This window comes from Rhinoraja longicauda, chromosome 11, assembly GCF_053455715.1.
Source record: "Rhinoraja longicauda isolate Sanriku21f chromosome 11, sRhiLon1.1, whole genome shotgun sequence".
NCBI lineage: Eukaryota > Metazoa > Chordata > Chondrichthyes > Rajiformes > Arhynchobatidae > Rhinoraja > Rhinoraja longicauda.
This window is the reverse complement of record NC_135963.1, coordinates 51,811,167-51,955,345: the sequence shown is the minus strand read 5'-3', so window position 1 is coordinate 51,955,345 and position 144,179 is coordinate 51,811,167. Positions and strand designations below refer to the sequence as shown.

The 144,179-nt window shown below is 43.5% G+C and overlaps 2 protein-coding genes across 3 annotated transcripts; one reads left to right on the top strand and one right to left on the bottom strand.

Annotated features, from left to right (window-relative positions):
* Positions 1–47,908: 47,908 nt before the first annotated feature.
* On the bottom strand, positions 47,909–110,583 carry stxbp3 (syntaxin binding protein 3). The gene is made up of 19 exons (XM_078408039.1): positions 110,405–110,583; positions 103,335–103,384; positions 98,555–98,636; positions 95,320–95,396; positions 94,007–94,082; positions 89,120–89,220; positions 85,252–85,418; positions 78,566–78,656; positions 77,420–77,544; positions 74,828–74,929; positions 69,821–69,878; positions 65,273–65,338; positions 63,016–63,096; positions 62,701–62,839; positions 59,790–59,893; positions 59,233–59,331; positions 55,748–55,833; positions 51,858–52,006; positions 47,909–48,933 (listed from the first exon to the last, which is right to left on the bottom strand). Exons 1-19 carry the CDS (start codon positions 110,445–110,447, stop codon positions 48,872–48,874), a joined length of 1,758 nt encoding a protein of 585 aa, XP_078264165.1. The 5' UTR covers positions 110,448–110,583; the 3' UTR covers positions 47,909–48,871.
* An 8,282-nt stretch (positions 110,584–118,865) lies between these two features.
* Positions 118,866–143,164, top strand: LOC144598145 (fibronectin type III domain-containing protein 7-like). 2 transcript variants are annotated; one of them, XM_078408037.1, is made up of 14 exons: positions 118,866–119,025; positions 119,604–119,622; positions 119,913–120,170; positions 123,189–123,443; positions 124,019–124,279; positions 127,018–127,293; positions 130,059–130,313; positions 133,635–133,892; positions 134,243–134,497; positions 138,009–138,263; positions 142,216–142,473; positions 142,636–142,665; positions 142,811–142,846; positions 142,933–143,164. In XM_078408037.1, exons 1-13 carry the CDS (start codon positions 118,978–118,980, stop codon positions 142,834–142,836), a joined length of 2,454 nt encoding a protein of 817 aa, XP_078264163.1. In that variant the 5' UTR covers positions 118,866–118,977; the 3' UTR covers positions 142,837–142,846; positions 142,933–143,164. The 2 variants fall into 2 exon arrangements, with proteins under 2 accessions (XP_078264163.1, XP_078264164.1); XM_078408038.1 differs by lacking the exon at positions 130,059–130,313.
* Positions 143,165–144,179: the final 1,015 nt, after the last annotated feature.

Sequence of the window (144,179 nt, the reverse complement as noted above, 5' to 3'; positions counted from 1 at the left end):
ACAGCAGATCTCAACCCAATACGTTACCTATCCGTAATCTCCAGCTATGGTTCCTGACACCAACATTTTAGAATATAGATCAGCACAGCAATGGGAGCTTCAGCCCACAATGTTTGTGGTGAACATGACGCTAAGTTAAACTGATCTCATCTGCCTCAACATAAGCCATCTCCCTCTATTCTCTGCACTTCCATGTGCCTATCTAAAAGCTTCTTAAACACCATTATTATATCTGACTCCAGCACCATCTGACTCCAGCAATGCATCTCAGGACCCCACCATCGTGTAAAAAAACTTGCCCCGCACGTCTCCACATTACAGCTAGGGTTTGGCATTTCCACCCTGGGAAAAAAAGTCCTGACTGTCTACCCTGTCTGCCTCTCTTAATTTAATGTACTTTTTGCGTGTAATTTTTTTCAACCTATAGAGGGAATTTTACACAAAATATATTGTTAACTGTGTCTAACAATAGATCGCCCTACCAATTAAGAATGATGAAATATTACAGCATATGCAACTTTAGGATTATAAAACAATTCAGAGCCATCATGTTTCACTGATATACCCAAGTAAAATAAACGCCAAAAATAGAAAATACTGGGAATATTCAGCCATTTCAATAATTTGTTTAATTTTAAAAAGTCAAGAATTCCCTGTGATTTTTTTGGCAGCAACCATAAGCAAAATGATATGAACACTACAGGTCACAGACTGAATTATACATATACATGCTGCAGTCTGCACCCACAACAAAAGTTGTTTAATTTATATTTTCCTTTCACTGCCTAACATCTTTGCCTTTGCCACTTTCCCACTCCTTCAGGATACTCCTCTCGGAAACTCTGAATGCAAGAATGAATCATGAATTATTCGAGAACTCAGTGCAAATTCTTTGACAATGGCGCAGTATAGCTTTTGGTGTCCATTTGATAACTTGTTTGAAAGAAAAGTCATGCATATTGTTGATAAAACTAATCCACCTACCTTGCCACCAAACCGCAATTGATCAATAGTATTTTCTGCTTCTGCATACTTTATTAATAGCTTGTCAAATTCTTCCTAAAATTAAATTATGGAAATAACATTTGAAAGACAGCAGTTTTCTAGAAACTTGAAGGCCAAGAAAATTCTGTTTGACAATTTTGACAAAAGCATAGGTGGCAAATTCTGATAAACCTGAGCTTTTAAATTTAAAAATTCTATCAAACAGAAGTCCTACATAATTTAAATTATATTCTCTGCAAAGAGTTAGTGGGTCAATATTATTCAATTTGCTGGATAGGAACAAGGCAAAGGAACAAATTACTGCTGTTGGAAATTCGCCAACAGTCTTCTTTTTGTTATTTTTAGTATGTGTTAAAAAGTATGATTTATTTGGGGGGTGGGACTCGGGGGAAACTTTTTTTCCAATGTCTTACCTCGTTGGAGATGCAATTTTTTTCCGTATTGTACCTCCACCCCCACTGTAGCCTAACATCGTGGATTTTCCTGGAGACCGACAGGCTCTTCAAGCCACGTGAGTGTGCGGGACTTTAACATCGCGGAGCTTGTGATCCCTTTGCCGGGGATCGTAGCTCCAACCGCGGGGCTTGTGGACTTTAACATTGTGAAGCCCGCGGTCTCGGGTAAGAAGAGGCTGATTCGGGAGCTCCATGCCGCGGAGAATTTCAACTGCCCCGACGCAGGAGTTTCGATCGCCCCAATGGGGGGCTTCGATCGTCGGCTGAGGGGGCTTTGATCACCCCGATTGCAGATGGTTTGACTGTCCCGACTGCGGGAGAACAAAGAGGAAGAAGTTTGAACTTTATTGCCTTCCATCACAGTGAGGAATGTGGAATCCACTGTGATGGATGTTTATGTTAACTTTTATGTGGTTGTGTGCCTTGTTGCTTTTCACTTAGTACGGCTGTATGGTAACTCAAATTTCACTGTACCTTAATTGGTACATGTGACAATAAACTGATCTTGAAACCTTGAAAAATATTTGCAGCCTATTACAATAAGGTTAAAATTCACTTACATTAAGTACCAATATGTAAATTGTAATTCATTAAAAAAAATACCGTACAAATAAGACCTTCTGGAAAGTAAAATTGTATTTTTAATGCCAACTATCACTCTCCTCCACCCCTTCACTGAGCAATCTCTAGCTTTCCTGATGTGTGGAAACCAAGACAGGGCATACCATACGAGATCATTTGAACATATTCATTTGTGCACAATATTGTTAAATTATGTACATTTGAAGCTTTTTCTTCTGTATTCACATCACCTCACATTCACTTGTTAAACCAGCTGGTTATGAAAATCACAAACTGGTAACCACATAAGCAGAGACTCCGACCTATATTTTGGTAGAGTTCACCACATTTTTCTACAGCAAGATCAAACCAGGAAAAGTGGTGAAATAGCAATAAACATTGATAGTATATTATCAATTTTCTAGATGTAGGGGAGACACTTTAATTTAGTTTAGAGATACAGTGTGGAAACAGGCTTTTCGGTTCACCGGACGGACCAGCAATCACCCTGTACACTAGCACCATCCCACACAATAGGGACAATTTACCATTTTTACCAATTAACCTACAAGCCTGCATGACTTTGCAGTGTGGGAGGAAACTGAAGCACCCAGGAAGAACCCATGCGGTCACAGGGAGAACGTGCAAACTTGGCAAAGACAGCACCCAGATCGAACCCGGATCCCTGGCACTGTAACAACTCTACCGCTGCGCTACTATGCCACCACATTTATCTTGTGGCACAATCAAACAGTGTGTGTATCCTCGCTTACTACCGGAAATGCCTGCCCAATCAGGAAGCACTAAGAGCATCATCTGGAACTACCACTGTTTAAGTAAAATTAGACTAAATTGCCAAATTAGACGTATTGTGAATGTAGGAAGAATAAGAAAGGTCTGCCCTGGTTCAGAACTAAAATAGGGACCACCTGATTTAAGACACTATTCTTGGTCCCCATGCACAGTGGCTATTTGGTTGGGTTATGAATAGCTGGTGGTATCTCAAAGATGTTCGTGAACCAATTAGATATGGTCTTGCCATCAACCTCATTAATTGCATAGTACAGTGCACACATCTGTTTACAGATCATAAACCTTATATTACCTGCAATTGTTGGAAATGTTCAGGGATCTGATTCACTTCTACGTGTTGTTTTTTGCTATTAATCTCTGTGGTAGCAATTACTGAAAATTGTGCGTTATCTAATTTGTTTTGCATTCCATCTACAGCTGAATTATGAATGGCATGGGGGTTTTCTGATGAGCTGGATGAAGGTTTTTCTTTATTTAATCTTAATCTTGGACAATTATAATTAGTGTAAGCATTCCCTTTAGGAATTTTGACCTTGGGGCCAATTTTGGAAAAGTCAAGTTGAGGATAATGTTGTTTTCCTTTGCCATACTTGATTTCATTGCAAGAAATTGTTCTTCCCATTTTTAATGTAGGATTTTGAGCAATTTCTGATGCTGTTTTACTACCAAGCAGTGCTTGTGCATTCTTTTCTTGTATTATTTTTGGTGGAGTCTCTGAACCACAACTTGTCTTTGTTTTGCAGGTGCTACTTTTTCCCCCATTCACATCAGCAAATTTGTGGTAGTGAAAATCATCTTTGACCTGCACCAATTGTTGTTTCATTCCAAGCTTTCCATCCATCTTTGAAAGATCGCTTTCTGATTTAGAAAATGTGTTATTCTTTATGAATAAATCATTCCTGGAATTTGCATTGGAATTTGGTGAAAAGTGGTTTATCATTACAGTTTCTTCAATACTTTCTGTGAAAGACATTTCAGGTAGAGTCTCAGAATCAATATACTTAGATGAACTAAGTGCCTGGTCTTCTTCAAAGAAGTAATGTAGACCTGATTCGACAACATTCGATCTTCCACCACAAAGCCGAAAGCTATTTTCTAATTTAGTTCCATGTCCAGGTATCGACATATCAACTGGCTGCTCTGATGTAAAAGCACCAAATTCACTTTTATTTTCATGATAACTAGAAGCATCCAGTTTTGCATTCAATTCAATGGAGAACATATTTTTCACAATTGATCTTTGATCTCCAAGTGGAATATTTTGGCTTCTTTCACCGGTAGATCTTTGACCCGATAGGCTCCCAACAAGATTGGATAATGGTGGCAGTTGGCCAGCTAAATCAATCCTCTTGTCTGTATTATATCCACTACCATTCTCTAAGTTACCATCATAAGGCAGCTCTTCCTGGTCCTCATCACTGATACTGGCAGCTGTGTCCTGACAGTTGTTGCCTTCTAAATTGCTTTTTGTTTCATCGAGTATGTCAGAATAAACAGAACAGTGAATTTCTTGATTATGTTCATAGTTAATATTTTCAGTTTTTATTCTTTCATCTTCATCACTTCCAACATGCTCATTTTCAATCTTGTAAACAGCATCTATCATAGAAACAGAAAAGCACTAAAGTGGGAATACTTTTATTTTCAGTAAAGTCTTGAATTGTAGTTTTAATCACCATCAGTCTCCACCCAAAACACACCAGACAAATTCTTTGTTATTGTTTATATTTTAATCAGTTGATTAAACTTAATCATGCTTTGTACATTCTTATCGTATTCATTGATAGAAATACTAACAATGGGCCCAACGCTGACCCAAGATGCACAACCAGTCAACAAGCCTCCCGATCAAAAATAACCTTCCACCATCACCCTCTCAGCCAGGGCTCCTTGCAATTTTATCCTCAAGCTTCCCAGTATTCTTAAATATTCCTGATCAGAGTGTTAGTTGCCTGGACATGCTGCGAGGATGGATGGTGGAAGCATATAATAGCAACTTTTAAGTTCCATTCAGACAGGCACATAAACAGGCAGGGAATGGAGGGAGAAAGTTTATGTGCAGGCAAATGGGATTAGTTTAAATTGGCATCATGGTGGTCAGAACCAACATGGTATCAAGGGCCTGTTTCTGAGATGTCCCTCTACGTTCTATTAAATTAAGTGAAATGTAAAACTAGAGAGGCATTTAGGTGGTCAGAAATGGAAGGATTGATGGGAATGTAGAGGTCAGGAGCAGCAAGTCTCAAAGGAAGCACAAGCAAGGAGAAGTTAAAGAAAATGGTAACACCCTGAGGCTGAAGTATGTTTATTCCAATACAAGGAGTAATGTAGCGAAAACAGATTTATTTGGAGCTTGGAACTATAATGTTGTGGTCATTGTGGAAATGTGGTTGCGAGTGGGACAATGGTGGCAGCTCAATGTGCTGATGTTTTGATGTTTCAGATGTAATCAAGATAGGCAGAAGAGCTGGAGTGTGTTGCATTATTAATCAGGGAGTCTGTTATGGTGGCATTTCGAGAGGACATACTGGGTTTGTCCGCTGAAGTGATATAGAGAGCACTTCGAAATGAGAAAGGTGCAAGCTCTAATAGGATTTACCATAGGCCCCCAATTTTCAAGCAGGAGATAGAGGGACATATATGTAGTCAGATTACCAAAAGATGCCAAAGCAACGAGGTTGTCTTAAGTTCAACAATATTGGCTGGGACTTGCTTCGTGCCAAAGACTTAGGCAGGGCAAAATTTGAGAGGTGTATCCAAGAGAGTTTCTTGAAACAGTATGTGGTCCGACCCGATAAGGGTACATAGTGAACTTTATGCTGGAAAATGAGCGTAACCAGGTGTTTCAATGGAAGATCATTTTGGGGATAGTGATCATAATTCGGTAAGTTTTAATATTGTTTTGAATAGGAAGAAGGCTAAACCTTGCGGGAAAGTACCAAATTGGAGCAGGGCAAACTAGACCTATTAGCCAGGAACTCGGGAGGCTACACTGGGAGCAGTTGTTTTTGGGCATGTCCGCATCTGACAAATGGGAGTCATTTAAAGGCCAGTTGATGGGAATTCAGAACCAGCATGTTCCAGAAAGGTGGAATGGATAGATAAGGTTTACCAGAATGATGCCTCGATTAGGATGTATTAGCTACAGGGAGAGTTAGACAGACTTGGAATGTTTTGTCTGGAACACTGGAGGCTGTAGGGAGACCCAATAGAAATATATTAAAAAAGAGGCATTTATAGGGTAGACAGTGAGAACCTTTTGCCCAGATTGGAAAAAAAAGTACTAGAGGGCACAGCTTTAAGGTAAGAAGAGCAAAGTTTAAATGAGATGTGCAAAGCAAGGCTGCGACACACTGCTGGGGATAGTAGTCAGGGCTGATACAATAGCAACATTTAAGAGACTTTTGGATATGCAGAGTTGGCCTTGTCGTCATGTTCAGCACAAGCACTGTGGTCCAAAGGGGCAATTCTTGTATTGTACTGTACTGTTCTATGTTCTAAATGGTATTCCTTGGTTTTGTCTGTACCTACACTTCCTTCTCATCACCCCAGATCACCATCCTTCAGCCATCTTAACCTCAAGCTCTGGGATTCCACCCTTTATACTGCCCTGCCCATCTTCTATAATTACCTTGCTTAAAACCATTAATTCAAGTTTCACAGTTCAGTCCATAGACACTGCCCATGGATCTTATGGAGTACGTATAATTAAGAGGAGAAATTTAATAGCAACAGCTTTAAATTTACAGTAAGCAATTGGTCAACTATTTCTCTTTACATTCTTCATAATTGGTCTTACAGCCATCAAAATCGCTGATAAAGGAATTTGTACATGTTATCAGATTCTAGTTACAAATTGAAGAACAATAATAAAATGACACATCTGTATGGTTGCACCCCCTGATCTTGAAGTTTATTATTTTACATTCAGACGCCTAAAAGAAAAAGGTAGATTAAGAATAAGGGTGGCAAGGGAAAGAATAGATCCCATTAAAGATCAGTATGGTGGTCTCTGCATAGAGCCATAGGGGATGGGTGTGATTTTTAATATATATTTCTTATCATTTTTTACTGAGAAGATCATGGAAGCTAAAGAATTAAGTCAGGAGTTACAATGTCTTAAATCAGATACGAATGACCAAAGAATTATTGATAAATCCTCAGGGCTTGAACAAGTTCAGAGAGTCAAAGTTATACAGCATGGAAACAGGCCCGTCGGCCCAACTTGTCTATGCTGACCAAGATACCCCATCTACATTAGTCCCACCTGCCCACGTTTAGCCCATATCCCTCTAAACCTCTCCTATCCATGTATCTGTCAAAATGGCTTTTAAATGTTGTTGTATTATCTGCCTCAACTATCTCCTCTGGCAGCTCATTCCATATACCCATCACCCTGCGTGATAAAGTTGCCCCCCAGGTTCCTATTACATTTTTCCCCTCTCACCTTAAACCTATCTCTTCTGGTTCTCGAGTCCCCTACTCTGGATAAAAGGATGTGCATTTGCCCTATTTATTCCCCTCGACCTTATACACATCTAGACTATAATTCATTCACGTAGTAACCATTGCAGAATTTATGAGATACCAATGGATGTACTCCTGCAATATTTTGTTACCTGTGAGAATATAATGGGAATCCATTCATAGAAGTGCAAAATAGTGGTCACTTTTTAAAAAACAAACCTGCTGTAACATTAAAACCAACATCTTCTGCTGTTGACTGAGAAAGGCAGATGATATAGGAATCGCATACATCATTAAAATTTAAGTTGAAATCATCATCCACATCAAGGAGTATTTCATGTTCAAACGATTTCTCCCATAATAAAGGATTCTTTGTGCCTTGTTCGTTCAATTCATCTTCTGTGATGCCAAGTGAATTTTGCAAATTAATGCAATGGTTCTCCGCATAGCTTATAAACTGATAATCGTCCATTTTCTCTAAAAAGTCTTCACTGGCTTTTGTATCTGATTCATCTGTGCTATCAAGGTTCATGTCTTCTTTAAAACATTCAATTTTTCTGTTAACGAAAATTTATGCCATTTTTGGTATATGCGATCTTTAAGAAAGGTTTATTTTTTCATTCAGTGAAATATGAGATAAGAACTGGAGTAATCTATGCAGGACAGAAAAAAAAGAGCATCATGTTACTATACTTAAAATTTTAATTCACTTTTAAAATATTACCAAGTATTCAGCCAGTAACCAAATGCAAAATAATTTAATTTTAAAGTACCATATTAATATACTATGTCATTGTGCCAAATTGCATTGTATGAAATAATTTAATACTACAATAAATAGCTGTCTAGTGTGGTTATCACATTTACCAAAGAAATTTAGTGTTAATTCTGCATAAAACCTCTTATTAGCACAAAATTAAAATTTATCATTGTATTTAAATGAAACAATTTAACATAAAGTTACACAAAAAAGAGGGGAAAACAGTATACATAGTAGCAATTAAGGTAGTTTCAGTAAGCATTAAACTGATGGGCCAGTTTTCATTGTCAATAACTCAGCAGGATAGGCAGCATCTCTGGAGAGAAGGAATGGGTGACATTTTGGGTCGAGACCCTTCTTCAATCTGAAGAAGTTACTCCAGCATTTTGTGTCTTCCTTCGATTTAAACCAGCATCTTGGGTTCTTTCCTACAAAATTCATTGTCAATAGCCAGGGGAATATGGAGCTTAAAGGCTTTAAATATGAAAATGGATGGGGATGGAGGGGGAGTGGGAGTAGCAGGGGGAGGGGAGGGGTAGGGGGGAGGAGTGGGTGCTGCACCAATGCAGGAGAGGTTTGGGCCCAACGGATCCACTTGGTCTAGTTACTTCCTAAAGCCACAACTTCCCCTGCAAAGCAGTTCAGGGGTTGCAACCATACAGGAACACCATCTGCAATTTGCTTCAAATTGTATTTTTTTTTAAATTAGGAAGTGCCAGGATTTTCAACTGGCAACCCAAGAGCATTGCAGGACGATTAAAAAAAATAGCAGAAGCAGATATGGGTTCATACTATCATGGATAGAATATTGGCTGACTGGCGGAAGACAGAGTGGGAATAAAGGGAACCTTTTCTGGTTGGCTGGCAGGGACTAATGGTGTTCTGCATGGTTTGGTATTGGGTCTGTTGCTTGTCACATATTATGTTAATGATCTGCATGGTGGAATTGAGAGCGCTAGAATATAAATGCAAGGATGGAATGTTGAGGCTATGTAAGGCACTGGTCTGAACACATTTGGAATATTGTGAGCAGTTTTGGGCCTCATATCCGAGGAAGGATGTGTGAGCATTGGAGAGTAACCAAAGGAGGTTTATGATATGAATGACACTGGGGATGACTGGGCTAATATGAAAAGTGTTTGAAGGCTCTGGGTCTGTATTCGCTGGGTATGCAAATCAGCTCCACTTTGGATCCACCTATTGCTTGCTGGTCCTCTGAATGAATGAAGGAATGAATGAATGAATGATACTTTATTGTCGCACGTGATATGCCACAGTGAGATTCTTCGTTTTGCATACCCAAGGTATGCAAAGAGTCACCACATATAGGCCACCGACAAAGTTACAAAGTATTTCATTTAGTCCCCAATAGTCACCCGTTGTGCTTGGCGGCCCCCCACGCCGGTTCCCTCTTTGTTCTCGGCAGTGCATCCGGCGCCCATGGGGCCTGTCCAACCTCCAGTATCTTCCGTCGGCCCGTCCTCAACTGCCAGCCCATTCTTCAACTACCGGCCCCTTTCTCGACCGCCAGCCCCTTCCTCGACCGCCAGCCCCTTCCTTGTCCGCCAGCCAGCCTTCGACCACCGGCCCCTTCCTTCTCCTTGACCTCGACCGCTGGCCCCCATCCTCAATCGCCGGTCCCTTCCTTATTCTCGACCACTGGCTCCAGTTCTTGACGTCGACCGCCAGTCTCCTTCCTCATCCTCGACCGCCACCCCCCATCCTCGACCATTGGTTCCGTGCGCATTCTCAACCGCTGGCCCGTCAACCTCGACCACCGGCCCCCAACCTCGACCGCAGATGCCTGACCTCGACCACCAGCACCCGGCCTCACCCTCATCCGCTAGCCGTCCCTCTCCAGACAGTCCACCTCTTCTCCCTCTATATTAGCCATCAACCTGCTTTCAGCCACATGAAATGTCACAACCCAAAACACCAATATCTCTTCACAGATGCTGCCTGAATCACCGAGTTCCCCCAGCAGATTGTTCTTTGCTCCAGATTCCATGCCTGCAGTCTCTTATGTCTCTGGTAATGAAGATAAATCACAAAGATCAACAACACTGTTTATCTCTCATTCTGATCCATTCGTCTACCTTCACGAACTACTACCCTACTTGCTGAACTTTCCCATGCAATTCAGATGTTGCATCTATACTTTTACATGTTTTTTACCCGTCATCCAGGAATACAAAGAGCTTCTCCAGGTGAAGCAGCAAGTCCTTACACTTCTAAGAATCCGGCATACTGCACTCAGTGATCAAAATGTGGGCACATCCATCATCAGAGAAACCATGGCAGATTGAGTGGCAACTTTGCAAAGCACATGTCTTCAATCTGTAATGCAACTCAGGGCTCCCTGGAGACATAGAGACTGCAAATGTTGGAATTGGAAGCAAATAAAGAATGCTGAAGCAACTCAGCAGGTTAGACGGCATCTGTGGAGGGAACTGGACAGATGACATTTCAGGTCAGGACGTTTCTTCAGACCGATTAGAAGGACGAAAGCTGATAAAGCAAAGCGAGGGGAAGGAGTGGGCAAAAACTGGAAGGGTTAGGCAAATTCAGGCAGGGAAGGGCGATTGGCAAATGTCTGAAGGTAATAACCGAGGCTAGAGGTAAATGGAGCTAAAAGGGTGCATATGTGCAATCTGACAAGAAAGGAAGAGGAGGTGAGATGCATATGTACAGTTACATAGACAGATGTACTTGCAGCTCTTCCAATCTCATTTATTCCATTTGGTGCTTTCAATGTGGCTCCTTCTACATTGGCAAGACCAAGAACAGACCATTTCCCTGAACACTTGCAATTGTCTGCCACGGCTTGCTAAAGCTTCTGGATACCAGCCATTTTACCTCCCCTTACCATAACAACCTTTCTGTTATTGGCTTCCTCCAATGCCAGAGTAGGCCCACACAAACTGGAAGGGCAGCATCTTATTCCGCCACAACACAAAAGTATGAACACTGAACACATATATGAGGTAAACACACCTTCTCATCCACCCCGCTTTCACCCTTTGCCTGCACACACACCTTCCTCCCACTGCCCTATCACCCCGTTCCTCTCTCTCTACTCTGAGGCCATAATTTTTCTTTTATCTTCCTCTTCCTCTATTCACTTACACTCTGTATCCCTCCCTCAGGTCTTATATTTCACTCCTCTTCCCCCATTACCCAGTTCCACATCAGCACTGTTTTGTCTCCATTTCACTTCTAGCCTTTGTTACCCAGGTCTACCCATCTCCCAATCATCGCTCCTCACCCAAATCCAATTATCATTTGCCAGTAACCAGCCACCTCAGCACCTTCCCCTCTTGAGCTTTCTCCCTTTTCCCCCATCAGTCTCCTGATCCAACTGTCACCTGTCCATTTCCCTCCACAGGTGTTGCCTGGCCTGTCGAGCTCCTCCAGCACTGGTTTATGCTTGGAGCTGCCTGTTATCAACCATTTTAATTCTCTCTCCCATTCCAACACCCATCAGTTTGTTACAAAAGATGGCCAACACAAGCCTGAGGAACAGCACGACATGTTCCATGTCTGGACTTTACAGACTTCCAGAGTTGTTAGGGAATTTATATTTTCTGTACTAGAACCGGCCATTTCTACTGCAATCATTCTTTCAGAATAGGGTTCAGTTTCCCTATTGGAAAAGCTTGATATGCTGGGCATGTCTTACCCATCAATAGAATGTCACCTGCAACTTTTCCTCAACCGAGAGATATTCCCTCTGCCCAATACATCTTTTCCTGCAACATAGAACATGGTTTTTATCTTTCCCACTTTTGACAAATGGTTTGACTTGAAACATTAATACAGTTCCTTTTCAAAAATGCTGCCTGACCTGCAGAATATTTCTAGCATTTTTTGTTTTCATTTCAACATTTTTCATCTGTCCCAAATAAACTGTGATTCATGGTTTTTAGATACACTAGCCAGGGAACCATTGTATCTATCTTTACAAGCAGTGTTTCAATAAGATCACCTCCCATTCTTCCACTCATCATGATTGACTCGACAATATCTGTGGAATGCAACAATAAACTAAGAGTTACCATTAGTACCACAATCAGATTACAGATGCAAACAAGATAATTTACTTACTGAATCTAATGCTTCAATTGTCTTTGAATCGCAAAAGCAAATAATGGAAATTGTTATTTGATATCACTTTAAAAAATGTAAGACTGGGTAATTCAAGCTGTAACTAATTACCTAGTATGACTTAATACTGCATTATTTATTGATTCCTCAAATATTGTAGATAGCTGAAATAGAATTTTAAATGTGGAAGATGATATACTCCTATGCAATTTTCATTCCGTTGTTTGATCCTATAGATTTAACGCAGTTAATGATAGAAAATAGGGGTAAAAATTAAAATGGAAGCAATTAACAACTTACTTTTTTAACATAGCTTCGGTATGATACACAGGAAAGTTTGTTTTCTTGTAATTCTTGGAACAACCTTGTAAAAATATACTTTCAGAACAAAGAATAATATTGAATTGTTGGTCATATTGATACATTTAAAAAACTTAACTTCAACATGACAATGGAGAAAATTAAATGTTAAAGAGAAATTAAAATTAATTTTACATTGAAGAGAATTTTAAGAACAGAATTTTTTAAATGTTGATTTCTGCTTTGTATGGCATGTTTTGAGTCAAATTAAGCGTTGTCACAAGCCATTCACAATTTTTCATTCTGCCACATTTAAATTAACATGCTCAGAAGCATATCTTATCAATCTTTCTTATCATGCTTTAATAACTAACCACAATGGAACTGTAATCTTCTATGCCATGGCTTTTCAAACACTCATTTAAATAATTGTTGCATATTTTCTGTACCCATCTCCACAAATCCCTCAAGCACCATGCTCTTCAAAACATCAATTTACCTTAAGCCGATGACATCTGGTTGTAGACAACTCTGCCAAGGAAAATGTTTCTTACTAGGTACCCTATTTATCCTCTGCATACCTTTGTATCCTTCATCTCGCACTTTGCTTCATTGCTCTGCAAGAACTTGATGGATTTGCAATCAGTAATTCATTCAGCTCACAACATTGGATGTGCAACCAAGACAACATATAACACATGAAATAGGAGCAAAATAAAAAGGCCCGACAACAAGATGACAGTAGGTCTATCACCTCAACATTTGTCTGCCTTATGCCCATAAACATGGATTCCACTGGTAACCAAAAAAGATCCATTAATTTCAGTTTTCAACTAAATGCTCAAACCTTCACAACTCTCCAGAATAGAGAATTCCAAAGATTCCCCACCCTTTGAGAAAAGAAATTTCTTAAGTCCTATGTGCCCTACTTCTTCTTTTAGAACAATGATACACCAAGCTCTCAGCAATTAAAATATCCATATATTTACCTTGTCAAGCTTCAAGTTAATTTGTTTAAGCAAGAATACTTCCCATTCTACAAAGAATAGAGGAATTACCTACTCAATCTGTCTTTATAAGAAACCTGCTATCCCAAGAACCATAGTGTCATAGAGTAATACAGTGTGGAAACAGGCCCTTCGGCCCAACTCGCCCACAGTCCCAGCTACACTAGTCCCACTTGCCTGCGCTGGGTCCATATCCTTCCAAACCGGTCCTATCCATCTATCTGTCTAACTGTTTCTTAAACGATGGGATAGTACCATCTCTGGCAGCTTGTTCCATACACCCACCACCCTTTGTGTGAAAAAGTTACCCCTCGGATTCCTATTAAATCTTTTCCCCTTCACCTTGAACCTATGTCCTCCGGTCTTCGATTCCCCTACTCTGGGCAAAAGACTCTGTGCATCTACCCGATCAATTCCTCTCATGATTTTGTACACCTCTGTAAGATCTCCCCTCATCCTCCTGCGCTCCATGGAATAGAGACCCAGCCTACTCAATCTCTCCTATAGTTCACACCCTCTAGGCCTAGCAACATCCTCGTAAATCTTTTCTGAACCCTTTCAATGTAGGTAATTTTGTCATACTCTATAGTGAATATATTTTTTCAGCAAGGACAAAATTGTACACAAAGTAGTTGTTAATGTATTACCTACCCATCAACATCCTCCGCCCAGAAATTAAATCACCGACGTGTTCGTGAACATACTTAGAAATGTAAAATATTCCCTTGTTTCATGGTTGACAATTCAACACCCTTGATTCTGGATCCCCACCCCGTTCTGTATCAGACCCACCATCCTTGTATCCTTTAAATTCTGGTCAAGTATTAAGTTCGGATATTCACTAGATTTGGAGTTGGCAGCTGGTAATTCCACCACGTTATGGTGCATAAAACTGAACCGAACTATTTGGAGAAACATGACGGGCATGAAATGCCACGCTGGGGGAGATAGATCCGCGATGATTTCAATAACTGGCAGCGCAAGAAACGATTTGCGATGAGGGTGCAATGGAATTACGCGCAGGGAAACAAACGCTTGCATCAATGTTACTCAAGAGATGCAAGCGTTTGCTACACTCCCGGTTACAGGTATCTTGTGAGTAAGTGGCCGAGCCTCTCCCACCCAGTCACTTCACTGGTCTGTGTGTGGCCTGAGAACCAGGAAAGGAGAGGCGCTTCAATTACTGGACGACGCCTTTCTTCCATTCCCAAAACCTAAACTAGAGATTGACTAGCGGGAGAATGCAAACTCGCAGACTGGATGAACCCGATACCGTGACTTTTCAAAAGTCTGCTTCTTACCCTCTCAGTGCCCCCTTGTAAAAATAACATGCGTTAAACTCACTCACCCATGGGCCATGTTGCCGGCGGGTGCCGAGGAGCTCGCGCCCGGGCTGCCCAACGGCGAGAATTTGTCAGTTACTCGCTGCACCCCCCTCACGCGCGCTGACTCCCCCCCTCATGCGCTGCCCTCCCCGTGCGCGCGCTGCCCTCCCCGTGCGCGCGCTGCCCTCCCCGTGCGCGCGCTGCCCTCCCCTCGCGCGCGCTGCCCTCCCCTCGCGCGCGCTGCCCTCCCCTCCCGCGCGCTGCCCTCCCCTCCCGCGCGCTGCCCTCCCGCGCTGCCATCCCTCCCGCGCGCTGCCCTACCCTCTCGCGCTGCCCTACCCTCTCGCGCTGCCCTCCCCTCCCGCGCTGCCCTCCCCTCCCGCGCTGCCCTACCCTCTCGCGCGCTGCCATCCCTCCCGCGCGCTGCCTTCCCCCCCGCGCGCTGCCTTCCCCCCGCGCGCTGCCCTACCCCCCGCGCGCTGCCCTACCCTCTCGCGCTACCCTACCCTCTCGCGCTGCCCATCCATCCCTCGCGCGCTGCCCTACCCTCACGCGCTGCCATCCCTCCGCTCGCGCTGCCTCCCCCCCGCGCGCTGCCATCCCCCCTCGCGCAACCAACTGAGGACAGGTACACAAAATGCTGGAGTAACTGTAACTCAGCGGGACAGGCAACATCTCAGGAGGGAATGGATGGGTCTACACCCTTCGTCAGTCTGACGGACAGGGGAGATGGGAGACTAGTGTAGACATGGAAGGGCAATCTGTGAAAACCACATATCAAAGCAGACGTCGATGAAGGAAATTGGAAAATTGTTCATTGATGGCTGAGGGGAAGGTGACAACTAGGCACACAAAGAGTAAAATTAAGCTGGAGGACGGTGAGACTAGTTGGAGAACTAGAGAGTTGGGGAGGGACAGAGATAGTGGGAAAAACCAAGGGTTTGAAGTTGGCGAAGTCATTATTCATACCGCTGGGTTGTAAGCTGCCCAAGAGAGATATGAGGTGCTGTTCCTCCAATTTGCGTTTGGCCTCACTGACAGCGGAGAAGGCCCAGGACAGAAAGGTCAGTGTGGGAATGGGAGGGGGAGTGAAAGTGTTTGGCGACCTACAAATCACTTCAACAGCAGTTGCTTTAATTAGGCAACTGGGCAACCCCATTGACTGTTATTTGAACCAGGCTCCCTGATGAGCCCAGAGGTTACTACAGTTGTTCTGGCAACAAGGAAGCGAAAGAGAGTGGGTACGATTTCTGTTTGAGGTTTGGATGCTCCAGGTCAAATTTAACCGCAATCGGTTAAATAAATCCGTGTTTATCATAGAAAAGTGCAAGACCCGTTCAATTTGTGTCGGGGATGGTTTTTCATTTCATGTGCAACTCCACAGGGTGGTGCCACCAGACTGGCTGCCTCGTACTGTCTGTCCATTGTACTGTTTTTATTATTTTAAGTATGTGTTAAAAGTATGTTTTAGTGTTTCCTGGTTGTTTAGGTAGGGGGTGGGGGAGGGGGAATTGGGGGAATCTTTTTTTTCAATTTCTCACCTCGACCTGGATGCGATTTTTCTACGTATCGTATCCCCGTCCCCACTGCGGCCTAACATCGAGGAGTTGGCAGTAGGCCTGGCGTTTCAAGCCGCAGGTACAGCGCGGACTTTAACAATGCGGAGCTGCGATCCTTTGATCACCTGTGCAGAGCTGCAACCGCGGGGCCTGTGGACTTTAACATCGTGAAGCCCGCGGTCTCTGGTAAGAAGAGGCCGACCCGGGAGCTCCATGCCACGGAGAGAGATTCAATCCGTCCCGACGCCGGAGTTTTCATCATCCAGACGCGAAGGCCTTGGACAGTCGGTAGCGGCGACTGCGGATGGTTCAACAGCCCCGACTGCGGGTGAACAGAGAGGAAGATGATTGAACTTTATTACCTTCCATCACAGTGAGGAATGTGGAATCCGCTGTGGTGGATGTTTATGTTAAATTTTATTTTATGTGGGTGTGTGTCTTGTTGCTTTTTACCTCTTATGGCTGTATGGTAACTCAAATTTCACTGTACCTTAATTGGCACATGTGACAATAAATTGATCTTGAATTCAATCCATGGCACCGTCACACGCTTCAAAATGTGTGTGAATGGATTAACATTCTCGTGCCATTTTCTTTAACCCCTTTGGAAAGTTTTCAGAAGTTTCAAGAAGGGAAAAATCTGCAATGCAGGTCGGATGAGGAGGTTTGGGAGAGGGTGCAGAAGAAGTTCGTCAAGATGCTGCCTGTTATGGGAATAGCGCACTCTGCGGCGCAGTACCGGGGATATATTACCCATGAGGCAGGAGCCAAGGAGATCCTGAATTAAAATGGCTGAACCCAAGACTCGAGTGTAAAGCCTCTGTTCATTAGTTGTGTAGCTGCAATGGAGCAGGTTACAGAAAGGAAACACACTAACAAAACATGGTGTCAGATCGGGACCTGTTTCAGGATTAGTCAAGAGGATGACAGCGGAAGACGTTTGTGAGTAATTACTACCGAGAGACGATTGTGCTGCCTACATTGTTTCCATCAATAGAGGGGCGGATTTATCAGGAACATGGATCAGCTAAAGCCCCCTAGGCAACTGAATTGTGAGGCAAGGGAGTGGAGGCAATGGAGGGAGGAGTTTGAGCTCTATGTTGATTTGAGCATGGAAGGGAAGGATGACAAGACAATGAGGAAACTGCTCATGTACCTAGTTGGACCGCTAGGGAGAGAGCTCTACCAAACGCTCGAGACATGGACGCTGGTGGGCAATGTACAAGATGTTATGCTAGCGCAGGCTCTCGATGCTTTCGAACAGCATTGTCAACCCGTGAGGAACGAGACCATCGACAGGTATAGATTCTTTATGAGGAGCCAAGAGAGAGGGGAGACTTTTGATTTGTTTTTAATAGAACTGAAGCTCTTGGCAGCTCATTGCGGTTTCAGAGAGTTGAAGGATTCACTGATACGTGACAATAATATGCGGCATAAGGGATGACATGCTGCGGGAAAGACTTTTCCGAGAAACCTCACTTGACTTAGAAAAATGTGTGAAGGCATGCCAGGCTTCGGTGCTGGCCAAGGCCAGAGTTGATGTCCTATTAGGGGACCAGCGACAAGATGTCTGTGCAGTGAGACATGAGGGGAAACGATACCAGCCAACCATACAGTGCAAATACTGTGGATACAAACATGAGAGAAAGAGGGAGAAATGTCCAGCATATGGCAGGGAGTGTTTCAAATGCCATCAGAAAGATCATTTCGCCTCACAATGCACGGAAAAGCAGGGGCAGCAGAAGAAAGAAAAGAAAGGGAAGACACCTGTGCATGCAATGGTGGAAGTGGAGAGTTCCAGTGATGAGTAGGATGACAGTCAAGAGGATGATGAAATTCACACAATGGAACTGCAACCAGAAGCAGTTAAAGCAAAAAGGGTGCACAGGGTGGAGGAGACTCAATTCCCAAAGAAAATATTTGCGACCATGATGCTGAAAGTGAAGGAAGTAAAATTTCAGGTGGACAGTGGAGCCCCATGTAACATCATTTCCAAGAGGTATGCAAAGGATGTGGATGAAACCAAGCAAGTATTGTCCATGTACAACTATACAACAGTGGTGCCTCTTTTGGGGAAAAGCAAGGTGAGACTGGTGAACCCAAAGAATGGAAGGAAATACAAAGTAGAGTTTGTAGTCCTGGAGGAAGACTGCATTCCAGCAGATGGGGCTCATCTCAGTGTGTAAAGAGAACATAATGACCCTGAATGGCAGTGAAATCCCTCTGAGCAAGGAAAGATTGATAGTGGAGTATGCTGATGTGTTTGAAGGGACAGGTAAATTTGAGGGCAAGTACCATCTGCTGGTAGCTGACAGCATAACGCTGGTGATCCATCCACCACGATGAGATCTATCAACTCGCATTTTTTTGTTATTTTTTTTAATGTTTTCCCCGCTTGATTTCTCTGATTTTATTATTTATTTCTGTTTCTGCCCATTCCCTCCCATCCTTCCACCCCCCTCTTTTGTGCAGTTTTCCTTGTATTGCTCAAACACACACTCTGCACAAATGTAACTTATTTTTAATATATACATATATATATATAGATAGTTTTATATAATCAGTCATGCACACACTTTTCAGCACATGGTTCTCCTTATCATGATCACTGTTCTCTCACATACATTTCATTAGGGCCTACCCATACATATTTGCAATCAGTGACATCAAACTTATTTCCAGAAATCCTAATATTGTGAATAAAATAACTATGAACACATGTCAAGATAATGTTTTCATTCTTTTCATTCTATATTAGTGTAATAAAATGTAATGCATACATACCTACGCTGATACAGAAGTGCTAGCTTTAGACATGAATAATGTACATTGCTACCATAGTTTAGTTTTGAATTTAACATGTAATTGAGGGGGGTTGGTGCAATTTCGTGCTAACCCTCACTTTTGTGAAAAATGAGTTACATGCATTAACACGATCCTTACCCACTACCCTACAACCTGTAAAAAATTTCATATTTAAATTCAACCGATAAGTTGTTCAAATAACATAGGCACCTTCTTGTTTTTTTTGTGATTTATGGATTTTTCAAATGTGAATATCTCATAACGACACATTTGTGGGTGAGCAGTATATTGCACCAACCCCCTTCAATTTTACATCATTCAAAAATGAACTTCATAAACAAGGATAACACTTTTATTTCTGTCATTCATGGTAAAAGTTACATCATTTTGTGTGTGAGATATACAGGGTTCCACTGTTTCGCATATCAGCTAACCAATGAAAAGATCAGATCCTGATTTATATCAGCTCTTCACCTTCCCCCCCTTGTCTGAAGAAGGGTCCCAACCTGAAACATCACCCATCCTTTTTCTCCAGAGATGCTGCCTGACCCAGTGATTTACTCCACCACTGAGTCTATTTGAATTGGATTCATGCTTCTGTACTACGTCAGGCAGCATTGGTCATTTTAGTGGCTGTCAAGGGTTTTTAACTAATCAATTCACCAATTCAAATTTTGTTTGGCTCTAAGTATAAAGTTAAATGTCTTTTCAATTATATTGTGGATACAGTGGAGTTCTATTGTTTGCAAATGCCTCTCTGCTTCCATAAATGTAAAAAATAAAACAAAAAGAGATACAGCTCATGGAGGTGAAATTAAAATTAACAGAGAAAGCAAAGAAGAACAGTTTATTGAATATGATCAATTGGCCTGATACAGACAGTGGATCTCTAGTGCAAATATTCAGTCAGTAACATCCAAAGTTTAAAGATCACGAAGCAGGAACTCTTCAAGAAATAGAACAAAAATAATTGTTTGTAAACATTTTATATCCGAAGAAATTGCAGAGTTGTGAACACTGCCCAGTCTAGCACACAGAATCTGCTTACCAAAATGGCGCTGAAATTTACCCATGAAATTTACTACGGTTTTTAGAGTCGAGTGGTCTATCTTGCTGCTCTAGTATCTTTGGTGAGAGCGCCGCTACCGAGGGATGGAACAAAGAGGACCAGGCGTCGGGACTACTGTGAGGGAGGGGGAAGAACAATGCACAATGGGGACCCGTTACTGAGAAGAAGGTCATGGAAGCTAGGGAAATGAGGTCTGGGAATTGTGATGTCTTGGATCACACACAAATTACCAAAGAGGTGGTGTTGATGGTTTAAAGCAGAGTAACGTGGTACATCTCCATGGCCTGACCAAGTGCATCCTCGGAACTTATGGGGAGCTACAGAAGTAATTGTGGAAGCCATTGCAGAGATATTTGCATAATCTTCAACTGAAGCTGAAGTTTTGGAAGTCTGGAGGATTGCTAATGTTCATATATGAACTCCATAGGAACAGCAACTTGATTGGTTGCCTTTTTACAGTCTTCCATCTTTGTTTTCTTGCTATAGACAATAGGTGCAGGAGGAGGCCATTCGCCCCTTCGCGCCAGCACCACCATTCAATGTGATCATGGCTGATCGTTCTCAATCAGTACCCCGTTCCATCCTGAATGCCCTCCCCCATTTCCAATTTATAAATTGTGATTCCCTCTTCTTTGCATTTTTCACTTTGCTATGAATCCATCTTGGGCATACATCTTGGGCTCCTGCCTCCCACAGAACTTTCCACCTTCAGTGCTACTGTTGTGGGATTACAGTGGCTACCCATACAGCTCCCCGTAATTAGCTTGAGGCCTAATCATTGATTTCCCAATCATCTGTTACCAGCCTCGATTTCCCCTGTTTTTACTTCACTTCCAGGTTTTCCTCCACTCTCGCGACTACAATCAGTCTGAAGAAGGGTCCCGGCCTGAAACATCACCTATCCATTTTCACTAGAGATGCTGTCTAACTGTTGAGTTATCCAGCATTTTGTGTCTATCGTTGTTTTATTCTCAACATGTATTTATAGATTACTTAATTCACTATCAAGTGAAAATGCTTACAGGCTTTTGCTTCCACCCCTTAATTTTAAACTTTAGTCTTCAAATGTAGAAATGTGAGTGTCTGGAATTGCTCTTCCTTGGAAAAATTTCTAAAGTAATCAAACATGCAATCAGCAAACACCAAACGTATATACACCGATCTGCCAAAACATTATGACCACTGACAGGTGAAGTGAATAACATTGATTATCTTGTTACAATGGCACCTATCAAGGGGTGGGATAGATTAGGCAGCAAGTGAACAGTCAGTTCTTGAAGTTGATGTGGTGGATGCAGGAAAAATGGGCAGGAGTAAAGACCTGAGCGACTTTGACAAGGGCCAAATTGTTATGGCCAGACGACTGCGTCAGAGCATCTCTGAAACGGCAAGGCTTGTGGGGTGCTCCCTGTCAGCAGTCGTGAGTACCTACTGACAGTGGTCCGAGGAGGGACAAACCACAAACCGGCAACAGGGTGTTGGGCGCCCAAGGCTCATCGATGCGAGAGGAAACGAAGGCTATTCTGTCTGGTCCGAACCTACAGAAGGTCTACTGTGGCACAAGTCACAGAAAATATTAATGGTGGTCAAGGGAGGAATGTGTCACAACACACAGTGCATCGTACCCTGCCGTGTATGGGGCTACACACAGAGGACCAACAACATAGTAGGCAGGTGGTCATAATGTTTTGGCTCATCAGATCATAATGCTTTGGTTGATTGGTGTATTACCTTAGTTTAGGTGACATTTTCAATTTAGTAAGGCTTGGTTCAATTTCGTAAGCAAAAATTAATTAACAATGGGAAGCTGTTGTGGTTGTTTGTGTATGCAATTCCCCCTTCCAGAATTCACAAATCACTACCCCACAATTTGGGAAAAGGAATAAAATTCTTTCTTGTAGAATTTATGTGGTAAGAACAATAAGTAAATGAATACTTTTTATGCGATCTGCGTTTCTTAAAGCATGCGCAGATGATGCGACTTTGTGTAATGGAAATGATACAGACCATTTTCTAGTAAACTCAATCGATTCAATAATTCAATCAATCAAAGGGTTAAACTCCATTAGCTGAATTAAATGTAGTGCTATTAAATTACTGTTTTAAAATTTTAATGAATTGATAAAATTTTAATGGATATTGAGAAAGGTCTAAGTCGGCTGCGTCATACTTGGAAGAGGCTTAATTTCCACTGAAGTTGCGGTTTTCTATGTGTGATTATTTAATTTTGGTAAACGTGACATTTTAAATTGAACGTCCCATCCAATTTTTCTGACAAAGATGCAGATTTTTGGGAATATCTGACTAGCTATAGGTATGTTGAAAAAGGCAGATGGACAATACCAGTTTGTCAAACCCTCTGAAACGCTGATTGAGCCATGTTTGCTTTCAGTAAATAAGTATTTTTCAGGTTTTTAATTACTCTTGGTTTAAAGAAAGCTTGCGCTCTTCTTTTTCTGTATTTGAATCGGTCGAAAATGAGTGAAAACAAAACATTTATCGTGGAGATCAAACTTTGTTTTTAACACATACAGCACAGTACAGCAGAGAGACGGGTCCTTCAGCCAACAAAACTGTGCTGAACATGACGCCTCGCTGAACTGAGACCAAAGAGATAAAACTCTGAGCACTTGTAATACGTCAATTTCTCGAGTGCATTAAAAGTCCATCAATTAATCATTCTCGTTAAATTAGACAGATTATCAGTATGTTTGACAGTAGTTTTCCACTATTGGGCATGTCATTCTGGATATAATTTACAGTAATTGTTCTTCGTCCAGCCCAATGTACCATCAGCACCTGAAGTACACCAGAGGTACTGGTGCCGAAATGAAAATGGTTGAGAGATTCAAGTTTCTTGGTGTAAATATTACCAACTATCTGTCGCGGACCAACCATTATTGAAGCCACAGCCTAGTAACCAAGGAGACTGAGGAAATTTGGCCTGTCTCCAATTACTCTTACAAACGTCTACAGATGTACCATAGAAAACATACTGCTGGATTGCATCACAGCTTAGTTTTGGAACCACTCTGCCCAAGACCGCAAGAAATTGCAGAGAGTCGTGGATGCAGCCTAATTCATCACACAGACCAGACTCCCCACCATTGACCTGACCGGTGGCCACTAACGTCCATGGTGATTAAGTGCTTTGAGAAGTTGGTTATACCGCACCTCAACTCAACAAGACCTAGACCTGCTACAATTTGCTTACCTCCACAACAGGTCAACAGAGGATGTGATCTCACGGGCACTCCACTCAGCACTGAATAACTTGGACACTAAAAACACATATGTCAGGCTGTTGTTCATAGATTACAGCTCGGTTTCAGTACAATCATCCCCTCCAAACTAGTTACCAAACTCACAGAACTGTGTCTCTATGCATCCCCCTGCAACTGGCGCAGCGGTAGAGTTGCTTTCTTACAGCGCCAGAGACCCAGGTTCGATCCCGACTAAACACCAAAACACCAAAACAAGAACCCTGATGCGGCTGTGCTGGTGGCTGGAGACTTCAATAGGGGAAATCTCAAAAAGGTCATGCCCAACTTCTACCAACACATCACGTGTGTCACCAGGGGGGAAAGAACTTTGGACCACTGCTACACACCGTTCAGGAAAGGCTACAAGGCCGTTTCTCTCCCTCCTTTTGGGAAATCTGACCACGCTGCCATTTTCCTGCTGCCGGAGTACAAACAACGGATAGTACGGGAAGCAACAGTGACGAGGGACGTAAAGCGATGGGCTGACCATTCAGAGGCCATGCTGCAGGATGCACTGAGCGAAGTCGACTGGAACATGTTCCAAGCAAGTTCCAGAGACGTAAATGAGTTTGCGGAAGCGGTTACGGACTTCATTGCCACAATAGCCGATACCATCATCCCCACGGTAAGGGTCAGTATCTTCCCTAACCAAAAACCCTGGGTGGACAGGTCTATTCGCGTGGCCTTGAATGCTCGCACCGCTGCTTACATCTCCGGTCTGGCATCCGGCTACATGGACGACTACAAGGGAGAGTCCTACCGACTGCGAAGGGCAGTGAAGGATGCAAAAAGGAGGTACCGGGACAAGATGGAGTCACAGATGGAGCAGCAGGACACCAGGCGCCTTTGGCAGGAGCTACGGACTATAACTAGCTACAGGTCCAGTACCCCCTCAACCGGAAGTGCCGGCTCCTCCTTAGCTGATGACCTGAACTCTTTTTATGCACGGTTTGAGACGGGTAACACCACCAGCTCGCCGTCTAAAAACAGCACCGAAGGGGCGCTGGCTAGCGAGGCTGGATCCACCGCCGGGGATGTGCACACATTCTCGGTGTCCGAGCATGAGGTGAGGTGGGCTCTGACGCGTGTGAACACGAGGAAAGCTGGAGGCCCAGATGGTATATCTGGGCGAGTACTAAAGTCTTGTGCTGCTCAGCTTGCTCCAGTGCTCACCATAATATTCAACCTCTCCTTGGCAAAGTCTGTGGTCCCTGCATGCTTCAAAAGATTCATCATTGTACCGGTGCCAAAGAATGCCTCTCCAGCGTGTTTAAATGACTATCGACCGGTGGCCCTCACCTCGGTTGTCATGAAATGCTTTGAGAGGCTAGCCAAGAAGCACATCTGCACCCTCCTTCCTCGCAACATGGACCCACGACAGTTCGCATACCGTCCGAACAGGTCCACGGATGATGCGGTATCCCAGGTTCTACACACCGCTCTCTCTCATCTGGACAGCCAGGGGGGCTATGTGAGGATGCTGTTCATTGACTTTAGTTCAGCATTCAACACAATAGTCCCCAGCAGACTGGTTGAGAAGCTGCTGGAACTGGGGCTTAGCACCCCTCTGTGTGCCTGGGTCCTGGACTTTCTCACTGCCAGGCCCCAAGTGGTCAGGATGGGGAACACACATCTAGCTCCCTCACCCTGAACATAGGATCCCCCCAGTGCTGCGTCCTTAGCCCCCTACTGTACTCCCTGTACACACATGACTGTGGGGCCAGGTTCAGCTCAAACTCCATCATCAAGTTTGCTGATGACACTGTGGTGGTGGGCCGGATCTCCAACAACGATGAGAAGGCCTACCGGGAGGAGGTGGCTGATCTGGCACTCTGGTGTCAGGACAATAGCCTCCTCTTGAATGTCACTAAAACAAAGGAGCTGATTGTGGACTTCAGAAGGGCTAAACATCCAAGGACGTACACGCCACTGGAGATAAATGGGTTTATTGTGGATAGGGTGAGTAGTTTTAAATACTTGGGAGTCCGCATCGCAGAGGATCTGACGTGGGCAACGCACATTGCCGCACTGGTGGGTAAGGCTAAGGAGCGCCTTTACCACCTTTGACAACTGAGGAAATTCAGAGTGTCTCTGAGGATCCTTCATTGCTTCTACTCTGGGGCTGTAGAGAGCATCCTGTCCGGCAACATTACAGTCTGGTTTGGGAACAGCTCTGCCCAGGACAGGATGGCCCTGCAGAGAGTAGTGCGTTCGGCAGAACGCACCATGGGAACTACACTCGTCCCCCTGCAGGACCTATACATCAGGAGGTGCAGATCCAGAGCAAGCAAGATCATGAGGGACCCCTGCCACCCCAGTAACGGACTGTTCCAGATGCTACGATCAGGCAAACGCCTCCGCTGTCACGCTGTAAAAACGGAGAGGATGAGACGGAGCTTCTTCCCACAGGCCATCAGGACTGTCAACTTTTATAACCCCAGAGACTAAATTTTTGTCGACACTAATAGTAACTTATTAACTTTATTTATATGCTGTAACTGTAATTCCTTTTGTGCACAACCCGCAGGCATTGCCACTTTCATTTCACTGCACATCGTGTATGTGTATGTGACAAATAAATTTGACTTGACTTGACTATGGGTGCTTGGCTGTACAGAGATTATACATTCTCTCCGTGACTATGTGGGTTTTCTCCACAGGCATGTGGTTTCCGCGGGTTTCCGCGTTTTAAAAATCTATTTTCTGCGCTTTTTGCATGATTTCCACGTTTTTCACTTTGCCAAATAAACGGAGAAAAAAGAAAGAAAAAGAAATAAACAATGTATAAACTTGTAATGAACCGCTAGAGGTCGCTAGGGGTTCCACGAAACCCCCCCCCCCCCCCCGTGCCCTAGAAGTCTCCCCGAAAATGTGGCACCTAGGCTGGGCAAGGCAGCCAATCTCGACCTCATCAGGACTTCCACGGCCGATCGGTGAGTTGAATTTACAACCTGCGGCGGAGGCTCTGGAACTCCAGCCCAGCTGGAGCCAGCAACTCTATCCCCATAGCTGAGTTCCTTGGCCTGCTGGATAAACCTGCAAAGCTCTGGAACCAAGAGTGCCAGAAAATCAGTGGTGGAACTGTAATGAGTAAATATTAAATTTAAGTGCAAGATTATATAACTAAATTAATTAAGCAGGGTTAAAATATAAAACACAGCAAAAAAACACCTTTTTGGGCTGACTATCAATTAACGTGCGAATTTATTTCAAAATGTTATTAGTGTACAGTGACATATTCACATTATTTTGTAATGTCTGTTTTTACTTTGAAATTCACTAAAAGAGGCTTGAAACTGGTAATTTTGTGTGTACATTTTCCAAAAAAATCCAATTTTTTGACCCCCGTTTTACGCCTCGCACAAACGCTCGGTTTGTTTCCTCTTTTTTTTTTTACCTCACTCACATGCCTGTCTCCAAGAACTTTGGTTTCCTCCCACGCTCCAGAAGACGTATAGAAGACGTATATATCAAAGTTAATTGATTTGATATAAATGTTTTAAAAATTTGTCCCTAGAGTAGGATAGTGTGCTAATGTGCGGGGCTCACTGGTCGGTGCGGACTCGTTGGGCCAAAGGGCCTGTTTCCGAGCTGTATCTAAACAAAACTAAACTGGATCCTAGACTTCCTCATTAACAGACCGCAATCTGTACAAATTGGCAGTAACACTTCTTCCACCACTAAACATCAGCACAGGAGCACCTCAAGGCTGCATGCTCAGCACCCTGCTCTACTCACTTTATATTCATGACTGTATAGTCAGATGCAGTTGCAACTCCATCTTTAAATTCACCAACGACACCACCGTTCTTGGACAAATTACAGATGACGATGAGTCAGAGTGTAGAAGGGAGATCGATCGATTGACTAAATGGTGCCAGAACAACAACCTTGCTCTAAACGTCAGTAAAACCAAGGAATTGCTTGTTGACTTTGGAAGAGGAAGGTCAAGGATCCACAAACCTGCCTTCATCGATGGAACGGTGATGAGGAGAGTCAAAAACTTCAAATTCCAGGGCATACATATCTCTGTACATCTGTCCTGTACCCAGCACATTGATGCAATCATAAAGAAAGCCCATCAACACATCCTTAGAAGATTGAGGAGATTCAGTATTCTTATTTTATTTGCATATCTCTTGTTTGTTTGTTTGTTCCTGAACTACAGCCAAAATGGTACACGATAGCGCGACAATTTTAGGCCCACCTTATTTTTAATGGAAGAAGTTTCATTAAAATCGGTGTTATATTTTTAAAGTTATTCACATTTTAAAGTTTAAATCTATCTCCTAGGGAGAGGGGGGTGAGGGAGGGGGAGGGAGGGAGGAGGAGGACAAGGGGGGTTGAGGGGGATGGAGTGGGGGGGAGGGGAAGGGGGGGAAAAATCTCATCTCCTTTCTAAAGTTACGTCCTTTTATTCTGAACCTATGGCCTCTGGTCCTAGACTCTCCTACAAGTGGAATCAACTTCGCCACATTCACTCTATCCAGGCCTTTCACTATTTGGTAAGTTTCAGTGTGGTCCCCCCTCATCCTTCTAAACTCCAGCGAGCACAGGCCCAACGCCTTCAAATGCTCATCATATGTTAACCCAATCATTCCTGAAATCATTCTCCTAAACCTCCTCTGGTCCCTCTCCAATGCCAGCACATCCTTCCTCAGATATGGGGCCCATAACTGTTCACAATACTCCAAATACACTCTGAGCAGTGCCTTATAAAGCCTCAGCATTACCTCTCTGTTTTTGTATTGTAGCCCTCTCGAAATTAATACCAGCTTTGCATTTGCCTTCTTTACTACCAATTCAACTTACAAATTAACTTTTTGAGAATCCTGCATCAACACTTCCAAGTCCCTTTTACCCATGATATGGAACATACCTTTCTGTGTTGAAACCTTCTATGGAGGCTTTCTCTTATGGGTTATTTCCAAATGCACCTAATTACCAGACCAAATGAAAACTGACACTCTTGTTTGATATCGGAGCATCAGATGTACCTCGTGGTCAGCTAGATGTCAACTAAAATGGCCTGCTGATTACAGACTACATCTCCAATTCTAAACTCTACTGGTCTGTCTCAAATCTCTACTGTATCATCCTGCAAATTCATGCAGTTGTTCGATCTTCGTGTCGGCCATGCCATGCCAATTTATTTGGATGTATTCAATGGGGTGGTCCTCTGCCCCATCTACCAGGATTTGCCTCACCCTTTTCCATTTGACTTTGTATACCCGGACCGATTTGGCCTGACACCATTGTGCTGCTGGATTGGACTCTACAAGTGTCCATGGGTACTGGAAAAGGTGTTTCGCAATTTCTCCAACCTGTAATATCGGGGCTTGCTGTACTGGACCCTCCATCGGCATATTCCTGCATCCTCATTCAGATCTCGGGGTGACATATATTCCATAGCAAAGTCAAGATAGACATAAAATGCAGCATCTCTGGAGAGAAGGAATGGGTGACCTTTCAAGACAAGACCCTTCCACAGACTGAGAATCAGGGGAAAGGGAAACGGGAGATATAGACTGCGATGTAGAGAGATATAGAACAAAGAAATGAAAGATGTGCAAAAAAGTAACGATGCTCAAGGAAATGGTCCATTGTTAGCGTGGGCTAGGTGAAAACAAGTTATGCAGACAATGAAACTCAACAGGATGCCAGTGAAACTATCACAATGGCTAGGGTGGGGGAGGGATTGAGAGAGAGGGGATGCAAGGGTTACTTAAAGTTAGAGAAATCGATATTCATTCCGCTGTGTTGTAAACTGCGTTTGTAATACGAGGTGCTGTTACTCCAATTTGCATTTGGCCTCACTCTGACAAAGTGACCTGCCTTTCTGCAATTGCAACAGTTCATCTGCCTATGATCCCATCCTCTTGTTGTAGGAGATACGTAAATGGGTAGGGGACCTTTGTCCTGTCTTTGCTCGCTTCTATCTGCCCCTTCTTCCAGTTCTGGTCAGATGTTGGAGCTACCCTAACTGAATCAGCTTCCCAGACTTTGCACATGATCCTATTTCCTCCGCTTCCAATACCTAGACTTTAGCTAGCCCTCCAAGCACACAGGCGTTGTTTTGTATATCTCCTGCGAGTCAAGATTCTTGGGTTCCTCTGCCTCATTCCCAGTGGCATGCGATACTAATCTCCTTGGCCAGTTTACCAAGCCCATGCATTCAGCCGGGTTGGTCAAACTGTCTAAACAGTCGGGTAAATGTGTCCATGGTCACCTGGCAAATGCTGCTCGATGCTCCCTTTCCTTTTTTCAGACACCAGTTGGGTGTACAGGGACCCAAGGCTGGAAGGCATTCGACTTCTGAACAACTGGAAAGAGTGGAAAGTTGGAAAGAATGCAGAGAAGAGTCACAAGGTCGAGGGCCTGAGCTGCAGGGAGAGGTTTGGCAGGTTAAGACTTGGAGTGCAGGAGGCTAAGGAGTGATCGTATGGTGGTGCATGATAGGAAGAATGTACAGAGTCTTTTACCAAGGATGGGGGAATCAAGAATCATAGATTTAAGGGAAGGAACCTGAGGGGCAACTTTTTCAGGTGCCTGAGGGTGATGGTGGGAGCAGAAGAGGTAATTAAGGTAGGCACTATAACAGCATTTAAAACCAACATAAGTACATGTAGAAATAAGGAACTGCAGATGCTGGTTTACATATAACTGGAAGTCAGTAGGTTTGTAGTAGACATCAGTTGATAGTTTGTCCCCTGTGATGGAGACGGACTATTAACTGACATCTACTATAAAGTAGACATCCATAACGGTTTCAAAGGTCTTTTATTGTCACGTGTACCAATTAAGGTACAGTCACATTTGTATTACCATACAGCCATACTAAAAAAAGCAACAATACACACAACTCCATAAAAATAAACATAAACATCCACCACAGTGAATTCCACATTCCTCACTGTGATGGAAGGCAATAAAGTCTAATCTTCCCTCATTTTTCTCCCGCGGTTGGGGCAGTCAAACCATCAGTCGGGGCGATCGAAGCTCCCACAGCTGGCGGTTGAAGCCTCCGTGTTGGGGCAATCGAAGCTCCTGCGTCGGGGCGGTCGAAGCTCCTGCGGTTTGGAGCTCCCGAAGTCGGTCTCTAACCAGAGACCGTGAGCTCCACGATGTTAAAGTCCGCAGGCTCCCGTGGTTGGAGCTCAAAGGTCGATCCCTGGCAAAGGGATCACCAGCTCATGATGTTAAAGTCCCGCAGGCTCCTGAAGTCGGTCTCTAGCAAAGGCCCCCAGCTCCTCGATGTTAGGCCGCAGTGCAGACGGAGATACGATACGGAAATCTCCGTCGAGGTAAGAGATTTAAAAAAAGTTTCCCCAACCTCCCCCCCCACCCCCCACATAAAACAAGCTAAAGAACACTAAAAACATATATTTAGCACATACCAAAGAAACAACAGAGAAGGAAGGGACAGACAGACTGTTAGCGAGGCAACCATTGCTGGCGCCACCCGGTGGAAAGTCTGAGCGATCAAGGTTACTAATCAAGTCAAGAGTGTTTTATTGTCATATGTCCTGAAACGGAATAATGAAATTCTTACTTGCAGCAGTAAAACAGATATAAACATAGTACTCTTTAAAACCCATAATAAACAACAAAAACGTTTTTTTTTAATATAATATATATACACACAAGTAGAATGAGTGGTTCTTCTATTGCAGGAAGGATGTGGAGGATTTGGAGAAGGTGCAGAAGAGGTTTATCCAAATGCTGCCTGGATTAAAGGGTATTAACTATAAGGAGAGTTTGGACAAACTTGGATTATTGTCTCTGGAGTATCGGAGGCTATGGGTTGACCTCATAGAAGTATACAAAATTATGAGATGGGGTAGACAGTCAGCAAGTCTTTTCCGGGTTGAAAATGTCAAAGAATGGAGGGCATGACTTTTAGATGAAAGGGATAAAGATTAAAGGAGATGTGCAGGGCAAGATTTTTACACAAAGTGTGGTGGATGCTGGAATGCGATGCCATGGGTGGTGGTTAAAGCAGATACGTCAGTGGTGTTTAAGTGGCTTTGATATGGACACTTGATGTGCGGGGAAAGAAGGGGTATAGCTAATGTGCAGGCAGATCAAATTAGTTTAGAGTCATCATGTGCGACACAAACTGTTCCTGTGCTGTACTTTTCTGTGCTCTATGTAACCAAATCCTTTCATAGACGTCCTTTCCCAACCCTCCCACTACTATCACCAGCAGATAGGTGGAGCAAGTTACAAAGGCTTAGAGGTGAAATGGTGACAAAATGTGTCAGGTAAGGAAAGAAGAGGGGTAAAATGTAAAGCAGGAGGAAGGGATATGAATGGAAGGGGACATGGACGAGAGGAGGGAGGAGTGATAAAAGAAAAATGTGGCACTCGGGATGGGAGATGAGCGTGTCGAAGAAGGGAAAGGAGCAGGTGACTGAGATGGTGGGAGAAATGTGCATGCACCTGGGTGGGAAATTGGAGAATTCAATGTGCAAGTGGGGACCACTGATCAGAGAATAAGGGTTAATAAAAAAGTAAATAAAAGCGTTATATAAGTTAAATAAGAGTTCATAAGTTATAGGAGTAAAATTAGGTCATTTGGTCATTTCGAGTCTATTCCACCATTCAATCATAGCTGATCTCTGCCTCCTAATCCCATTTTCCTGCCTTCTTCCCAATTAATAAGAAAATTATAAATATAGTTTAATGTATTGCTCTGTGATGTTTAAATATTTATTAGACCAATTGGGCCCAAACCTCTCCTGCATTGGTGCAGCACCCTCCCCCCCCTCTCCCCCATCCCTCCCTTCTCCCCTGCCCCTCCCCTCTCCCTCCCCCTTCCACTCCCCCCCTTCCCCTACCCCCTCCACTCCATCCCCCTACCCCCTCCACTCCATCCCCCTCAACCCCCCCCTTATCCTCCACCTCCCTCCACCCCTCTCCCTCCCCCCCTAGGAGATAGATTTAAACTTTGAAATGTGAATAACTTTAAAAATATAAGACCGATTTCTATGAAACTTCTTCCATTAGCACCAAAGGGACGACGGTGAATAAGGTGGGCCTAAAATTGTCGCACTATTGTGTACCGTTTTGGCTGGTGTTCAGGAACAAACAAACAAACGTGAGTTTTAGTATATAGATGTTAATCAGGATGTTGATCTGTGAATTTTGCAATTTGATATATGGGATTCAAATCACAGTCTAACTGATTCTTCCTTCCCACATGTGCTTTGAATGGCATTTTATGTTATCATAGTAAACCAAGAGCAACATTAACTAGCATTATCAGTACTGAGAAATTGAAGTTACTTCTTATGAATAACTAATTAATTGGAAGAACAACGCATCCTTTAACAGTTTTAAAGTGAGAAGAACTGTAGAGGAAGAGTGGTGGTTGTGCATAAATCTTTGTAGGTGGCAGGACAGGTGAGCAAAACAAAACTTAGGAGTTTGTTCCAGAATAAAATTCTACGTCCATTTCTAAGAACCAAGCTTTAGGAAGGCTTTGGGGGGAATTTTATAGGAATTTACAAGCATAGTTCCAGGGATGAGGCATTAGATTTTAGTGTATGCAGTCTGTACATAAGTCTGACATTTGTAATCTGGAGACCACCTGTACATTTTGGATAGCATGATAGGTACAGAGGGTGCAGCAACAGTCTACCCTTCAGCTCCTCCTGATTGCTCAACCATTTAATCCATAAAATTGAAGACTGTTTTGAATAGAGATAGGCTTGGATGTTGGGGGAAGGTAGTTAATTGGAGCAAAGTAGATTACAATGTCATTAGGCGGGAGGGTTGGGAGCAATTGTTATTGGGTAAGTCTGCAGCTGAAATGTGGAAGTAATTTAAAGGTCAGCTGATCAAAGTGCAGGATCAGCACATTCCAGAAGGACAGCAAGGTAAGTGAACCATGGATGACTAAGGAGGTTGTGAACTTGGTCAGGATGAAAAATTAAGTTGTTGTCAAGTCTAAAAAGTCAGCATCAGATGGGGCTTATGAAGAATGTAAAGCGATTAGGAAAGAACTCAAACTGGCGATAAAGGGAGCCAAAAGGGGCAATGAGATGAAGTTTGGGTTGTGAATGTTGGTATACGTGGATTTTTAGTAAGCCTTTTGATGAAGTCCCACATGGTATGCTGATCCAGAAGATTAAAATTATTCAATGTGACTTGGTCGTATGGATTCAGAAATGGCTTATTCACAGAAGACAGAGGGTTGTGGTGGAAGGAAGATATTCTGGCTGGAGGTCTGTGACAGGAGGTTGAGGGAGCGTATACAGTTAACAGCAAGACCCTTTACAACAAATGATGCACAGAAGGATCTTTGAGTCCAAATGCATAACTCATTGAAGGCGACAGCACAAGTAGAAAGGGTGGTAAAGGAGGTGTATGGTATGCCTGCCTTCATTGCTAATGGCATTGAGGATAAGAGTCAGGGAGTCATGATGCAGCTCTACAAGCCTATGGTTACACCGCATTTGGAATATTGTGTGCAGTTCTGGTCCCATTACAGGACGGGTGTGGAGGCTGGAGAGGGTGCAAAGACGTTTACCAAGATGCTGTCTGGATTAGACAATTTCAGCTACAAGGAGAGGTTGGATAAAATTGGATTGTTTTCTCTGGAATGTAAGAGGTTGAGGGGAGACTTGATAGAAGTATATAGGGCGGCACGGTAGCGCAGCGGTAGAGTTGCTGCTTTACAGCGAATGCAGCGCCGGAGACTCAGGTTCGATCCTGACTACGGGTGCTGTACTGTAAGGAGTTTGTACGTTCTCCCCGTGACCTGCGTGGGTTTTCTCCGAGATCTTCGGTTTCCTCCCACACTCCAAAGACGTACAGGTATGTAGGTTAATTGACTGGGTAAATGTAAAAAAAAAAAAATGTCCCTAGTGTGTGTAGGATAGTGTTAATAGTGTTAGTGTGCGGGGATCGCTGGGCGGCGCGGACTTGGTGGGCCGAAAAGGCCTGTTTCCGCGCTGTATATATGAAATGAAATAAAATTATGAGAGGTATGGACAGGGTAGACAGCACCTTTTTCCCAGGCTGGAAATGTCCAACATTAGATGGCACAGCTGTAAAATGAGAAGGGGAAAGTTTAATGGAGATGTGCGGGGCAAGTATTTTTTACACAGTGATGGGGGCCTGGATCGTATTGCAAAGGCTGGTGGTGGAGGCAGATACAATAGTGGTATTTAAGAGTCTTTTCGATAGGCATATGGATGTGCAAGCAATAGAGCGATATGGATCATGTACAGGGAGATAAGATTAGTTTAACTTGGCATCATATTTGGCACAAACATTGTGGGCCGAAGGATCTGTTCCTATGCTGTACTGTTCTTTTCTATGGACCACAGCTGATATTTAACCTTGGTGGCATTTTCTTGCGTTATCCTACATCCTGAAGAATGAGAATTGATTGGGCTAATTCTTTTTGAGTCAGCACAGATTCATTGGGCTAAGTCTTCTATCTAGTGTGCCATACTATTCGATGATTAGAATCGTGATTATTATACATTGATGCTAAAAACATGACAAATATTATGATATGCATTACGAAGGGCTAGACTTAATATCCATTTATACTTTCAAAGTTTGAAAAAATCGCATCGTAATTACAAAGACTGAACAGTGGATGGTGCAAAAATGTTGTCCTCTTCATTCAAGACTGTCAGATATATGTCCGAAAGTAGACTATGTTGATTTATGTACAAATGTACATATTATGTTGTAGTCATGCAAACTTAAAAAGGGAAAAAAATGTATTGTTACTTCAAAATGATGCAAGGAAATGCCAGACTCATTCAAAGATTTCAAAAATCTTTTAACCAAATTAAATCTATTATTTTATAAATGAATGGTATCAAAATTCTAACTTATTAAGTTACTGAATCATCTCATCCAGCCTTAAGGAATTTTTGTAACCAAATCAGCTTGACTTCTAACAGTTTATAATGAATGAAAATAATACGACCTGTAATTATATTCAAATACTTTTTCAGTCAAATCAACACAATAATATTTGGTATTTTAATATCTCTTAACAGTTATCAGATTTCTGTAATCTTTTAGATACCCATCATGAATTGAATGCAGCTATTCATGAGACTAATAATTCAGTTGCCAACAGAATTTATTGTGACCCATCCCATTTGCGCAATGGATTCAAAAATAACTAGGCCAGGAGATGATTCCAATTATCACTTCTGAACTCTGATATTATATTTCCAAGTCAACAACAGCTTTTGGACATTTAATCATACTACATAAGCATTCTAAAATAGAGACCCATTTTACACATTGCCATTGCACATTGTGGGTTGCATTCCACTATTTTAAAAGAAAAGCCAAAGTACATTGTAAATGGTTTCACTGCAACTTGTTTACTATAAAAATGAATGAAATTTGCTAATTTCCTTGTGATGTCAAGAAATAATGGATGATCAAATGGTCCAGACAACTGAACACCGACAACACAATATTATCCGGTTGTTCCAGTACAGTTTCATAGTGCCATCCACCTGCATAATACGCATTTACAAACTATAACAAGTGGAAGGAGGAAAATTTAATCAGGGTTCTTATCCCAATTCTTATCTTTTGATCGATTGCCGTCATTACAGGAGAATATGTTTTAAATGCAGGTTTGTGCCTATAAACTGGGGTGGCGCGGTGGCACCAGAAACCCAGGTTTGATCCTAAAGTCAGGTGTTGTCTGTGTGGAGTTACCATGTTTTCCCAGTGCTCATGAGGGTTTCTTCAGGGTGCCCAGAGCCCAAAGACATGCAGAATGCCATCCTTGCAAAAATACTTACATCATCTTTAGCCCAAGTTCCAGAATTCTGGGGAGTGACTAATGTTGGGATGCAAGAACAAGCCAGGAAACTACAGGTTGGCGAGCTGATGTTAGTGGTGGGAAAGTTGTTGAAGGATATTCTTAGGGATTGGATCTGCCAGCATTTGAAGACACAAGAAACTGCAGATGCTGGAATCTTGAGCAAAACATGAAGTGCGAGAGGAACTATGCAAGTCAGGCAGTATCTGCAGAGGGTTGACACAAAATGCTGCAGTAACAGCAGGTGAAGCAGCATCTCTGGAGAAAAGGAATAGGTGATGTTTCGGGTCAGAATCTTTCTTCAGACTGAAATATAGAGAAGGCCAGAACAAAGCAGGGCCGGCAATAGATGACCTCAGGAGGGATGGAGTTAATATTGACCCATTGTTGGCTGGGGAAAGATGTGCTTATGACAGCGATACATGGATCCAAACAGTAGAACTAGTAGGATGACTAGGGTGGGGGAGGGAGAAGAAAGGAATGCCGGAGTTATTTGAAATGAGAGAAATCAACGTTCATACCGCTGGAGTGTAAGCTGACCAAGCGAAATATGAGGTTCTGTTCCTCCAATTTGTGTGTGGCCTCACTCTGACATTAGAGGAAGCCCAGGACAAAAGGTCAGTATGGGAAGGGGAATTAAAATTCTTGGCAATTGGGAGATCGCGTAGGCCAAGGCTGACTGAGCGTAAGTGTTCAGTGAAAAGATCGCCGTCTAAGCTTGGTCTCACTGATATAAAGGAGCCCACACCAGAAGCACCAGATACAGTAGATGAAGTTGGAGGAGGTGCAAGTAAACCTCTGCCTCATCTGAAAGGACCCTGGATGAAGTTGAGGGAGTAGGTATAAGGACAGGTGTTGCCTCTCCTCTAGTTGCAGGGGAAAGTACATGGGGAGGGGGTAGTTTGGGATGAGTGAACCAGAGTTGCAGAAAGGGGTGGATTTGGGAAGATATGACTGGTGATGGGATCCCGTTGGAGGTGACAAAAATGTTGGAGGATGATGTGTGGTATGTGATGGCTGATGAGGTGAAAGGTAACGACTGGGGAGAGGGGGAGCAAGAGCAGAATTACAGGATACAGAGGAGACAAGTGTGAGGACCTCAACTATGATAGAAGGATGCAGTAGGTAGCCCCAATGCAGCCATCAATGTTGCGGAGATAGAGTTGGGAGATAGAGCCAATAGATGATTTCAGTGGGGCAGGAGCAGCCAGAAACAATCAGTCTGTTGTCAAAGTCTGGATCCGTAATACGAAGGACTCGAATCGTTAACCATCAGCAGTGGTTTATTTTACTTGCGCAGAGAAGACACCTCAAAGTGTACAAAGGTTAATTAGTTCAATGGTGATGTACAAAGGTTAAGTAGATTAAATTGTTAATCATCAGGTCTGCACGTAATACACAAAGGAGCCGACTTTTGATGAAGTACGGATTAAATAAATCAATGTGTTAATCACATTGCTGAGTTTGCTCCTGCTTGCAAAGTGGGCAAGTATCCCATAAGGTTAACAGACTTCGACACTGTCAGGGCAGTTCTGCTTTTGGATTTTGGGGAGAAGGTAAAAGCAGGCCATGTGGGGCTAGGTAACGAAGAGGTTGGAGGCTGCGCAACACTTTCTGACAAATAAAAGGTGGTTTTATGTTATTACTGTTGTCAGACCAACCAGAAACTGAGCCTCTGATAACTTGTCTTTAAGCTTTCCTTCTCAATAGACAATAGACAATAGACAATAGGTGCAGGAGTAGGCCATTCAGCCCTTCGAGCCAGCACCGCCATTCAATGCGATCATGGCTGATCACTCTCAATCAATACCCAGTTCCTGCCTTCTCCCCATACCCCCTCACTCCGCTATCCTTAAGAGCTCTATCCAGCTCTCTCTTGAAAGCATCCAACGAACTGGCCTCCACTGCCTTCTGAGGCAGAGAATTCCACACCTTCACCACTCTCTGACTGAAAAAGTTCTTCCTCATCTCCGTTCTAAATGGCCTACCCCTTATTCTTAAACTGTGGCCCCTTGTTCTGGACTCCCCCAACATTGGGAACATGTTTCCTGCCTCTAATGTGTCCAATCCCCTAATTATCTTATATGTTTCAATAAGATCCCCCCTCATCCTTCTAAATTCCAGTGTATACAAGCCCAATCGCTCCAGCCTTTCAACATACGACAGTCCCGCCATTCCGGGAATTAACCTAGTGAACCTACGCTGCACGCCCTCCATAGCAAGAATATCCTTCCTCAAATTTGGAGACCAAAACTGCACACAGTACTCCAGGTGCGGTCTCACCAGGGCCCGGTACAACTGTAGAAGGACCTCTTTGCTCCTATACTCAACTCCTCTTGTTACGAAGGCCAACATTCCATTGGCTTTCTTCACTGCCTGCTGTACCTGCATGCTTCCTTTCATTGACTGATGCACTAGGACACCCAGATCTCGTTGAACTCCCCCTCCTCCTAACTTGACACCATTCAGATAATAATCTGCCTTTCTATTCTTACTTCCAAAGTGAATAACCTCACACTTATCTACATTAAACTGCATCTGCCATGTATCCGCCCACTCACACAACCTGTCCAAGTCACCCTGCAGCCTTATTGCATCTTCCTCACAATTCACACTACCCCCCAGCTTAGTATCATCTGCAAATTTGCTAATGGTACTTTTAATCCCTTCGTCTAAGTCATTAATGTATATCGTAAATAGCTGGGGTCCCAGCACCGAACCTTGCGGTACCCCACTGGTCACTGCCTGCCATTCCGAAAGGGACCCATTTATCCCCACTCTTTGCTTTCTGTCTGTCAACCAATTTTCTATCCATGTCAGTACCCTACCCCCAATACCATGTGCCCTAATTTTGCCCACTAATCTCCTATGTGGGACCTTGTCGAAGGCTTTCTGAAAGTCGAGGTACACCACATCCACTGACTCTCCCCTGTCAATTTTCCTAATTACATCCTCAAAAAATTCCAGTAGATTTGTCAAGCATGATTTCCCCTTCGTAAATCCATGCTGACTCGGAATGATCCCGTTACTGCTATCCAAATGCTCAGCAATTTCGTCTTTTATAATTGACTCCAGCATCTTCCCCACCACTGATGTCAGACTAACTGGTCTATAGTTACCCGTTTTCTCTCTCCCTCCTTTCTTAAAAAGTGGGATAACATTTGCTATCCTCCAATCCACAGGAACTGATCCTGAATCTATAGAACATTGAAAAATGATCTCCAATGCTTCCACTATTTCTAGAGCCAGCTCCTTAAGTACCCTGGGATGCAGACCATCAGGCCCTGGGGATTTATCAGCCTTCAGTCCCATCAGTCTACCCAAAACCATTTCCTGTCTAATGTGGATTTCCTTCAGTTCCTCCATCACCCTAGGTTCTCCGGCCCCTAGAACATTTGGGAGATTGTGTGTATCTTCCTCAGTGAAGACAGATCCAAAGTAACGGTTTAACTCGTCTGCCATTTCTTTGTTCCCCATAATAAATTCCCCTGCTTCTGTCTTCAAGGGACCCACATTTGCCTTGACTATTTTTTTCCTCTTCACGTACCTAAAAAAACTTTTGCTATCCTCCTTTATATTATTGGCTAGTTTACCCTCGTACCTCATCTTTTCTCCCCGTATTGCCTTTTTAGTTAACTTATGCTCCTGCTATGAAAATGATTCATCCACCCTGAATTATCTTCAAACATTGCTGGAATACAAAGTTCAATCATAATCGTAATTTATTAGCCAAGTATGTTTTGCAACATACAAAGAATTTTGGTTTACCATACAGTCATACCAAAAAATCAACAAGACACAAAACTACATATAGAATTGACATAAACATCCACCACAGCGGCTCCTCCCCATTCCCTGCTGTGATGGAAGGCAATAAAGTCTTACCTTCTTTCCTCCTTTTCTCCCGCGGTCGGGGCAGTTGAACCATCCGGTCAGGGCAGTTGAACCATCCAGTCGGGGCGATCGTAGCTCCTGCAGCCGGCGATCGAAGCTCCCGCGTCGGGGCGATCGAAGCTCCAGTGTCGGGGCGTTCGAAGCTCCTGCGGCGAAGTCGGTCTCTAACCAGGGACCGTGAGCTCCATGTTGTTAAAGTCCGCAGGCTCCTGAGGTCGATCCCTGGCAAAGGGATCGCAAGCTCCACGATGTTAAGTCCCGCAGGCTGCCGCGATTGAAACTCCGAGGTCCCAGCATGGGGCTGCCAGCTCCATGATGTTGGGCCACAGTGCGGACGGAGATACGACACGGAAAAAGTCACATCTCCTTCGAGGAAAGATATTAAAAAAGTTTCCCCCCCTCCCCATCACATAATACAAAATTAAAGATAAACTAAAACATACATTTTACAACAGATAAAAACACAAAGGAAAAAGACGAGACAGACAGTATGGCGCCCCCTGGTGCATAGGAATTAAGTATCAAACATGATGTATTATGTCCTTGTAATGTTTAGGAATTAAGTATCAAACATGATGTATTATATCCTTGTAATGTGAAGGGTTAACAGACTGTGTCAGCTAAATTAGAATTGTCAGCTGACTGCCAAATGCATGCTTTCCAGCTAAATTTGGCAAGTATGATGTTGTGGGAATCACAGAGACATGGCTACAAGAGGACCAGGGCTGGGAACTGAATATTCAGGGCTACACAATGTATAGAAAAGACAGACAGGTGGGCAGAGGGGGTGGGGTCACTCTGTTGGTAAGGAATGATATTCACTCCCTTGCAAGGGGTGACATAGAATCAGGAGATGTAGAATCAGTATGGATAGAAATGAGGAATTGTAAGGGTAAAAAGACCCTAATGAGAGTTATCTATAGGCCCCCAAACAGTAACCTCGACATAGGGTGCAAGTTGAATCAAGAGCTACAATTGGCATGTCACAAATGTAATGCTACAGTGGTTATGGGAGATTTCAACATGCAGGTAGACTGGGAAAATCAGGTTGGTAATGGACCTCAGGAAAGAGAGTTTGTGGAGTGCCTCCGAGATGGATTCTTAGAGCAGCTTGTACTGCAGCCTACGAGGGAGAAGGCAATTCTGGATTTAGTGTTGTGTAATGAACCTGATCTGATAAGGGGACTCGAGGTAAAAGAGCCATTAGGATGTAGTGATCACAATATGCTAAGTTTTACTCTACAAATTGAGAGGGAGAAGGGAAAATCGGAAGTGTCAGTATTACAGTACAGCAAAGGGGATTACAGAGGAATGAGGCAGGAGCTGGCCAGATTTGACTGGAAGGAGGCCCTAGCAGGGAAGACGGTGGAACAGCAATGGCAGGTATTCCAGGGAACAATGCAGAAGTTGCAGGAACAATGCAGAAGTTGCAGGGTCAATTTATCGCAAAGAGGAGGAAAGATTCTAAGGGGAGTAAGAGGCACCTGTGGCTGACAAGGGCAGTCAAGGACAGCATAAAAATTAAAAATAAGTATATCATAGCAAAGAAGAGCGGGAAGCCAGGGGATTTGGGAATCTTTTAAAGAGCAACAGAAGATAACTAAAAAAACAATACGGGGAGAAAAGATGAGGTAGGAGGGTAAGCTAGCCAATAATATAAAGGAGGATAGTAAAAGCTTTTTTAGGTATGTGAAGAGGAAAGAAATAGTCAAGGCAAATGTGGGTCCCTTGAAGTCAGAAGCAGGGGAATTTATTATGGGGAACAAGGAAATGGCAGACTAGTTGAACCGGTACTTTGGATCTGTCTTCACTAAGGAAGATACAAACAATCTCCCAGATGTTCCAGTGGCCAGAGATCCTAGGGTAACGGAGGAACTGAATGAGATTCACATTAGGCAGGAAATGGTGTTGGGTAGACTGATGGGACTGAAGGCTGATAAATCCCCAGGGCCTGATGTTCTGCATCCCAGGGTACTTAAGGAGGTGGCTCTAGAAATTGTGGACGCATTGGTGATCATTTTCCAATGTTCTATAGATTCAGGATCAGTTCCTGTGGATTGGAGGGTAGCTAATGTTAACCCACTTTTTAAGAAAGGAGGGAGAAAACGGGAAATTATAGACCAGTTAGTCTGACATCAGTGGTGGGGAAGATGTTGGAGTCAATTATAAAAGACGAAATTGCGGAGCATTTGGATAGCAGTAACGGGATCATTCCGAGTCAGCATGGATTTACGAAGGGGAAATCATGCTTGACTAACCTTCTGGAATTTTTAGAGGATGTAACTAGGAAAATTGACAGGGGAGAGCCGGTGGATGTGGTGTACCTCGACTTTCAGAAAGCCTTCGACAAGGTCCCACATAGGAGATTAGTGGGCAAAATTAGAGCACATGGTATTGGGGGTAGGGTACTGACATGGATAGAAAATTGGTTGACAGACAGAAAGCAAAGAGTGGGGATCCCTTTCAGAATGGCAGGCAGTGACTAGTGAGGTACCGCAAGGCTCGGTGCTGGGACCGCAACTATTTACAATATACATTAATGACTTGGATGAAGGGATTAAAAGTACCATTAGCAAATTTGCAGATGATACAAAGCTGGGTGGTAGTGTGAGCTGTGAGGAAGGTGCTATGAGGTTGCAGGGTGACTTGGACAGGTTGTGTGAGTGGGTGGATGCATGGCAGATGCAGTTTAATGTGGATAAGTGTGAGGTAATCCACTTAGGTGGTAAGAATAAGAAGGCAGATTATGATCTGAATGGTGTCAAGTTAGGAAAAGGGGACGTACAACGAGATCTGGGTGTCCTAGTGCATCAGTCACTGAAAGGAAGCATGCAGGTACGGCAGGCAGTGAAGAAAGTCAATGGAATGTTGGCCTTCATAACAAGAGGAGTTGAGTATAGGAGCAAAGAGGTCCTTCTGCAGTTGTATAGGGCCCTAGTGAGACTGCACCTGGAGTACTGTGTGCAGTTTTGGTCTCCAAATTTGAGGAAGGATATTCTTGTAATTGAGGGCGTGCAGCGTAGGTTTACTCGGTTAATTCCCGGAATGGCGGGACTGTCATATGTTGAAAGACTGGAGCGGCTAGGCTTGTATACACTTGAATTTAGAAGGATGAGAGGGGATCTTATCGAAACATATAAGAATATTAAGGGGTTGGACACGTTAGAGGCAGGAAACATTTTCCTAATGTTGGGGGAGTCCAGAACCAGGAGTCACCGTTTAAGAATAAGGGTTAGGCCATTTAGAACGGAGATGAGGAAAAACTTTTTCAGTCAGAGAGTTGTAAATCTGTGGAATTCTCTGCCTCAGAAGGCAGTGGAGGCCAATTCTCTGAATACATTCAAGAGAGAGCTAGATAGAGCTCTTAAGGATAGCAGAATCAGGGGGTATGGGGAGAAAGCAGGAACGGGGTACTGATTGAGAATGATCAGCCATGATCACATTGAATGGTGGTGCTGGCTCGAAGGGCCGAATGGCCTACTCCTGCACCTATTGTCTAAATTAACAGTACCACATGTCATACAAGCAGGCTCGTTTAGGATTTAAAAAATGGATGTTTGGGAAAATACTTGGGTCCTTGGAAGAACCGATTGATCATCAGGTCACTGAGATAAACGTTTACCTTTTCAGAGACATCTGAAACTAGCTCGACACCTGTTGCGACAAAAAACTCTTGTATTTGACAATATGGAGGATAGCTGGTTTTAAAATACAGTCAACTGTTGTTCTTAGATTAGCGTGGAAACTAGGGGTTTTAGGTATAAAAATGCCTATCACACATGAGCTTACAGGACTCCACCTAGCTTCCAGAATGACACTGGGGCATACAGGTTCTTTGAAAGGTCTCCAGTCCAAACTTGTAAACAGAGTTCCACAAGCTTTGGACGTTAAAGCCTTGAGGCTGAAACGCGTGTGAGGTTTGTGTTTATTTGCTATTTACTGTTCCTTATATTGTTGTTTATTTGAGATTTTATTGTTGCTTTAACTGAAGTTGTATTACTTTTTAATTGTTATCTTCTCATTGCTTGGCTGTTGCTTTAATAAATGTTGCTTTCATAAAATTGATACTGTCTAAGAGCAGAGGTCCTTCTGCAGTTGTACAGGGCCCTAGTGAGACCGCACCTGGAGTACTGTGTGCCGTTTTGGTCTCCAAATTTGAGAAAGGATATTCTTGCTATTGAGGGCGTGCAGCGTAGGTTTACTAGGTTAATTCCCGGAATGGCGGGACTGTCATATGTTGAAAGACTGGAGCGACTAGGCTTGTATACACTGGAATTTAGGATGAGAGGAGATCTTATCGAAACGTATAACATTATTAAGGGGTTGGACACGTTAGAGGCAGGAAACATGTTCCCAATGTTGGGGGAGTCCAGAACAAGGGGCCACGGTTTAAGAATAAGGGGTAGGCCATTTAAAACTGAGATGAGGAAAAACTTTTTCAGTCAGAGAGTTGTGAATCTGTGGAATTCTCTGCCTCAGCCAATTCGGCCAATTCTCTGAATGCATTCAAGAGAGAGCTAGATGGAGCTCTTAAGGATAGCGGAGTCAGGGGGTATGGGGAGAAGGCAGGAAAGGGGTACTGATTGAGAATGATCAGCCATGATCACATTGAATGGCCTACTCCTGCACCTATTGTCTATTGTCTATGTCTTCTTCCTTCATCATTGATCCAAATCCACAAGCCTAGCTTATATTTCATTACATTTTGCAGTAGTCAGCAGGATTCAATGAAAATGTGTTGAACAAAGACTGCAAAGGTGAAACCCGAGATTGTTCTGGTTCCGGAGTGGGCAGACAACCTGAAGGATTTGAGAGCTTGGCGAATGTAATGGATAGATGGGGATCACCGTACTATTGGGAGAGGGAGTTAAAGGATCAGCCAGAAAAGTTGCCATACTTAAACTGAAAATGCTTTGAGGAAACTAGGGCAGTGTGGTGGGGCAGCGGTAGAGATGCTGCCTTACAGCGCCAGAGGCCCAGGTACGATCCTGACTACGGGAGCTGTCTGTACGGAGTTTGTATGTTCTCCCCCTGAGTGTGTGGGTTTTCTCCGGGAGCTCCACACACTCCAAAGGCGTACATTTGTAGGTTAATTGGCTTGGTCAAATTGTAAAGTGTGTGCAGGATAGTGTTAGTCATATCATATCATATCATATCTTATATATACAGCCGGAAACAGGCCTTTTCGGCCCTCCAAGTCCGTGCCGCCCAGTGATCCCCGTACATTAACACTATCCTACACCCACTAGGGACAATTTTTACATTTACCCAGCCAATTAACCTACATACCTGTACGTCTTTGGAGTGTGGGAGGAAACCGAAGATCTCGGAGAAAACCCACGCAGGTCACGGGGAGAACGTACAAACTCCTTACAGTGCAGCACCCGTAGTCAAGATCGAACCTGAGTCTCCGGCGCTGCATTCGCTGTAAAGCAGCAACTCTACCGCTGCGCTACCGTACCGTGTGTGGGGATCGCTGGTTGGCGTGGACCCAGTGGGTTGAAGGGCCTGTTTCCGCCCGGTATCTCTAAATTAAACTAAAGGAAGTGGCCTTCCCCATTAAGAAAAAGTCTCCCATGAGATGGATATTTGCCACTGAACTGAAACAGCAGTGTGTCACAAACAAAAACCTTAAATCTGAAGTTGAAAGAATGAAAAGGGAGTGAGCCGCCCAAACTGAAGGATCGAAAAAGGAGTTAGCTACCTTGGAAAAAAACTGTGAGACCTTGACTAAGACAGCCAGGGCTACACAGGAACAGACATAAAAGGTGGAATTGAAACAAAATCAATATCGCTTGTTGGTCAGCCATTAGCTAACAGCGAAATAAATTAAATAAGGAGTGGCCAGTGGACCCAGCAAAACCGCATGCTCTGTTATCACAAGGTGACTGGGACCCTAATCACTGGGTTGGGGATATTTGTCAAAGTCGAGGGGTGAGAAAGTATTGTTACACTACCCAAACAACCCTCCGCAATAGCTCATAAGTGATAGGAGCAGAATTAGGCCATTCGGCCCATCAAATCTACTCTGCCATTCAATCATGGCTGATGTATCTCTCCCTCTCAACCCCATTCTCCTGCCTTCGCCCCATAACCCCCGACAATGGCTGAAATTCTTGTGGATAGGCAAGATGATACATTTTGGGACTCAATACAGGAACAGTCAGTGCCTGTTTCTTCAGGTTAGGAAAAACTTATGCAGCACGAATAAGATATTTAGCTGAGAATAAGAGATGTTACTTTGTTTCTCAGCAAAGCTGTGGGTGGCAGATGTTGGTGCACATGTTCCTGATCAGCAGATAGGATACCAATCTTCTGGAATGGACTTATTTTTTTGGGACTGATGGGAATTGTGAAGGAAATGAACTGAACTTCCCACTATTCAGGCTTGTGCTTGTGTACTCAGTAACATAAAGTTAGATGGATGCTGTGGACAGGCAACTCCAAGAGGTGGAAGGGTGGAATGTAATGCAAGGGCTAAACACACTGTCAAGCTAAATTGGAGTTGTCAGCTAAATTAACAGCCATTGTAAATATGTCACACAAGCAGGCTTGCTTAGAAAAAAAACGATTAGACGTTTGAGAAAGTGCTGGGGCTAACTTAGAAGAACCATCAAACTTTACTGGTTTTAACATGCTCTAAACGTTATTCCCTTACATTGTGAATGGCTTGATTGTAATCCTGAATTGTGTTTCTGCTGGCCGGTAAGCACGCAACAAAAAGCTTTTCACTGTACCTTGGTGAACGTGACAATAAACAAAACTAAACAGTAAATTATGAGGCTATTTGCAAGGTCACCGGGATAAACTTTTACCTTCTCAGAGACATCCGAGACTAGCTTGGCACCTGTGGTGACAAATAATTATTGTTTCGACACTAAGGAGGGTAGCTGGTGTTAAAACACAGACAACTGTTGTTCTTAAGAGTAGGGTAGAAGCTCGGGCTCTCCGGTATTAAAATGCCGATTACACATAAGATCACCGGACATCATCTCGGGCCGAGCATCCGGAGCGGCACCAGGGCACAGAGGTTCTTGGAAAGATTTTCAATTCAAGCTTCTAAATGGAGTTCACAACAAGCTTTGGAAGTTACGGCTTTTGAGGCTGAACCACGTGTGAGATTCCAACTATTAACCAATTTCTGCTGCATTTACGATGTTTATGTCATAGATTATTTGTGTCTTTATTGTTGCTTTAACTGAAGTATTGTTATTCTGTTTTTATTTTCTCGTTGCCTGGTTGTTGCTTTAATGTTACCTTAATACATGCTTGAGCTTTAAATTTTATATTAGTCATAGTGATACAGCGTGGAAACAGGTCCTTCGGCCCAACATGCCCACACCGGCCAACATGTCCCAGCTACACTAGTCCCACCTGCCTGTGTTTGGTCCATACCCCTCCAAACTTGTCCTATCCATGTACCTGTCTAACGTTTCTTAAATGTTGGGATAGTCCCTGCCTCAACTACCTCCTCTATTGTTTGTGTGTTCTTCCTTCATCATTGATCCGAATCTTTAAAACCTGTCAGTATTCAGTTACATCCCTGGAGCAATATTAAGCTCACTTTGTTGTGCTGTTTAATGAATATTTCTAGTTCAACAAAAAATACCCTCTTGAAGCACCTCATTAAGTATTTGAAAATAGGCTCAATCATTCTTTTCAGTTTGAGTTCAATTCTTCAAGCGTACACACCATTACAAAACACAGTTCCCTCATGCACGTTTTTTAATTTATTAGCTTATTCAAAGATATATAGTAGATTCAACATATTTTAGACGTTGCTTGGTATTTGGCACCCTGTATAACAAAATGCTGAAAACGTTTTAATTACTAACATTTCACTGCTAAACAAAAACATGGCAGTTATAAGCCTAAGCAAATAGTTCCTATGCGTGCCCAGAATCTCCTCACACATTAATTTTGATATACACACGAGTCACATTGGCCCAGCTCAGGAAAAGAAAAACACACACATTGGTGGCACTTTACTGGATTAGCACCTGAAGGACGATATTTGCATTGTGTTGTACAAACTCAAAGGCACAGCTTTTAGGTACTATTGGGGCATTATTCTGCTGTTGCACTGAAGTAGTATTTCGCGTTGCAACCAAACTTTTTAATGCGTTAAATTTGTGTGATTTAAATCATTTACAAAATGTCTACTGAATTAATCCAAAATACATTTTATAAGACGTTAAAACCCTGCATTAGCATTTACATTTCAATATTAGATAGAACGTATCTTTTTATAACTAAGTTTTAAATGTAATAATTTTATTCAAATCCTATGTTGACATATATATTATGGACAATATATTCAAAATATGGCTGTAAAATGTACAAGGCCTTCAACCAATATTCATTTCAGAAAAGACTTGCACATTGTCATCATTTGAAAAAATACGCAGGCGTTACTAGTAGTAACCAATTATGATCAGTACAATATCCTCGTTGATTTACAGGCAGCAAACTATAAATATTTTTGCCAATATTGACTCTCTCAAAACATTCATTTGCAGTATTAATATTGCAATTGTGTTAGATTTCAGTGGGTTGTTCAATACAAGCTTGGTACTTCATTTAGCAAAGGTTCACTGCAGGCAGATTAAGTGTTGTTTATGTTAAATGAGATCAATACAAATGGCTGACTTTAATCCGTACATGGTACTTTTACTTGTTCAGTTTCTTCAGATCATCTAGTAATCTTGTGGGTGTAAGAATATGAGTTGAACCTGGATGATGTATAAAACATATTCAGTAACACTGAATGTGATATATTATATATATATACATATATATCCTCTGCTTTTAATACATTACTAGCACAAGTGTGCCCGTTGGGCCCGTCCTCGTAGGGTTTCCATTGTAACCGGGAGGGGGGTGGGGGGTAGGGAAGGGGGAGGGAGGGAGGAGGGGACGGGGGAAGGGGGGAGGGAGAGGGGAGGGAGGGGGGTAGGGGGGAGGGGGAGGGAGGGGGGTAGGGGGGAGGGGGAGGGAGGGGGGTAGGGGGGAGGGGGAGGGAGGGGTAGGGGAGGGTAGGGGAGGGGGGAGTGAGAGGGGAGGGGGGGGGAGGGGGAGGGAGGGGGAGGGGAAGGGGGGAGGGAGGGGGACCTCCCCTTTTCCCAGTACCCCTCTTTCCCCGTTGGGCCCGTCCTCGTAGGGTTTCCATTGTAACCGGGAGGAGGGGAGGGAAGGGGGAGGGAGGGAGGAGGGAGGTGTGGAGGGAGGAGGGGAGGGGGAGGGAGGGGGGGAAGGGGGGGAGGGAGGGAGAGGGGAGGGAGGGGGGTAGGGGGGAGGGAGGGGGAGGGGAGGGGGGAAGGGTGAGGGAGGGGGACCTCCCCTTTTCCCAGTACCCCTCTTTCCCCGTTGGGCCCGTCCTCGTAGGGTTTCCATTTTAACCAGGGGGAGGGAGGGAAGGGGGAGGGAGGGAGGAGGGAGGTGTGGAGGGAGGAGGGGGAGGGAGGGAAGGAGGGGGGAGGGGAGGGGGGAGTGGAGGGGGGAGGGAGAGGGGAGGGAGGGGGGTGGGGGGGAGGGGGAGGGAGGGTGGAAGGGGGAGGGAGGGGGACCTCCCCTTTTCCCAGTACCCCTCTTTCCCCATTGGGCCCGTCCCCGTAGGGTTTCCATTGTAACCGGGAGGGGGGAGAGAGGGTGGAAGGAGGGGGGAGGGGGAGAGGGATGGAAGGGTGGAGGGAGGGGGGGAGGGAGGGATGGAGGGAAGGAGGGAGGGGGGAGTTAGGTGGGGAGGGTTGAGGGAGGGGGGGAGGGAGTTGGGGAGGGAGGGGGAGGAGGGGGGGAGGGAGTGGGGATGGAGGTGGGAAGTAGGGGGGAGGAAGGGGTTGAGGGGTGAAGGGGGACCTCCCCTTTTCCCAGTACCCCTCTTTCCCCCACCACCAAGCCACCTCCGCAACGACCCCTGTTGTCCCCCTCCCCAGTCCCCATTCTCAGACCCCCCCATTCTCTCTCTCCCCCAGACACACTCCAAGTGCTGTTTCGCAACACTTGCCCCGGTGGCCCACGAGCATAGAGGCCCCATGCTGATCTGTGTATGTTAAGTGACTTGCAATAAAAAAGACTACTTGAAAACAGTGCTGTTTAAAGTGCTGTTTAAAGTGCTGTTTAAGTGCTGTTTTTGCTACATTCGCGGTCACTTAGTGCTTCTCACGACTTTGAAAAAAGTCAGAAAAAAAAATGTGAATTTAAAACGTCTGTAAAGATTAAACACCCAATAGCAGCTGCTTGTCCATTGTGACGCCACACGCTGAATACCGCGGGGGGGGGGGGGGGGGGGGGGGGAAGGGGGGTCAGCTTGAGCTCATCTCACAGGGGCATTGTGACATCACAAGCTGAAGACCTTGAAAAAAAAGGTCAGAAAAAAATATATGTAAATTTAAAACCTCTGTAAGCCAATAGCAGCTGTGATAGAAAGATAGGTACATTTATACAAGATCTGAGTTTTAATAGTATACTAGACAAAGTGGGCCCGTTGGCCCCATTCCCCACTCCCCCATTCTCTCCTCCCCCATCCCCACTCTTGCTCTCCCCACACTCTCCCCTTTGGCCCGTCCTCTTAGGGTTTCCATTGTATCCGGGAGGGGGGGAGGGAGTGAAGGGGGGAGGGAGGGAGAGGGAGGTTTGTGGGAGGGAGGTGTGGAGTGATCGAGGGGGAGGGAGTGGTGGAGGGAGGGATGTGTTGAGGATGGAGGGGGGAGGGAGGGGGGAGGGTGATGAGAGATGGGGTGGTATTGGTGGAGGGAGGGAGGGGGGGGGAGAGAGGGGAGGAGGGAGGGATGGGGGAGAGGGGAGGGATATGGACCTCCCCTTTTCCCAGTACCCCTCTTTCCCCCACCACCAAGTCCCCTCCGCACGACTCCTGTTGTCCCACTCCCCAGTCCCCATTCTCAGACCCCCCCCCCCCAGACACACTCTTAGCATCAGTTAAAGGCCCGGGGGGGGGGGGGGTGCGGGGGATCTGAACAGTGAAAGGTCCGGGGGGGGGGGGTGCTGGAGATCGCATCATTCAAAGGCCCGGGGGGGGGGGGATAGCGGGGAGATGTTCTCCCGGGTGTGGGAGAGAGGAGAGAAGCAAGGGGAGAGAGGAGAGGTGAGCCGGTGATCGCGGGCTTGCGCCGCTAACGGCGCCCATTGTTTTGGTGCGAGTGAGGAGATGCCGCGCATGCGTGCTGAGTACAGAGTGAGGAGATTCCGCGCATGCGTACTGAGCACAGCCGCACCGCAGCGCCCCCCTTCTGTCAAAACATCGATAAATGAGGGGGGGCAGCGCTTTTAAACCTCTGTAACTTAAAAAATATGCGACCGAATTAAATAAAAACATCATTTTCCAGCAGCGAACCGCATGGTGATTAAGGCGGTACAAAGACCGTGTCGCTACGGTTCACCGTTTTGCTGCCATTGCCGTATTCAGCCGACATCAGTGAAATATATATACATACAAGATCTGAGTTTTAGTAGTATATAGATAGATGATACTTTACTTAAGCCAAGATTAGTCCTGAACATATATTCAATATGCATTTAACATTTAAATTAGGTCACCATAAATCAGGCATAAAAGATACAATAAGTTGGTCAACATTTGAATAAATCCCAAATTTACATGGTTGAATTGCTGATGAATAAGAGATTTCAAAGTACTTACCAATAATGACCTCACAAGATTTACTGGCTTTCGAAACTTCATAAGCACAGCGCATTTCTGAATATGTTATACCTCCTATTACGAATATAATTAGTTTTAAACCAACTCTGCGGTCATCTGGGAGATTGCTTTTGTTCCCCTGTCGAGCACTAAACGGGAGATACGAGTCAATAACTTGTGCCTGAGTCTTGACAATTAGAAGAAATTAATTAGAAAGAGCCCCGAATTACAAATTTCTAAATGTAAAATTCTTCCATGTATCTTTTATTTATAATGATTAATCTCTTGCTCTCTTGCTATCCACTTTGCTGCTGTAACACTGTAAATTTCCCTGGTGTGGGACGAATAAAGGAATATATTATTATTATTATTGTACACAACAAATCAAAGGCCTAATGAGATACTCAAGTCCAGATATTTCCACACATAAATGATTTATTTACTACTTTTTCCTAAATAAAATATGCCAAGAAATGGAAATTCAGTCCTACAAAGGTCAATATAAATAATATTTCTAATTCAACTACACTGAAAAGGCACAGTAATGACTGAGCTGCAATCCAGTTTAAACTCTCCCGAGTAACACCAGCTACCACCACCAACATCCTTGCAGGAACGACAGGCAGAGAGAAGTTCATGAATATGGGGATAATGTTGGGCTGAAGTTTTTTAAATTTAATGTAGGAAGTATTGTGGGAAAAGCTGATGAACTTAGAGCTTGGATCAGTGCTTGGAATTATGATGTTGTGGCCATTACGGAAACAAGGATGTGCTGGCTCTGGAGAGGGTCCAGAGGAGGTTTACAAGAATGATCCCAGGAATGAGTGGGTTAACCTACGATGAGTGTTTGTCAGCACTGGGCCTGTACTCACTGGAGTTTAGAAGAATGAGGGGGGACCTCATTGAAACATTCAGAATAGTGAAAGGCTTGGATAGAGTGGATGTGGAGAGGATGTTTCCACTAGTGGGAGAGTCTAGGACTAGAGGTCATAGCCTCAGAATTAAAGGACGCTCCTTTAGGAAGGCAATGAGGAGAAATTTCTTTAGTCAGAGGGTGGTGAATCTGTGGCATTCTGTGCCACAGAAGGCTGTGGAGGCCAAGTCAGTGGATATTTTTAAGACAGAGATAGATATATTTTTGATTAGTACCGGTGTCAGAGGTTATGGGGAGAAGGCAGGAGAATGAGGTTTGGAGGGAGAGATAGATCAGCTGTGATTGAATGGCAGAGTAGACCTGATGGGCTGAATGGCCTAATTCTATCACTTATGACCTTATGAACTGGAAGCTCACTGAGCCAGGGTTTCTATGTTTCATACGAGATAGAGAGGGGGGTAAAAGAGGTGGAGGAGTATCTTTGTTCATCAGGGAGAAGGTCATGGTGGTAACACAGTGGTAAAAGAGGCTTTTAGATAGGCACATGATAGTGCAGAGAACAGAGGGATATGGATCATGTACAGGCAGGTGAGATCAGTTTAACTTGGCATTATGTTCAGCACAAACATGGGCTGAATGGCCTGTTTCGGTGCTGTCCTGTTCTATGTCACGATATGGATAAGGAACTAAGAATATTACTTCATTACATCCAGCCCTGTAATGGCTGTGGGCACATTCTGTTGAAGATGATCAGAAAACGGCAACATTCTGAAATGTTGCAAGTTTTAATGTTGACTGTGCAACATTATTGTTTTTGAAATTTTAAAGGACTGAATTGCAAAGCTTCAACATACAGCTCAGAACACTAACAGTTTAGTTTAATTTAGTTTATTGTCATCACGTGAATTGAGGTACAGTGAAAACTCTTTGTTTGCATGCTCTCCAGTCAAAGAAAAGACTGGTTACGATCAAACCCTCCACAGTGCATAGATCAAGGATAATGGGTACATTTAGTGCAAGATAAAGTCCAATTAAAGACCTACAACTGGATCCTCAACTTCCGGACCAACAGACTACAATCAGTGAGGAGAGGTGAAAAATCATCCACACAATGGCGTGTTCTCAGCACCCTTCTTCTATATTCCTTCTTCACTCAGGGCAGTGTGGCCCAATACAAATCCAACTCAATTTACAAGTTTGCAGATGACACCACCGTGGTGGGCCGGATATCAAATAATGACAGGACGAGGTACAGAAAGGAGATTGAGAAACTTGTAACCTGGTGCCAAATCAACAATGTCAGCAAGACAAAGGAGATTATGATAGACTTCAGGACGTGAAGCAGTACACTCGGTATACATTAATGGCACCGAAGGACAGATGGTTGAAAGTTCCAAGTTCTCAAGAATAAAAATCACTCGGAATTTATCCTGAGGCCAGCCAAATCAAAGCCATGGCCCAGGAAGCACACTGATTACTTCCTTAGGAGGCTTAAAAGGTTCAGCATCTCCCCAAAAATCCTCACCAACAGAGGCACTGTATAAAGCATTTGTCGGGATACATCACAGCATGGTCTAGGAACACCTCCATCCTTGACTGTAAGACATTGCAGAGTTGTGAACATGGCCCAGACCATCAAACAAACCAAAACAGTCCATTGACTCCATCTACACCGCACACTGCCTTGGCAAGTTCACCAACATAATCAAGGACCAGTCTCACCTCAAATACTCTTCTCCCCGCTTCCATCAGGCAAGAGGCACAGCAGTTTGAAAATGCATACCTCCAGTTTCTGGGACAAATTCTTCCCCAGGCAACCATCCACTCACCAGTGCGGTCCCGACTTCTCACCCACCTCATTGGAGATGTTTGAACTATTTTTAATTTAACTTTATCTCGCACTAAAAGTTGGACCCTGTGGACGGGTTGATTGTAATTATGTACAGTCTTTTCTTTGACTGGATAGCATGCAACAAAAAGCTTTTCACAGGAGCTCAGTACACATGACAATAATAAACTTAACTAAACTAGGTAGTTCAAAACTGATACTTCACTCTCAGTCTGAAAACGCACCTATTCCTTCTCTCCAGAGATGCTGCCTGACCCGCTGAGTTACTCCAGCATTTTGTGTCTATCTTTGGTAGTTTAAAGGACTCCAATGAAATTTTGTCCAGCTGTTTGCAATTCTCCTTTCAAAATGCAGATGCTCCTCGACTTACGATGCTTCGATTTACGATATTTCCACTTTACGATGGTGCAAAAGCAATACACATTCAGTAGAAACCGTGATGCTCGGTAGGTTAGGTGGCTATGATGTTTGGTAGGTTAGGTGGCTATGATGTTTGGTAGGTTAGGTGTATTAAATGCAATTTTGACTTACTATATTTTCGATTTACGATGGGTTTATCGGAACGTAACCCCATCGTAAGTCGAGGAGCATCTGTAAACATATAACCAAAATACTGCAACACATATATTTCTATCTTAACATAGTCTACAATAGAATAAATTCCTCTCGGATCATCTGAGACAATAACAATTTAATTACATGGGCTAGGCATTGAGTAGATTTATGATAGTTTCTTCTTCCTAATCTGAGCACTGAAATATTACAATCTAAGTTACTCACATTATAATCAATAATTCAGCATTTTATTGCACATTTTCGTTAATTTCATTTATGTTGCTAAAAAGGATTTGGAGTAGTTTAGTTTAGAGATATAGCATGGAAATTAGCCCTTCGGCCCACAGGGTCTGCACTGACCAACGCCCCCCACACTTTAGCACTATCTACATACCCTGGGGACAATATTACATTTTTATACCAAGCTAATTAACTTACACAGAAACTGAAGAACTCAAGAGAAAACCCACGCAAGTCACGGGGAGAATGTACAAAACTCCGTGCAGACAAGTCCCCGTAGTCAGGATCGAACCCGGGACTCTAGCGCTGTAAGACAGCAACTCTACCGCTGCGCCACCATGCCGACCATAGTAGATTTGAAGAAATGTGTACCTTACAGCTCCTGAGCCATTCAAAGCAGTACTGCAGCCAGAGCATTGAGGCCAAACATGGGAATCGAGCTTGTTGGCAATGGAATCCTGTACAAAAAAATAACAGCACAAATACTGTTATAACATAAACGTAACAAGATTTCATGCTCTTACATTTTAAACAAATACTGAAATATGCATTAATAGGAACCATATTAGCTAGATACAGCAGAAATTTAAGTGGCATTTAAAACAACTTTTAACTTGTTTAATATTAATTAGTATTAAATTTGCGGAATAGCACCTCCTATTTTGCCTGGGCAGCTTACGACCCAGCGGTATAACTATTGATTTCTCTAACTTCAAGTAACCCTTGCTTTCCCTCTCGCTCCATCCTTCCCACACCCTGGTTCTCCAACTAGTTTCACTGTCCTTCTGATTAATTTCACTGATTGTATGCCTCATTATCACCTTCCCCATAGCTAACAATGAACCATTCTACATTTCCTTATCATCGTTTGCTTTGAAGATCGTTTTCACACCTTACCCGTCCATATTTCTGGACTCCCTCTCCACTGACTCAGTGGCACTGTGGTAGAGTCACTGGCTTACAGCGTCAGAGACCCGGGTTCGATCCTGATAATGGGTGCTGTCTGTACGGAGTTTGAACGTCCTCCCTGTGACCACGTGTGTTTTCTCCGGGTGCTCCGGTTTCCTCCCGCATTCCAAAGACGTGCAGGTTTGTATGCTCATTGGCTTCTGTAAATTGTCCCTAATATGAAGGATAGAACTACTACGTATGGGTGATCGCTGGCCGGCACAGACTCAGTGGGCCGAAGGGCCTGTTTCCACGCTGTTTTTCTAAAACTAAGAAACCTTTTCACCCGTCAGCTCCTGTCCCATTGGGCAGAAGATACAAAAGCTTAAAGGCATGCACCACCAGATTCTTCACTGCTATCAGACTCCTGAACGATCCTCTCATAAGCTAGGGTATAGCCCAATCTTCCAACGGATCTCATTGTGGGCTTTGCATGTTTTTCCCTGTAACTGTCCTGCTACAATGTCATAATACTATATTCCGCACTCTGGTATTTTTCCCTTTGCACTAGCCATTGTACTTGTGTGGGTTAAATGTCAGTATGAAATAGTTTGATTTCATTTGACTGGATAGCATGCAAACAAAATCTTTTCACTGTACCTTGGTACAGGTGACAATAATATACAAATACCAAAATCACTGACAGTCATAGAGGTCATAGAGTGATATACAGTGTGGAAACTGTCCCTTCGGCCCAACTTGCCCACACCGGCAAACATGTCCCAGCTACACCAGTCCCACCTGCCCACGTTTGGTCCATATCCCTCCAAACCTGTCCTATCCATGCAACCTGTCTAACTGTTTCTTAAATGTTGGGATAGTCCCTGCCTCAACTAGCTCCTCTGGCAGCTTGTTCTATACAACCTGTGAAAAAGTTACCCCTCAGATTCCTCTTAAATCTTTTCCATTTCACCTTAAACCTAAGTCCTCTAGTCCCTGATTCACCTACTCTGGGCAAGAGACACTGTGCATCTAAACAGTTCTCAACAATGCCTGCACTCATCATAACAGCCTCTGAATCCCAGATTTCAGCAAAGAACTGTCGCACCACTGATAACTTTCAAAAAAGTTTTCGAATCAAAAGAATTTGGGGGAAGAGAATTACAGCCTTTCATTCAACATTGGTGAAATTATATGATTCTAAATGAATTTCCTATTCCTAAAAAATTAATACCAATAACGTAGTTAACAACGAGTTTAACCAAAGGGACAATCTTATGCTACAAGTAGAAAGAGTTTGACTTGCAATTATTTCCCCATAATGTTCCCCGTAATATTCCCTGTAACAACAAGTAGTCAAAGGTGGGCTATTGAGTATAAGAGTCAAAAAAGACATGTTGCAATACTTTGGTTAGGCCACATTTAGAATATTGTGCACAGTTCTGTTTGCCCCATTGTAGGATGGTTGTGGAGGTTTTGGAGAGCGTACAGAAAAGGTTTACCACAATGCTGCCTGGCTTGAAGGGCATTAATAATAAGGAGAAATTGGATTGTTTTCTGTGGAAGGTTGGAGGTTGAGGGTAAATCTGATAGAAAAATATAAAATTATAAGAGGCATAGATAGGGCAAAAAGTCCAAACATGCAGACAGCCGAGATAAGTTTAACTTAGCATCATGGTCAGCAGGGATATTGTTCCTGTGCTCTACAGGTCTATGTTTTATGTTCTACTCCATTGGGTCCAAACCTCTCCGGCAACCCTCCCCCAACTGACGATCCGTGGACCTATTGCCAGCCGGGGAGTCTCCCTCAGCACTGTGGATGGGCGAGGGGGGAGAGGAAAGGGGAGAGGGAGCCACTCACCCCAGCCCCAGACGGCCAGAGCGAACTGTGGACCCGTTGGGTGCAAACCTCTCCTGCAGCGGCAGCTCGATGGCGATAGCCATCTTCTTTGACCCTCTGCCACCGCACTGCACCATGGGAGGAAGGTCAGGTGCGCTGTGACGGGCACAGGTCCTCCTGGCCAGGGGGGGAGGAGCGCACTTATTAAAGTTTATTAAGTTAATTGCTTTTAAAATGTAAGAACTTGATCAGTCGAGATTTGGATTGCTTTCTCTGGAACGTTGGAGTTTGAGAGGAGACTTGATAAATGTATATGAGATTATTAGCGGCACAGATAGGGTAGACAGTCAGAATCTTTTCGCAGGGTGGAAATGTCCAACATTGGAGCGTATAGCTACAAGGATAGAGGGGGAAAGTTTAATGAAGATGTGCGGGGCAAGTTTTTTTATAGGGTGGTGGGGGCCTGGAACACATTGCCTGGGGTAATGGTGGAGGCAGATACCATAGTGGCATTTGTGAGGCTTTTGGATAAGCATATGGAAATGCAGGGATTTAGGGATATGGATCAGGTGCAGGCAGATGAGATCGGTTCAGCGAGGCATCATGTTCAGCACCAACGTGGTGGGCCGAAGGGTCCGTTCCTGTGCTGTGCTGTACTGTACTGTTCTATTGGACAGAGAGTGATTCTGTGGCAGCAAAAGAGACTCCAAGATGGCCTACTGGAGCCAGGGTTCAGGATATCTTGGTGTAGCTGCAGAACATTCTTGGGGTGGAGGGTAAACAGCTGGAGGTTGTTGTGCACATTGGAACAAGTGGCATGGGTAAGGAAAGGGATGAGGGCTCGCAGACTGAACACAGCGTTAAGCAAAAGAACTGTGTAGAAAGGAACTGCAGATGCTGGTTTAAATTGAAGGTAGACACAAAATGCTGGAGTAACTCAGCGGGACAGGCAGCATCTCTGGAGAGAAGGAATGGGTGACGTTTTGGGTCAAGACCCTTCTTCAGACTCTTTCTATAAGCAAAAGAACTGTTGGTTTAAGTTGCATTTATTTCAAATATGAGAGGCCTGACAAGTAAGATGAATGAACACTGGGTATAAAAATATAACTTATACTTGAGTTAACATTACCTCCATGATTTCTTTAATAATTGGAGTCCACCTGGAAAGGTCGTAGCTTTCCTCGGCACTGCGATCCTTCCGCACAGGTTTACGTTGCTGGGTACCAGACTGAAAGTACAAGCCATCAATTAATTAACAGCTAAAATAAACCTTTGCAATGCTAGAATTTTAAGGTTAATCAGTTCCCATTGACAATAATTTTCTGCCCAGATGAGAAACCAATTTATGTACGAAGGAATTGCAGGTGCTGGTTTAAACCGGAGACACAAAATGCTGGAGTAATTCAGCGGGACAGGCAGCATCTCTGGAGAGAAGGAATGGGTGACGTTTTGGGTCGAGAAGGGTCCGAAGAAAGGTCTCGACCCGAAACGTCAACCATTCCTTCTCTCCAGAAATGCTGCCGGGCCTGCTGAGATACTCCAGCACTTTGCGTCTATCTTCTGAGAAAACAATTTAAATGGTTTTTAAACATTCATGTGGTACATAGGCCAGATTGCATACCAGTCTGACATAAATCAGAGACACAACGATTTTGCAATTTAAAATGTGTTGATGCTTTAGCTCACAGAGAGGATGGGAACATCGAGAAACTTCCAATTTTCAATGATGTCACGGTTTTCTTCAATTTTTCCATGCTGAATGAGCTTGCCAAGATTTTCTTCTGTCGTTCCTGCAGGAGATACAGTAAAATCACTAACTTGGTCTGTGAATCATTTTTAATTAATTTAAAATATTATCATAGAAAATAAATGTTTCTCACACCAGTCCATCAGCTTTATTTTCAAATTTGAGAGTTACAAATTCATTTGCCCATTTTTTCCACCTTGCAACAGTCCTAAAAGCGTTAATATGCCATACATCTGCTGAGCTTCATGCTTGTGTAAGCGAAATGGTACACATACCCTTGTGAACATTAATGGCGCTGAAGTAGAGATGGTTGAAAGCTTCATGTTCCTAGGAGTAACTATCACCAGCAACTTGGCCTAGACTAGCCATAGCGAAGCACAATGGTCAACAAAGCACACCAACACTTCTACTTCCTTAGAAGGCGTGTCCCCAACAACTCTCACCATCTTCTACAGATACGTCATAGAAACCATTTTATCGGATGCATCACAGCATGGTTTAGGATCAGCTCCGTCCAAGACCGCAAGAAATTGCAGAGAATTGTGAATGCAGCCCAAATCAGGAGGCAAACCAACCTCCCTTCTATCGACTTCATCCACACTGCACAGTCTCGGCAAGGACATCAACATAATCAAGGACCAGTCTCACCTCAGACACTCACTCTTCTCCCTTCTCTCATCAGGCAAGAGGTTCAGAAGTGTGAAAACGCACACCTCCAGATTCAGGGACAGCTTCTTCCCAGATGTTATCAATCAACTGCCCCATCCTATCAACAACTAGAGAGTGGTCCTAAGGTACAATCTACCTCATAGATTATCTTTAATTAGATAATATGGGACTTTATCCTGCACTAAATGTTATTCCTTTTATCCTGCATCTGTACACTGTGGACGGCTTGATTGTAATCATGTATAGTCTGGAAAGCACACAACAAAAAGCTTTTCACTAAGTAGACGTGCCAATGAACTAAACTATAAAATAATTCCTCACGGCACCCAGCCCTTTGGACACACATTAGCAAGTTAGTTCGGTGCACTGCAAAATTACAAGGTAGATGTTCTGAGGAGACGGTCAAAAGGTGAAAACTGGATCTAAAGATTGTCATACTTGGTTTTTTTTTAACAAAAATGCAAATCAATTCAGCCTTACAATTAACAGATGAAAATATTACCATTTTATTGAACAGATGAAAAGGATGGGACACTTATTTTTACAGTGCACAAATAATTTTGTTTTCATTTCTGGTATTGGATGACCACAAGGACAGAATACAAAATCTAAAGACCTGAGTTATTTAATTTCGTAACATTTCCTTATTATGTCTATTTGTTCTCCCATTGATACATCAACGGAGAATATTTGCAAATTTGTTTGATGAGCCTTCCTGTTTTAAGTTGCACATTTAGATCAGGTGTAAGCCACACAATTATTAGTAATTAATTATTATTTGTTATTAAACCATTAATTAATTAATAATTGTCAGGTGAATAATTAGATAATTATTATGAGACATCATAATCTTTCTTTAAAAATATATTAATTTTTCATTTATAGCATCTGGCTATAGCTTTGGTATTTTATGCTTCTGCAGATTCCACAAATATAGGTAGTTTTGCAATAACATGAGAGTTGCAATCCTAAGAAACCCCGCATCATAGAAAATCATGTTATTAAAAACAATTGTGTCAATGGGGGAAAAGTGGGTTATGGGACAGAGAGTTTCAGACGTGCAATAATAAAGTTATTTTTCCTGCAGCATTATCAAAAACAAAGGTGTTTTTAACATTTCCGCCACCTCCAACAGGATCCCACCACTGGCCACATCTTCCCATCTCCACCCCTTTCTGCTTTCCGCAGAGACCGTTCCCTCAAACTCCCTGGCCCACTCGTCACTTCCCACCCAAACCACCCCCTCCCCAGGTACTTTCCCCTGCAACCGCAGGAGATGCAACACCTGTCCATTTACCTCCCTCCTCGACTCCATCCAAGGACCCAAACAGTCTTTCCAGGTGAGGCAGTGGTTCACCTGCACCTCCTCCAACCTCATCTACTGTATCCACTGTTCCAGGTGTCAACTTCTCTACATCGGCGAGACCAAGCGCAGGGTCGGCAATCGTTTCGCTGAACACCTCAGCTCAGTCCGTCTTAACCTACCTGATCTCCCGGTGGCTCAGCACTCCAACTCCCCCTCCCATTCCCAATCTGACCTTTCTGTCCTGGGCCTCCTCCTTTGTCAGAGTGAGGCCCAGTGCAAATTGGAGGAACAGCACCTCATATTTCGTTTGAACATTGACTTCTCTAACTTCAGATAGTCCCTGCTTTCCCTCTCTATCCCCTCCCCCTTCCCAGTTCTCCCACTAGTCTTCCTGTCTCCAACTACATCCTATCTTTGTCCCGCCCCCTCCCCTGACATCAGTGTGAAGAAGGGTCTCGCCCCGAAACATCACCCATTCCTTCTCTCCAGAGATGCTGCCTGACCCGCTGAGTTACTCCAGCATTTTGTGTTTTTAATATCTATTCGTTCATTTTTACATGGATAGTCCAACAGACTTAAAAATGCTGCCTCAACTACCTCCTCTTGGCAGCTCGTTCCATATCCCCACCACCCTCTGTCAAAACGTTGCCTGTTAGGTTCATATGAAATCTTGTCCCTTGCACCTTCAACTTGTGTCCTCTGGATTTTGATTCCCCTCCCCTGATTAAAGGACTGATAAAGAAAAGAAAATATTCTGTAATACATCACAAATTGGTGCAAATGTCACAAACCCATTTGCAGATGTACACCAACTTGTAAAATTGACTCATGTCAGAAACGAGTACCAGATACTTAATGTACAACATCTACCGTACCATTTACATGGAAGATGTAGAGCAAGATGATCCTTAATTTGTCATAATCCCCAATGGATTTGTCAAGCAAAAAGGGCAGAATGATTCTCATGGGATCCTTAATGTTTTGGCTTTGTGCATCAGTTCCAACGGCTAGGTCCTTAAAAGAAACAAAACATCAACTTAACATCAAAGGAAATTTTTGCTCAACAAATCTTTGAACAAGTTACTTATTTCCATGCGCTATACTGAAAATACCCAAAAGCTACTTTTATGATCTAACATCACGCCATAGTTTAACATTCAGTTTTTTGGAGCACAAAGAATGTTGTTTACCTGTTCGGCCTTGCACAGTTTTTTGACTATCCCATTAAAATGCTTCATACAATCTTCAGCTAGAGTCAGGTAGGTTGTTTGCTGCATAGTTGGGAATAGGGTGAGTGGAAGAGGGTGGGAGGAAAGGAAAATATGCCACAGGTTAAAGAAAACATCTTCAATCAAAAGATCCAAACACAAGCTCTGTTAGGTCTTTCTACAACATCATTTCAGCTATTTATGGTCACAGTGTGGAATTGACTTTTTACCATTTTACACTAAGGACAGCTTACTGTAAATATTCCAGGCATCATGACCTTTTTTTTGCTGTTTCATTAATATGCCAACAGTCCATTTGTGTGGTTCATTTTGATGTCAGTCCTCTTAGAATTTATGCATGACACACATAGACCACTTTCTCGAAGTTAGATTATTTACACCAATAACACCTTACTGCATTTTAATTTATCATCCACAATTTATCATTTCAGAAATCTTTCAGAACAACGGTGTTAATGTCAATTAATCTGTGCTTCCACTAGAGGGGTCAGATATTTGATCTTTCTCATTTTTAAAAAGTAGCAAATCCATAAAACACCACTTTGAAATATAAGAAAATAACTGCAGATGCTGGTACAAATCGAAGGTATTTGTACCAGCATTTGTACCAGACCCTTCCACTTTGAAATATAATCTGAAGAAGGGTCTCGACCCGAAACGTCACCCATTCCCTCTCTCCTTGATGCTGCCTGATCTGCTGAGTTACTCCAGCATTTTGTGATACCTTCGATTTGTACCAACATCTGCAGTTATTTTCCTACACTTTGAAATATAATATTTGTGTTAATCTGCAGTGCAATGGTTAAATAAGTAATGTAAATAACACTAAAATAATACATAAACAAACAATCGTTAAGATGTACAACAACATATTCTTCCATCTTTTTTTCCTCTGTAAATCTATGATATACTGTATATAAATAGAAATGACTTGGACTTCAATGTTGACGGGCTGGTTAGTAAGTTTGCAGATGACACCAAGACTGCTGGGGTTGAGGAGTGTGAGGAAGACGGTCAAAGTAGAGCATGGAATATAAATCAGCTGCAGAAATGGGCGGAGAAGTGGCAGATGGAGTTTAATCTGAGCAAGTGCAGGGTGTTGCACTGTGGGAGGTCAAGGGGAAAATATACAATTAATGACATGACCTTAACAGCATTGATGCACAGAGGGACATTTGGGTCCAGGTCCATAATTCCCTGAAAGTGGCAACACAAGTAGATACATTGGTAAAGAAGGGATACGGTATGCATGTTTTCATAGGTCAGATCATTGAGTATAGCAATCAGGAATTCATGATGCAGATTTATAGTGCTTTGGTTAGGCTGCATTTAGACCATTAGGCTGTTTTTAAAGCATCTGGCACTATATTAAATAAGGTGCAAGATGTATTCTCACAGTGGAAATTAGTTTATTTGATATTCTCCCTCTCTCTCTCTCTCTCTCTCCCTTCCTCCCCATCCCTTTTGCCCCTTCCATTTTCTTTTATTTCACTCTCTCCCCTCTCTTACTTCCGTCCCTCTCTTTTTCCACTTCCCTTAACCAACCCCCTCCCCCCACCCCCCTATCGGTTCCATCTACACATCACGCTGCCTCGGGAAAGCAGCCAACATAATCAAGGACTATTTACACCACGGTCACTCCTCCTTCTCCCATCTCTCGTCAGGCAGAAGATAGTCTCCAGATTCTTGAATAACTACCTCTGACAAGAATCTCGTCACCAGATTCTTGAATAACTACTTCTGACAAGAATCTCGTCACCAGATTCTTGAATAACTACTTCTCTGCTGCTATCAGACTACTAAATGGACTTCTCATATGTTAAGAGTGTGGGCTCTGATTTCCTCACCTCCCTCAATGCGGCCCTTTACTTATTTCTGATCAGCACTTTTACTCTAACTACTGTATAATTCTGTAACGCTATATTCTGCATTCTGCCATTTTCTCTTTGCACTACCTGTTGTACTTATGGTTTGATTATATGTATGATATGATTTGATGAGACAACATACAAACAAAGCTTTTCACTGTATTTCAGTACATATGGCAAAACTAAAGCAATACCTATAATACAAATAGCATTATAGCAATGGCAAAACACATTGCAACTAAGACTGAGTACAGATGAGGAAATATGCTACAAAATGAATAATTTAGCTAACTGAAACAGCTGCAGCATATTGTAGAACACACTAAAGTCACCCCAAAGTTCTGTTGTACCTTGGCCTTTTGTTTCCGGAAAGCAGGCAACTTTTTCATCATTTGAGATAAAGAATTTATGGTAACCTGGAAAATAAAACATGCCCAGAAAAATTACCATCAAGGATTAAATTAGTTTTAGTATGAAAACTGTCACGCTAGAGCCATTGACATTTTGTAGCTGTCTGAGTTGGGGGTTATGAGAATGCAGTTGTAATTTAAGGAACTTTATTTCATGAGATAGTTTCTAATGGAGATAGTGATTCAACCAACCTTACATCATCCAGTTTACTGAAACATTCCACAATGACCTCCATTACTGCTATCCACAAATCAGTTTCACAAGTGGATTATTATTAACAAGCACATTTATTTTGTTCTTAGTTATATTTCTATTTACCTTATGATCATCTTTCAAATATTTCATTCCAAGACCAAGGACTATCCAGTTTATGCAGAACAACAAAAGAAATGAGACCGAAAGACTATTGTGGCATGGTGGCACAGCGGTGGAGTTGCTGCCCGGGTGACCCGGGTTCGAGCCTGACAACGGGTGCTGTCTTTATGGAGTTTGTACGTTCTCCCCGTGACCTGCTTGGGTTTTCTCCGAGATCTTCAGTTATGTAGTTTAATTGGCTTGATGTATCTGTAAAATTGTCCCTAGCGTGTGTGTAGGATAGTGTTAGTGTGCGGGGATCGCTAGTCGGTGCGGACTCGGTAGGCCGAAGGGCCTGTTTCCTCGCTGTATCTCTAAAACTAAAACTAGACTGCATCAGTCCTGTACAATTGATTGAGAATGATCAGCCATGATCACATTGAATGATGGTGCTGGCTCGAAGGGCCAAATGGCCTCCTCCTGCACCTATTGTCCATTGTCTACATCATTCAATATGACCTTGAATGTGAAATTGTATTCCTCTTCCTATCCCTGGCCGATTAGCAGCCCATAGCCATCCCTAGCAGTGGTGTAAAAATCCACCCCTGCTTATGTGAAATTTATCCTCGTCTCAGTCTTCACAACTCACTCCTCTCTCAGGACCAGCTAATCCGATTCAGCTGCTATTCACTTGCAAATATTCTCTACTTACAAATATTCTCCACTTCAGCTTCGAAAGTTAAGCATGCAAGGTTTAGGAGGATGGGATCGGAAAGGACCTTTGAGGAATATACTGAAAGGCAGAAATAACTCAAGTGGGCGATTAGAAGGCCCAAAAGCGACCATAAAATGGATTTGGTGAGTCGGATTAAAGAAAATCCCAAAGCTTTTTATACCTACATTATAAACAAAAGGGTAATCACTTAAGGATCAAGAAGGGAATTTGTGCTTGAAAACAGAGGATGTAGGCAAGATGCTAAAGAAATACTTTGCATCTGTTTGGACTCCGATAGAGACTCGGAGAGACCAAGCGCAGACTCAGCGATCGTTTTGCTGAACACCTTCGCTCAGTCCACCTCGGCCTACATGATCTCCGGGTTGCTAAACACTTTAACTCCCCTTTAACAGTCTGAAGAAGGGTCTCGACCCGAAACGTCACCCATTCCCTCTCTCCTAGATGCTGCCTGACCTGTTGAGTTACTCCAGCATTTTGTGATACTTTAACTCCCCCTCTCGTTCCCACTGTCCTTTCTGTCCTGGGCCTCCTCCACTGTCAGAGTGAGGCCAAATGCAAATTGGAGGAACAGCACCTCATATTTCACTTGGGCAGCTTACAAGTATTGATTTCTCTAACTTCAAGTAACCCTTGCTTTCCCTCTCTATCCGTCCCTCCCCCACCATTGTTCTCTGACCAGTTTCACTGTTCCCCTCGTTAATTTTACTGTTTGTGTGCCTCGTTGTCACCTTCCCCTCAGCCATCAATGAACCATTCTACTTTTCCTTGATCACCGTCTGCTTTGATCTGCCATTTTCACACCTTATCTTCCACGTCTCTAGACTCCCTCTCGCCTAACCCTCAGTCTGAAGAAGGGTCTCGACCCAAAATGTCACCCATTCCTTCTCTCCAGAGATGCTGCCTGACCCGCTGAGTTACTCCAGAATTTTGTGTCTGTCTTCAACATTAAACTTAACATGTGCTCTGCCCGGTGAACTGAGTGGCTCTTCAAACTTTCCACAAATGTTTCTCCTATAGTTTGGGCAATGTACTTACAGATTCTGCGAGTTTGGCTGCTTTGTCGCTCTGCATTGTTAGAAACATGAATTAATTCAACGCCGATGCTTGCACCCTCTTCAGCTTCATTCTTGTGCTTTTTATTTGAACTCATTCTTAGAGCAAGTGAGTCTCTTATTTTTTCTTTCTGAATTAGTTGCCTTTATAGAAGTTAAATTCAGCAGCCATTCTGAAATGTCTGCCCCAAGTACAGGTGCTCCCCGACTTACGATGCTTCGACTTGCGATAGTTCGACTTTGCGATGATGCAAACGGCAGTGAAGCTTAGCGAGCCGCAGCGCGTTTCCAGCCATGTGATCACGTGTATTAAATGCATTTCGACTTGCAATATTTTCAGTTTCCGATGGGTTTCTCGGAACTTAACCCTATCGTAAGCTGAGGAGCACCTGTACTTTGATGAAATGATCCGATAAGTTTGACCACTTTGAAGATGCAGGAGCACTGATTCACAGAAGAATATAAAGACTGAGGACATGTGTGCAAGCACTTGGTTTGCATGAAAGATTGATACAAATCAAGTGAGAATGTTTAAAATGATGCAGCAGTTCAATCTGGTAAACACAGGTAAACAATTTTCACTGTTGGTCTTGGTGTAGTGGAATTGGCAGGCAAGATGGTGGAATGTTCCTGCTTCAGATCTTGGAAGGCAGGGAGACTTCCCATATTTGTTGGAAGTGTGTTTAGCTGCAGCTCCATAGAGACAATGTTAGGGAACTGGAGCCGCAGATGGATGGCTGCAGGCTCTTCGGAGGTGTGACAGTGTCATACATAGGAGTTAGGGTGAGGTGGTCACACATAAGGTACAGGAAGAGAGTAGATGGGTGACCACCAAGAAAAGGGAAGAGGCAGAGAATGCCCAAAACCCCTCTGACCATTTCCCTCCAAAACATGGTAGACCCGGTTTAATACTGGGGGGGGGGGGTTGAACCTGACAGGGGAAAGCAGCAGCAGTCAGGTCTGTGGTATCAGGCCAGCCTCTGAGGCAATCCCAACATTTAAAAGCAATTAGACAGGTACATAGATATGACAGGTTTGGAGGAATATGGACAATGCTGGCAGGTGGGTCTAATGTAGCTGGGACATGTTGGCCGATGTGGGCAAGTTGGGCCGAAGGGCCTGTTTCTACACTGTATCACTCTATGACTCTATACTGCATCGAGAAGGGTAACGTCAGGTAGAACCAGGGTGATAGGAGACTCATTAGTTAGTGAGACGGACAGTTTATGTTCGGCACAGACATTGTTAGCCAAAGGGCCTGTTCTTGTGCTGTATGTTTAAATTTAGTTTAGTTTAGAGATGCAGCATGGAAACCGACCCTTTGGCCCACCAAGTTTACTCTGACCATTAACCACCTGTTCACACTAGTGTTGTGTTTTCCCACTTTATCATCTACACATCAAGGGTAATTATACAGGAGCCCATTAACCTACAAGCTCACATGTCTTTGTTGTGAGGGTGGAAACTGGGGCATCTGGTGGAAACCCACGTGGTCTCAGGAATAACATGCAAACTCCACAGACAGCACTCAAAGTCAGGATTGAACCAGGATCTCTGGCGCTGTGAGGCAGCAACTTTACCAGCTGTGCCACAGTGTCACCAATGTTCTACTATGAGGGAAATCAAAAGACACAATTTAAAAAAGTTATGAAAGACAATTTTAAAAGCGAGAACTAGATCACCTGAAATAGAAAAAAGACGTGGAGGTATTTCCATCTTCCATCATTGCTCTTAACGTTTTTAAAGCAAAACATTTGTTCGGAAGCGGTGGGGGTGAGAGGTGGGGGAAGCGAGATGATGATTTTGAAATGTTAAGTGCACAAATTATCAACAGATGATAATTATCAATCCTCTTTTGCAAGCCTTGATGTGTGGTATCAGGCAATAGACAATAGACAATAGGTGCAGGAGGATGCCATTCGGCCCTTCAAGCCAGCACCGCCATTCAATGTGATTATGGCTGATCATTCTCAATCAGTACCCCGTTCCTGCCTTCTCCCCATACCCCCTGACTCCGCTATCCTTAAGAGCTCTATCTAGCTCTCCCTTGAATGCATTCAGAGAATTGGCCTCCACTGCCTTCTGAGGCAGAGAATTCCACAGATTCACAACTCTCTGACTGAAAAAGTTTTTCCTCATCTCCGTTCTAGACCATGAACCAGTCAAACCCTAGTTACATTTCCTGTCAATACAATGCCAGTGAAGCCTACTGAGAAGATAGTTTTGCTGAGCTGTCGCAAAACATGTATTTCACTGTACCTGCTACATGTGTCAGTAAAGAAACCATTGCGGTTAAAATGGAACCCTCTGACCAGTCCTGGGTCTACTGTCAGCCCAATTCACAAGGGAGTATTACTGTGTAATGCCCCAAGAATGTTTGTTAGAAAAGGTTAGAAGTTACTTACTTTCCCTTCTGCTGCCTTGCTGCTTTTGGCAAGCTCCTTTACCAATTTGGGTATTTTACTATGTGAAAGAAAAGTACACAGTAGCTTATTTTTTAATTCACCTGCACAAGTCAGATTTGCAGATGCCACAAACTAAGATTTCAAAAATTCCAAGCAAATTTCATAGCAATCAGCTGGTATAAAGTAACTATTTAAAAAGAGACACACGAGAGACAACAGATGCTGGAATCTTGAGCAAAAAAAGATGCTGGAGGAACTCAGAAGGTCAGGCAGCATCTGTGGAGGAAATGGACAGACGACTTTTCGAGTTGGGATTCTTCTTCAGACTGTTGGAGTAACCTGGCACGTAAACTTTGCTCCTTTCCCCTCCGTAAGCTTAAGTCCCAACCCTGAGTCCTGTATCTCTTATTCTCTTTTCCCTCCCCTTGTCCCCTGCCACCCGTATCTCTCCCGACAGCTTTACATTTAATTTCTCTTCTTTTCTTATTTGACACTGTTTTGTCCCCTTTTCACCTCCAGCATTTGTCGCTGTCATCCCTCCCCAACTCACCTCTATCCACCTATCACTTGCCCAGCTTCACCTGTCATATCCAGCTTCCTCACCCTCTAGGAAAAAAACTGCAGATGCTGGTTAAAATCGAAGGTAGACACAAAATGCTGGAGTAAATCAGCGGGTCAGGTAGCATCTCTGGAGAGAAGGAATGGGTGACGTTTCGGGTCGAGACCCTTCTTCAGACTGATGAAGGGTCGCGACCCGAAACGCCACCCATTGTTTCCCTCCCAAGATGCTGCCTGACCCGCTAAGTTACTCCAGCATTTTGTGTCTATCTTTCTCCCCCTCTACTCTATCATTCAGAAGAAGGGTTCCAACCAAAAACAATCATCTGACCAGTCCTTGCACAGATGCTTTGTGTGGGGATGATTATTATTGACACACTATATCTCCCAATCCCGAGTCAAAAGATCTTCAACAGTTTAACCTGATATTTTCTAAAAATCAAGCATATTTGAAATGATGATTTTAGAGATAGAGTTACAGCATGGAAACGGGCCCTTCGACCAACCGAGGACCCACTGACCATCTCTTCAGTCTGAAGAAGGGTCTCGACCCGAAACGTCACCAATTCCTTCTCTCCTGAGACGCTGCCTGACCTGCTGAGTTACTCCAGCATTTTGTGAATAAATCTCTTCACACTAGTTCTGTTATTCCACATTTGCATTCACTCCCCACAAACAAGGGGGCGGGAATTTACACAGGCCAATTAATCTATGCACCTGCACGTCTTTGGGATGTGGGAGGAACTGGAGCACCCGTAGGAAGCTCAGGCAGTCACAGAGAGAATGTGCAAACTCCACACAGGCAGCACCCAAGGTCAGGATCGAACCAGAGTGCCTGGCACTGTGAGGCAGCAGTTCCATCAGCAACCGCTGTGCCACCTGACCTTTCAACACCTATCTTATTCTAGTGATTTATTTGCTTGTAACCTGAAGAATATATGTTTAATCACCATGACACGTCTTTCAGGATTATGACACAACTTGGCTTGAGGTTTAAAACTCCTTGGATTAAGTCACCTTGCACTTCAGCTTGGCAATTATAAGACAATCTATATCATGGTAAAATCGTGACAAGGGCCATTCATTACATTGACAATCTAAAAAGAACTTTGTCCTTTGTAGCCGATAATTAATCAACCATTCAAGATAAAAGCTCACAATTCGAATAACCTTGAATCTATGCACACTATAAACTGACATCTCCGTTGTTTACTCTATAGTTTTGAAAACAGTATCAGAAAGAGATTTGGTTTTCTGTTCGTCATATTTAAAGATACAGCGCGGAAACAGGCCCTTCGGCCCACCGGGTCCGCGCCGCCCAGCGATCCCCGCAAATTAACACTATCCTACACACACTAGGGACAATTTTTACATTTACCAAGCCAATTAACCTACAAACCTGCACGTCTTTGGAGTGTGGGAGGAAACCGAAGATCTCGGAGAAAACCCACGCGGTCACGGGGAGAACGTACAAACTCCATATGGTGGAGAGATGCACAGTGACTTGTTTTTAAAAGTGCTTGGGGAAAGAGCTTCTTTAAGTTTTCTTCCTCCTGAGGTCCTTTGGCCGGAAGCAAATGATTAGTATTGCAGGGTTTGGATGGGTGGCAGTCAAACGACAGAGAAGTAAATCAAGCATATTCCTTACCTCCAGATTTAGGGACAGTTTGTTCCCAGCTATTATCAAGAAACTGAACCATCCTACCGTAACTAGAGAGTGGTCCTGAGCTACTATGTACCTCATTGGTGACCCTTGGACTATCTTTGATCGGACTTAACTGACTTTACCTTGCACTAAACGTTATTCCCTTATCAAAAATCTATACACTGGAAATGGCTCGATTGTAATCATGTATTGTCTCTCTGCTGACAGCTTTTCACCGTACCTTAGTACATGTGACAATAAACTAAACTAAAATAAAGCTTCCTTCAATAGACAATAGGTGCAGGAGTAGGCCATTCAGCCCTTCGAGCCAGCACCGCTATTCACTGTGATCATGGCTGATCGTCCACAATCAGTACCCCGTTCCTGCCCTCTCCCCATACCCCTTGACTCCACTATCTTTAAGAGCTATCTATCTCTCTTGAAACATCCAGTGAATTGGCCTCCACTGCCTTCTGAAGCAGAGAATTCCAGATTCACAATTCTTTGGGTGAATAAGTTTTTCCTCATCTCCGTTCTAAATGGCCTACCCCTTATTCTTAAACTGTGGCCCCTGGTTCTGCACTCCCCAACATCGGGAACATGTTTCTTGCCTCTAGCGTGTCCAATCCCTTAATAATCTTTTATATTTCAATAAGATCCCCTCTCATCCTTCTAAATTCCAGTGTATACAAGCCCAGTCACTCCAGTCTTTCAACATATGACAGTCCCGCCATTCCGGGAATTAACCTCGTGAACCTGCGCTGCATCCCTTCAATGGCAAGAATGTCCTTCCTCAAATTTGGAGACCAAAACTGCACACAATACTCCAGGTGTGGTCTCACCAGGGCCCTGTACAACTGCAGAAGGACCTCTGCTCCTATACTCAACTCCTCTTGTTATGAAGGCCAACATGCCATTAGCTTTCTTCACTGCCTGCTGTACCTGCATGCTTACTTTCAGTGACTGATGTACAAGGACACCCAGATCTCGTTGTACTTCTGCTTTTCCTAACTTGTCACCATTCAGATAATATTTTGCCTTCCTGTTCTTGCCACCAAAGTGGATAACCTCACATTTATCCACATTAAACTACATCTGTCATGCATCTGCCCACTCACCCAACCTGTACAAGTCACCCTGCATCCTCATAGCATCCTCTTCACAGTTCACACTGCCACCCAGCTTTGAGTCATCTGCAAATTTGCTAATGTTACTTTTAATCCCTTCATCTAAATCATGAATGTATATTGTAAATAGCGGCGGTTCCAGCACCGACCCTTGTGGTACCCCACTTGTCACTGCCTGCCATTCTGAAAGGGACCTGTCAACCCCTACTCTTTGTTTCCTGCCTGCCAACCAATTTTCTATCCATGTCAGTACCCTACCCCCAATACCATGTGTTCTAATTTTGCCCATTAATCTCCTATGTGGGACCTTGTCGAAGGCTTTCTGAAAGTCAAGGTACACTACATCCACTGGCTCTCCCTGTCCATTTTCCTAGTTACATCCTCCAAAAATTCCAGAAGATGAGACAATCATGATTTCCCCTTCGTCAATTCATGCTGACTCGGAACGATCCTGTTACTGCTATCTAAATGTGCCGCTATTTAATCTTTTATAATTGACTCCAGCATCTTCCCCACCACCGATGTCAGGCTAACTGGTCTATAATTCCCTGTTTTTTCTCTCCCTCCTTTCTTAAAAAGTGGGATAACATTAGCCACCCTCCAATCCACAGGAACTGATCCTGAATCTATAGAACATTAAAAAATGATCACCATTGCATCCACAATTTCGAGAGCCGCCTCCTTAAGTACCCTGGGATGCACACCATCAGGCCCTGGGGATTTATCAGCCTTCAGTCTCATCAGTCTGCCCAACACCTTTTCCTGCCTAATGTGAATTTCCTTCAGTTCCTCCGTCACCCTAGGTCCTCTGGCCACTAGTACATCTAGGAGATTACTTCTGTCTTCTTTAGTGAGGACAGATCCAAAGTACCTGTTCAACTTGACTGCCATTTCCTTGTTCCCCATAATAAATTGACCTGTTTCTGTCTTCCTCCTGAATTGCATGCTGCTTTCTATCTCAGCACTTACAATCCACTCTGATGCACAAAGGGCTCCAATGCAATGTTTTGAACCTGTCAGGGAAGTTATTTACCAGAGCATGCATATCTAAATAGTGGCCATACCCTCTTTGTATTCGAGAAAATGTTTAACCTGATGACAACAAGTCTTTCCACGCAAAAAACTAAGGCCTTCTTCGTCATTGGTGTACCAGCCTTTTACCGGATGTTTTTAAAATTCACTACATCTTCCGTTGTTTGGCTCACATTAAATTAGGTGATATACAAATGCAAAATAACACAGATGCTGGAAATTGTTTATCCTTTCAACCTCTATGGCGTTGCAGGAATGAAAACAAATGAGATTATGATTCAATAAATTTGGCTCGCATCTTCCATTATTGTACTTGAAAGTTGATTTATTTCATTATACTAATATATAAAAGCAGAAACAATGTATACTCAATCTCTGTTGAAAGCAGTTTTGTTAAAACCTGTTGGTCGATTTTTCAGGTTTTTGTCCAAAGCCAAATTCTATGTGAAATTTTACCACATGGACTTCCTCCACAGATTGTAACAGCATTATGACAAATGTCTTGGTTACATGGCAGCGTCAGGTTTTTCATCTGATTGCCACAAAATCAGCTTCAAAAATATGTTGAAACATATCTTACACCCTGCATGATCTTTGATCATATTTAATATTTCAGACACATAATTGTAGAGAGAATATACATACTCGCCAACATCTGCAATGTGTAAATGCCGCAGGTTTACCCAGAGTGTGTCGTCCTCATCCAAAAGAGCCTCTTTGGGTGTGGAATCGTTTTTTATTTGATACCTGTTAAAATTAAAACAAAAAGATGTCATGCTTTCCTTGGAATAAAAACCATTTCAGATAGTCACACCCTATCAATGAATCAAAATATACACTGATGAGCCAAAACATTATGTCATCACGGGCACTCTGACCGGTGTGTGGCTATGCAGCCCCATACGCAGCAGGGTGCGATGCACTGTGTATTGTGACACATTCCTCCCATGACCACCATTAAAATCTCTTGTACCACAGTAGACCTTCTGACGGTTCAGACCAGATGGGATAGCCTTCGTTGCCCTCGCGCAACGATGAGCCTTGGGCACCCAACACCCTGTCGCCGGTTTGTGGTTTGTCCCTCCTCGGACCACTGTCGGTAGGTTTTATCACTGCTGACCAGGAGCACCCCACAAGCCTTGCCGTTTTGTGAGATGCTCTGACCCAGTCGTCTGGCCATAACAATTTGGCCCTTGTCAAAGTCGTGACTCCTGCCTATTTCTCCTGCATCCAACACATCAACTTTAAGGACTTGCTTCACTTGCTTCCTAATATATCCTACCCCTTGACAGATGCCATTGTAACAAGATAATCAATGTTATTGACTTCACCTGTCAGTGGTCATAATGTTTTGGCTCATCGGTATATATCCAGAGAACATCAGTTTAAGGTGAAGGGGAAAAGATTTAATAGGAATCCGAGGGGTAACTTTTTCACACAAAGGGTGGTGGGTGTATGGAACAAGCTGCCAGAGGAGGAAGTTGAGGCTGGAACTATCCCAACGTTTAAGCACTATTACCCCTGTACAGTTGGACAGGTACATGGATCGGACAGGTTTAGAGGGATATGGACCAAACGCAGGCAGGTGGGACTAGTGTACCTGGGCCATGTTGGCAAGTTGGGCCGAATGGCCTGTTTCCACACTGTATCACTCTATGACAGTGCATAGCTACATACAAGATGTCAGATGCGAGGAATTGGACTCCATTATGATAGTCAAGTAACTCTTGCACCCCCTCTCTCTCATCCCTCCCCCATCCCAGTCATTGTAGTAGTTTCACTGGCGTCCTAGAGAGTTTCATGTTCTGTATAATTCGTTTTCACCTAGCCCTCAGCTAACAATGGACTGCTTCCTTGATCATCGTTACTTTTTTTGCATATCTTTCATTTCTTTGTTCTATATCTCTTTTTGCCATCTATGCCTCTCGATTCCCTCTTCCCTGACTCTTGGTCTGAAGAAGGGTCTCAACCCAAAACGTCACCCATTCCTTCTCTCCAGAGCTTCTGCCTGCCCTGCTGAGTTAATCCAGCATTTTGTGTCTATCTACAGTGTAATCCAGCATCTGCAGTTCCTTCCTACGCATGATATTCCATGTATCGCCCAACTGGCAGTCTTTATCACCAAGGTATAAGAATAGTCCTTGTGATTAAATCTATTTCAATTTAATTACCAGTGCTCAGAATGTGAAATTCCAAAGTAAGATTAAATCTGACCAATCCAATAATAGCAACTATGCACATTAGCACTTCCCACTTCGATAAGAAATATTCACCCTCTGTGCCAACAAGTAAATACAATGTGTGTCATGGTTGGGTAGCAAAACAAACATTGTGGCAAAGGGCCTGAGGAAAAGACAAATCTCATTTATTTTTAGCATTACAACTTGTAAAATAAAGGAAGACACAAAATGCTGGAGTAACTCAGCGGGTCAGGCAGCATCTCTGAAGAGAAGGAATGGGTGACGTTTCGGGTCTTGACCCAAAACGTCACCCATTCCTTCTCTCCAGAGATGCTGCCTGACCCGCTGAGTTACCCCACCATTTTGTGTCTACCTTCGATTTTAACCAGCACCTGCAGTTTTTTTTCCTATACCTGTAAAATAGAGGTGTTGGTTAACAAGACACCCCCCACACGCAAGTTTTTTTTCATTTAACCCATTAAATAATATTACCCTGTACCACATTTCCTAATGTCTAAGACAGTCAAGAAAAAATGCTGCTTATTTTTGACCAGGAATAGAGCATAGAACAGTACAGTACAGTACAGGAACAAGCTCTTCGGCCACGATGTATGTGCCGAACATGATGCCAAGCCAAACTCTTATCTGCATGAACATAATCCATATCCCTCCATTCCCTGCATATCCATGTGCCCATCCAAAAGTCTCCTAATGTCCACTATCGTATCTGCCTCAACCACCAACCCAGGCAGCGCGTACCAGGCACCCACCACCCTCTGTGTAAAAACAAACCTGGCCAAACATGGGAACATTTATTCAATTTAGTTTAATTCGGTAATTTTGAGGATATCTCCAGTTGATAATTAAAATTAGATGATTAGAGGGAGACTTCAAATTTAGGCTTAGTGTTCATGAGTTTGAGTGTAAACCTAGAAGCAACTTTATTTCAACAGCTATCACCAGAGGAAGCTCTATCTATCTCCAATGTTTTGTGTTTTGACCCTTAAAATGTTTGTAAGAAATCAGCATTGCAACAAAAGGATTGTCCAAGTCTTACCTGTAAATATTATTTTCAATGGCAAGCAGGTCATAGGCCATGGCCTGAAAGGTTAGCTCATGCAAGATCGTTGATATTGGATCAAAGCCACGATCGATGATCAGAAGCTGTGACCGTGTTTTACCCTGAAACATTACATGTCACAAATGGTTATTCACAACAGCAGCTTTTAATATAATAATGCTTTTGCAATACAACACCCCAAAGCACTTCGGAAACATATAATCAGCAGTGAATCATTACTGCAGGGAATTAAAAACAAGGAATTATAAAATAAAGTTAGAGAGACACAAAAAGCTGGAGGAACTCAGCGGGTCAGACAGCATCTCTGGAGAAAAGGAATAGGTGATGTTTCAGGTCAAGAATCCTTCTTTTCTCCAGAGATGCTGTCTGACCCGCTGAATTTACTCCAGCTTTTTGTCTATCTTCGGTTTAAACCTGCATCTGCAGTTCCTTCCTACACATAAATAAAGGTATTGCTTACAAGGAACCCACACACAGGCACAATAGGTAAAGAGGTGCAATTCTGAACAAGGTGAGCAGACTTTGGGATTGTGGGCGGCCACGGTGGTGCAGCGGCAGCATTACTGCCTTACAGCGCTTGCAGCACCGGAGCCCCCGGTTCAATCCCGACTATGGGTGCTGTCTGTACGGAGTTTGTATGTTCTCTCGATGACCACGTGGGTTTTCTCCGAGATCTTCGGTTTCCTCCCACACTCCAAAGATGTACAGGTTTGTAGGTTAATTGTCTTGGTGTAAGTGTAAATTGTCCCCAGTGTGTGTAGGGTAGTGTTAATGTGCGGGGATTGTCGATCGGTGCGGACTCGGAGGGCTGAAAGGCCTGTTTCCTTGTTGTATCTAAACTAAACTAAACCTCATCCACTCCGCAGAAGATGGAAAACAAATTAATGTGTAAAACGAAAATGGATATTACTGGGAAATAATGAAATGATTGAGTATAGAAAAAGGCCAGGGACTGCAGTAGGGGTGAGAGAGTATCCACCACCTACTGCCACATGGCAGATGTACCAAGAAACAATGGGCCTTCCCAAGCACATTCATATCAAAATCAGCAACTGAACTGCCAGTGAATTGCGATTTATTAAAAAGATAATTTTTGTCTCATTTTATTTATACACATCCTACCTTTATATTGCACTCCTCAGCTAATTTGTAATGTTCTGCCAGCTTTTCTTCTGTCAGATGTGCAAGATATTCTGCATTATTTTCAGTGAAACTGGATACAATAATAAAAATATCAGCATTAAGAGAATTAAAATGCGGATCCATTTCACATTTCAATTTTGTCAAAAATTAGTCATGAATTAAAAGCCATTACAAAAGTCCATATAGTGCCCTCCGTAATGTTTGGGACAAAGACCCATCATTTATTTATTTGCCTCTGTGCTCCACAATTTGAGATTTGTAATACAAAAAATCACATGTAGTTAAAGTGCGCATTGTCAGATTTTCATAAAGGCCATTTTTATACATTTTCTTTTCACCATGTAGAAATTACATTAGTGTTTATACATAGTCCCCTCATTTCAGGGCACCATAATGTTTGGGACACATGGCTTCACAGGTGTTTGTAATTGCTCAGGTGTGTTTAAAGTTGCTCTAATGCAGGTATAAGAGAGCTCCCAGCACCTAGTCTTTCCTCCAGTCTTTCCATCACCTTTGGAAACTTTTATTGCTGTTTATCAACATGAGGACCAAATTTATGCCAATGAAAGTCAAATAAGCCATTATGAGACTGAGAAACAGGAATAAAACTGATGGAGACATCAGCCAAACCTTAGGCTTACCAAAATCATCTGTTTGGAACATCATTAAGAAGAAAGAGAGCACTGGTGAGCTTACTAATCGCATAGGGACTGGCAGGCCAAGGAAGACCTCCACAGCTGATGACAGAAGAATTCTCTCTATAAAGAAAATTCCCCAAATATCTGTCCAACAGTTAAGAAACACTCTTCAGGAGTCAGGTGTTGATTTGTCAATGACCATTGTCCGCAGAAGACTTCATGAACAGAAATACAGAGGCTACACTGCAAGATGCAAACCACTGGTTAGCCGCAAGAATAGGATGGCCAGGTTTCAATTTGCCAAGAAGTACTTAAAAGAGCAACCACAGTTCTGGAAAGAGGTCTTATGGACAGATGAGACGAAGATTAACTTAAATCAGAGTGATGGCAAGAGTAAAGTATGGAGAGAAGAAGGAACTGCCCAAACTCCTAAGCATACCACCTCATCTGTGAAACACGGTGGTGGGGGTGTTGTGGCCTGGGCATGTATGGCTGCTGAAGGTACTGGCTCACTTATCTTCATTGATGATACAACTGCTGATGGTAGTAGCATAATTAATTCTGAAGTGCATAGACACATCCTATCTGCTCAAGTTCAAACAAATGCCTCAAAACTCATTGGCCAGCGGTTCATTCTACAGCAAGACAATGATCTCAAACATACTGCTAAAGCAACAAAGGAGTTTTTCAAAGCTAAAAAATGGTCAATTCTTGAGTGGCCAAGTCAATCACCCGATCTGAACCCAATTGAGCATGCCTTTTATGTGCTGAAGAGAAAACTGAAAGGGACTAGCCCCCAAAACAAGCATAAACTAAAGATGGCTGCAATACAGGCCTGGCAGAGCATCACCAGAGAAGACACCCGGCAACTGGCGATGTCCATGAATCGCAGACTTCAAGCAGTCATTGCATGCAAAGGATATGCAACAAAATACTAAACATGACTACTGTACTTTCATTTACATGACATTGCTGTGTCCCAAACATTATGGTGCCCTGAAATGGGGGGACTATGTATAAACACTGCTGTAGTTTCTACCTGGTGAAACCAAAATGTATAAAAATGGCCTTTATTAAAATCTGACAATGTGCACTTTAACCACATGTGATTTTTTTCTTTTACAAATCTCAAATTGTGGAGTACAGAGGCAACTAAATAAATGATGGGCCTTTGTCCCAAACATTATGGAGGGCGCTGTATCTCGTCAGAATCAATAATTAATTGATCAGTTCTTATTCAGGAAAAAATGGCTGTCCTGGTGGCCTGCAACATCAAAACAATACAAGGGACAAATTGCTGGAGTAACTCTGCGGGTCACGCAGCATCGCTAGAGAGCAAGGATGGATAAGTTGACTTTAGTAGAGGGGAAGAAAGCTGGAAGAGAGGTGGGGGCAGCACAAAGTCTGGCAAGTGATAGGTAGATACAGGTGAGGGTGGGGGGGCTGATTAGCATTCGGTTCGACAAAGGCCAGAGATGATAAAACACAAAGTGTGAGATAACGATAGATAAGGTGTGAAGTGTGAAGCAGAACGATGAATATAGGTAATGTCATCATCATGGGCGGCCACTCGAAGCGAGTATGACTGTCCTCTCCATAGGGTCGTCTACTTGTGGGTCTGCAGATGTTCGTAGAGGCGGATCTGCGATCCACACACGTTGGTGCAACGTGGGCAGGGGAGACTGGCGGTGGTTGGTAGTGGTTGAGCCCCCTTCTCTCTCTCCTTGCGGTGCTGTCACTTCGTCTCTGCGGCGCGGTGTAGATCCGTTTCGTGACGTGCGGCTCCTTCCTTCACGGATTTGCTCCAGGAGCGCCTGTCCAGTGCAATGTGCTCCCAGTTGCTCGATGTGATGTGGAATTTCTTCAGACTGTTCTTAATGTGTAAGATTATTAAGGGGTTGGACACGTTAGAGGCAGGAAACATGTTCCCAATGTTGGGGGAGTCCAGAACCAGGGGCCACAGTTTAAGAATAAGGGGTAGGCCATTTAGAACGGAGATGAGGAAAAACTTTTTCAGTCAGAGAGTTGCGAATCTGTGGAATTCTCTGCCTCAGAAGGCAGTGGAGGCCAATTCTCTGAATGCATTCAAGAGAGAGCTAGATAGAGCTCTTAAGGATAGCGGAGTCAGGGGGTATGGGGAGAAGGCAGGAACGGGGTACTGATTGAGAATGATCAGCCATGATCACATTGAATGGTGGTGCTGGCTCAAAGGGCCGAATGGCCTACTCCTGCACCTATTGTCTATTGTCTATTAATGTTGTCCTTACGTAATGTAAATGTAAGGGGACAGGGTGGAAGAGGAAAGCGAGAAATGGGTGCGTATCCAGGTGGGGCATGGGGAAGAGAGGGGGAGAAAATGGACACCTATTTCTCCCTTTCCCCTTCCCACCATCCTCTCCCACCTATATTCCTTCCTCTGGATTCACATTTCACTCCTTTTCTATCCTTGACTCATTGTATCACACTTTTTGAGTTTTCCTCTCTGGCTTTTGCTCAACTAAACATAGCACAAAAAGTAAGGAAATTTGTGTTTGGTAGATTATTTCTTTGTTGTAACAATGCTTCTTGGCAATAAATCTTACACCGTTGGAAAGCCTGTTTATTTCCCTTTTAAACGGTGCCACATTTGTAAGGAACATGCATTTGTGGGATGAGCAGCAGAGCTGAGTATATGGGTTGCGCCCATGAAAAATTTGCCAAATCTTCTCTGCCAATGCCAAACAGCTTATTCTGCTGTTGCTATTGACTCTTGTTTTGAGCTTCTGGTATCCCCAGGTGCTGACAATCAGGTGCCTGATTGGCACCTGATTGGCAGCATCTGTGAGCATGGGCCCTGCTACAGTGGTCAGTAGGTGTCTGCTCCAAGAATCGGCATGCCACGTTTGACTGATCTGGATAGGGCCCATGCGATAGGGCAACTTCAAGCTGGTGTTCCGCAAAACCAAGTTGCGGCATTATTTGGAGTGAGCCCTAGTACCGTCTCCAAAGTGAAGGCCAAGTTCCATATAACGGGGGATGTCAGAGACAGGATGCGAAGTTGGCGTCCCAAGAAGACGACACCCGAAGAAGACCGTTTCCTCACCCTGTCAGCACTTAGGAACCGTAGGCTGTCTTCTACAGATTTGCAGTCAAGGTTTGCAGGACGATATGGCCGACGGCTCTCTGCCCAGACAATTCGGAACAGACTGCACGCAGCCGATCTCCGGTCTCATAGGGCTGCCAGGAGGCCTGCCATGACTGCCCTTCACCATCAGGCCCGTTTGCGCTGGTGTCGGCAACACGTGCACTGGAACCTGAACATGTGGAGAAACGTTATGTTCAGCAATGAGTCCAGATTCTGCCTACGGCAGTTGGATCATAGGGTCAAAGTGTGGAGAAGACGCGGAGAACGCTATGCTGATTGCTGCACCGATAGAGTAACATCTTTTGGTGGAGGCAGTGTGATGGTGTGGGGCGGCATCTCCCTCACTGGAAAAACGAGGCTTGTCATCATTGGAGGCAATCTCAATGCAGAGAGATATCGAGATGAGATTCTGCAACCAGTGGCAATCCCATATCTCCACAGTCTGGGACCGAACTCTATCCCCCAAGATGACAATGCTCGCCCCCACAGAGCAGGGTTTCTCAGAGACTACCTCCAGAATTTGGGAGTGGAGAGGATGGAATGGCCTGCCGGCAGTCCTGACCTCAACCCCATTGAACACTTGTGGGATCAGCTTGGGTGTGCTGTTCGTGCCAGAGTGACCAACACAACCACGTTGGCTGACTTGTGACAAATGCTGGTTGAAGAATGGGATGCCATCCCACAACAGTGTGTGACCAGGCTGGTGACCAGCATGAGGGGGATGTGCCAGGCTGTTGTGGCTGTGTATGGTTCTTCCACACGCTACTGAGGCTCCTGTTTATTAAATGAATAAATTGTTAAATTGCCAATATGTCTTGTTTCTTCAGACTTCAATCATCCAATCCACCAAACAACACCGAACAAGAGTCAATGGCAGAATAAGCTGTTTGGCATTGGCAGAGAAGATTTGGCAGATTTTTCATGAGCGCAACCCACATACTCAGCTCTGCTGCTCATCCCACAAATGCATGTTCCTTACAAATGTGGCACCATTTAAAAGGGAAATAAACAGGCTTTCCAACGGTATAAGATTTATTGCCAAGAAGCATTGTTACAACAAAGAAATAATCTACCAAACACAAATTTCCTTACTTTTTGTGCTATGTTTATATGCCAATTATAAACTTCCCTCACCTGTATCCTACCCACCTCTTTTCCAGCTTTCTACCATCTATTACATCCAGTCTGAAGAAGGGTCTCCACCCGAAAGATCGCCTATAAATGCACTCTGCAGATGCTGCCTGACCCGCTGAGTTACTTGTGTCTGTTTTTGTAAACCATCATCCGCAGTCCTTGTGTCAACATCACAGCAATTGACTGCAAAAGAGAACAAGTACGAATGAAATAGCCCACTGAGCTGAGCTTCAGTGACAAAAACCAGCATGTATTAGCCATTCCTAACTGATCTTTGAAAGGAGCCACCATCTTGAACAGCTGCTGTCCTTCTGGTAAAGATATTCCCACTTTACAACTCCCAGATTTCAACTCTGTACTGATGAAGAACCAGTGATATATTTCAAAGCTAAGGTGGTGTTTGACTTGGAGGGGAACCTACAAGTGCTGGTGTTCCCATATCCGAGAGGCTCATGTTGGTTGGAGAATTGCCTAGGGAGAAGCTGCAGAGCACTTGGTTAAAGACACACATGGCAGCCGTTGTGTGGTGGTGATGAGGGGGAATGAATATTCAGGGTGGTTGATGATGTGCTAATCAGGAGGATGTTTTTTTCTTGGTTAATTTGAGCTCCTGAGAATTATTGAGGCTGCACTCATCCAGGCAATTGGAAAATATTCATCACACACCCGAGTTGTAAAAAGCGGCAAAGCTTTGCAACAACAGGAGGCAAGGCATTCACAAGATTTTACTCTTGCACCCATAGTAATTATGTGGGTGGCCAAGTTGAGTTTCTGGTCAATGGTGACCCAGTACCAATATTGCTGCTATGTCCTCTACAGTGATCACTACATTGAAAGTCAAGCTTCGGTGGTTAGTCTCACTTGTTCCAGACGGCCATTGCCTGGGACTTTAAAAAACATCCAAGCTACCTGCTGTCCAAGAATTTGTGCTTGAATGTTGTTGAGGAAATGTTGCATACAGGCTGTGTCATTTGCTGAGTAGCAAACAGAATTCAACATTGTGCAGTCATCAGCATACACACCACATTTGACTTTGTGTTGCAAAAACGGCCATTGATGAAGCTGGGCCTAGGACATTACTCTGAGGAACTTGCGCAATGGTGCCCTGGTGCGATAATAGCGGCCCTGCAAGAGGCACAACAATCTTCCCTTGTGTCTGGTATTATTCCAATCTTTGGAGCAATGGATGCCCATTGACTTCCAATTTAGCAGGGTGCCTTGGTTCCACACTCAGTCAAATGCTGCCTCGACATCAAGGGGCAATTACTCACACTTCACATCAGCAATTCAGTTCTTTTTTTCCCATATTTGGATAAAGGATGCAATGAGGTGTGGAGAAGTGTAGTTCTAGTGTAAGGAAACTCAACAGCCTGCCACAGCCTGGGGTTGACCTGGATCAGGAGCTGCTCCAGTACATTGAGTGTGCATGCCGTACATTGACTTTGGACTTTTTGGAAATGGCGGCAGAATATGGCGACTTGTGCATGTGTGATCCCTGCAAAAAGAATTTCACTGTGTAGTATCGAGCCACTGAAGTTGTTACTGTACAATGTAGACACAAGGAATTGCAGGTGCTGTTTTACAAAAAAAAAGACACAAAGTGCAATAAAACGTGATTTCATAAAGTCAAAATTAAAAGGGTAAACATAACAAAATATTATGTAGTCACCAATACTCAAAAAAAACTTGGAAACACAATGTTGATAGTGCACTAAATTTACAAGTCCAATAAAGAGTTCAAACAGTAGCATAAAAATATTAAAATTGACCTGTAATTATTCCCATGCTCTTTTCTGTATCGGACTCCGGGATTTTCATCCAAAATTGCACAAACTGTTGCAATTTTCTCCGCCATCATTTCCATGATGTCATTTTTATCTTTCGATGCTGGACTATAAATAGAGTAAAATGCACCAGGGATGTCAAAGATGAATACCTGGGTTGAAGACGACGGGAGAGAAAAAGAGACATTTTAACAAATGAACTTTGAGTTGGTTGTCACTTGCATGGCAGTAGAAGACCAAGGGGTTAAAATTCAAGGTTGGATGATTCTAAGTGGGCATGAATTCTACAAGTACTAAACATCAGCAAGTTTGACTAAGGAAATACAGGACACCTTCTACTCAAGAGGAATTTAGCATTTCTAAGAGAATACAACTACCATAAATCTAAACCCTTTGTATTCATCCAACAACTGGGGGGAAATGGCTGAATTTATTAACAAGAATAAAATTAGTGAACAAACATAGAACTCAAATCACAGTCAGTCTAGAAGATGTTTTGATTAACTCTAAGGTAGACACAAAATGCTGGAGTAACTCAGCGGGTCAGGCAGCAGCTCAGGAGAGAAGGAATGGGTGATGTTTCGGGTCGAGACCCTTCTTCAGACTGAATGTGTCCCAGTTCCCCACTCAACAATTGCCAATTTTCTTATGTGTCCAGGATATTGGACAAAGAGTTCTCTTTATTAATCCAGTTAGTGGAAACAATTGGTGCCTCCAGAGGACCTTTTCCCCATCAACAATAATTGAGACAACATTTTAAGTAGATTTCATAATTAATATACAAGTTGTGCAGGACGTTATTATGAAAAGAAGTTTTACATTTATATAAAAGTTTTTCCAACTACAGGATATTCCAAAACACTACTTTCTGTAACGTACAGCCATATTTGGTAATATGGGAAATGCAGAAACCTCTACATTTCCATCCAAACATCTTTAAAGTGTTGTTATAGTACCTGCTTCAAATACCCTCTCTGGCAGCTCATTCCATTTACCCACCACCCTCTGAGTGAAAAGGTTTTCCTCAGGTTCCTATTAAACCTTTTCCCTCCCACCTTAAATCGTTGTCCTCTGGTTCTTGATTCCCCTACTCTGGGTAAAAGACTCTGTGCACTCACTGTACCTATTCCCCTCATAATTTTGTACATGATCACCCCTCAGCCTCCTGCGCCCCAAGAAAAAAAGTCCTAGCCTGCCTAGCCTCCCCCTGTAGGCCTGGCAACATCCTCGTAAATTCTCTTTGCACTCTTTCCAGCTTAATAGCATCCTATAGCAGCATGACCCAAACTTAACACAAATCTCCAAATACGGAGGTAGACACAAAATGCTTGTAGGTCTTTGGAGTGTGGGAGGAAACTGAAGATCTCAGAGAAAACCCACGTGGTCACGGTGAGAACATCCAAACTCCGTACAGACAAGCACCCGTGGTCGGGATCGAACCTAGGTCTCTGGCGCTGTAAGTGCTGTAAAGCAGCAACTCTACCGCTGCATTACCGTGCCGCCCAAGTCATAATCCAACTCTAAACAAAGCATCACTGATCCTTTTGCTATTTTTGGACAAATATTCTTGTGCATTCCTGGCTTCCTTTCTGCTGTATCTGTTTTAATTGGCACAATGTCTTGTTCGCCTACTATCCTGGAGTTTGTCTGCCTGCATTGACTCCTAGGGAGTGAAAGCCTCAATTTACAAATTCCCACTGGAGTTTTTAAATTCCTTCAGGCCTTCAACCCTAACTCTGTAACGTTTCCCAAATATATCACTGCATCTGGAAATCTTATTTCTCGGGAGCCACACATTTAGTCTCTCCACCCACAGTAGCTATATCTTCAGCTCTTTGAAGCACTTCCCTCTGGAAGGCGACTCCGGACTGTCAAAGCAGCCACAGCCAGACATAAAAACAGCTTTTTTCCACGAGAAGTAGCTCTACTCAACAAGCCAAAGTCTGTAGTCCCTTTTTGCTCTGGTTTATTTAACTCACATGTTTAAACCGTCATGATGTATTCTTAATGTTTTAATGTTTTATGCTTTATTCTTAATTGTTTACTGCATGTTTGTGTTGTTACTTGCGAGCGGAGCTCCAAGGCACATTCCTTGTATGCCTACATACTTCGCCAATAAACGTATTCATTCATTCATTCATTCAGCTACCAACTTCTTTTGAAGAAGGATCTCGACCCGAAATGTCACCCATTCCTTTTCTCCAGAGATGCTGCCTGTCCCGCTGAGTTACTCCAGCATTTTGTGTCCATCTTCTTTTGAAGATTAGATTTAGTGGCTCTCAGATGTGACATGGATTACCATTTCATCTCCACCCCCTCCCGCCCCATACACACACTCACACTAGGCTGTGTGACATTCATCTATTAAACTATGGACATGGGGAATGGCGTACGGTCATAGGATTAAAATTAATGTTCACAACAGCTCCTAACTAACTAGGAAGGAAGAATAACGTTCAAAAATTACACTTAACGCAGAGGATAAACCAAAGCTTTTGAATCCTTTGATAACTCTCTTCACCTACCTACCTTTCCCCTTGTTTGAGGCGCTCATACTCTAACTCATTGATTGAGCTCTTCGATTATCTTCCACTGAGCTTTACGTGGCTCGGTGCTTTAATTTGATCAATAACACTTAGCAGACTCTAATTAAAAGCTCATTAAATTGAAGCGCTAACTGTTACAGTCGTAAAAATGCCAGCAGTCCAGCTTTGTATTTTCAAGGATTGGTTTGATTCTATTTCAGATCACCAACTTCTGGTGCAGTTTGATTTTATGTGGTAATATTTCTATAAAATGCCTTGGAACATTATTCCATGTTAAAAGCACCTTATAAAGGCATGTTCGGATGTTTGACAGATTGATGACAAGAGACTCTACCTCATCCAAATGTCTCATTTTCTCAGTGAAATACATATATTTTTATGGGATATTCATAATTGAAATCCCTGTTAAATATATTATCACCCATCACCTAAGAGTCTGATCATGCCATGTTCAATTTGCAGCAACATTTTAAATTTCCCAGCTGGGTAAGCACATAACAGTGTGAAACATGTAGAAAGAATATTTCACCAATAGACATTGAAAAAAAGTTCTGATCCGAAAAATATTATTTAAGTAGCAAAATTTTCTCTCATGTGAGCCTCTACCACCCTGAAAACAGTGAAAGGGTAATATTCAAAAGTGATATGAGTGATAAATTCTGTTGTAGCATTTATGTGAGCAAACACAAATTGTGATTTTTACCTCAGAAAATGGGCCAGATGTTACTGGCTAATCTTCAGCAAGTACGCCAATCTTTGGTGTATAGCCTCAGAATTAAAGGACATTCCTTGAAGAAGGAGGAATTTCTTTCGTAAATCTGTGGAATTCTTTACCACTGAAAACTGTGAAGGCCAAATCAATGGATATTTTTAAGGCAGAGATAGATAGATTCTTGATTAGTGCTGGTGTCAGAGGTTATGGGGTGAATGCAGAAGAATGGGTTTACGAGGGTGAGATAGATCAGCCCTGATTGAATGGCAGAGTAGACCTGATGGGCCGAATGGCCTAATTCTGCTCCTTATACGTAGATGTAGATGGAAAACAAAATAAGGCATGTGCATCAATTATGAGCAAAACAAGTGTATTTGCATTAATATAAACTCTAGAGGGAGGGTTTACAATGCATTAGTCAAGTTGCAGACTTCCTGCCTTGGTAATGGTCTTGAGGGAAAAAAAGAAAAGGTTATTTCACCACCTTCACCCAAACAGTAGTAATGTATTTGCTTAGAATGCTGAGCAAAACTATTATTGAGTGTGATATTTGAACAACTTTTTTTTTAATCCAAAAAAACATTTAATAAAATACCTGAGATTCATGTGAAATAAAGGATAGGTTAACTTCTTTGCAACGTTTTATGGATTTTGAGCATGTCGTTTTTATCTGACTGAAGAGATTATCAGGACAATCTAGAATTTAAAAAGAAATGTTATTTCAGTAAGAGGTGATTACCCTTAATTACACCTCTTGGTTTCAGTTATGGCTGCAGCAAATACAGATCAAAGTCAGAATTATTCTTCTTCAAAAAGGGCAAGTCATAGAGTCATAGAGTCATACAGTGTGGAAACAGGCCCTTCAGCCCAACTCGCCCATACGGATCAATAATGTCCCAGCTATTGAGGAACCAACGAGAGAGCAGGCCATTCTAGACTGGGTATTGAGTAATGAGGAAGGGTTAGTTAGCAGTCTTGTTGTGCGAGGCCCCTTGGGCAAATGTGACCATAATATGGTGGAGTTCTTCATTAGGATGGAGAGTGACAAAGTCAATTCAGAAACAAGTGTTCTGAACTTAAAGAAAGGTAACTTTGAGGGTATGAGACGTGAATTGTCCAAGATAGACTGGCAATTTATACTTAAAGGGTTGACGGTGGATATGCAATGGAAGGCATTTAAAGATTGCATGGATGAACTACAATAATTGTTCATCCCAGTTTGGCAAAATAACAAACCAGGAAAGGTAGTGCATCCGTGGCTAACAAGGGAAATCAAGGATAGTATTAAAACAAAAGATGAAGCATATAAATTAGCCAGAAAAAGTATCATACCAGAGGACTGGGAGAAATTCAGAGTCCAGCAGAGGAGGTCAAAGGGCTTAATTAGGAAAGGGAAAATAGATTATGAGACAAAACTGACAGGGAACATAAAAACTGACTGCAAAAGCTTTTATAGATATGTGAAGAGAAAAAGACTAGTTAAGACAAATGTAGGTCCCTTGCAGTCGGAAACAGGTGAATTGATCATAGGGAACAAGGAGATGACAGCCAATTGAACAACTACTTTGGTTCTGTCTTCACTAGGGAAGACATAAATAATCTGCTGGAAATAGCAGGGGACCGGGGGTCTAACGAGATGGAGGAACTGAGGGTAATCCAGGTTTGTCGGGAAGTGGTGTTAGGTAAATTAAATGGATTAAAGGCCGATAAATCCCCAGGGCCAGATAGGCTGCATCCCAGAGTGCTTAAGGAAGAAGCCTCAGAAATAGTGGATGCATTAGTGATAATTTTTCAAAACTCTTTAGATTCTGGAGTAGTTCCTGAGGATTAGAGGGTAGCTAATGTAACCCCACTTTTTAAAAAGGGAGGGAGAGAGAAAACGGGGAATTATAGACCAGTTAGCCTAACATCGGTGGTGGGGAAAATGCTAGAGTCAGTTATTAAAGATGTGATAGCATCACATTTGGAAAGTGGTGAAATCATCGGACAAAGTCAGCATGGATTTATGAAAGGCAAATCATGCCTGACGAATCTTATAGAATTTTTCGAGGATGTAACTAGTAGAGTGGATAAGGGAGAACCAGTCGATGTGTTATATCTGGACTTTCAGAAGGCCTTCGACAAGGTCCCACATAGGAGATTGGGGTACAAACTTAAAGCACACGGTATTGGGGGTTCAGTGTTGAGGTGGATAGAGAATTGGTTGGCGGACAGGAAGCAAAGAGTAGGAATAAACGAGTCCTTTTCGGAATGGCAGACAGTGACTAGTGGGGTACCTCAAGGCTCAGTGCTGGGACCCCAGTTATTTACAATATATATTAATGATTTGGATGAGGGAATTGGATGCAATATCTCTAAGTTTGCGGATGACACGAAGCTGGGTGGCAGTGTTAGCTGCGAGGAGGATGCTAGGAGGCTGCAGAGTGACTTGGATAGATTAGGAGAGTGGGCAAATGCATGGCAGATGCAATATAATGTGGATAAATGTGAGGTTATCCACTTTGGCGGCAAGAACAGGAAAGCAGAGTATTACCTGCAGAGTATTACCAATTAAGAAAAGGAGAGATGCAACGTGACCTGGGTGTCATGGTGCACCAGTCATTGAAAGCAAGCTTGCAGGTGCAGCAGGCAGTGAAGAAAGCGAATGGTATGTTGGCATTCATAGCAAGAGGATTTGAGTATAGGAGCAGGGAGGTTCTGCTGCAGTTGTACAGGGCCTTGGTGAGACCGCACCTGGAGTATTGTGTACAGTTTTGGTCTCCTAATCTGAGGAAAGACATTCTAGCCTTAGAGGGAGTACAGAGAAGGTTTACCAGATTGATCCTTGGGATGGCAGGACTTTCATATGAAGAAAGACTGGATAGACTAGGCTTATACTCGCTGGAATTTAGAAGACTGAGGGGGGATCTTATTGAAACATATAAAATTCTTAAGGGGTTGGAGAGGCTAGATGCGGGAAGATTGTTCCCGATGTTGGGGAAGTCCAGAACCAGGGGTCACAGCTTAAGGATAAGGGGGAAGTCTTTTAGGACCGAGATGAGAAAACATTTCTTCACACAGAGAGTGGTGAGTCTGTGGAATTCTCTGCCACAGAAGGTAGTTGAGGCCAGTTCATTGGCTATATTTAAGAGGGAGTTAGATGTGGCCCTTGTGGCTAAAGGGATCAGGGGGTATGGAGAGAAGGCAGGTACAGGTTACTGAGCTGGATGATCAGCCATGATCATAATGAATGGCGGTGCAGGCTCGAAGGGCCGAATGGCCTACTCCTGCACCTATTTTCTATGTTTATATACTGGTCCCGCTTGCCTGCGCTTGGTCCATATCCCTCCAAACCTTTCCTATCCATGTACCTGTCTAACTGTTTCCTAAACGATGGGATAGTCCCAGCCTCAACTACCTCCTCTGGCAGCTTGTTCCTTACACACACCTCCTTTTGTGTAAATACAAATAAAGTCCCAAGCACCATTCAAGACCTCAAAAGTTCTTGCCCTTGACTAAACAATGAGATCGACAGAGACTAGGTAGCAGGAGGAATATATTTGCAATGAGAGGCTGCCAGTACAGAGCTCTGTTGGATGGGAAGACAGAATGAGGGCAGAGTTGTTATATTGAGCCTCAGAACGCAATATAGTTTATAGTTACAGCACACTGGTATGTATGCCCATGATATATGCGTTCATTAGAGTGAGAATTCTGCTTATTAGTTTAGTTTAGAGATACAGTATGGAAACAGGCCCCTTGGCCCACCGAGTCTGCGCCGACCAGCGATCCCCGCACATTAACGCTACCCTACACACACTAGGGACAGTTTTACACTTATACCAAGCAAATTAACCCACAAACCTGTACGTATTAGTCTTTGGCTATTGGTCCAAGCTCATCAAAATACCAAGATAACCACAGAATTGGTGTCAATTCTAATAGACACCTTCCAACTAGTTTGTAACTAAACTCCCCAAAACATGGTCAGGAAATAATGGTCCAAAAACTGAATCACCTGAAAGTTTTTGAATCTCAAAATACCCCCAAGACAGTTGACAACTTTAATTTTCAACAATTCTCATATAATTGAACAATAAGCATCTCAACGTTTCCCTGAAGAGGCACAGCTGGATCTTGGTCGGTGTAATTAGTTATTATGATGAGGCGTACATTTATTTTCAAGGAACGCTTTTTAGCCAATTCTCAGTGAAAGGAAGAGACAGGAAACAAACTGCCCTGCAATCCTGCTGCCTTTACACAGGGAGGTCTGTCTTTGGTCTTTAATGATAAGTCGGAGTAAGCGTGTTGGCTGCTGGCTGAACTCACCTCACACGCTGGCTTCCACTGAAGGAAATTAATGACCAGCAGCCGATTCTTGTGCAGACACTTAGTAGATTTTTTTTACAGTCACAGTCAACGAAAGAAACAGCAGGAAACAGAAGAGATAAATCAATTTTGAAATTTCAGCAGGAGAATAGAAAGAGAAAGCCATTTTCTTTGATGGAATAGGCAGAACACTTGAAGAAGCAGGCAAATCACATAACAATTTAATCACATATATTGACAGTAAATATAAATTATTGTTAATTCATTACAAGGTCCAGCTAACCAGGTAAAGCTGTTTATTCAATGGAAAATCCATTGGACTGAACATTTGGTCATCAATATTTCCCTCTCAAAGTAAAATGGCCAATGTAAATGAAAATCCTACACATAATCATTTAGAATCCATATTTTACTTCCATTAGATCACAATCATCTTCTCCCGAAGTTAATTAATTAACTTAAGGTCAATCAAATTGAATTTACAGCCCTTACCCTTCACTCCAGCACCGCCTGCAAATTTACTTTAAATCTGACGCACTATTACCCACTGCATTTTGTTCACCTATCTACATAAAACTTATCCCATAAACATTTGTTTTGAAGAAAATAAACTACACTGTTGATTTTTTTGGGGATTATCTCAACATTTTCTGTGCTACTTTTGTTAAAATGTGAGAAGTCAAGTTGACAGTTTTAGTCAGGTGGGTCATGTAGTTGTGGAGCCCATTGACAAATTCATACTATTTCCACATTTAAAAAATAGGACAACGCATTATATCTGCTAGTAGTCTAACGTAGTTGCTTGTTCTTTGATATCATCAAAACAGGAAATAACAGATTAAAAGGAAGGGAGTCCTAGGATTCCTTATTTGGACTACTAGTGATAATATATAAAGTTGATATCTGTGTCCCCAAGGCTGTGTCTTATGTTGCTGACATTAACAAACTGCCCGATACCAATTTAGGATTTATTCACCAATGAGTCAGTTACAAAACGAAACAAACTTTTATATATCTCAACGCATACTGGCGTTAACCAATGGATCAGTACTGACTTATCAAGACCATATGCATCTCGAAACAGAACCTTGGGCATGTTTAAGTTGACAAATACAACAGGGTGGAAATATTTTGCAACAGAAACCACACCAAAAAACGAAAAGAAGCGACTTACAATCAGTGAAGTAAACATAAGCTGCTTTATACTTTTGGTTCTTTTTTCTGAAGTCATTTATCAATGCTTCTACAGACTGAAAAGTAAAAGAATAAATGGTTTAACCAAACACAGTTTGTCAAGTGGAATATTTCACAAATATTTACTTGAATATACTTTCCCCTTCCAATGTTTCAACATTTTTTTGAATTGGAAGCATTTGCCTTAAAATTAATGCAAAGTAAATGATCAAGCTATAAATAAAAATATTACATTTTGCAGACATCCATTGAACTTCATTTACTTTTGAGCTGTATGTAATGTTTACTATTACAACAATAGGAAACATTACGCACAACTCAACAGTAAATGAAGTTCAGCACACAAAGAGGAAAACTTCCCCAGGGTCTCCCTTTACACTGGATTGACTGTACTGCATAGTCGGGCAAGGTTAGAGGCGGAGGGATCTGCTTTCTAATTAACAGGTGGTACTCAAGATGTGCTGGTGATCTCCTGCTCTGGTCTGGAATATCTTATGGATAAAAGTTGTCCTTATCACCCTGCTTTAAAAGACCACTATCATCCTGGTGCCAAAGAAAAGTAAGATAGCGTCCCTTAATGACTACCGTCGAGTGGCTCTAACATCCAGCAGAATGATGTGCTTCGAGAGACTGGTGATGGCACACATTAACTGCAGTCTCCCAAAGACCCCTTGTTCAATGCAGTTTGCCAACAGGTCTCAACTGGTCCACAGCAGATACCATCTTCCTGGCCCTAAACTCATCTCTGGGACATCTAGATAACACCTTGTCAGAGTCCTATTTATTTACTCTAGCTCTGTCTTCAACACCGTAATCCCACCCAAACTCATCTCCAAATTCCTGGACCTGGGAATCAGTGCCCACCTCAGCCACTGGAGCCTCGACTTTTTGAACCGTAGACCACAAACACTGAGGTTAAGCGACAACACCTCCACAGGTTATCCGTGACGTCCTCCTTAAATATCTCCCCTCACCTTAAGTTTATGTCGTCTAGTTCTCTACACTGGGAAAAAGACTGTGAGCATTCATTTATCCATGATCTTGTACCCCTCAATAATATCACCCCTCAGCCTCCCAAGTTCCACAGACGAAAGTCCCAGCCTATCCAGCCTCGCCCTATATCTCAAGTCCAGGTAACATCCTGGCAAATCTCTTCTGCATCCTTTCCATCTTTTAACAAGCAGGATTTCTGTTCTACCTGTACCTTACCGTTGTTACAAAATGTCAATGAACGTGACTTGACTTGACTTCCTCTTTCTGCATGTTTTGCAAAAATCTTTAAAAAAATAATACCTTCTCTGTTGGTGTAATGAAGTAGATTGCCTTCATATTTGGAACTGGCTCACGGTTTTTGTGCAGGTCTTCAACAACTGGAAATAAACACATTCAGAGTAAATGCCCCAGTGTACATCACCACCAAAGACAGCAAGAAGCAATGGAATAAATTAACCTACAACAGTAATATTGAGCACAAAGAGTAATAAAAGGTTTTAAATTTATTTTTTTGTTGATCCACATCCATGGTCGTAAAAGTCAACCCAATTTATTAAGAATAGATCAACTTATCACATGGGTTATTAGATCATTGACAGGAATAAAAGGTAGATTCAAGCCAAACAGGAACTGGGAATGTCAAAAGGAGTAATTTGTTTCCCATTGATTTTCAACTGCTGGCTTAATCATTGAAATCCTCTCCTAAAATATGCTGAAGAAAGACACAAAGTGCTGGAATAATTCAGCGGGACAGGCAGCATTTCTGGATTAAAGAATGGGTGACGTTTCGGGCTGAGACCCTTCTTCAGACTGAGTCAGAGGGAGTTACATAGATAAGGAAGTGCAAGAGATCAAAAGAGATGCAGATCAAAGAAAATGTACAATAGACCATAGGAGAAGGTGACAACAAAGCAGACAGAGATACAATGTAACCAGAGGGACAGTGTGACTGGTTGGAGAACTGGGAAGGGGGAGGGAGGGAGATAGAGGGAAAGCAAGGATTACTTGATGTTAGAGAAGTCAATATTCATACTGCTGGGGTGTAAGCTGCCCAAGCGAAATATGAGGTGCTATTCCGCGAATTTAATACTAATTAATATTAAACAAGTTAAAAGTTGTTTTAAATGCCACTTAAATTCCAATTTGCGCAGGTCCTCACTCTGACAATGGAGGAGGCACAGGATAGAAAGGTCAGGAATGGGAGGGGGAGTTAAAATGTTTTGCAACCGGGAGATCAGGTAGATTTAGGCGAACTGAGCGGAGGTGTTCAGCGAAAAGCTTGGTCTTGCCGATATATAGGAGTCCACACCTGGGACAGCGGATACAGTAGATGGGGTTGGTGGAGGTGCACCTTTGCCTCACCTGAAAAGACTGTTGGGGTTATTGGATGGAGTCAAGGGAGAAGGTATAGGGACAGGTGTTGCATCTTCTGCGGTTGCAGGGAAAGTACCTGGGTAGGGGGTGTTTTGGGTGGGAAGGGATGAGTTAACCAGGGAGTTGCAGAGGGAACGGTCTACGCGGAAAGGGATGGAGATGGGAAGATGTGGTTAGTGGTGGGATCCCGTTGGAGGTGGCGAATATGTCGGAGGATTACGTGCTGTCAGCGACAGCTGATGGGGTGAAAGGGTGAGGACTAGTGGGACTCTGTCCCTGTTGCGACTGAGGGGAGGGGGAGCAAGAGCAGAGCTAGGTTCCATCCTCTATGATGGAAGATGGGAACCCCCCTTCCTTAAAGAATGAGGACATCTCAGATGCCCTAGTATGGAACACTTCATCTTGGGCGCAGATGCAGCGTAGGAGGAGGAATTGGGAGTAGGGGATAAAGTCTTTGCAAGTCAAGTCAACTTTATTTGTATAGCACATTTAAAAACAACCCACATTGACCAAAGTGCTGTACATTAGTTCAGGTACTAAGAACGAACATACAATGGCACACAAACATAACAGCACATACATAAACAATTCACAGCAAAAACAATTTGCAGGAGGCAGGGTGGGAGTCTAGTGGCATATAAAATATGCTGGGACTCTGTAGTACAATTTTGTCATTCCCATTCATCTTCTCTCTCTTGTTGTGTTCCTGTCAACTATTTTTCCTCTCAAGTGACCATTCAAAACCCTTTTCAAAGCCTTGATTAATTCTGTTTCCACCACTCTTATTGGCTGCAAGTTCTAGGTTGTAACCACTCTGCTCAAAAAAACTATTTTTCCATAACACGTCTGTGGAATCTTCATATCCTTCCTAAATTAAAGTGACCAGAATTACTCCAGGTGTGAATTAACCAGTGTTCTATAATCGCCTCGCTTTTGTATTCTATGCCTCTACTTAAGAAGCACAGGATACTAAATGCTTTACTAACAGCTCCCTTTTCAAGTCTTGCCACTCTCAAAGGCACTTATATATACAGATCGCTCCATTCATGAACATCCATTATGACTATTTAGTCTGCATTGCTTGCCTGCACTTGTATCATCCGGGAGAGAAAGACAGGGTTTTTTTTGTTAATTGCACTAAGAGCACCTTAGTGGAATTACAGTGATGCATAGTGCTTTACCAAGTTGACAGATGGCTCAGCCATTTTGCACACTGCAAGATCCCAAAAATTAATGATTTGTCTCCCTTTATTTTTGTTGATATTGACCATTAAAAAGAGAAAAATTTTGCTGATAATGCCACCACCAGAATATCAAACAGTTCAAAAATCCCATACAAAGTCCTGCATCTCTAATAATGTAGCAATCTCAGTATTACATAAAAATGGCAGATGAGCTGACTTTTAAGAATTATTTATTAACTTCAAAAGAAATACTTCTGGCAAAAAAGCTTCAAAATGTATGATCTACATTATGATTTACTCAGCTACAATCGGCCTTTGTGAAGACTGGCAGTTGCTGATGGTGTAGAATTTTCTGTTTGGATGGGTGCCAATTAAATCCAAATGGACCAGATATTGAAATAGTAGTATCCTTACTTCAAGCATAATCTTCTAGATGCACCAAAACTGGAATTGGTATAATCTGATGATGAGTTTCAATAATATTGTGCGTGACCATGCATTAACATGTTTTTTTCCAATAAATTAAAGTTAAAACATTAACATTACAATGAAATGCTCCACTAAAAAAAATAACGTACTCTTCCAACCTATGTGTACATGGAAAAACATTGCTAAACCAAGAACTAAAGTAGCTATTAATCTGTTGCTCCATTTCTATTAAGTGTTTCTATTGAGTAATTCCGAAGTTCGGAGACTTTGTAAAGCTGACAAGTCAAGTCAAATATAAAAAGACAAATAATTTACTGAACTGCCATTTCCTGAATAAAATTATTTAATTACAGAAAGGGCTGGGATTAGAAATTGGGAGAATGGAGGTGGGCAGAGGAATTGAAAACATAAATCTCAAAATGGATGTCATTTTATTCTTTTATAGATCATGTTCCAGATGAGTTTATAAAAAGCTTACAATCGAAATAAAATAAATAAATTATCCAGCTTCAGTCATGAGCGGATAACAAGTACTCTTCAGTACATACCACTGATTTTTTCAGCCATAAGTGTAGACATCTTGCAGCAAGATGAAAGGAGCTTTGTGGTGTAATGGTCCAAAATGAGTATCTGCAAGTAAAAATTGACAAGTTGGGATTCTTACAGTCCTGATGTTTCATCTGGTTAATAGTTGAAACAGACATCAAGCCAAACTTTTTCTGAAACATTCCCCTTGGAAATGGTACTATTCTTTTTATGAAACTTACCTCATCTTTATCAGTGGCCAACTTTTGCCTACACACAATTCCGCACCACATTGAGAAGGCGATATGTGTATATCAACAGAGAGGATATAAACTGTTGCTTTTTTAATGGTTCAATGCTTCTTTATTATCACTTGTGTTCAGTGCAGTGAAATTCTTTTGCACAACCACAAAATGCACAGAAGCTATCATTTGGGCGCCGTTTAAAAAAAAAAGAAAACACAAACAGAAGACTCAAAGAGTCCAAAGTGCAAGGTCCAGTCCAGGTGTCCTGAAGCGCCCCAGGTCATCCAGATCCAGGTAAGACTCGGTAATTCGGACCTGACGTCCCTATCCTCGCACGACCACCCTTGTATCCCAGGGGGTGTCTCCTGCTGCCGACATTGAAGGCGCTGGGGGCAATACCCTCCCTACCGGCCCACTCCTTGCGTCCGTCTTCGCCAGCGGCCCCCTCCTCGACTCTCCGGTCTTCCCCCACACGCGGCCGTTGGCTTTTCGTTCTCGCCGGCCGTTGGCTTTTTGTTCTCGCCGGCCGACAGGTCTCTGTTCTTGTCTATGTTCTCGGCGATGCTTGTCCATCCTTGACGGTCTCGTCTCGTTCTCCGCGGTCTCTCCAGCCGCCGGGCTGGAACTTGTTGGTGGCGGCTGCCGGCTGGATCCAGACTTAACCGGCTGCACGCCAGTCACCGCTCCGCTCCGGCGCGGCTCCGTGTCGGCGGCAGGGAGCTCCCCTTCTGCACTGGTGCAGCGATCGCCGGGAGTGGCTCGATTGTAATCATGTATTGTCTTTCCGCTGACAGGATAGCACGCAACAAAAACTTTTCACTGAAACTCGGTACACGTGACAATAAATAAACCAAACTAAACCCCACTTGTGGGGTGAGGGTTAATCATGGCTCGTCCTCACATTTTGTGCATGGAAAGCAAGATGGAGAGGATTTTTTTTACAATCACAGCACATGTTTGGTCAACAAAGTTGGTTATGGCACACTAGGCAAATTCACCTTGTATCTGTGGTAGGCAAGTTGCTGGAGAGAATTCTGAGGGATAAGATATATTTGCTTTGGGATCTAGGAGTGCGGGTACGTTATTCCCTGAAAGTGGTCGCAGGTGGATAGGGTGATCAAGAAGAAGCCCTTCTTGCTTAAGTCCATACTCCGCCACCTCCAGTTTAAATTCCATTTGGAATATTTTGGAGGACCAAGAACCAAGAAGAACCAAGCAGAAGGCTTTTGGTAAATTGGCCTGTTAAGGGTAATGCCATTAATTGCATATTTTCCCGTTACATTTGACCTCACAAAGTGCAACACCTCACACTTACTCTTATTAAATTCCATCTTTCATTTCTCTGCCCATTTCTGTAGCTGATCAATATCCTGCTGTCTACTGAGACAGCCTTCCTCAGTCTCCAATCCAGCAATCTCAGTGTCATCTGCAAGAATACTAACCAAGCCATCTACCTATATCTCCAAGTCATTTATATTTATCACAAACAGCAGAGGTGGCAGCACAGATCCTTGCGAATCCCCACTTGTCACGATCTCCAGCCTGAATATTCCTTCCACCGCAATTCTCTACCTTCAATCAGTAGGCCATTTCTTAACCCATACAATAAAGTCTTCAGTTTAGTTTAATTTATCGGCATGGTCACAGAGGTACAGTGAAAAGCATTGTTAATCTCGTGCATCTTAACCTACTTGATCAGCCTATCATAGGGACATTATCAAACACTTTACTAAAATCCATGTAGAAAAAATCCACCACCCTACCCTCAATGATCGCCTTCATAACCTCCTCAAAAAACGATCAAGTTAGTAAGACACAACCTGAAATGAAGCTCACCAGCCCATAATTCCATGGGTTACCTTTACTTGCTTTCTTCAATAAAGGAACAACATTAGCTACTTTACAGTCCTCTGGGTCATCACATGTAGCTTCTCTCTTGTCTCTCAGTAACCTGGAATAGATCCCATCAGGTCCTGAGGTTTTATCCACCTTAATGCTTTTCAAGAGCCCCAACAGCTCCCCCTTATTAATCTCAAACTGCACTTGCTTATTAGTATTCTCCACACTGATCCCATTGTCCTCCTCTTTGGTGAAAACAGATGGAAAGTACTCATTTAGTATCTCTCCTCCGACTTTAGCACAAATTCCCTCCTGTATAAGGCGGCACGGCGGCACAGCGGTGGAGTTGCTATCATACACCGCTTGCAATGCCGGAGACCTGGGTTCAATCCCCACTACAAGTGCTGTCTGCACGGTGTTTGTACGTTCTCCCCGTGACCACGTGGGTTTTCTCCAAGATCTCCGGTTTCCTCCCACACTCGAAAGACGTACAGGTTTGTAGGTTAATTGGCTTGGGTTTGTATACTTGGTATAAGTGTAAATTGTCCCTGGTATGTTATAGTGTTAATGTGTGGGGATTGCTGGTCTGCGCAGACTCGGTGGGCCAAAGGTCCTGTTTCCGCACTGTATCTAAACTAAACTAATCCTTGAATGGTTCTACCTTCTCCTCTTGTTTCTAACGTAGGTATAAAAAGCTTTAGGATTTTCCTTAATCCGACTTGCCAAAACCATTTTCTGGACCCTTATGGCCTTTCTAATTGCTCACTTGAATTCTTTCCTCCTTTCTTTATATTCCTCAAAGGCCCTGTCACTTCCTCATAAACTTTGCACGCGCTTCCTTTTTCATTTTGACCAAATGTACAACTTCTTGGGTCATCTAGGGTTCCATTATTTTGCCATCCTTCTCCCTGATGAAGCAATATATTTCCAAGTCAGCACGATATGTGCCACACAGAGGAATCTTCGAGTGGTGGTGTACCTAGGAGCTGCTGCCCTCGACTTTCCTGGTGGCAAAGATCACACATCTATGAGGATTTGACCTAATGTACTTCCCATTATAGGTCCTCCCTGGGTTATGAACACCCAACTTGTGGACAGCTCATAAATACCTGCAGACAAGTATTTGGGAGGCTGGGAGGCATGGATTTGCCAGATGCTGCAGGGCTGCATCTTGTGGCATGTGGGAACTTGGCTCGCAACAATATCTGAATGGCTGAGTTAAATGCCCTGGTTCAGCTCCAGGGTGGTTTGGTTGTGCTATGTTAATATCTTGCCAGGCCCTGCACTTTCGATTTGTGAACTTTTATGGTTGCAACCAGTGCTCAGACCCCTGCTGTAACCTAGGTAGGACCTGTAGATGGACACAAAATGCTGAAGTAACTCAGCAGGTCAGGCAGCATCTCCGGAGAGAAGGAATGTGTGTCTTTTCGGGTCGAGACCTTTCTTCAGACCTGTATCTTTGTTTTGCATCCTGCTCGACCCGGCATTTTTAGGAATCCAAGTGTTTCTCTCCAGACTAATACGACAAGTGCTAATTGCTTTGGGCCCTATTTCCATTTTGTTATGATCTGTGGAAAACTGCTGAGCTCAGCGGAATATAACACAGACCAGCCAACTGCTTCATCCATCCTCAGTAATTCCTTTAAATCTCTGGTTATACAAAAACAACAACCACGTCAAGACTCCAGCACAGTGATCAAAGTAACCAAGAATCAAGCAGATGGAAATACAAGAAATCAGCAAGTTATTCAGAACACCATTCGAGACAAGTGAAAATTGATGAGGTTTCACACTCAAGTGTCATTTGATTACAGAATTGAATACAGACTTCCTTGAGAAACAAGGAAGTGCAGTTGCTGGTTTACAATGTAAGACCAAGTATTAGAGTAACTCAGCGGGTCAGGCAGCATTGCCGGGGTACATGGATAGGTGATTTCCCCGGTGTGGACGATTTTTCAGACTAATTGTGGTGGGGGGGGGGGGGGAGATGAAGGTGGTGGGGTTTTTGGTTACCAACCTGAAATTGGAGAATTCGATGTTCATACTGTTGGGTTGTAAGCTACCCAAGCAGAATATGTGCTGTTCCGCCAGTTTGCGTGTGGCCTCGATCTGGCAATGGAGGAGCTTGGACTATCTCTGATATTTCTTTCCCTATTCCTGATCTCTTTGTCTCCATTACAGGGGACAGAATAATGCCTGACATCCACTACAAACTGACCGACCCACATTTATCTGGACTACACCTCCTCACACCCTGACTCTTGCAAAGGCACCTATTAGAGGCTTTCCATTCTAGGACACCCGAGTTGTCCTCTTTCTGCAGTAAACTTGGTTTCCTCCCTGCTGTCACGGATGGATCACTCAACCTGGCTCTGTGTCCAGGTGTTTTGCTCTCGCTTCCCCTCCCCCCACACGGAACAAGGATAGAATTCCCCTCGTCCTCACCTTTCACCCCATCAGGCTCCGAGACCCTTCTTCAGACTATATCTCTCGTTTCCCTTTCCCATGACTTTCAGTCTGAAGAAGGGTCTTGACCCGAAACGTCACCTATTCCTTCTCTCCAGAGATGCTGCCTGTCCCCCTGAGTCACTCCAACATTTTGTGTCTATCTTTGGTGTAAACCAGTATCTGAGGTTCCTTCCTACACATTAAAAATGTACGTTCTATGTTCAAACATGTCAGCTAATAATGGTATGTTGTATTCAAGTATTTGACATACCTTCCATTCTCCTTCTTCCATGCAGTCATCTAATATAAGATTCTTGATCTCTGCAAGAATATAAATTTTAAAAGTTCAAATGAAAACATAATGCATGAGTTAGGTTCTTGATCCCAGCATTCCACTAGTATTTAGTTTAGTTTAGTTTAGTTTAGCAATACAGCGTGGAAACAGGCCCTTCGGCCCACCGAGTCCGCACCGACCAGCGATCCCCGCACATTAACACTAACCTACTATTAGGGACAATTTACGCAAACACCAAGCCAATTAACCTACAATATACCTGTATGTCTTTGGAGTGTGGGAGGCAACCAAAGATCTCGGAGACAACCCACGCAATCACGGGGAGAACGTACAAACCCCGTACAGACTGCACCCGTGGTCGGGATTGAACCTGGATCTCCGACGCTGCAAGCGCTGTAAGGCAGCAACTGTACCGCTGCGCCACCGTGCCGCCCATATATTTCATATATTTAAATATTTACAGATAGTTTTATAAATCAGAATTCCAAAGATATCTTGTAATACTGCCTAGTTTAGTTTAGTTTTGCGATATAGCATGGAAACAGACCCTTTAGCTCACCGATTGTCCTTAGTGCATAGGCTAGAACTAGTCCGGTAGAACTAGGTGATTGCTGGTTGCTGCAGACTCAGTGGGCTGAAGGGCCCGTTTCCTTGCTATATCCCCAAACAAAAACGAAATAATAATGCACTGTAACCTTGCACCTTCAAAAACTAAATAATAATGCACCTTCTAACTACAACTAAAACCACCACAAAAAAAATGAACACACTATTTCTAAGAATATTACTCTCATCATTAACATCAATGTTCACTTCTTAATTAATGACAATGGTGCTTTTAAAAGAAAATGTGAATACCTCCCTCCAAACCAGCTATGCACAAAAAAGAATCAGCTGGAAATTACATATTTAGATTCAAAACCAATTAAGCAGAGTCCAAGGCAAGTCAAAACACTTTCTGAGAATCCACAAGGACAAGACAGTTGACTCATTTCTCAAAGCATAATTTTACTTTTAATAATCTTTTAATCCAAGTGGAAATACAACGTGGGATTTGACTCAATGCATTTCATAAATTGACAACATCCGCAGAATAGAAAGAATAGTAAACCAAGCTGTCTTTACAATGTCTTTGCCCATCAGACATTGTCGATTCAATAAAGCTGGTACATAAAAACCTCACTCCACCAAATTTGTGATAATGGCCAAAACAAAGTTCCAAAAAGTGATATTATCCAACATATACAAAAATATCTGATATCACTGAAATTCTCAATGTGGGATGATATGGCAAGTGTGAAAAGGAATGCACATCGCAGTTCTGTGTGCAAAAAGTGTGATTCAGGAGCAATAATCTGTAGATAGTAGAATATGGATATGCTTTGGGCTCACAAATAAATTGGTCAACTGGAAGGTAAGACCTATAAAATGATTGGATGTAAATGACTAGTGTAATGCAGCACTGAGGAATGCTGTGATGGTGTGCATATGTGGCACATCTTGTGGATCAGCCTGCCATGAGGAATCTTATCGAGTGTCTTGCTAAAATACGTGCAGACAACATCCATTGCTCTACCCTTATCAATCACCTTTATCACTGTCTCTAAAAACTCTATTACATCAGTAAGACATCACCTGCCATGGATAGTCATTACGACAGCCTGCATATCCATGTGCCCATCAAAAAGCATCTTAAATACCACTATTGCATCAACCTCCACCACCAGCGTATCCAGACACTCACCACTAGGGGTGCCAACTATAGCACTCTCAAATACGGGACAAGGTGACGTCACCGTCCGGCGCCCCACGTGACCTCACCCAGCCAGCCACTGACCTCACCCAGCCGCTCCACCAATGGCGGCCGTCCGGGCCGGGAGGTGGGTTGCTACGCAACCTCTGTTAGGCGGCGTCCGGGCCTCCGGCCTCCACTGTCCCGACCTCCGGAAGGTAGGCACAGATTTTAACTGCAGATTGTATCTGCAGTTTTTTTCCTACCTACACTGTCGGGGCCTACAGCATCTGGGCCTAATACGGGACAAGGGCGGTCCCGTATGGGACAAGCCAACTTAGCCTAAAATACGGGATGTCCCGGCTAATACGGGACAGTTGGCAATCCTACTCACCACCCAGTTTAAAAAACTTACCCCGTATATCTCCTTTAAAATGTCCTCCTCTCACCTTAAAGCTATGCACTCTAGTTCTTGAAATTTCCACGCTGGGAAAAAGGTTCTGGCTGTCTACCTTATCTATGCCTCTCATAACTTTATTTACATCTATTCAGTCTCCCTTTAACCTCCGCCTTTCCAGGGAAAATAATCAAAGTTTGTCCAAACTCTCCTGGTAGCTAATACCCCCTAATTCAGGCAGCAACTGGGTAAACCTCTACTGCGCTCTCTTCAAACCCCCTTTGACAGGGCAACCAGAACTGCACAGACAATGCATCGTAAATTCCTGACTCTTACTCAATGCCCAGACCAATGAAAATGTGCGTACCATATGCCTTCTTTCTCACTCTAGCTACTTGTGATGACACTCTCAGGAGCTATGGACCTGGACCCCCAGATCCTTCTGCACATCAATGCTGTTGAGGATCTTGCCATCAAAAGTACAATTGAAGTACAAGGAACGATTGATGGAATTTAATACAGAAAAGTGTGAGGTGTTGCATTTTCGGAAGTCTAACATTGGCAGGACCTACACAGTGAATGCCAGGGGTCTGGTGAGTGTTGTAGAGCAGAGGGATCTCGGAGTGCAGGTACATACGGTGCCCTCCATAATGTTTGGGACAAAGACCCATCATCTATTTATTTGCCTCTGCACGCCATAATTTAAGATTTGTAATAGAAAAAAATCACATGTGGTTAAAGTGCACATTGTCAGATTTTTTTAAAGGCCATTTTTATACATTTTGGTTTCACCATGTAGAAATTACAGCTGTGTTTATACATAGTCCCCCGCATTTCAGGGCACCATAATGTTTGGGACACATGGCTTCACAGTGTTTGTAATTGCTCAGGTGTGTTTAAATGCCACCTTAACACAGGTATAAGAGAGCTCTCAGCACCTAGTCTTTCCTCCAGTCTTTTCATTTGGAAACTTTTATTGCTATTTATCAACATGAGGACCAACGTTGTGCCAATGAAAGTCAAATAAGCCATTATTAGACTGAGAAACAAGAATGAAACTGTTAGAGACATCAGCCAAACCTCAGGCTTACCAAAATCAACAGTTTGGAACATCATTAAGAAGAGAGCACTGGTGAGCTTACTAATCGCAAAGGGACTGGCAGGCCAAGGAAGACCTCCAGCTGATGACAGAAGAATTCTCTCTATAATAAAGAAAAATCTCCAAACACCTGTCTGACGGATCAGAAACACTCTTCAGGAGTCAGGTGTTGATTTGTCAATGACCACTGTCCGCAGAAGACTTTATGAACAAAAATAAAGAGGCTACACTGCAAGATGCAAACCACTGGTTAGCCGCAAAAATAGGATGGCCAGGTTACAGTTTGCCAAGAAGTACTTAAAAGAGCAACCACAGTTCTGGAAAAAGGTCTTGTGGATAGATGAGACGAAGATGAACTTATATCAGAGTGATGGCAAGAGCAAAGTATGGAGGAGAGAAGGAACTGCCCAAGATCCAAAGCAAACCACTTCATCTGCGAAACACAGTGGTGGGGGTGTTATGGCCTGGGCATGTATGGCTGCTGAAGGTACTGGCTCACTTATCTTCATTGATGATACAACTGCTGATGGTAGTAGCATAATGAATTCTGAAGTGTATAGACACATCCTATCTGCTCAAGGTCAAACAAATGCCTCAAAACTCATTGGCCGACGGTTTATTCAACAGCAAGAGAATGATCCCAAACATACTGCTAAAGCAACAAAGGAGTTTTTGAAAGCTAAAAAAATGGTCAATTTTTGAGTGGCCAAGTCAATTACCCGATCTGAACCCAATTGAGCATGCCTTTTATATGCTGAAGAGAAAACTGAAGGGCACCAGCCCCCCAAACAAGCAGAAGCTAAAGATGGCTGCAATACAGGCCTGGCAGAGCATCACCAGAGAAGACACCCAGCAATTGGTGATGTCCATGAATCGCAGACTTCAAGCAGTCATTGCATGCAAATGATATGCAACAAAATACTAAACATTTTTGCCGATACATCTGATCTTAGCAGGATAATAAGGAATGTGTAATAATCAGTTTTTGCAGGCAATTCGTTTTTTTTTAACATTGGTTTAGTTTAGTTTAGAGATACTATGCGGCAACAGGTTCTATGCCCCACTGATTCCGCACTGACCAACGATCCCCACACATTAACACTACTCTACGCACAGGAGGGACAATTTTACATTTACACCAAGCCAATTAACCTACAAACCTGCACGTCTTTGGAATCTGGGAGGAAACCGATGATCTCACGAAAAAACCCACGCGGTCACGGGGGGGGGTTGGGGGGGGGGGACCGTACAAACTCCGTAGAGACTGCACCCATAGTCAGGATCGAACTCGGGTTCTGGCAGAGTAAGGCAGCAGCTCCACCACTGCGCCACCATGCCGCCCTTCACTGCTGCACCTACCCTGGTGAACTATTACAAGCTCAGATTCATTGAACTCTTCTTTCAAATTTCTCAACCTCTCTCCTCGTATAATGCTACAACGCCACCTTCCAATTACATAAGAATGTAGTGGAGGTCTTCTGAAATTCCATTCAGGATTTCTCAAAGCAGCAGCACAGTTGGATAAAGTGGTTAAGAATATGGGATACTCAAATTTCATCAGCCAGGGCACAGAATACAAGAATAAGGAGTTTATGACACAACTAATAACATCTTCAGTTAAGCCACAGGTACAGTACTGTGTGCAGTTCTAGTTGCTATACTATTGATTGATTGATTGAAGGATACAGCATGAAAACAGGCTCTTGGACCAAGTCCACAAGTCTGGATCATCCGTTCACACTATTTCCATGTTATCCTCGTTCATGAATTCATGATCATAAGTGATAGGAGCAGAATTAGGCCATTTAGCCCATCAAGTCTACTCCGCCATTCAATCGAGGCTGATCTATCTTTCCTTCTTAACCCTATTCTCCTGCCTTCTCCCCATACCCCCTGACACCTGCACTAATCAAGAATCTTTCTATCTCTGCCTTAAAGATATCCATTGACTTGGGCTCCACAGCCTTCCTACTTTCAAATCAACTTGTTACACACTTGGGCCAATCTACGGAGGCCTTAACATATAAGCCTGCACTTTTTTTTAGGATGTGTGCGGAAACTGAAGCATCCAGAGGAAACACACACAGTCACAGGGAGAACATGTAAACTCCACGCTGACAGAACCCGAGGTCAGGATCCAACCCGGGTCTCTGTAAGGCAGCTGTGCGATCTTGGAAGGATGTCATCGCACTGGAGAGCCTGCACAGAAGATTCACAATGTTGCCTGGGATGGATTGTTGTGAGGAAAGACGAGATAAGCTGGATTTATTTTCTTTCAAAAGAGACGGCACAGAGGAGGAAGGGAACACACGTGTAGTGGTCTGAGTGAGGTATGTAAAATTACACAGCGCACAAGTGAAGTAGATAGTGAGAAATGTTTCCTCTTTGCATTGGTGTCTATAACCAGATGGCCATAGGTAAGAGATGGAAGATTTAGGGGGAATTTGATTAAGATTTTTTTTCATCAAGAAGGTGATTGGAACACATCATTTTTGGGTATGGTGGAGGTAGGTACTCTCACATTCAAGTATTAGATGAGTATTTAGTTTGATATATTGTATCGCATACGAAGGTACAGTGAAATGCTTTAAGTTGTGTGCTAACCAGTCAGCGGAAAGACAATACATGATTACAATCGAGCCATTCAGTGTACAGCTACATGATGAGGGATTAACGTTTGGTGCAAGATAAAGCCATTAAAGCCCAATCAAAGGTAGTCCGAGGGTCTCCAATGAGGTAGATAGTAGTTCAAGACTGCTCTATAGTTGTGGTAGAATGGTTCAGTTGTCTGATAATTGAAACATCCTGACATAGAAGGCTCCATGCTGAGTGCTGAGTAATGGGATTACTGTACTTAATAGTCAAAATAGACATGGTACACCAAATAACCTGTTTCTGTGCTATGTCATAAGTGATGGGTGCAGAATTCGGCCATTCGGCCCATCAAGTCTACTCCACCATTCAATCATGGCTGATCTGTCTCTCCCTCCTAACCCCATTCTTCTGCCCTCCCCACAGCCCCTGACACCTGTACTGATCAAGAATCCATCTATCTCTGCCTTATAATGGTGTAATGTTCTCCAGAATCTCACAAGAGTCTAGACTAGCTGTCTTCCTGCTTTGTGGAACGTAAACACAGCACGGCGTGGACTATCCCGGCTTGTCTGTGTCTGTGTCTGTGTCTGTGCACAACACCACCAGTGTTGGAAGGCTGGAGGACGTTTCCAGCCTCTAATTCAACACCGGGCCTACTGTCACCCGAGCTACTGAGAACTGCAATGTGAGCATAGGCCAAGCAATAGCCGCTCGCTGCTTGAGCCTGGACTAAACTTTACAATGGACTGCAGGGAAGGACTTGCTCCGGGCTTGTACTCTGCGCTTGCGTGCACCACACAAACCAACCCCGGTCAAATGCAAAGCCACCATTAACACGCCGAGGATTTCCAGCATTGATCGGAGTTATAATATTACGGGAGTCGATGGGATTAGCAATTATGATGATTCTCACTGAGATATGGTGAGAACTTGGCGTTGGGTTAGTCGATCATTCAGATGGTTATTTTAATCGGCTGTCCCCCACTTCCCCCTTCTTTAAAAGCCACCATTTACTATCTTCAACTAGCTAAACAGTCCCACCCAGCTGCACGACGCGGATTTGAGTCAAGGGCGAAAAGCCCGACATGTTTTGCGGATCTCCGCGCCGCGACCTGTTGCTTTGCCTTTGCCCTTGTGCTGTTGCCCCGTCCCGGGACAGTGCGGACCGCGGCTGGGGAGGGCAAGTAGCGGCGGGGCGGGCACACACACACACCACAACTTACTTTGCCACACCACTATCTTCAGACTGTAGCCCGCAGTTGCCATCTTTACTCTTCCGGAAAACTCCTCGGGTGACGCACGTTTACTCAGCGAATCGGCAGACTTCAGTCAGGCGGGCGGGCAGGCGGAGAGCTTTGAGAGATTGTTGTCACTGAATCCATAGGGCGGTGCATGCACCGCTCCACCAGCCCCAGAGAGAGCATCTACCGTGAGCACCGCTCCACCAGCCCCAGAGAGAGCATCTACCGTGAGCATTGATCCACCAGCCCCAGAGAGTGCATCTACAGTGAGCACTGATCCACTAGCTCCACTGAGTGCATCTACCGTGAGCACCGGTCCCACCAGCTCCAGAGAGTGCATCTACCGTGGGCACCGCTTCACCAGCCCCAGAGGAACTCAGTGCATACAATGATCCACCAGCCCCAGAGAGTGCATCTATAGTGAGCACCGCTCCACCAGCCCCAGAGCACTCAGTACATACAATGATCCACCAGCCCCAGAGAGTGCATCTATAGTGAGCACCGCTCCACCAGCCCCACAGCTCTCAGTGCATACAATGATCCACCAGCCCCAGAGAGTGCATCTACCGTGAGCACTGATCCACCAGCCCCAGAGAGTGCATCTACCGTGAGCAATGATCCACCAGCCCCACAGCTCTCAGTGCATACAATGATCCACCAGCCCCACAGAGGAAGGAACTGCAGATGCTTGTTTAAATCGAAGATAGACACAAAAAGCTGGAGTAACTCAGCGGGACAGGCGACATCTCTGGAGAGAAGGAATGAGTGACGTTTCGGGTCGAGACACCTTCTTCCAGCATTTTGTGTCAAGCTCCAGAGAGGGCATCTACAGTGAGCACCAGCTCCAAAGCACCCAGTGCATACACCGACCCAGCAATCCCAGAGAGTGCATCTGTGCATCCACAGATCCACCAGCTCCAGAGAGGACATCTATGCATACACCGATCCACCACCTCTAGAGAGGACATCTATGCATACACAGATCCACCAGCTCCAGTGAGGACATCTATGCATACACAGATCCACCAGCTCCAGAGAGGACATCTATGCATACACAGATCCACCAGCTCCAGAGAGGACATCTATGCATACACAGATCCACCAGCTCCAGAGAGGACATCTATGCATACACAGATCCACCAGCTCCAGAGAGGACATCTATGCATACACAGATCCACCAGCTCCAGAGAGGACATATATGCATACACAGATCCACCAGCTCCAGTGAGGACATCTATGCATACACAGATCCACCAGCTCCAGAGAGGACACCCAGTTTGAGCACCAAACAGCAGCCCAACTCGTCCATGCCGACGTTATTTTATAAATGGGCCAGTCCCATTTTCCTGCGTTTGGCCTATATCCCTCCAAACCATTCCTATCATGCTTGTACCTGTCTAAATGTATTTTTAAAGTCGCCATTGCACCCTCCTCCACAGGTTGGCAGAGAAGGCTGAGAGGTGACAGGTGGAATTCAGCATAGCAAAGTGTGGAGTGATGCATTTTAGTAGTAGGAATAAAAGTGTAGACTATTTTCTAAATGGGGAGAGAATTCACAAATCGGATGTACAAAGGGACTTGGGAATGCTGGTGCAGGATTCCCAAAAAGTTCATTTGCAAGTTGAATCGGTAACAAGGAAGGCAAATTTATTTCGAGAGGGCGACAATACAAAACCAGGGATGTAATGCTGAGGCGTTATAAGGCACTGGTCAGGCTGCATTTGGAGTACTGTGAGCAGTTTTGGGCCCCATAACTGAGGAAGGATGTGGTGGCTTTGGAGAGGCTCCAGAGGAGGTATACGAGAATGATCCCAGGAATGATCAGGTTAACATATGATGAGCGTTTGACGGCACTGGGCCTGTACTCGCTGGAGTTTAGAAGGATGAGAGGGGGTCCCTCATTGCAACTTACCAAAATGGTAAAAGCCTGGATAGAGTGAATGCAGAGAGGATATTTCCACCAGTGGGAGAGTCTAGGACCAGAGAGCATAGCCTCACAACAAAAGGATGTACCTTTAGAAAGGAGGTGAGAAGGAATTTCTTTAGTCAGAGGATGGTGAATCTGTGCAATTCATTACCACAGACACCTGTGGAGGCCAAGTCAATGAATAGTTTTAAGGGGGAGATTGGCAGATTCTTCATTGGTAAGCATGTCAGCCGTTATGGGGCGAGGCTGGAGAATGTTAGGAGGGAGAGATAGATCAGCCATGATTAAATGGCGGAGTAGACTTGTTGGGCCGAATGTCTAATATTGCTCCTAGAATTTATGAACTTATGAAACTTTTTGGTTACAGAGTCATAGAGTCATACAGTGTGGAAACAGGCCCTTTCGCCCAACCTGCCCACCGGATGCCCCGTCTACACTAGTCCCACCTGCCTGCATTTGGTCCATATCCCTCTAAACCTATCCTATCCATGTACCTATATAAATGTTACTTAAACGTTGCAATTGTACCTGCCTCAGCTACCTCCTCTGGCCATATACCCACCAACCTTTGTGTAAAAAAAGTTACCCCTCCGGTTCCTATTAAATCTTTCCCCCCTCACCTTAAACCTATATCCTCTGGTTCTCAATTCCCCTACTTTGCGCAAAAGACACCTTGCGTTTACCTGATCAATTCCTCTCATGATTTTGTACTCCTGTATAACTATCCCTTTCTTGTTCCTCTGCTCCACCTATATAGCCTCACTAAATGAACTATTCATCTGACAACTGCCGTGACATCCTCCTTAACAAATAACGCAATCCTCCTCCTCTTTTACCCTCAGCCCTGTCTCTCCTGAAGCAACTGTACCTTGGAACATTGGAGCTGCCAGTCCTGCCCTTCTTTTAACAAGGTTTCTGCAACGGCTACAACGTCCCAGTCGCATGTACCTATCCATGACCTGTTAATTTGCTAACCCGTCAGGCATTTAAATAAGTGCAATTTAAACCAACATTCCTTCCTTGCTCTATCTTCAATTCCATACCACCCTACACTACCACCCTCTTTAATGTCTTCTGCAAACTTACTAATCATGCCTTTTACGTTCTGATCCAAATCATCGATATAGATGACAAACAACAACAACAAAAAAGTTGGTCACATCTTCAAAAAACTCAGTCAGATTAGTGAAACACAACCTCTCAGGTACTAACCGTGCTGACTATCACTAATCAGCCTTTGTTCTTCTAAATAAATGTATATCTTATCCATCAGAGTATGCTCTGGTAACTTTCTGACCACAGATGTTAGACTCACTGGCCTATAATCCCCAGACTTTTTCTTGCAGCCCTTTTTAAATAGAGACCCTACATTTGCCACCCTCCAGTTTTCTGGCACCTCACCCGTATTTAATGATGACTCGTAAATCTCGGCCAGGGCACCTGCAATCTTTTTTCTAACTTCCCACAGTGTCCTCGGGTCAGGCCTGGGAGATTTGTCTACCTTCATACGCATTTGGGTGTTCAGCACCTCCTCGCCCGTAATTCTGGCTGCCCTCAAGACACTTCCATTGACTGCCACACATTCCTCAATCCTCATGTGTTTCTCCTCAGTAAAAACAGAGAACTACTCTTTGAGATCTTTTCCCATCTCCTGTGGCTCCACATAGAGTTGACTGCTTTGATTCCTGAGCGGCCCTATTCTCTCTCTGGTTAGCCTCTTTTTCCTTAATGTATTTACAAAATCTCTTGGGGTTATTCATAATATTATCTGCCAGAGCTATCTCGTGCCCCTTTTTTGCCCTCCTGATTTCCTTCTTTAGCATGCTCCTCAGTTCCCAAAACATTAAAGGTTTCTTACAACAATTTTGTAGGGTTTACATGAGTCCACACTTGGATTAATATGAACAGTTTTAATCCTTCTAGCCAATATCTATATATTTTCTTTAATGGGAGTGCAATGAAGAATCACCTGATTTGTTATGGGAATATTGGCTCTGCCATTTCTCCAGTGTTTAGAAGGCTGACATTGAAAAATACAATATTTTTGGAGAACTTCGTAGAATAAACTTGGGAAAGGTGTTTTCCTCAGCTGAGGAATCTAGAACTGAGGAAAATCAGGGATAGGCCTTTTTAGGATTAAAATGAGGATTCAAATTTTTTGAATTCTCCACAATGAGTGGTGTTGAGTATCAATCATTGGTTGCATTTGAAACAGAGATCAATACATTTCTGGATCTGGAGATATGTCAGAAAAATTATGTTTGAGATAGGTCAGCCACCACCTTATTGAATGGGGGAGCAAGCTCAAAAAAATGAATGGTCCGCAACGTGCTCTAGACCTGTGCTCCAGAATTGATCATGCCATTGGCCAGGCTGTTATTGTATATCAAAAACACTGACATCTACCCGACAATGTGGAAACATTCCCCAGGTATGTGCTGTCCACAAGAAGCAGGACAAATCTAACCCGGCCAATTACCATCTCATTCGCCTTCATTGATCATCAGCAAAGGGATGTGCTGCATCATAGTTCAATCACATAGCACATGGTTAGCAATAACTTGTTTGCAGTAACTCAAATTGGGTTCAACCAAAGTCATTCAACTCTCAACATCATTTCAGCCTCAGGCCAATCATGGACAAAAGAAATGAACTCCAGAGGTGAAGTGAGAATAACTGCCCTTGATATTCAAGTCAGCATTTGATCAAGTATGGCACCAAGGAGCCCTGGCTAAACTAGAGTCAAGAGGAATCTGTGGAAAACCCTCAAAAAATGAAATGATGCCGAGCACAAAGAAAGATAGTTCTGATGGTTGGAGGTCAATTATCTCAACCACAGGACATCTCTGCAGGAGTTCATCAGGGTAAAATCCTCAGGCCTAAACATCTTCAGCTATTTCATCAAGGACTTTCCTTCAATCTTAATGTCAGAAGTAAGGGTCACTGATGATTGCAGTATTCAGTACCATTCATGACTCATCAGGCAATAAGGCAAACAACAACCAAATGCATCAAGACTTGGACAGTGTCCATCAAGAGAAAATCTAGCCATGAACCCCTGACATTCAAAGGCATTACCATCAATGAATTGTGTAGGAAGGACCTGCAGATGCTGGTTTAAACCGAAGAGAGACACAAAATGCTGGAGTAACTCAGCGGGAGAGGCAGCATCTTTGGAGAGAAAGAATGGGTGACGTTTCGGGTCAAGACCCTTCTTCAGACTAGTTAGGGATAAGGGAAACAAAAGATATAGACGGTGATGTGGAGAGATAACAATGAATGAAAGATATGCAAAAAAGTAACGATGATAAAAGAAATAGGCCATTGTTAGCTGTTTGTAGGGTAAAAATGAGAAGCGACTTGGGTGGGGGAGGGATAGAGAGAGAGGGAATGCCGGGGCTACCTGAAGTGAGAGAAATCAATATTCATACCCCTGGGCTGTAAGCTGCCCAAGCAAAATATAAAATGCTGTTCCTCCAATTTGTGTTTAGCCTCACTCTAACAATGGAGGAGACGGAAGACAGAAAGGTTTGTGTAGGAATGGGAAGGAGAATCCTACAGGGAACCTCTGTGGTGATGGGTGTTCCCCTTCCCCCTCTTTCAACCAGGTTACCCTGACCACACCACACCCATACAATAGTCCTCACACCCACCCCTCCTCTGAACACCCAACATCCCCCCACTAGATCTCGCCTTGGCCTTTGTCCACTCCCTGGACCTCTGACTGCAACCCCCACCCTCGTCGTGTCTTCATGATTCTCCCTGACCTCCCCCTTTCTGATATGGAACGGTCTGTCCTCAACAGAGGCCTTACCTTCCTTCCTCTCCGCCCCCACCTCAACGAGTTCCGGGTCCGCCATGACGTGGAGCTTTTCTTCCGTCGCCTCCGTGCCTTTTTCTATGGGAAGGAGTCCTCACCACCCAGTGATGACCCCTTCTCCCCTCTCTAGACCTCTTTATTTTTAACTGCTGGCGTGACATCAACCGTATCAACTTTTCCACTCCCCTTACCGACTCCAACCTCACCACTCTGAACCTACAGCCCTCCACTCACTGCAACAAACCTGACATTACAATCAAACCCACCGACAAGGGAGGTGCCGTACTCTGTGCATAGGGGAGAGGGTAGGGCCTAAGATGTCCTGGTTGGGTGGCCCCCTAGTCCTTACCTTCCACCCCATCCTCCGTCGCATACAACACATAATCTTCCGAAATATCCGTCACCTCCAACGGGATCCCACCACTAGCCACATTTCCCATCTCCACCCCTTTCCGCCTTCTGCAGAGACCATTCCTTCCGCAACTCCATGGTTAACTCATCCCTTCCTACCCAAACCACCCTTTCCCCAGGTACCTTCCCCTGCAACTGCAGAAGATGCAACACCTGTCACTATACCTCCTCCCTCCACATGTCCAGGGACCCCGACAATCCTTTCAAGTTAGGCAGAGGTTCACTTGCACCTCCTCCAACCTCATCTACTGTATCCGTTGTTCAAGATGTGGGCACTAATACTTTGGCGAGACCAAACGCAGACTGGGTGATCGTTTCGTTGAACACTTTCGCTCAGCCCACCTGAACCTACCTGATCTCCCGGTTGTTGGACACTTTAATTCTCCTTCCCATTCCTACACAGACCTTTCTGTCCTCAGTCTCCTCCATTGTCAGAGTGAGGCTAAATGCAAATTGGAAAAACAGCATCTCATATTTTGCTTGGACAGCTTACAGCCCAGTGGTGTGAATATTGATTTCTCTCACTTCAGGTAGCCCTGGGTATTCCCTCTCTCTCTATCCCTCCCCCACCCAAGTCGCACTAGCTTCACATTTTCAACCCACAAACAGCTTACAATGGCCGGTTTCCTTTATCATCGTTACTTTTTTGCATATCTTTCTTTCATTCATTGTTCTTCATCTCTCCACATCACCGTCTATACCTCTCGTCTGAAGAAGGGTCTCGACCCGAAACGTCACCCATTCCTTCTCTCCCGAGATGCTGCCTGACCTGCTGAGTTACTCCAGCATTTTGTGAATAAATCCTCTCGTTTCCCTTCTCCCTAACCAGTCTGAAGAAGGGTCTCGACCCGAAACATCACCCATTCCTTCTCTCCAGATATGCTGCCTGTCCTGCTGAGTTACTGCAGCTTTTTGTGACCATTACTGAATTCCCTCAATATCAATATCTTGGGGATTATCATTTACTAGAAACTGAACTAGGGTACCCATTGACATAATGTGGCTAAAAGAGCAGGTAAGGGGCTAGGAATCATCCAGCAGCTAGCATGTCTAATAACTCAGTCCAGATCCATCCACCATCTACAAGGCTGAAGACAAGATAGGATGGATGACCCTCCACTTCTCTCGGTGAGTGCCACTACAACAACACTCAAGCAGCTCAACAGGACATAGCGGCTCACTTGATGGCATCACAACCATTCACTCAATCTACCATCGAAGCACGGTTTCAGCAGTGTGTACCATCTATAGAATGCAGTGTGCTAACCAATACTCCTTACACAGCACATTCCAAACACAACCACTACAGGATGGATGGACAATGGCAGCAAAGGCTTGGGAACACACCAGCTGGAGGTTGCACTCCAAACTACACACCAGCCTTATTTGGAAATATATTGCTGCTCCTTAATAGGCACTTGACCAATATGCATCGCCCAACTTAAATCTTTGCTTAATTTGACTCCTGGATATGGGTGATGGTCAACAGCAAGTAATGTATGGCTACCCATGTTGTATTCCAATAAAAGTGGTTTAGTCTTGTGTGAGACATGCATGGTATGACATTTGGTTGTATTGAATGACATCTGCCAGGTTTTCCCCCAGCACCAGGCCTGGTTATCACGCCCCCAAGAGATAGGCGGCTGAGCCCTGCTCAACGGGCCCCAACTGTGCAGGCGCGGACTCGTTTGTTCAGCGCACGATGGGATGCGACGGCCATCTTACGTAAGTACCAGATGAACGGAACCCCAACTGAGCATGCGCGTTTTTTTAAACTTTAAAATGTGAATAACTTAAAAAATATAACACCAATTTCAATGAAAATTCTTCCATAGGACCACCGGACGACGATAAGGTGGACCTAAAATTGTCACGCTACCGTGTACCGTTTTGGCTGTAGTTCAGGAACAAGCGAACAAATGAGTTTTAGTATATAGATGAAATGTCCCATTGCTTTGGTAAACGTGGTTTCCACCCTACTGTTGTGGATGGATCGCTCACCACTTTACATTTTACAATATCTTGGGGATTAATTTGCCAAATGTGACAATTGGTTCAGGCAAGCCTTGTGCAAAATTGGCCTTAACCTCTCACATGTGAAGAACATTTCAACTGACGGCTTCAAGATTTTGCTCCAGAAAAATAGGTGTGGTCAGCTCCTGTTGAGATTGTCGGACTATATTCAAGCAAAAAAATAGCTGTAAATACCAAAAACAGGACTGCGATGTGTCATTGGTCAGATTACATGAAAGGGGCGGTGTCAGTTTTCCGGGTTTATAGTCATTTCGAGCAGTGAGGCAGCTCGGTACATGTGATATCGTGAATGAACACAGTGAAACTGTACGCCGGCGTTGCACAAATCTAGTTACAGACTGAGTTGGAGTAATCTATGAAACAATGGGCATTGGAGGAATGACTTGTGTTCTGCTGGCCTGCATGGCGAACGTGAGTTAAAAGCATTTTACGTTTCGAGAAATAAAGTTGCTTTGCTAACTGTAATTAGTTTCTGGCAACACTTTTCGAATATGTGATTACATTCTTCTATGCTATTAATAATGTGCTTGGATTTTTTTTAAGGCAAGGAGAACTTTAAATGCAAATATCTGAACGTTAATGTGCTTGGATGTCTCAGATTGTTGACTATCAAAACGGAACCTGGTGCACTGATGCCCCGCATTAGAACAGTAGCTCTTTCAATAGCTGTCAGCGGTCCCAACCTCGTGCTCCGAATCAATGGAGAGATTCTAAAAGGAAAATTGTAATAGAAATGTGATATTTACGTCCTGTGCCTAAAAGCAGTGGCAAGATTAAAACTCGCAAAAAATGCACCATTCTTTTTCTCAAAGTTTTGTGCGTGGCCTCTTTTGGGTGTGGGGAAATGGCAGGAAAATTAAATAAAGAGAACGAGATTCCTTTGTGGTGTATTAACGATACCCTTTTTGCGCCTGTTACATATTCATCTGAAAAAAGTGAAAGTAATATCATAATAAATCTCTGCCTTTACTCTCTTCGTTTTTTTCCAGATGTCCTTGGCAAGCACAGGTAAGAGATTCTTATTTCAATGGATAATCGTATGTGTTGCTGCCTAATGGGATGGGTTTCTGTAAAGTGTAAATAAATTGCATGGAATCATTTAGTGCCACAGCTACAAACGAAAAGCGTCGCTGTGTCTGTGACACGTTTTGTGGGGGCTTGCTTAAGGACTGAAAAGAAAAAAGGTTTTGGAAAGATATATGGTCGACAAAACATGTTACTCATAAGAGTGTACCACACGCACATACACCAGCATTGCATAAACACACTCGTTAATCTGTATCCTTTCTTTTTTTAAGATTTCACTCTGACGCTTTACACCGCGACTTCCAGAAGTATTTCAGCTCGTTGGAGTAAATTTGAGGGAGCACATTCCTACAAGCTTTCTGCAGGCTCCAACACAGCCACGGGTCAACCTGTGTTTGTCCACTTCAACAATCGTTTTGTTCTGGGCACCGTAACCAGCCTGTTGCCTGCAACTCAGTACACTGTCAAAATAGAGGCTCTTGATTCGAGCGGGAACATACTGGCCGAGGCTCAAATACAACACCAGACAGGTAAACTCTGTAAAACTCCTCTAAAGGCAGTAATCCCACCCCTGTTATTTACTGTCACGGCAAAGATCGCGAACAGTCGCTATTACTTATGCGCCAACGATGTAGCACCCTCACGGGAGTGACACATGTGGACATCTCAAAAATTAGATGCACTTATTTTGGTTTAATAAATACAACATTTGCCAGTTTTGAAAAAGCTTGAAATTGTTCCATTTTTAAGGGAGAAATTAATTAAACTTCCCACCGAAAGTTGCCTTGTTGCCTTGGGTATCTATTTTTATATGCGTTAGTTATGGCTCCTGAGTACTAAACATTAAGTCATATTCGTGCGGGGTTTTTATTCCATTAGGTTGGAATTGTTAGAGATATGAAAATATAAAAGGTAGTATCATTTTTCAACTTAACGTTCATTCGTTTTTAATCGAATCTTTCCTTGTCACTTTTAATATCGCGTACCTTCCTTGATTTGACATGAATCCAAAGGCTTTAACATTCCTGCTCAGTTAATTTCTCAATCTTCAATCTGATGTATGAGGATGAGACACAGTTACCATCTCCCTCGCCTCAGGGCAGAAAGGCAACGGGCATCAATCACACTGCAGTGTTATAGGTTCTTTCATTACTTTTCATACAAAAAGTTTTTAGAAATGCAAGGGGAAGGGTAAGCCATGACACAAGATTCTGGAATCATTTGCAAGAAACAATGCTGGAAAAACTCAGCGGGACCGGAAGAATCAAGCCGAATAGTCGTCTGTCCATTTCCCTGCATCAAGGAGTTGAGTTCCTCCAGCCATTTGCGTTTTGCGAAGGAAAAATTATAACAGATGCCATTTCAATTCGTTCTGATAGACAATTATGATCCAAAATATTTTGATTATGTTTTTTTAATGTAATAATAATCTTCAGTTCTCCATTTTCTAAACAACTGTAACCAAATCAATATTGAATCCCGAAGTTAGACACAAAATGCCGAAGTAACTCAGCGGGGCAGGCAGCATCTCTGGAGAGAAGGAATGACCTTCTCAGGGGAGGGGGAGGTACATGGACAAGGGGGTGTATAAATAAGGAGGTGTAAGGTGTGAAAACAGGACAAAGGGAATGGAGATCTAGGAAAATGTAGAATAGATCGTTGTCAGTTGGGAGAAGGTAACAACAAAGCAACCAGGTAAAGTGTAGTCGGAGACAGTAAGACTGGTCAGAGAACTGGGAAGGGGGAGGGATGGAGAAAGTGGGAAATTAAGAGTTACTTGAAGTTAGAGGTCAATGATCATACCGCTGGGGTGTAAGCTGCCCAAGCGAAATATGAGGTGCTGTTCCTCCACTCTGACAATGGAGGAGGCGCAGGACAGGAAGGTCAGTGTGGGATGTCAGTGTATAGAATCTCGAAGTTATAGGTTATAATAATTATTTACAAATCATTTGAAAAATTGCGTGGAATTCCCCCATTCCCTCACAATGGAGGGAAGACTAGTGTAGATGGTTATGAACATGACCCATCTACACTAGTCTTGCCTGCCTGCGTTTGGCCCATATCCCTCTATGGGCCATGCCATGTCCTGTCCTGTCCATGTACCTGTCTAAATGTTTCTTAATGTTGCAATAGTACCTGCCTCAGCTACCTCCTCTGGCAGTTTGTTCCATACATGGAAATGCAGGGAATAGAGGGATATGGATCATGTGCAGGCAGATATCAGCTTAACTTCGCATCATGTCCGGCACAAACATTTTGCACTGAATGTTTGTGCCAAACATGATGCCGAGTTAAACTGATTCCTGTGCTGTGCTGTTCTATGTTCTATGTATCAAGATTAAGGTAGAATGTCGTTGAGTCATAGAGCATGGAAACACATCAACCAACTTGCCCCATCGACACTAGTAGCGCCTGCCTACATTTGGCCCACATCCTTCAAAACCTATCCAATCCATGTACCTGTCTAAATGTCTTGTCTAAATGTTGTAATAGAACCTACCTCAACTACCTCCTCTGGCAGCTCAGTCCATATACATACCACCCATTGTGTAAAATAAAAGTTGTTCCTCAAGTTCCTATTAAATCTTTCCATCCTCACTTTACTTTGTCCTCTGGTTCTTGATCCCCCTATGTGTAAAAGACTGTGCATTTACCCTACCGATTCTTCTCATGATCCTATATATTTCTATAAGATCACCCCTTGTCCTCTTACACTGCAAGGAATAAAGTCCTTGCTTGCTAAACCTTTCCCTATACCTCAGGCCTTCGAGTCCTGGCAACATCCTCGTAAATCTCTCCAGCCTTTTCCGGCTTACCAACATCTTTCCTGTAACAGGATGGCCAAAACTGGACATAATACTCCAAATGTGGCCTCACCAATTTTTGCACAACTGTAACATAACTTCCCAACTCCTAAACTCAATACCCTGACTGATGATGGGCAATGTGCCAAAAGCCTTTTTGACCCCCATCTATCTGCAATGCCACTTTCAAGGAAATGTACCTGCACTCCGAGATTCCTCTACTCTACAACACTCCCCAGAGCTCTGCCATTCAGTATAGGTCCTGCCCTTGATAGACTTCCCAAAATGCAACACTTCTTCTGGATTAATCTCCATCAACCATTCCTCAGCCCTCCTGCCCCACCAATGAAGAACCGGCTGCAGATTTTGAAAGCATCCTCACTATCTACAGTACCATGCACTTTAATGTTACCTCCAAACTTACTAATTATGCCTTCTATGTTCTCATCCAATCCATTGATATAGATGACAAACAGCAATTGGCCCAGCACCGAACCCTGAGGCAGACCACTAGGGATAGGCCTCCAGTCCGAAAAACCAACCTCCACCATCACCCTCTGCTTCCTTCCACAAAGCCAATTTTCTATCCAGTTGGCTAGCTCTCCATGGATGTTGCAAAAAAAATGGCTGCAACAAAGACATTCAAATTAGGGAACATTTGTTTTTAAAAATGAAACATATATTCTTTATATGTATCCTTTATAATTCAGGAATATGTTGAATTAATCGTCTTTGTTTTCATAGCTCCTGATATCCCGTTGAACATAAAGGCTTTTTCCAAGACCAGCAACAGCATTACTGTGAATTGGTCAGCAGTTCCAAAAGCCACTGGCTATGTCTTGAAGGCCAAAGCTGGCAATTTGATCACTAAAATCATTGTCAATGATTCATCAGGAACCTTGACAGGTCTACAGCCGTATACTTCCTATGACATCTCCGTGCAGTCTTTAAACCATGGAGGAACCAGTCAGCCATCAATGCCTGTGGAAACAAGAACAGGTACCTTCATACAATGTTCAATTGAGTGTAATGAAGCAAGACATAGCTAATGTGCTACAAGCCAGTGTTGACTCATACATGCAAGCAATTTCCTTCTATTTTCCAATGGAATAAATAGTTAACGGACTTGGAAATTGAAGCCCGCTTCAAGGCAATTTGTAGCATAGCAATTGGAGCATAGTCTTACCGTATAGTCCAAAACCTTGTGTGGAAGTTAGTTAATATAGCTTATATTACGTTTAAAAAAAAACAAATTTAACAACATTTGAAACTCAATTGGCATTATCAATGAAGATCATTGGTACCAGATTCATTGTTTTTTGTTAAAAAAAAACAGCTTTAATTGTGCAACATAACAACAAGGCATTCTAATTTTGAAATAATTGTGAATATGCACACCATTTCCTGATAATGTTACTGTGAGCCACAATATTGAGGTCTAACAAAAATCATAAAATTGTTCCTTTAAAGTTAAAATATTTAATTCGTACAGGTTCAATTTAAATTTTCCTTATGTCTTGATTAAAATGTTTTGTCTATTAATACAACTTCTAAGGACAACTATCTGTCTACAGTTTTAGATGCCCCAGTCTTCTATGCATCTTCTCCAAATTTTCAAACTATAATGGTGAGTTTGGAGCCTGTGCCCGAAGCAGTGCGATACAGCTTCATTATCATCAGGTCAGATGCTGTGGGCAACAAAATTAAGAAGACCACAACCTCTTTCAATGAAACATTCACTGACCTGGACCCAGGCACTTGGTACACTATAAAAGTGCATGCTTTGGATGCCAATGGCGTGCCTGGAGATGACAATATGAAGGAACAAGTGACAAGTAAGAGACAAAATTCTATTTTTTAAATGCTCACAGGTACTTTTTCGACAGGAATTTCATAATTCACTATTGTAAGTTTTTGATATTTATTTAATTAAGGGGGATTTTACATGGATTTTTGAAAATGGAAGTCCAATAAATACTTACTTTTAATTTTATAAATCATTCTTCGAAGGTAAACACAACATCTTTTGCAATTAGGCATTGGCAGGACTTGTGAAATTGATGTACAATATTCTCTGAAGGCAGGAAAAAGAGAGGGAAGAAATAATGAGGAAGTTAAAATCAAAGAAGAGAATTTTATCATCAGGGTGTTGATTAGCATGCTGCGTGATAGGTGAATTGTATCCGATACAAATTAGAACACAGAAACAGATTTTCGGATGATGGCAAGGAGACAGTGGGTGCCACAGTGGTGCAGCGGTAGAGTTGCTGCCTTATAGTGATTGCAACCAGAAACCCAGGTTTGATCCCGACTGTACGGAGTTTGTACGTTCCCCCCATGACTGCCTGGGATTTCTCTGAGATCTTCGGTTTCCTCCCACACTCCAAAGACATACAGATTAGTAGGTTAATTGGCTGTGTAAAGTGTCCCTAGTGTGTGTAGGATAGTGTTAATGTGCGGGGATTGCTGGTCGGTGTGGACCTGGTGGGCCGAAGTGCCTGTTTCCACGCTGTATCTCTAATAAACAGACCAGGAAAAATCAGATGGGAATTGTCAAGCACAGAGGTGATGGAGACATGGCTGAGGGTTTTAATAGCAAGTGACCAGAAGCACAGTGGTTCCAAACAATGTAAATGTTGGATAAGTATACAGTTTTGGATACTTTTTGTTGGGTGGTGGGGCTGATAGCCCCTCAGGGGAAAGCAACAAAAGGCAGATAAACAACACCATGACCAGCTCTATTGTGCTGCACGGATGGTCATTGACTAGAGCAGTGGGACTCAATAGCCATAGTCATAGAGCTACAGAGTGCAGGAACAGATGCTTCAGCCCAACTTGTCCACGCCAACCACGTTGTTCATCCGAGCTACTCCCACTTGGAAGTCAGAGCAGTGTTTCTGTGGCCACGAGTTAACTCCAGGATGGTGTGTTGCCTCCCTGGTCATTAGATGCACTACATTGCCAGGCAGAAGGTGAGCAACAAAGTTTGTAGTCCAGGTCGATACAAATGACATAGACAGAGAAAGGGATGAGGTTCTGCAAAGGGAATTTATGGATAACAAATGGCAATACAGGAGGATAAGATAATGAACTTTTAGTTTGCTTGGCTTCACAGACAGGAATGTTAAATATAAGAGTTGGGACATCATGTTGCAACTGTGCAAGACTTTGGTTTGGCCACACTTGCAATCTTGTGTGCAGTTCTGGTCAGCACACTAGAAGGGATGTGGACAATGCTAGATGATGCCTGGAATAGGGGTTTTAATTACAAGGAGATATTGAATAGACTGGGATTATTCTCACTGGTGTGCAGGAGACTGAGGGGTGACCTTATAGAGGATCATAAAATGATGAGTGGCATAGGTAGGACAGAAAGTCCCATCTTTCTCCAAGGGTAGGAGAGTCTAAAACCAGAGGTTATAGGTGTGTGAAAAGGGAAATATTTAGTAGAGATCTTGAGATTTTCACACAGAGGTTGGTGGGTATATGGAATGAGCTGCCAGAGGAGCTGATAGAGGCAGGTACAATTACAAATTTGGAAAGCATTTTAACGGCATAACGATAGGAAAGGAATGGAGGGACATGGGCAAAATGCAGGGAAATGGAATTAGTGTAGATAGGCATTTCGGTAGGGATGGACAAGTCGGGCCAAAGGGCCTGTTTTCGTGCTGTACGACTATCAGATAGAAAAAGACCAATGTGGCAAATATAGCAACAGATTTGCAAAAGGTTTAGTTCATTTTCTGCCCAGAACAAGAGGTTAAATGGAGTGTTTGGGGAGGGAAAGATGCTCATGATAGGGACTATGGAAAATAGCTTCAATCTTTCCAAGATTATTTGGAGCTAATTTTTGCTAGTCCATTACTAGGTGTTGGGGCAAACACTTGGGAGACAATGGAAGGGATGAGAGGGGGTTTTAAGGTAGATCTGGGCATCAATAATATACATGCAGAAATCAATACTGTGTGTTGCTTGGAGCATAGGAGGATGAGATGTCAAGTCAACTCAAGTCAATTTTATTTGTATAGCACATTTAAAAACAACCCACGTTGACCAAAGTGCTGCACATCTGATTAGGAAAAAAAAAGAAAAGAAACATACAGTGGCAGGCAGCCAAACACAACGGCATGATCTTATAGACGTGTATAAGATCATGAAGGAAATCGATAGGGTAAATGTACAGGGTATTTTACACAGAGTAGGGTAATCAAGAGCTAGGGGACATAGTTTTGAGGTGAGAGGTGAAAGATTTAATAGGAACCTGAGGGATAACTTTGTCACACAGTGGATGGTGGATATATGGAACTAGCTGTCAGAAGAGGTAGTTGAGGCAGGCACTATAACAACATTTAAAAGACATTTGGACAGGTGCATGGATAAGAAGAGTTTAAAGGCATATCACTATCAAGCATGGGCAGGTGGGTCTAGTGTAGATGGGCCTGTTTCCACATTGTATCTTTCAATCAATCAATCAATTCAATCAAAATTTCAATGAAAATTTGAAAAGACCGTTTCACTAAAATTACAAATCATTTTCAAAAACTTCAGTAAATTTACTCTGTTTTTATTTCAGGACCATTTGCCCCACAATCCGTTCATGCAGTTCTCAAGTCAGATCCCATTGATACATCCCTGGAAGCTATCATTACTTGGAATGCCTCGAAAGGCTCAATAAATTATTTAGCTGTACGCCTTCAGAAGTTTCGCAATATTGGGCATAACTGCACGTCAAGATCCACGTCCTGTGTCATCTCTCATATTCAATGTAGCGCACATTACAATGTCACTGTTTTCGCCTTTAATGAAGCGGGACCTTCCGACCCAGCAAATCCTACCGAGTTTACAAGTTGTAAGTACCCAGCTGCAGTAACAAAGTCGACTAACCATTTTCACTATTTTTCTTCTTTGACATTCACTGTCATTATGTAGAACATAGAACACTGAACAGTACAACAAATGAACCATATACAAGATAACCATTTACACAACCTTCTGTGTCCACAATGTTTGTGGAGAACATGATGCAAAGTTAAACTGATCTCATCTGCCTGTACATGATCCATATCTCTCTATTCCCTAGCACTTCCATGTGCCTATCTAAAAGTGTCTTAGACGCCATTATTGTATCTGCCTCCAGCACCATCCCAGGCAGTGCATTCCAGGCTCCCATCACTCCATGTGTAAAACAATACTTGCCCCGCACATCTGCATTAAACCATCCCTCTCTCACCTTATCGCTGGTGTTGGCCATTTCCACCATGGGAAAACGATTCTGACTCTCTACCTTATCCAGAATGTGATAAAGGTCCAGAAATGTCTTTATCATATTCTCCAGGTGTTAAAAATATCAGTCTATCATCCTGAATTCTATAATCACTCATACATAGAAAATAGGAATTGGAATAATCTATATGAACCCATTGATCTTGCTCCGTCATTTAATACCACACTCGATCTCAATACAATTTGTGTCTAGAAATTCTTTCCTTAAATATACGGCAATAGTCCCCAAACCTTTCTATGGCAGAGAATTCCATGGGTTCACAACCCTCTGTGTGAAGAAATCTCCTCATCTCCGTCCAACATGTCTTGTCCTCTACCCGTGTCCTCTCATTCCTGAACCCCCGGCCAGGGGGCAAGATCCTTTCTGCGTCCATTGGACCTGTTCCTGTGATGAAAGAGAGAGGGATGTTGTGTGGAATGACCCTGCAATGTGAATGGCGATGCTCCTTAAAATTAAAAGGATGCTGAGGTAACCCGATCAAACCGATCTATGCCCCTCATAAATTTTGTATACTTCAACGAGTCTCCCCTCAACCTCTGACATTTCAGAGAAATATATCTAAGTCTATCCAACATCTCCCTGTAGTTGAAACCCGCTAATCCAGCATTCAGGTAACCCTCCTCTGCACCCTCTCCAAAGCCTCCACATCTTTCCTGTAATGGGGCGACCAGAACTGCCTGCATACTCCAAATGCAACCTAGCCGAGGTCTTATTGAGCTGCATCATGACTTCCTCATCTTCTTTAACTATCTACTCTTTACCGATGACTATATTGCCAATCTGTAACACTACCTAATTTGTTTTTATCAAACCACCCAATTCATATTTATCGTCATTTGGAAATATTTATTAAAACAACGACAATGAGAAAGAATTTACCTACTGTATGTCTATTCCTCCCCAGTTTTTGTCTCCTAGTCGGCCTCCTGTATGAATAAAGCTAAAAATACTACTGCCATGGGTTTTTCCATGCACAAGAACCAGGGAGTTGCTGAGCTAACAAAGACCTGTGGAACGATAATACCTGCAACCATTTAAAAAAAAAGAAGATATATCTGTAGTCCCACCTTAAATATTATTTTTTTTGGCCAAGTGATGACATTACTTCATTTGAAACGTTGTCAGAAATGGTCATCTCTTCAGAGTTAACTTTTGAATTTCAATGTGTCACATGGAATGGTGTGGAGGTTTTGGAGGTTTTGGAGGATATCTTGGGTTCTACAAAAGCTTGTCTTGCCCTTTGGTGCTCTAACTACTTGCGCCTTCACGATTAGGGTTTCTTTTATCATTACGTTCACCTCACGTGAGTCTATTACTATGCCACCTCTGTAGAAACAAACGTATAGTTCATGAATGTTTTTCTTGTGGGAAGAGGTGGTTAAAATCTTCCCCTATCCCAGTCAGTGTATTTCAGTGCCATCAGTGAAACCCTTCAGTGGACTTCCCTACAAATGGCAGATGGTATTAGGTCCTTCTGCCAACTTATGTACAAATCGTAAACAAAATTTTAAAAAGGCAAGATTGTTGTTTGCTCTGTTTTTCTAAAATGAGTGAAATTATTGCAGGAAAGAAACCTCTCCCATATAAAGAAAGTGGGCAATGGGATTTATCTTTTCTTTTGGTAAATGTGGGTGATGTGAGACCCCAATTAACGTTGTCCATTGGGATATTCCCTGTGTTTGGCAGAGACCTTACCTTCGCCAACACCAATGACATCATAAATCCGATTGAAGGTAGACACAAAATACTGGAGTAATCCTACGGCTCAGGCAGCATCTCAGGAGGGAAGGAATGGGTGACGTTTCGGGTCGAGACCCTTCTTCAGACTGATGTCAGGGGAGGGGGCGGGACAAAGATAGGATGTGGTAGGAGACAGGAAGACAGTGGGAGAACTGGGAAGGGGAGGGGAAAGAGAGGGACAGAGGAACTATCTGAAGTTGGAGAAGTCAATGTTCATACCGCTGGGGTGTAAACTGCCCAAGCGAAATATGAGATGCTGTTCCTCCAATTTGCGCTGGGCCTCACTATGACAATCGAGGAGGCCCATGACAGAAAGGTCAGACTGGGAGGGGGAGGGGGAGTTGAAGTGCTGAGCCACCGGGAGATCAGGTTGGTTAAGGCGGACTGACTAAATCAGATTGGCAAGAAGTGAAGAAACGGAATAGGTTACTCACCTATTCCATTCTAAAGCAGTAGATTGAATAATATTGAATAACATCACATTGTTGTTGGAGTGTATTGTATTTTATTTATGGGACATAAAATGCTTTGAGCTATATAAGAATTTGAGTGTTCTTAAGAGGTATTTGTGTTACTTTTAATTGTTGCAGTGCCTTGTACTCCACATGACATTAAAGTCCAGGAGATATATCCTGGCAACTTAACTATATCCTGGTCCCCATCTCCCATGATTAATTACTACACGACTTTTGTGAAGAGGGATGATGGCCTCGAGGTTTCCTGTAACACGACACTTAAACGTTGCTACTTCCAGTCAGAATGTGGATTCACATACTTTATCAGTGTTTTCTCCTACAACAAAGCTGGGCAGAGTAAGCCAGGCAATGTTTTAAACTATACAACAGGTAAGTGTCACATTCTTACATGTTACGTGTAAGTATTGCATTCTAAATATTACGTATTCTCTACACCTGAAAAAAGCAAAACAGTTTGACCACCACAGCCATTAACACTTAAGATCATAAGTGATCGGAGCAGAATGAGGCCGTTCAGCCCATCAAGTCTACTCCGCCATTCAATCATGGCTGATCCATCTCTCCTTCCTAACCGCGTGCTCCTGCCTTCTCCCCATAACCTCTGACACCAGTGCTAATCAAGAAACTTAACATTTACAGCATATCAAAATGTGCTATTTATAAACCTACAGCTTAAGAGTTATTACGCATAGCTAGTTTTGTTGTTCAGCTGGCCTGTTTCCCTGAGATTTGAAATGTGCCCAGATGAAAGGACCTTCAAATCAAGCCGAATAAAAGCACATTATAATCATGTCATTGAAAAGAGCAACTATCCCGACTGGATGGAAAGTATTCATTGAAAACGAAAGGCAAATTTTAATGTGACTCGTAATGTAGAACGTGGAACAGAATTGTACCAGAACAGACCCTTCAGCTCGAAGATTTTTATTCACAAAATGCTGGAGTAACTCAGCAGGTCAGGCAGCATCTCGGGAGAGAAGGAATGGGTGACGTTTCGGGTCGAGACCCTTCTTCAGTTGTCCACTTCTTAGACCCTTCAGCTCACAATGTCTGTGGTGAACATGGTGTTAAGACCATCACTTATCGACCTGCATAAAACCCATATCCCTCTATTCACCAAGTACCCATATGTCTGTCTCAAAACTTCTTAAATGCTTCGTCTCCACCACTTTCATTGAAATGTCTCCACCCTTTCATTTAAATGTCTCCACCCCTTTCATTGATGTCAAGTCAAGTCAATTTTATTTGTATAGCACATTTAAAAACAACCCACATTGACCAAAGTGCTGTACATCAGTTCAGGTACTAAGAAACAAACATACAATGGCACACAAACATAACAGCACATACATAAACAGTTCACAGCGCCCCCTCAGACGCTAGTGAGTAGAAATAGGTTTTGAGCCTGGACTTAAAGGAGTCGATGGAGGGGGCAGTTCTGATGGGGAGAGGGATGCTGTTCCACAGTCTAGGAGCTGCAACCGCAAAAGCGCGGTCACCCCTGAGCTTAAGCCGAGACCGCGGGATAGTGAGTAGCCCCAAATCGGCCGACCTGAGGGATATGTAGAGTGGTGGGTTCGAAGATTTTTGATATAGGGATATATACATTTGATATAGGGATATATAGGGATATATATACATTGAAGACCCACACCACCCTGGTCGCATATTCTTCCCGATCCTCCTATCTGGGAGAAGGTTCAGGAGCCTGAGATACATTATCCCCAATATTAAGAACAGCTTCTTCCGATCAACCATCAGATTCTTGAGTCTGAAGAAGGGTCTCGACCCGAATCGTTACCCATTCCTTCCCTCCAGAGATGCTGCCTGACCCGCTGAGATACTCCAGCATTTTGTGCCGACCTTCAATTTTAACCAGCATCTGCAGTTAGGTTAGAACCTACTTAGGTTCTTGAGCTTCCCAGTACAACCCTTCTTCAGCAGGGAACCACTATAGATTTTACCTGACTGTGGTGGTTCTCTGTACATTGGCTTTTGACCATCATGGGTCTAGTTTATTTAAAATAATTCATAATTTATTGTATATTTATTGTTGTTGTTTCGTTTAATGTGCCTGTAAAGGTACAGTAAGTAAGAATTTCATTGTTGCAGTTCATATCTGGTGCTTGTAACAAATAGACTCACTTGACCTTGATATCTTCAATCTATTCAAGATTTCAAGATCAATTTATTGTCACATGTACCAATTAAGGTACAGTGAAATTTGAGTTACATGGTAACCCAACGAAATTAGCAGAAAGTCAAAGCAGAGTACATGCTGTGGGCATTTCAACTGGTTCACAGAAACTGCATAAATGAGCAAATTCGCTTTTGAGGCCCAGACAGCCTGGAGCGCTACCCCAGGATCCAGAGAGTAATGTTGGGGGCTGGCATCCTAGAGTTCCCCTGGCACTACCTGCCTCTGGGACAGCTTGCATCACCCCAGAGGTAGTGAGCTTCAGCCTAACATATGCTTAAAGCCCGAGGCTTGTCAAGGGCATGATGATTCGGTTTGGCCCTTGAAAACAATCCGGCACAAAAGAGTGGATGTGGAGAGGATGATGTTTCCCTAGTGGGAGAGTCTAAGACTAGAGGTCATAGCCTCAGAATTAAAGGACGTTCCTTTAGGGAGGAGATGAGGAGGAATTTCTTTAGTCAGAGGGTGGTGAATCTGTGGAATTCTTTGCCACAGAAGGCTATGGAGGCCAAGTCAATGGATATTTTTATTACAGAAATGGATCGATACTTGATTAGTACGGGTGTCAGGAGTTATCGGGAGAAGGCAGGGGAGTGGGGTATAGGAGGGAGAGATAGATCAGCCATGATTGGATAACGGAGAAGACTTGATGGGCCAAATGGCCTAATTCTGCTCCTATCACTTATAACCTTATGACCTCCAATCAGCTAAGAGTATGCCTGCATCTGCTTATTCAATGCTATACTTGTACCTTTCCTTAATCGCATTGACATCCCCTTACTGATCATTTCCAGTAAAACACATTGCCTAAACTGAACCAATTTTATGAGGGGGAAAACAGGGTAGCAAATTTAATCAATAAGGCAATGAAAGGAAATAGCTGGGCTGAGAGTCATGTAGAACTTCACCTGGTCAATAGACAATAGGTGTAGGAGTAGGCCATTCGGCCCTTCGAGCCAGCACCGCCATTCAATGTGATCATGGCTGATCATTCTCAATCAGTACCCCATTCCTGCCTTCTCCCGATATCCCCTGACTCCGCTATCCTTTAGAGCTCTATCTAGCTCTCTCTTGAATGCATTCAGAGAATTGGCCTCCACTGCCTTCTGAGGCAGAGAATTCCACAGATTCACAACTCTCTGACTGAAAATGTTTTTCCTCATCTCCGTTTCTAAATGGCCTACCCCTTATTCTTAAACTGTAGCCCCTTGTTCTGGACTCCCCCAACATTGGGAACATGTTTCCCGCCTCTAACATGTTCAACCCCTTAATAATCTTATACGTTTCGATAAGATCCCCTCTCATCCTTCTCAATTCCAGTGTATACAGGCCTATAGATCCATTGAGCCAAATGACCTGTTTGGATGCAGTAAACAGGGCAATACTGGAGACAGGCTCGATTAGTGATTACCATGCAGCTGTCAACATGAGTTTACTTTTTAAAGATGTGTTGTGGATGGTTGTGCTTAAAAAGTTCATTCTCTGTGTCCTAGTACCGTGTTGTCCAACACAAGTTAAAACATTATTTATATCAAGCGATACGATCGAAGTGAATTGGAGCCCAGTTCGTGGAGCTGAAATGTACGAAACCAAAGCACAAGACATGGGCTCAGCAGTGTTCTGTAATGACACTTCCACAATCTGCACCTTATCCGGATTGGAATGCAACACCAACTACAGTGTTACTATATATTCTTACAGTGATATCAGGGGATTCAACAATTCGTGTCCGGGAAAGTCAATCAAAACAGGTAGCTATACAAGTGTATGCAAAGGACCATTTCAACCTTTTAACGGGTCATAAACACATTAATTGAAAGAAACACATTCTGTGATAAATAGAATATTCTTGATGATCCAAATATAAACTCCCACAGCTGCTGGAAATATGAAATGAAATTTATAACTCGGAATGTTGTTTCAAATAATGCTGCACGGTTCATATAAAATTGAGAGGTGAATAAAAACAAAATGAACGTTTATGGATTTTACCTTTTGATAATTTATTAGGTTATCAGTTTAATCTGCATTTACTGAAATTAAGCATTGTAAAATTTAGCTGCATAATTTACAGTATGGAATTGCTGTGTTATTCAAATAGGTCCATGCAGTCCCAGAATTCTGAATATTACAAAGGTGAACCCGACCACTGTTAATATAACATGGCAGCAAAATAACATTGATGCCACATACAAAGTGTTTGTCTTCGGAAAAGCTGGAATGAGATACTGCAATAGCTCTGGATGTTTTTGTGCAATCGCTGACCTACCCTGTGGATCCACCTTCTCTGTCAGTGCAGTGGCCACTACTCCAGAAGGAAGCAGTTTACCCAGCTACAGCATACCGTTAGAAACAGGTAACAACATTTGAGTCTTTGGAAGATATATTTTGTTCGATCCTGACTACGAGTGTTATCTGTAAGGAGCCTGCACGTTCTCCCTGTGACTGTGTGGGTTTTCTCTGGGTGCTCCAGTTTTCTCCCACATTCCAAAATCGTGCAGATTTGTAGCTTAATTGGTTTGGTAAGATTGTAAATTGTCCCTAGTGTGTGTGTGTGTGTGTAGGATAGTGTCAGTGTGCGGGGATTGCTGGTCAGCGTTGACTCGGTGGGTCGAAGGGTCGGTTTCCGCGCTGTATTTCCAAACTAAATTAAGCTAATAGCTGAATATTCCTCTGCTCAATTTGCTTACACCATTACTGAATGGTGTCAGCAAAATGTTTGGAAAGATGTTCAAGAGCTTGGGACAACCTGTATATCTGATATATATATACATGTATATGTCTCGATATCCATATATCTGTATACAACGGTTATCTCTGTATCTGAGAATTTATCAAATATTGCACAGAACCTTAGATTTATTCTGAGTAGCCAAATGAGTAATTAAAATTCCCATAAATGTCGTGCTTCCATATTTGAGTTTAGCAGTACAGTAATGTTAATTTTGGTCAGGAATAGGTCATCATCATTTTTCAGCATCATTTTTATAAGCAATTTACATTAATCTACAATTAATTATATTAAGACCAATGCAGTGTTTTGCTGGTTAGAAATTCATCCCTTGTCTTTGGTGTGTGATGCAGTGTCTTCGATAGTCATTCGATTGTGTATTGAAGCTGAATTTCACAGCCAGTGTACAATGTTCTGATGCCACAATGGTGCTCCTGGATAGGGATGAATTTCTGGACTCTAGTACTTTAATGTTTAACTAGCCGGGCGTGGACCCAGTGGGGCCAAACCTCTCCTGTGGGCCCAGCAACCCCCATTAGGTCCAAGCTTCTCCTGCGGGCCCGGCAACCCTCCATCCAAACCTCTCCTGTGGGCCCGGCAACCCTATATCCAAACCTCTCCTGTGGGCCCGGCAACCCTCCCCCAACTGACGACACTCACCCACTCCATCCCCACCTCAACCCCCCTTAAATCACCCCCGGGCCCGGGAGCGGGCGATGGGGGTGAGGAAAGGGGAGAGGGAGCCACTCACGCACCGGCCCCACGCTGCCATCGCGTTGGCCAACAGCAGGAGAGCTCTCCCCACCTGCTCCATTGGCCGTCACTCGGGTGGATCCCGCCCCCTTCCGAGTGGCAACCCTCTCCCAACGGTGCAAGCGCGGATCCGGCGGCCATCTTATGTAAGTATTAGATCAACGGGCCCCAACTGCGCATGCGCGGACCCGTTGGATTCCCATTGTGACGTCCTCCCCTTCCCCACTCCCCCTCTCCTCCCCTCCCCCCTCCCCCACCCCTATTCCCCCCACTACCACCTCCCCTCCCCCCACCCCCACTTCCCCCCACACCCGCCCTCCCCTTCCCCCCATTCTCCCACTACCCCCACCCCCTCCCCTCCTGCCCCCAACCCCATTCCACCCATCCCCCTCCCATTCCCCCACTCCCTCCCCTCCACTCCCCCCCCACTCCAACAGCCCCCCCCCCACCACTCACCCACCCCATCTACTCTCAACTTAAACGCGCCCCAACTGCGGAGGCGCGGACCCGTTGGGGATCCGGCGGCCATCTTACGTATCAGATCAACGGGCGTGTCCCCCGGGGCCGTGCCAGGCCCAGCAACCCTACCAATCCGTGCACCTGTTGGTGGGTGGGGATCATTCCCGGGGCCGTGGGCGGGACGTGGTGGCGGGCTGGGAGTGTCACCCGGGCCCAGCAACCCTACCGATTAGGGCACCCGTTGGCGGGCGAGGAGCGTCCCCCAGGGCCTTGGATGGGAGCCGGTGACGGGCGGGTCCCATTGTGACATCACACTGAGCATGGCAAGAAACCGTTTTTTTTAGGTAAGTTTTAAACTTTAAAATCTCTCTAACTTTAAAAATATAACACCAATTTGAATGAAACCTGGATGAAAGATTCCCCAGGACAAAGTTGAGTAAGGTGGTCCTAAAATTGTTGCACTATCGTGTGACGGAGGCACAAAAATACGGTTACATCACAGGCATCGGCAAATATATCTCAGACTGACATCCCTCACACTGACAAACAGAGAGTTTTAGTAATATACCCGACTGAGGTGGACAAGTTGGGTCCAAATCTCTGCTGCGGGCCTCTTCTGGGGCAATCCTCCCTCATGTGACGATCCTACAGGCCCGGCAACCCTCTCCAACTGACGAAGCCCATTGGCAGGCGGGGAGTGTCCCCTAGGGTCATGGGCGGGCGAGGGGGGACAGGGAAGTGGAGAGGGTGCCACTCACCTCGGCCTCGTGCCGCCAGCGCTGCAGTCTGAGGGAGCCGTGAACCCAAAACCTCTCCTGTATTGGTTTAGCACCCTCCCCACTCCCCCCCCCCCCCCCCACTCACCCACTCAATCCCCCCTTATCCCTCCTCCTCCCCCTCACCCCCCCCCACCCACTTCATCCCCCCCTCAACCCCCCTTAAAACTCCCCAAAACCTCTCCTGGATTGGTCTAGCACCCTCCCCACGCCCTCACCTCCCCCTCTGCCCCACTTCCCCCACCCCCACTCCCGCCCTCCCTCTCCCCCACATCCCCCCTCCCCCTCCGCCCCCACTCCATCCTCCCCTCCCCCACAATTCCCACTCCCCCTCCACTCCCCCCTCAACCTTCACTGCCCCCTCCCCCTCCACCCCAGCCCCCGCCCCCACCCCCCCACTCACCCATCCCCTCTCAACATAAATGGGCCCCAACTGTAGAGCGCGGAGTGTCCCCCGGGGCCGTGCCAGGTGCAGCAACCCTACCGATCCCTGGACCCATTGGCGGCGAAAGCCAATGACCTGTGCCCCGTGCGTGCAGCGCTGATCAGCGGCGAGCGGCGGCCATCTTGTTAGACACCGCGCTGCGCCACAGGTGGAAGGTCAGGCGTGAAGCATGCTGGGACACGCGGCGGTCCTCCCGCTGGTCCTCCTGGGAGGGGGGGAAGCGCATTTGTTAAAGTCAGTCCCCCCACCCCCCCTCATTGGCCGCGACTCCCTGCCCCCCCCCCCATTGGCCGGCACTCGGCGGGTCCCATTGTGATGTCACACGCTGAACATAGCAAGAAATCGGTTTGAAAAGTAATTTTTAAACTTTAAAATCTCTCTAACTTTAAAAATATAACACCAATTTTAATTAAACTTGGATTAAAGGGTCCCCAGGACAATGATGATTTAGGTGGTGCTAAAATTATGGCGCTATCGTGCAGCGTTTTGGCTGTATTTCAATTACAATCTAATTCATATATATATATATACACACAAGATGAGAGTTTTAGTAATATTTAGATAGATGGATTTCATCTTGACTTTTACATTGGAATTTGACTTCAAAATTTGATTTTAGAATCAGTCAAGAATTTCCTGAGATTGAATACTTAGAAGTGGAAAGTTGCAAAATGAACTGTAAATATTCTACTCTTCTTCCAAGCACCCTGCTGCCCTGATAGCTTCACGGTGATACAAGTAACACAATCAATAACCAACATCAGCTGGACTGCTGCAACAGGAGCGCAGTCATACACTACAGTCCTGGAGTCGCCTAAAGGACAAGCCAAGTGCCACACAGGAGCAACCCATTGCCTTCTTGGATGTATAACGTGTGGCACCAACTACACAGTGACCTTACTTGCCATCAGTGAAACAGGAATGGTATCGGAATGCAACTTCCTCGGCTATTCATCCAGTAAGTACAGAACGCAGAGATTCCATCTGGAGTAACTAGACGTTATTTCCCAACCGCATTGTCACAGTAGATACGTATATATGGCTTGAAAAGCAACTTATCTTGTGTTTAAAAACCTGTTCTGACGCTGCTACAAGTAAAGAATTTAATTGTTCCATTTTGGGGCATATGACAACACGGTTGACTCGTGATATCTCAGGGTCAAAGCTGATCAGGTGGCTTCATTGATATACTCCAAATGCAGTTATTTCAATTGCAGCTGTAATTGATGTACCTGAGCTGAATCGTCTCGTCTTGGGCCCAGACGTGGGCCCAGTTACCACTCACAACCGGTGGTGGGTGGGCCATGTCTCCATGTCCAGTAGATGTTGTTGCTACATTGTTCCTCACTGGTCTATCAGGCAATAGGTCTAAATTTGTTTAAAGTTGATATTAGATTTAAAAGGCAGCCGCCGCTACCAAGAGCCCAGATTGTTTTCACTGTTAACCGAGGGGCTGATAGGAGGAGCAGTGCGGCAGATTTAAAAGCAGGTCAGCAGCCAGAGTGACTGTTCATAGCAGCGTGTGAATGGAAGCCAGGCACTAACAAAGCAGTCTATTGGGAGAGGCTGTGCAGAGGTTCAGTTGCTCAGTTGATGGTAAGTGTTGAGGCACCGACTTGTGAGGCTTCGGCAAGGAGGCTGAGCCGAGGGGGATTGCAAGATGAGATAATATCTGTCCTTTTTTGCGTAATTCTCCTGTGGTGTTAGTGCAGTGGAGACGGTAGTTCGAGCTCCTTCTGCAGGAAGTCAGGGAAATATCCGGTGTCCTTAAGGACCACTGTGGGAGGTGCCCCAAGCTTCAGCTCCTGACTGACCGAGTGAGGGAACTAGAGTTCGGCTCGGCTGGAGGACCTCAGGGTCGTCCAGGAGAATGAGAGCCTTGTAGATAGGAGTTAAAGTGAGATGGACGTTCCTAAGGTACAGACAGAAAATAGATGGATGACCACCAGAAAAGAGATTAGGCAGATTAGTGCAGCATGGTGGCGCAGTGGTAGAGTTGCTGCCTTACAGCGCCAGAGACCCGGGTACGATCCCGACTACGGGTGCCGTCTGTACGGAGTTTGTACGTTCTCCCCGTGACCGGCATGGGTTTTCTCCGTGATCTTCGGTTTCCTCCCACACTCAAAAGACGTACAGGTTTGCAGGTTAATTGGCTTTGGTAAAATTGTAAATTGTCCCCCGTGTGTGTGTCGGATAATGTTAGTCTGCGGGGATCACTGGTCGGTGGGCTGAAGGGCCTGTTTCTGTGCTGTATCTCTAAACTAAACTAAACAGAGAGTGCAGGAATCCCCTGTGGCCCCTCTTGTCCAAAACAACTATATCCTTATGGATGTTAATGTGTGGGAAGGAACTTCAGATGCTGGTTTACACTGAAGATAGACACAAATTGCTGGAGTAACTCAGCGGGACAGGCAGCATCTCTGGATAGAAAGAATGGGTGACGTTTCGGGTCGAGACCCTTCTTCAGACTCTCAGTCACCCGCTCCTTCTCTCCAGAGATGCTGCCTGTCCCACTGATTTACTCTAGCATTTTGTGTCTAGCGTTATGGATACTGTTGGGGGGAAGAGGGGGGATGAGGAGGAAGGAGAACAGAAGCAGCAGACAGGTCTGACAGGTCAGAAGCAGAAGAAGCAGGCAGGTCTGTGGCACTGGGCCTGGTTTTGAGGCACAGTGGTGAAGGGTGAATTGCAATGGGAGATGTTCAATTCTTTAGACAGAAAAGAAATTCTGAGTAGAAGGGTCTCTCGACCCATTCCTTCTCTCCAGAGATGCTGCCTTTCCCGCTGAGTTTCTCCAGCATTTTGTGTCTATTCAGGAAATTCTGAGGCCGCAAACTGCACTCCAGGACAGCATGTTGCCTCCAGGATGCTACGGCCCAGGATATCTCAGAGCAGCTACAAAATATTCTCAAGAGGAAGGTTGAGCAGCCACAAGTCAGGTGTAGATTTAGATTTAGATTTAGAGATACAGCGTAGAAACAGGCCCTTTGGCCCACCGGGTCCAGGCCGCTCAGCGATCCCCGCACATTAAGGGCAACATGGTGGCACAGCGGTAGAGTTGCTGCCTTACAGCGCCAGAGTTCTGGGTTCGATCCTGACTACGGGTGCTTGGCTGAAGGAGCTAAAGGACTGGCAGCTTAATGTTCCAGGTTATGGGCACTACAGGTGAAATAGAAGTGTGGATAAAAGAGGAGGGGGAGTTGCTTTATTGATTAAGGAAAACATCACAGCAATTGGATGTGATGACATTACAGAAAAATTATCCATTGAGGCTTTCTAAGTGAAGCTGAGAAATAAAAAGGGATGATCACCTTGATGGGATTGTACTATTTGTCCCCAAATAGTGATGAGAATTCGAGGAACAAATATGCTGAGAGATTGCAGACAATGCAAGACTAAAAGAGTTGCCATAGTAAGGGGTTTCAACTTTTCCATTATAGATGGAACTACCATTGGGCTTCGATGTCAAGTGTGTTCAGGAATGTTTTCTCAGGTGATATGTGGCAGGCCCTATGAGGGAGAGGGTAAAATGATCAACTCTTCGGGAATTAGGCAGGGCAATTTACTGAAGTGTCAATGGGAGAGTCTTTCGGGACGAGCAGCCACATTTCTAGTAGAGGTGTAGAGTCATGCACCATGGATAAAGGCCCTTCAGCCCAACTTGTCCATGGCGACCAAGATGCCCCATCTAAGCTAGTCTCATTGGCCCGCATTTGGCCCATATCCCTCTAAATCTTTCCTATCTATGTACTGGTCTAAGTGTAATTTAAAGTGTCATTGAGCATAGAAAAGTGGCACAGCGGTATCACTCCTACCTCACAGCACTGGATGCCCGGGTTCGATCCTGACTATAGATGCTGTCTTTGTGCAGAGTTTATAGGTTCTTCCTGTGATCACATAGATTTTCTCCGGAAGCTCTGGTGTCCTCCCACAATCCAAATGCGGACAAATGGGACCAAGTTTGCGTGGGGCGTATGGATTGACATGGACAATTTGGGCCAAAGGGCCTGTTTACATGCAATATGACTCTATGATTCTGTAAATTGCAAAAGTCATGGTCAGCTGAACTTTGCATTCTACATCAAACGTTATTTAATCAATTAACTGAGCTTGGATATACACGCACTGCATTTTAATGAGATTGGTTAAAGATTCAGATTGACAATTCCTCTCCTAGTTTTAACATTTGTTTCCCAAATTATTAACCAAATTACTCACAAAACCATGTAATGGTTTAAATTTTATAATGCTAAAAGCCACAGTTGAACAGCAAAGATGTGTTCTTTTGTTTAATGGACATTGTTAGACTGGGGACACCAGGACAATATAGTCTCAAGAAGGGTCTCGACCTGAAACGTCACCCATTCCTTCTCTCCTGAGATGCTGCCTGACCTGCTGAGTTACTCCAGCATTTTGTGAAATAAAGGACAATATAGATGACACAGATGATTTAAGTGTTTTAAAAAGCAAGACAATTTTTTTAGAATATCTTTCAAGATTTAAAACTTAAGTCAAGGACAAACATTACTGGGGTAGAAATCCATTCACCACTACAGATATCGTATGCATGTTACAGGAACAGTGTACTTCCATTATACCATCCATTCCAAAATCTGATTCTCTGGAACTAAACTTCAGATGTGAGTTCAATGCACATTTAGATTTAGATTTTTTTTTAGATTTGCTACATTGTGCCAAATTTATACACTATAAACTTGAAGTTATTTATAAATATGTTCAATTATTCCTGAGGTTATTTCCTACTTGTATTTCAAATTCGTAGATGTTTTAACCCTTTGTCCAGTAAGTTTATAACATAAGTTAACCCCAGTTGCTTTGTAAGGATCTAGCGTATGCAGTGTTTGTAAAGTCAATTTATTTAAGAAACCTTTGTTTGTATTTTATCTTAGGTGGCTGTTGTCCATCTGCAGTTAAACTTTACAGGCTGGGGAGCAATGCTTTAAGAGTTTACTGGCATGCCTCTGCCTCGGTGAATTATGTTGTGAATGTTACCAGTGACATTGCAAACTTCACCTGCTCCCCCATGGCCAGTATCACGTACTGTGACATAAATGAGATTTACTGTGGGGATCTATACACTGTCATCGTCTCCCCCATATCCACAGATGGATCAATCGCCACATTTTGCCCAATGAAAGTTTATTCAGGTACTGCTATTAATATCATTTGAAATAAAAATCAATTAAAATTAAGTTCAGTCATTCCAATGTATAAAGGATTTTCAGAAATCCTGTACATTTCTGGCTTTAATGACAATTAAACCAAACAAAAGGATGCTTTTCAAACTTTTTTTGTTCTTTATTTTCCAGTATCATGTTCTATGAATTCAGGTGCAATGGGTAAGAACTATTTTCTGCAGTTCGCTTTATCTTAAATCTAGTTTCCGTCTGTAACTATGCTAGCGAGATTTTATTCAATAGCTCGTGTTGAAAAGTATGTATTTATGCAAGAAATATTATTAATAACCTTTTTTTTTTCATTCAGTAATTTATCGAGGGAAGAGAACCTAACACAGCCAAGGTGACAATATATTTGTTTGGCATTGAACATATTTGACAGCAGCATTTAATATTGCAACTCTTTCTAATACATGTTTGTTTTACTAGGATTTGAGAACATCAAAATCAGTTCGTCCGAACAGAAGTCAATAACAAATGATGTCCTTCACATTACACTTAATTTTGACAACACAATCTGAACACTGCTTTACGATTATTTTCAGAAACACATGGGTCCAGTTTTTCGCAAGCTGGAAACTAATCCTTTGAATTGATCAACTTCCAATGTGTTTTGTCCATATTTTTAATTAAGAGTGTAATTTAAATTAAATAATTAATAGAAACATTGTATCATTGATTATAGTTGTGTTATATCAATCACATTAAAGTAATTGAGACAGATTTTGAGGACAATAAAAAACATCATGAATTATGTTCAATATTTTAGTTTTTGATCCAAAGTCAAGAAATCTGATGGGACCACTGAGAATTAAACATGAGCAATGATCAGTGGCAATCATTAACTTTCTCATGTGCGTACATGATATGGAAAATAAAAGCAAACCTAGACGTGCTCCTCCATTATTTGAAATTATAATTCCATCATACAAAATGGAACAGTACAACTAAGGAACAGGCCTTACAGCCCATGATGTTTGTGTCAAGGATGGTGCCAAATTAAACGACTCACTCCTGCTTGCATGTAATCCATACCCCTCCATATCCAGCATATTCCTGTGCCTATCTAAAAACCTCTTAAATTATGTTATCTTACCTGCATGTACCACCACCCTTGGCAGTGCCTTCCAGGCACCTAAAACTCTCTGTGGAAAATAACACAGACTTTCTTTAAACCTTCCAACTCCCCCCCCCCCCCCGACCTCAAAACTTTAATCAGTAATATATTTGACAGTTCTACCAGGGGAAAAGGTTCCTATCAATGCCTCTCAATGTCTCATTTTGTGAATTTCAATCCAGTCTCCCCCCCAGCCTCCGACCATCCAGAGACAATGATCCAAGTCGGTCCAACCTCTCCTTATAACTAATACCCTTTAACCCAGGCACTATTCTGGTAAACCCCTTCTGCACGGTCTCCAAAGCCTCCACAGCGTTCCTGTAACGGGACAACCAGAACTTCACATAACACTCCAAGTGTGGCTTAACTAATGTTTTATAAAGCTGCAATATGACTTCCTGACTCTTACACTCAATGATAGACACAAAATGCTGAAGTAATTCAGCGGGACAGGCAGCAACTCTGCAGAGAAGGAGTGGGTGACGTTTCTGGTTGAGACCCTTCTACCGACTAGTCAGGAGAAAGGGAAACGAGAGGTATAGACGGTGATGTAGAGAGA

What these genes read in the sequence shown, in the direction of transcription:
- stxbp3 (XM_078408039.1), bottom strand. Translation starts at nt 110,447, where the DNA reads ATGGCAACTGCGGGCTACAGTCTGAAGATAGTGGTGTGGCAAA. An exon ending in GAGCATGGGAATAATTACAG is followed by an intron (nt 78,657 to 85,251) that starts GTCAATTTTAAT and finishes TATTGTATCCAG; the next exon opens with TTTCACTGAAAATAATGCAG. An exon ending in GCAAGGCAGCAGAAGGGAAA is followed by an intron (nt 65,339 to 69,820) that starts GTAAGTAACTTC and finishes TTTATTTTCCAG; the next exon opens with GTTACCATAAATTCTTTATC.
- LOC144598145 (XM_078408037.1), top strand. Translation starts at nt 118,978, where the DNA reads ATGGGCATTGGAGGAATGACTTGTGTTCTGCTGGCCTGCATGGCGAAC. An exon ending in GCCTGTGGAAACAAGAACAG is followed by an intron (nt 123,444 to 124,018) that starts GTACCTTCATAC and finishes ATCTGTCTACAG; the next exon opens with TTTTAGATGCCCCAGTCTTC. An exon ending in TGTTTTAAACTATACAACAG is followed by an intron (nt 130,314 to 133,634) that starts GTAAGTGTCACA and finishes TCTGTGTCCTAG; the next exon opens with TACCGTGTTGTCCAACACAA.